This window comes from Uloborus diversus, unplaced genomic scaffold (assembly GCF_026930045.1).
Source record: "Uloborus diversus isolate 005 unplaced genomic scaffold, Udiv.v.3.1 scaffold_469, whole genome shotgun sequence".
Lineage (NCBI taxonomy): Eukaryota > Metazoa > Arthropoda > Arachnida > Araneae > Uloboridae > Uloborus > Uloborus diversus.
This window is the reverse complement of record NW_026558647.1, coordinates 9098-141298: the sequence shown is the minus strand read 5'-3', so window position 1 is coordinate 141298 and position 132201 is coordinate 9098. Positions and strand designations below refer to the sequence as shown.

Here is a 132201-nt window from a genome sequence, read left to right as displayed (position 1 = left end):
GGTAAATTTGCTTTTAATTGTGTATATACATATTTATGCGTACACACAAGCTAAGATACGTGTATATACGTGTACACATGAGAATATGCGTATAGATACGTGTTACTCCGAGTATACTCGTGTACAGAGGTACATTTGTATTTCTACGTTTATATACATATTTAAGCGTGCATATACGAGAAGGTACGTGTATATACAAGTATGTTCATGTACACACAAGACTATACTTATACATACGTGTTACCCCGAGTATACTCGTGTACAGAGGTAAATTTCTATTTAAACGTGTATTTACATATCGGTGCATGCATATACGAGAAAACACGTGTATATACGAGTAAGTACGTGCACACATGATAATAGTCCTTATAGATACTTCTTTAACCCGGAGTATACTCGTGTAACATGGCACATTTGTATTTCTACGTGTATGTGCATATTTATGCGTTTACAAACGAGTAAATACGTGTATATATGAGTATGTACGTGTACACACGATTATGCGTATAGATACGTGTTACCCCGAGTATACTCGTGTACAGAGGTAAATTTGCTTTTAATTGTGTATATACATATTTATGCGTGCACACAAGCGAAGATACGTTGTATATACGTGTACACATGAGAATATGCGTATAGATATGTGTTACCCCGAGTATACTCGTGTAAAGAGGTACATTTGTATTTCTACTTTTATATACATATTTAAGCGTGCATATACGAGAAAGTACGTGTATATACAAGTATGTTCGAGTACACACGAGAATATGCATATAGATACGTGTTAACCCGAGTACACTCGTGCACAGAGGTGAATTCGTATTTAATCTAGTATATGCACTTTTATGCGTGCATATACGAGAAAAGACAAGAATATACGAGTATGTTCATGTACGCACGAGAATATGCGTATAGATACGTGTTTAACCCGAGTGTACTCGTGTACAGAGGTACATTTGTACTTGTACGTTAAAATACATATTTATGCGTGCATACACGAGTTATACGTGTATATACGAGTAAGTACGTGTACATACGAGTATTTTTGTACATATACGTGTATGACGTATACGTGTTGACTCGATGATATTCGTGTATACAGGAATTTTGTATTTCTACGTGTATATACCTACAAGTACGTGTGAACTCAAGTAAATATGTGTATATACGATACATATTTGTAAACACGAGTTTATACGTAAAAATAGTGTTATCCGAGTATATTCGTTCACGGAGATATGTTTAATTTCTAAGTGTATGTACAAATTTATTTGTGCATACACGAGTAAATACATGCATACACGAGTATATACGGTGTACACAAAGGAATATACGTATGGAAACGTGTTAATCCGAGTATACTCGTGAACAGAGGTAAATTTGTATTTAAAACGTATATATACGTATTTATGCATGCATATACGAGAAAATACGTGTATATTCGAGTAAGTTCGTGTACAAGCGGGAATAGATGTCTAGGTTCTTTTTTTTAGCCCGAGTATACTCGTGTACAATGGTACATTTGTATTTCTATGTGTATATGCATATTTGTGCGTTTATACATAAATAAATGCGTGTATAAACGAGTATGTACGTGAACACACGAGAGAATATGTGTATAGATACTTGTTACCCCGAATATACTCGTGTACAGAGAAATTTGCTTTGTGTATACATATTTATGCGTGCATATAAGAGAATACGAGTATGTACGTATTCACACGAGTATATGCGTATAGATAAATGTTACACCGAGTATACTCGTGTGTAGAGGTACATTTGTATTTAAGATTGCATATACATTTTTATGCGTGCATACATGAGAAAATACAAGTATATACAAATATGTACGTGCACACACAAGAATATGCGTATAGATACGTGTTTAACCCGAGTATACTCGAGTAGAGAGGTACATTTGAATTTTTGGTTAAATACGTATTTATGCGTGCATACACGAGTTAGTACGTGTATATACGAGTAAGTACTTGTATATACGAGTAAGTACGTGTATATACGAGTAAGTACGTGTATATACGAGTGTGTACGTGTATATACGGAGCTGTACGTGTTAACCTGAGTATATTCGTGTCTACAGGAATTTTGTATCTCTACGAGCAAACAGAAGTAAATACGTGTATATACGAGTTCGTAAGTGTAAACACGAAATTTTACGTATAAATACGTATTTCCCGAGTCTATTAGTGCACGGATTTATATTCAAACTTCTAAGTGTACACAATGTTTATCAGTACAGCGTTTACAGACTTTCAGGGCAGGTAGAGTACACCTAGACGGGGGGAAACACATAGCAATGCATGGTCGGAAACACTTCTCTGGCGCGGTAGTGACAACACCAATCACCAAAAAGACAAAACACGCATAAGAGAAGAGAACATGTTCAGAATCTTTAGTACAGCAAAAAACTAAAGAAAAAGAAAATTAAGGGGCCAACGATCATCATCAAAGAAGGTGTTCGAAATTACGACCCCGCCCGTAATATCGAAATTTAGCAAAAATACCGGAGGGTCACGGACTTCCTGGTGGAACAAAAACCATGTGTGCGCATTGCACCGTCATCTGTGCTTCGGTTTTCGTAGCAACATCTGTTGTATGCACCATGCAAATCTTACCAGTATTTTTGCTGCATTAAAAATAATAAACATGTTTTCTCCTCTTAATCGTGCCCTGTCTCACGCTTTGTGTCGTCACTATCGCGTCTAGGTGCACTGTATCTGCCCTGAAAGTATGTAAACGCTGTACTGATACATCCTGTATACTTATTTATGTGTGCAAACACGAGTAAATACTTGTATATACGAGTATGTTCGTGTACATACTAGAATTTGTGTATGGATTCGTGTTAACCCGACTAAATTCGCGTACAAAGGTAAATTTGTATTTAAACGTTTATATACATATTTATACATGCATATACGATTAAGTGCGATTCCACACGAGAAAAGACATAGATACGTGTTTAATCTGAGTATACTCGTGTACAATGGTACATTTGTATTTCTACGCGTATATGCATATTTATGCATTTTTTGCACGAGTAAATACGTGTATATACGAGTGTGTACTTGTACACACGAGAATATGCGTATAGATACGTGTTACCCCAAGTGTACTCGTGTACAGAGATAAATTAGCTTTTAAACGTGTATATATATTCATGCGGTGCATATAAGAAAAAATACTTGTATTTTCGAGTATGTACGTGTACAGACGAGAATATGCGTATAGATACTTGTTTAACCCGAGTATACTCGTGTACAGACGTACATTTGTATTTGTAAGTTTAAAATACATATTTATGATGCATACACGAGTTAATGTTTGTATATACGAGTAAGTACGTGTATATACGAGTATGTGCGTGTATACACGTATGTAAACGTGTTAATCCGAGTATATACGTTTACACACTAATTTTGTATTTGCCACGTGTATGTACATCAAAGTACGTGCAAACACAAGTAAATACGTGTATATACGAGTATATAAGTGTAACTTGTTATCCCGAGTATATTGGTTTACAGATGTATATTTTTATGTCCAAGTGTATGTCAATTGCAGATACAAAGAGGGGTCATGAAGGTCAGGACCCGCTCCCCCCCCCCCACACCGCGGGGAAAATTTTGAACGTTTGCTTGAAAAATACAAAAAAATATCGAAACCATGAGAAAATGTAATAATCTTTTTGAATTTTTTTTTTGGTGGGGGGGGGGGGGCATTACAGTAGAACCTCGATAATTTGAATTAATTGGAATCCGACCCAATCCGGAATATCGAAAGTCCGGAGAATGAAAAAAACAAAACAAAATAAAACATACTCACTGAAAATCAACCTTAAAAGGAAACACATAGAATTACAAATAAACAGTAAACATGTCTACTTTGTTATTACAAAGTCTGTAATCTTCTCCTGTGACAGTTCAATTTTTTCCCTATCGAGTAAAACAAATTGATTCAAAAGTTGCATTGCGAAGAAAATGGGAACTCAATCAACGACATAACACGGTCTTGCCCGTGAGAGGGTTAAATAAATAATTATTATGGAATTTTGACGATCGCTCTTTAAATGTAAAGGGAAATCGGTCAAATCGATCGAGCCGGATTATCCGATGATCCAGACTAACGGGGTCCGTGGCGCCGACTTCAAATTTGTAAGGTTTGTTTTTGAAAAATTTTCGTGTTTTAATAGGTTTTTTGAAGGTGGGGGAGCCCCCCAGAATATGAGGGTCTTTCTTATTTAAGGAGGGGTATCCCCTTACGTAAGTTACTCAGAAACAAACCATGCATCAGCCATCTGGATTTAAAAAATTCAAGCATTTTATTCCAATAAAACCAGAAGCAGTGTGGTCTACGGGGGGGGGGGGGGCGTGGTCAGGTGGAGAGTTTGGTTCAAACTTAAAATTTTTAGCGCTTGTTTTTGAAAAAAAATTTGTACTTATGTTTTTTTTGGGGGGGAGCCGCTTCCCCCGTAATTTGAGGGGGGTTCAATCTAAGGAGGGTATCCCCTTAAGTAAGTTACTTTGAAACAGAACAAGCATCGACCATCTGGATAAAAAAATTCAAGCATTTTATTCGAATAAGATCAGAAGTGGTGTGGCCTACAGGGGGGGGGGGGTGGATTAGTGGGGCGGGTGGCGCAGACTTCAAAATTTTAAGGTTTGTTTTTGGAAAATTTTTCGCGTTTTTAACCACCCCCCCATAATTTGAGTGGAGTGAATTTCTTTTTGAGAGGGGGGCATCCCCTCATATAAGTAACTGCAATAGGGAATTGGCATCGGCTATCTGGATATGAAAAAAAATCAAGCCTTTATTCCAGTACTAGTGGTACCCGCACGGCTTTGCCCGTAATAGAAAATTAAAAGGTCTTTTGGTCCGCCTGTATATTTACAAATAATGTATGGTGAATTTTATCGCCAATTGGCTTATGCCCATATTATGGTTCCACGTTATGGTAATCTCGTCCATCTTATGATAATTTTGTTCCTAAAATCGGAATAGAAAAAGAACCACATCGAATTTTCGAAAAATCGCTTCGAGGTGCACACCCCCATGATACAAACTAACTTTGCCAAATTTCATGGAAAATCGGCCGAACAATCTAAGCGCTATGCGCGTCACAGAGATTCAGACATCCAAACATCCTCCAGACAGAGATACTTTCAGCTTTATTATTAGTAAAGATAGTGAAAAAGGGGCTTAAAATTTTAATAGAAAATTAATAAAATCGAATTTTCGAAAAATCGCTTCGAGGTGCACACCCTCATGCTTCAAACTAATTGTGTGTAAAATTTCATGAAAATCGGCTGAACGGTCCTAGGCGCTATGCGCGTCACAGAGATCAAAACATCCATACAGAGAGACTTTCAGGTTTGTTATTTAAAAAAAAAGGGAAAATGAGAAACATAAAGAAGTAAAGAAAAGAAAGATAAAGAAAGATAATTTTCAGAACAAATTCTTTCCCATTTTATTAAATTTCTGTGAAAAATGGGCTTAAAATTGGAATAGAAAAAGAACAAAATCGAGTTTTCGAAAAATCGCTTCAATATGCACACCACTATGCAACAAACTAACTGTGTGCCAAATTTCATGAAAATCGGCCGAACGGTCTAGGCGCTATGCGCGTCACAAAGATCCAGACATCCAGACATCCTCCGGACAGAGAGACTTTCAGCTTTATTATTATTAAAGATAGTGAAAAAGGGCTTAAAATTTTGATAGAAAATTAATAAAATGGAATTTTCGAAAAAATCGCTTCGAGGTGCACACCCCCATGCTTCAAACTAATTGTGTGTCAAATTTCATGAAAATCGGTCGTGAACGGTCTAGGCGCTATGCGCGTCACAGAGATCCAAACATCCATACAGAGAGGACTTTCAGGTTTGTTATTTAAAAAGAAAGGAAAAGGAGAAACATAAAGAAGTAAAGAAAAGAAAGATAATTTTCAGAACAAATTCTTTCCCATTTTATTTAATTTCTGTGAAAAATGGGCTTAAAATTGGAATAGAAAAAGAACAAAATCGAATTTTCGAAAAATCGCTTCAAGGTGCACACCACTATGCAACAAACTAACTGTGTGCCAGATTTCATGAAAATCGGACGCGAACGGTCTAGGCGCTATGCGCGTCACAAAGATCCAGACATCCAGATATCCTCCGGACAGAGAGAATTTCAGCTTTATTATTATTAAAGATAGTGAAAAAGGGCTTAAAATTTTAATAGAAAAATAAATAAAATGGAATTTTCGAAAACTCGCTTCGAGGTGCACACCCCCATGTTTTCAAACTAATTGTGTGTCAAATTTCATGAAAATCGGTCTGAACGGTTATAGGCGCTATGCGAGTCACAGAGATCAAAACATCCATACAGAGAGACTTTCAGGTTTGTTATTTAAAAAGAAAAGAAAAGGAGAAAGATAAAGAAAGATAATTTTCAGAACAAATTCTTTCCCATTTTATTAAATTTCTGTGAAAAATGGGCTTAAAACTGGAATAGAAAAAGAACAAAATCGAATTTTCGAAAAATCGCTTCGAGGTGCACACCACTATGCAACAAACTAACTTTGTACCAAATTTCATGAAAATCGGCCGAACGGTCTAGGCGCTATGCGCGTCACAGAGATCCAGACATCCAGGACATCCTCCGAACAGAGAGAATTTCAGCTTTATTATTAGTAAAGATTATGTGAAAAAAGGGCTTAAAATTTTAATAGAAAATTCATAAAATCGAATTTTCGAAAAATCGCTTCGGAGGTGCACACCACTATGCTACAAAACTAACTTTGTACCAAATTTCATGAAAATCGGCCGAACGGTCTAGGCGCTATGCGCGTCACAGAGATCCAGACATCCTCCCGACAGAGAGACTTTCAGCTTTATTATTAGTAACTAGTGGAACCCGCACGGCTTTGCCCGTAATAGAAAATTGAAAAGGTCTTTTGGTTCGCCTGTATATTTACAAATAATGTATGGTGAATTTTCTCGCCAATTGGCTTGTACCCACGTTATGATAATTTCGTATTTTATCATAGTTTTTTTCTTAAAATTGGAATAGAAAAAGAACCACATCGAATTTTCGAAAAATCGCTTCGAGGTGCACACCCCCATTCTACAAACTAACTTTGTGCCAAATTTCATGAAAATCGGCTCAACGGTCTAGGCGCTATGCGCGTCACAGACATCCTACAGACATCCTTCAGACATCCAGACATCCTCCGGACAGAGAGACTTTCAGCTTTATTATTAGTAACTAGTGATACCCGCACGGCTTCGCCCGCAATAGAAAAAATCAAAAGGTCTTTTGGTTCGCCTGTATATTTACAAATAATGTATAGTGAATTTTCTCGCCAATTGGCTTTGTACCGACATTACGGTTCCACGTTATGATCATTTCGTATCTCGCCAATTGGCTTGTGCCCATGTTACGGTTCCACGTTACGATAATTTCGTAATTTATGATACTTTTTTTTCTTAAAATTGGAATAAAAAAAGAACCACATCGAATTTTCGAAAAATCGCTTCGAGGTGCACACCCCCCATAGCTACATACTAACTTTGTGCCAAATTTCATGAAAAATCGGCGCGAACGGGTTTTAAGCGCTATGCGCGTTTCAGACATCCTACGGACATCCTACAGACATCCTCCAGACATCCTCCGGACAGAGAGACTTACTGCTTTTATTATTAGTAAAGAAGATAAAGAAGATAGGGTCTGGTGGGGGAAAGTGGTCAATGGGGTAAAGTGGTCATACGTCAAATAAATGGCTATAGCTTGGAAATAAACGTTCGAATGAATGTGAAACTTTTGTTTTAGAGTAAAGCAGTTAGAAACTACATTTTGAATACAAAATTTTTACAACTGGAAAAATTTTATTTGGTAAAAAAAAATATTTTGCGTGAACATGAAAAATTTTAAAATCTAAACACCTTATTTTAACATCCTTGGGAAATTTTGTTTGTTAGAATTAGGAACAGATTGACTGTACAAGAAGCTTCCTACATTTCTCAAGAACTCTTACTCATTAGCAGTTAGCTGAATCTATTTTAGATAATTTTTTAGAACAATTTAAGTAAGATGGGGTAAAGTGGTCATATATATTAGGCTTAACGAATATTGTTTCTTCTAATGTCACTTAATCTTTAGGTATAAGGCAGATACAAATTAAATATTAATTTTACTCAATATGTATTGTTTTTACAGTTAAACGGGGTTAAATATACGAGTATATGCGTATATATATACGCATATATACTCGTGTAGACATGTACATAGACGTATTCACATAAAATGCGCCAATAAATACATATATGGGTATCTGCAAATATTTTTTATCCACACAGCTATACATTCTACTATACACGCATATGCTCGCTTATACTCGTATATATAAGAACACATATACTCAGGTAGACACGTATATACGCGTACGTACTCGAGTAGACACTTACATACAAGCATATGATATAAAAGTGTACAGGTTGAGTTTGCATTCTTGAGGCAAATTAATAAAAGGTTTTAGAGGAGAGGAGAAGAAGTAAGAGTTAATAAGGAACATATGGTCACAAACACAATGCTGACGCGCTACATGCACGCAAAGTGAGAAATTGATGGATGCAAAAAAAGTCACAAATTTCTATATATATATATATATATATATATATATATATATATATATATATATTAACACAAATGCAATTTTACACAACATTTTAGGACTTAAGAAAGTTTTAAACCGATTGATGAAATTTACGGCCTTTAGCTGAAAAACATCATGCGTCGCATTTACAGATCCCTCTCTGTTGCAAAAACGAGACTTTTGAAAATTTTATCATCAGTCGCTGCGCCTTTGTTGCGATGGCGTGTATTAGAGCTACTACGGACCGTAACTTTCAACAACTGCTCTAAATATTTCTTAAAAACTAAAATGTTAGGTAAAATCATCTGTGTGCAACAAATTTGTGCCCTGCTTTGCCTCCCTGGCCTTTGTGTGCATGTAGCCCGTCAGTGATTATAACTTCCTTATGATTCTTTGCTTCTTATCTTTCTTCCTCTTATCTTTCTATCCTCTCCTCTCACACCCCTTTGATTTTTGCCCAAGAGCTTAGATTCACTCTGTAGGCCGACATGTATATAAGCGTATATTCTCGTGTGCACATACATATACTGGTGTATACACGATAATGTACGTGTATACGTCTATACAGGTATATTAATCGTGTGTACACGTGTACATGTGTATATACTCGTGCTTCCATATTATATATACGTGAGTAGACACACAGACGCACTGGATGTATCCACGAATTAACTCGTGTACACCCGTATATGTATGTACGTACACTTATATATGCGTATATACTTCTAATATACACATATGTACTCAAGTATGCACGTATTTTCTCGAGATACAAGTGCATACGCGCATATGATGTTCGTTTATACGCGTATATACACGTGACACGTACATATACGTGACACGTATATACATTGTGATACGTATTGTACTCATGTAGGACACGTATAGACTCCTGTAGGTAATCAAGTATACATGCTTATATACTCGTATTTATACGTATATACTTGAGTAGGCACGTGCATGCATGTAACTGATGTATACATGTATCTGCTCATATAGGGAACGTGTTTACTCGTGTATAACACAACACGTATATATTCGTGTACACATGTACTCGTGTGAATATACTTGTAATTATAAAAACAACTGAAATATACAAGTATTAGGGTTTTTTATAATGGTTTTGCTACTAATTTTTAACTATGACCACTTTACCCCATGCTATGACCACTTTCCCCCACCCCATGGGGGTAAAGTGGTCATAAAAACATAGGGAAAAGAAAGTTCTATAAAACTACTAAAATCAATATTTTTCTTCCTAAAATTTTAATGTACCGTGTTCTTTAATAATGCAATGTAAAATAACAACAAAAAAAGTTGAAGCGTTTTAAAGAATTTGTTGCATTTATTATCCACCTAAGTTGAAAACATACGATTTTATGACCACTTTACCCCACCAGACCCTAAAAGATAAAGAAGACCAAAAGCAGTATTGTGTACCAATTGGGGGGCGGGGGGGGGGTGGTAGTGTGGGTCATGTCGCAAACTGCGTCACTCCAAAGGGGATGTTTTTAAAAATTGATTTTTTAAGGTCTTAAATCGGTAAGGGGGGCAGCCCCCCAATCCCCAATGTCCCCCCCCGTAACACATTAGGAGCTACTTAATATTCATTGGCGGGGGGGGGGAGAAAAGAAAGGAACCCCTTTAAAGAATCCAAACGCAATCTGTAGTTTTAACAGTGTAGATTTATTTCAATCTGATTAGATTTAGTATAAATTTTAATCTGACGAAATTTAATCTGATTACTTTAATTGACTAAATCAATCTGATTAAATTAGTTTGATTAAATTCAATCTGATTAATTTAATCTGAACTAAATCAATCTGAACTAAATTAGTTTTTTTTTGTCAACTAACGAGTTAGTTTAAACTAACGTTAATTTTCGTCTGCAATTGAATTAAAATTTTTAAAATATTAGTCTGAACTAAATGGGAGTCAGATTACTATAGTCGATAGAGGATTTAGTTGATTAATGACCAACACTGATCTCTAAGTTTGGTAAGGCGTAAATAGATGTAAATCCGGCCCTGTCGGAGATGGTTGGATGGGGACCACCCAGGTCACGTAACATAGAGTGACTATAATATTTGGTGTTTTTTAACAATTTTACAACTTTGCTATCTGGTTTATTGCCAAAGCCTGCGCGACTTTGCTAAAATAGCGAATCTTTCTTACCTGCTCTGGTGTGCTTTCGCAGATTTTTTTTTGGGACTTCACACTATAGTGGAAGCAATAAAAACCACAAGAGATAACAAAACCTTGAAGGGGCCCTAGTGGATTCTGGTACAGTTTTAAAAAAAAGTGATTTTACATTGAAATAAATAGTGAATTTTTTTAAAACCTTTTGGAGTTGAAACGGAAAAACTTTTAATGGAAAGGCGCAGAACCTTGCGAAAAACGCAATGCAATTGCTATTTTACAGGGGGTGATTGTAACTTCATGAAAAATACCTGAACTTTTTTTTCCAAGAAGAAAAAGTGTTTTGATGGGCATATATATACACATTACGTGTATGTACACATCATATTATGTAAATAAATAATTTAGATACATAATTATTTGTTGGGGCTAAAACTCAAAGTTTTAATTGGACCTAAATGCATCCACGGTGCATAGTGGGAATTAAATTCATTTAATATTTCTCATTTCTTAAAAATTTTTCAAAAAAATGTTTTATTTCCCTCCTTTGTATCTGAATCCTTAACCATTAATTAGTCTGAATAAAAACTTTAAGGGCCAGTAAATTTCTTTGAGAAATTGGGACATGTCTTTAACTGAGGATCAAAACATAATTTGAGTGATAATTATTAGCCTTAAATACAAGCAGAAAACGACAAAACAATCATTTGTAATTATTTTATCGACAGAAAATACTACAGATCACTATTTGAGCCTGAAGGAGCTGAGTAAAATCTTTAAGGGCCAACATAGGAAAACGCATAGGAAGAAAGAAATACAAGCATTTAGAATCTTGTGCAGAAGCCATTTCTTCGAATTACTTCAAATATTCTTGCTTGCATAAATGGAAACTAGTTTTTTGACTAAGTTCAGGATCTGTTTTATATCATTCATCTTCGATAGTAGATTTCAGCTCTATTGATGAAGTAAAATGTCTCCCAATTGTATAAACTCTTTTTGCAAGTCGCCAAATAAGTACTCGATTGGGTTCAGATCTGGAGACTTAGCTGGCCATTTCAATGTTTCAACATTGTTGACTTTTAACCAATTGTGGTGTACTGTTACTCGAATGGGTAGGTGCATTTGTCTTGCCTGATACTTCCAATTTTCTCCAGCAATAAATTAAGCATTTGGTAAAAGTTTACCTTGGAGGACATTTTAATATGCTTGTGAATTCATTTTATCCGAAACAAACGCAATTGAGCCCATATCATTGTAAGAAAAGCACCCCCCAAGTCATGACAGAGCCTCCACCCAATTGGCGCTTGGAGAATATTTCTTTTTCCCTTCTTAAATCATGCCAATCGTACTTCCATCCGTCTGGTACATCCAAGTTCCACTTCTTTTCATCAGAAAAAAATAATTGTATCCATTGATTACCCCAGGTCATGACTTTTTTGGCTGAAGTTCAAACGCTCTATTTTGTGCTTATTCAGTAAATGTGGCTTAGCCAATTTCACCACGTAAACAAAACTTTCACACCTTCTAAATGTGTTATATATCGTTTTTTGACAAACATTTAAGCCTCTCGCCTGAATAAGTTTCCTAGTTGAGTACTTCCCAGTTGATGTAAGTTTGCAAACACTTCTTTCATCCATAGGCGTCGGAAGCGGGGGAGCTGGGGGAGCTTGAGCTCCCTCTATAATATTTCAGACCGGCTCAGCTCCCCCGGAAAAATTCTAACCGTATAGCTTTTTGCAGTACATTGTCTATCTCAAACCTGATTTCAAAAATGAAATCTACCTTTTTTAGGAATTTCCACATAATAACCAACAAAGAAAGGGGGAGAGATGGAGTGGTCAATACGGTCAGTACATTTGTGTTTTCCCTGTTTTCGAACCTCTCGATTCCCGGAAGGAAAAGAAAAGTATTAAAGACAAGTTATCTACATAGGGGTGTTTTTCCGCCCTCTCCACATTGAGCTCGTCTTTTGCAAGTGTATTACACATTACACTGTAGCTCAATTTAATGTTCTTAGTTTTGCATGTCATTTGTATCTCACACTTCCACTAAAAAGGGATAATCGTGAGCCAGTTTTGTATTTAAATATGAAGGTGCTCCAGACACGTATCAAAAAGAAGGTTTCTAAGGTACAACAACATCTGACCTTCCCGGACGCTATCTAAAGAATCTCCAGTGAATCCTTTTAAATTCTTTGATTAAAACAAACTTGCAAAATATGAAACGAAAGTTAAATTAAAATACTGAGTGGTCATATAATATTTTTGTTTATTGCAATTATCAAAAAAAAAACAAGAAAGAAAGAAAAGAAAAGAAAGAAAGAAAAAAAAACAATGCAGAGGAAGAAAAGAAAAAAAGTCCAATTTACAAACAAATTTATTTAGCATTTTTATCTATCGTTTCTTTCTCTTTTTTATTTTTTTCATTTCTTCATAAAAAGTTCAGCCTCAATCAAAGAAAATTCTTTAGCGAGTTCTCAAAAGTTAAGCAATGTAGTTATAGAACAAAAAATAGTTCTAAACTAATTTTCGAGGGATTATGATCGTATGTTTCGGGTATTAAATTCCACGTTTCGATCAAAAGTTACGATCAGATTGCGAAAATATCATTATTCGATGGTCTATCGAAACCAAAAGTGATCTTCTGTCAGGGGACATAGACTAAAAGCCTGATATACATATTCTTAGAACAAATTTTTTAAAATTCTATAAAAGGTTATATTTATTATTTTTGATTGAAAATATTGTCAGAAGAAACAACCTAAATCAGTAACATACCCAGAAAATTACTTTTGCGGATACATATCATTGCTGTGAAAAAATAATATAAAAAAATATTTTTTTCCAGAGCTATCCCATGGTAGAAACTAAAAAAAAACTTTTTATCCATTATTTTGTTATATTTAAACCGTGAGGGATTGATTTTTTTCATGAAGTTAAAAATTTGCAAAGATAAATATAATTTAAAGAATTCTGAGGTACTACAACACAGAAACAAAAGTTCTCAGCAATCAAAATCGGTAGTGAGATCTCCATTAGAGAATATTTATAAAAAAAAAAAAAAAAAAAAAAAAACTTTAATAATTGTAAACATTGTTACGATGTTAAAAACTGCGAGGTTTATTGAAAACAAATTTTTTTTTGAAACATTTAGATTTTATGAAGTTATATTTATTCTTCTTTTTTTGTTTTCTCAAAATTAAGGGTTTTTTTTTTTTTTTTGTCACAGATATGTTTTCATGCTAAAAAAAAATGCATGTGGAAGTGAGCACTTGAGCTTCCCTCAAAATGTTTGAGGTTCTGGGAAACTTTTCATATCCATTTTCACGATTAAAATTGTTCCCTTTCACTCATTAGTGTTAGAAAAAGCACCAACAATATTTCATAGTTTCTCCTGAAGTACTTTTACTAACATTTATCTGAACTATACAACGAACGTTTTATTTAAACACATTTCAGGTGCACTGTTTCTCTTCTCCTCTGTTTCTAGTTCTCATAAAAGAAAGTCTTCTAAATGCTACGCTGCAGAAGCCCTCCCCTACCTCCTAAATTATTAAAAAGCGTTGCAATGTTCGTTTTTAGAGAGAGATTTCCTGAAAATTCGCGGAAGAGAACCCATGACTGAACACCTTGCCCTCCACAATATAAATAGATTATATAATATTCCGTTCAATTTCAAAACATTGCTATGCCTCTAACATTAACAAATATGATCTATCTCGAATAATTTTCGGGAGAGCGACACCCGAAAATCCTCTCTGATATCAAAAAAGAAGGATGAAAATTCAGTTTTTAAAACTACAATTTCTAAAACTTTAAGGGGAAGGAATCTTTTCCAATAACCTGATTGAGGAACGCTCTCTAAGACTTCAAATTCTAAAAAAATCCAGAGAGCCCTAGAACCTCCCCCTTTCCCTGACATCATTGAAGACTCTTCAATTGCGTTTTTGGAACTTCAATTTTGAAATATTGGGAAAGTGATGTAAATCGATCGAGGACAATCCTTGAGTCATATCATTTTTCCCTAACGTCATAAATATGGTCTGAATTCGGGCTTTAAAGACATAAATTCCGAAAAATTTCCAGGGAGGGCATTCGAACATTTTCTCTCCTTAACATTACCAAAGACCGTCCTAAAACTACGTTTTTAGAACTAAGATTTCGGAAATTTTCCGGGGCTGACGCCCCAGGACCCCCCCTATTGATCTGTGCTCATCTTCGAGAACTGACCGACCCCCCTTCCAAAAAAACCAGAAGTTTTATCACCTCATTCTCTCCATATACTATTGAGGCGTGTGAGAAGCAAGAGGATGCAAGTAGCAAAATTAAAAATTTGGAGATAAACCAGTACAAATAGTAGAGGAACCTTTCCTCTGTCTTGGGGTGAGAGATAATACTAGTAGCGCTGGTTGGTGCTGCTGTACAGCATGATTTAGAAAAAATACCAATAAAGGCTTACCTGAGACGTTATCTTTAAACGCGTTTTACTCAAAATTTAAAGATATCCACTTACATCCCTTTGTTTCTCACTGCCCTCAATTTATATATTGGATACTAGCTGTACCCGACGCGCGTTGCTACGCCAACAAAAAAATACATCATTATACTGATTTTCATGACAATCGGTTTGTACGGGGGCAGAAGTTGCTACTCTGCAGTGCCACCTGGTGGCGAGTGGCTTCAATGAGCATATTATGCACCTTCTCCGTGGAAAAAATACATATATATAGCAATTTTCATAATAATCGGTCCAAGTATCAAGTGAAGCCGTGACTATACTCAAATTTTGTACTCACGCAGTTTGCAAGATCAATCAATCGCTAAAAATATCAAACAGAAAAAGTTTTAAATCCCCCCGTTGCATGAAAAGCCATAAAACAATAAAGAAAGAATTTATTTGTTCAACTCAAGAAAAATGGCAATAGCTAACTTCTTATCAATGAGATCTTTCACGCGAATTAATTTCTGCACCCGATAATTTTATTCGTATTTATCCAATGGATTGTGACTTAAATTGGAATAAAAAAGGAACTATTGATCGGATTTTTTTTTTCGAACTGGTCTATAAACATTCCCAGTACCAAAAAATAACAAACGGTGGAAAGTTTCAGTCAAATCTGCCGGGTAGGTTTTTGAGTTCATGGATGACATACAGACAAACATTCATTTTTTATACATATAGATGATTGAAAACATTACTGGGAAAGGGAGAGGAAGACGAAAGGATCGACAATCATTTCAAATAAGAAATTTTTTTTCAAGTGCTCCCCCCCCCCCTCTTCCCCGCCCCAAAAAAAATCTGGTGGAGCTACTGCTTCTGTCCCTTGGATCCCTATCATAAGCCCCAGCTCCCCCTACGTTTATATACTTCCTACGCCTCTGCTTTCATCACAGGAGGACAAAGCTCTAGGTTTTCCACCAGGATTTTTTCCCATAATTGTCTTTCAATCTCAATTAATTATTGACCACAGTCCTTTGATCTTCCCATTTTTTTCGCAATAGTACGGCTACTCATCCCCGTTGGAGAAAAAGCTTCAATCTGCCCTCTTTCACGATCAGTTAACTTCTTACCTTTCGACATCTTTACAAAGAGCACCTAAACTTCGAAGAAATTAATGAAAAAACTACAAGTTGAAGGGTTTCCTCAATCTCATTAACTGCTGTGATATTTATTCCAGTATATCTACATTTAGTATTCAAGAAATACTGGTGGCCTTAAAGTTGTTACTCATGCTGAAATACTAACTTTGAATATACTACTACTTTTCTGGTAAAAAGCATACTTTAAAAAACTTCAGTATTGCGTTATTTCTTTCAAATGAACATTAATGATTACTAGCTCAACAATATTAAAATCCTTTTAACTTCCTTTTCCCGTATTCTCAATTTTGTTTTACTGGCCTTAAAGTTTTTACTCAGGCTGTACATTCATTTACTAATACACTAAAGCCTAATACACCAGCATTTTTTAATGGTTCCCGGTTTCTTTTATATGAGTATTTGTAGAAGAATGTAGCAATAATGCCTTCACACCATCATTAGCATATGTAAAGGGCTTGTTGCAAGAAATACAAAACCAAAATCCAGCCCTATCAATTTTTTTACACTATATTTCCATCTTTTCATTGTAGGAATCCACTCTGTTTAACCATTCCCAATTAAACTTGTTCTTCTTTCCTGCATCGATGGAGCCAATATCTTCAGATTTATCCAGATACCTCATTTTTTAAATGAGAACATGCAAAGTTTAAATGAATAAATTTATCAAACAAAAAAATTGGCGAAATGAAAAGCAAGAGTTAACTAGAGTAAAAGTTACTTAAACAAACCAATTTATATTTACGATAAAGCATAATTAGAATTAGTTCAATGACAACAGAACACACGCAGATAAAGATCATAAACCAGAATATAAAATAAAGAAAATATTTGCATACAATCAATTCCTCCAACTGCCATAAAGAACAAAGACAGGAGTCGAAGCTCTTATCACTTTTCTCTTCTTACCTTCCCCCAGTTTACAAAACATGACCGTGGCTTACGCTTTATATTTATACCAAATGTCTTCAATTTGGATTTTTTCGTTTCATTAAACATCACCCTAAACTTTCCTAAAGTGGGTTTTTCTGAAAATATAGAAGTTCCGGTATTTTCGAAGATGAAGATACCGGAATTCAAGATGAAAATACCGAAAATCCGGTTAAATACTGGAACAAAATCACCCCTGTATTTTAATAAGATGGGCGTGCCAACCACGAAATGGGAAGATTGAGCGCCGGAACTTTAGCCACCGAGCATTTTGAGTGCCAGGAACATTGGGCCCAATCTTCCTAGATCGTGTCTACAAATGGGGGAGAGCATGGCTCAGACTATGACATTCAAATGTTCAGGGTTGGTTTTAGTGGCTGTTTTTTTGGGTGGGGAGCACTTTCTCTTGAGGGGAAGAGCACCCCTGATTAAGTGTTGCAAATAATGTAGCAAAGCATGGATTGGGACTGGGAGAAATGGAAGAAGAAAATAAACTTTATACAAAAGCAATACTTATTACTGCTCTTGAAGCAATTTGAAAGTAAATACCCATACCTTAATTTTTCTAAAAAGTCGCTATTTCCTCCAATTTGTTTTCGCAATTCTGTTAATTTGATACTTTTTTTGGCTTCATTGATTTAATTTAATTGTATGAAATGATTTATAAACAGAATTTGAACTGAAGTTATAAAATAAATATATTGAAGTTTAAAAAATTCAAGAATATATTTTGTCGTTTGAAGTAAAGCAATAGATTTCAAGTCTCTAATGTGTTCAACAATAACTCATAGGACAAAGATTTAATAAATTAACTAACTCTTGCTCTATCTTCACAAATTTAGCGACCACTGTTATTAAGTATTGAATACTCATTATAATTTACTTCCAAGTTTCACCATACATTGATAAACAAACATATCCTTAGTTCCCGATGACTTTGTTGTTATCAAAATAAATCAAAGGTTTCTAAAATGCTTTTATTGAACAAAATTTTGAAACATAAACATACAAAATAGCTCTTTCATAACGTTTAGAGCCCACTCATGAAATAGATCACACCAACTTAGAAACTAGTTCTCTAAGAGGAAAAAAATCATCACATTTTACACATCAGTTGACATTCACTCTTAAGAGGAAAACTTATAAATCATCTTGATAATTCATTGGCTTTCCCTTAGATTGGACAAACTTCAACTTCTTCAATTTTTTACACAGCTCTTCACCATGTTCCTAAATAGAGAGGAAAGTAAGATTATATAACATTTGGTAAATATAATAAAGCAGAAGAGCAATTTTGTTACTAAGTGATTTTAATAACTTGCAGAACATTTTTCCCTCATATTAGAAAATAAAAATGGGAATTTTATAGCAATTTTTTAACCAGGCAAGATAAACCAAGAAAAGAGTTATAATTACTTTTAAATGAGTGAGTGTTCAATTTGAAATTGGACATTTAGAATTGCCTGCCTGATATTTCGATTTTTTTAATAGCGTGAATTTAGCAGAATAAATGCCGTGATAATGCCACATTTGCTTGAGTGTGAACAAATAAAATACTTCAACTGTTTATAGGCTTCTTGGATAATATGGTATTTAAAAAGTTTCCCTTTTCATTATCTACTTACTGCAGCTTTTTCAGGGTTCATACTCAATTTCAGAAATAAAATGAAGGTTAGGGTGCATCTTATAATGCACTTTTTGAAAAATTTCTGAATTTCTTATGGGACAACCCTTTAATTGCTTCCTTTCGATGAAAAAACACTCACTTAAAAGTTTCATAGAATTTGAACAAAATTTAGAGGTTGCTACCAGCGATTAAAATTACATTCATTGTGAAAAAATAGAGTAAAAATATATTCCCAATTTTCTATTGCAATATTTGACATCAACATGAATTTGGGTTGGTTAAGGTCAAAACACAACCCAAATACTTATTTCCTATGCAAACAAAAAAATAATAATCACTTCATGGTTGCTATGCTGTGTAACAATGTCAAACAAAAATCATGCAAAAGTTCCACTACGCCACTTATATCATTGGTTTACAATTTCACTCTTTTACATTTACCAATATTGTAATTTTTTCCCCTTTGTTTCTAGTAATGTGAAATATACAAGACTTTTTCTGATTGCTATTCATCATCCAAACTATTTGATAATATCTCTTCAAAAAAACTTAATGAAAAGACCTTAATGGTGAAAAATCTGAATGTTAGTAATGAAATCCTGTATTTTTTTTCCTTTGGTATTTGATCTACAACATCTGATGTTTAGTGTATCATTGGAGAAGTTGTTCTTTTAGGTCTCTTTAAGAAAGAGACCAATTTGGAGTTTGTCTCTTCAGAAATGACATGTAGATGTCAAATAAAATTACTTGAAGCAACAGTTTCTTTCTTGTAAGTGAAAATGCTTTTCAACAACAAAAGATCAAATCTAGATAAACTTTATTGCACATTCTTGTTCTTCAGAATCAATCAAAGTACATTCAGTTACAATAGAGGCAAAAAAAAAAAAAAAAAAAAAAAAAAAAATAATAATAATAATAATAATTTCACTACAGTTGATTCAAATTCTTCATGATTTTCTTTCTTTCAAAATTTCTTCTTTTCATGCAAGTTCTGTTGCCATTTTAAAAGAGATTAATTTGTTACCAATTTCGGCTTGTCCTCCTAGTTTTCTTTCAATTAGAAGTAATTTCTCGCCTGGAAGTGGAATCTTGCGTAAAGTATCGTCAGCAAGAGCAAGGTCAAGCAAATAATCTAATGATGGATTCCAATAATGTTGTTTTTGATTATTGAAATAGAACTCTTTTAATTTTCTTTTTTAATTTCCTTACTGACAACTTGTGTTTCTTTGAGTTGCTAACCAACAGTTAGTAAAGAGGTTGAGAGTTGATTGTAGCTACAGTTAATTAACATGATTTAATAAAATATGAAATAATTTCAAAGTCAGTAACAATCTAATTTATTGCTAATTAAAATTGATGACAAAAAGATAACATAAATAAATATTATAATAAAAGATGCAAAAAAAAAAAAGATTTCAAATTTTGCAGCAATGGTAGCAACCTCTAAATTTTATTCAATTTTTATTTTTATGATATGTGCATTTTTTTTTTTCATCCAAAGGAACAAAATGAGAGGGTGCCTCATGAAAAAATAACATCTTCAAAAGTAAGACGCACCCTAATTGAAGGTGTTTTGGAGGAGTTTTGAAGGAGTAAAATGAGAGTTTGAAGGAGTACTAATGGGCTATCATTAAATAATGTTGCACTTTTTTTTCAACATATTTGACCCCCTTCCCCTTTTGTCACACTTCACCTTACTCCTCCTCTTGTCACATGTCATATTTTTCATAATTATATTGATATAATAACTGTATGGTGTCACTTATTGTCACACTCTCTCTTCCCCCTTATCACAATTTCATGAACCCGTGTCTCCTTCAAAGCATTGCCCTTTTTACAATATCCTAACTGTAACTTACTAAACAATTGTTTTTTTTAAACACAATCACTTAATGTAGTACATCTTATGTATTTTTGAATAGTTAAATAATGATTAGAGAACTTGACTTATGTTGCTCAGAGTGTGGTGGAGAAAAAACAATCTAATCATAAAACTTGAAAAAATAGCCAAGCACCATTTAAGCATGTTTTATTTCACTTATGAAATGTCTTTGTCATATAACAATATTTTCACCTTCAACTTTTATGATTTCTATGATCAATTTGTAAATCACATCTTTATGAAAAAAATAAATACACGAAATTACTATATTAAATTCACCTTTATACCTTCGCTCTTGTGACGAAGTTAAGTTATCGATCGGAGTATTTTATGTTACTGTCATAGAGGAAGATTATGTAGTCTTAAACTAAAAAGAAGGAGTTTTGAAGGAGTCAAAACCAAAATGAAGGAGTCTGAAGGGCCCTTCGGAAAAATTTCTTAAATGAAGGAGTACTGGAGGAGTTTTGGAGGAGAGTACAAACCCTGTTTATGAAGCAAAAGATAATGTTTTCCCAAGTCTGCTTTCACGTTTTTCCAGGTTTTATACAATAGTAGTGATTTTCCCCGACTTTATTGATTAAAATAAAATCTGAAGATACCAGGTTTTGCCTGACCCATGGGAATCCTGTCAGACATTGTGAAAAGGGTAGTCAAAACTCTCTTAGGTACAGTTAAAATAGGAAATTCATGTTGAAATTTGAATGATGAATTTCTGGTGACGACAATATTTCTCTTTTTTTTGTACAAAGAAGTAAAAAGGGCAAATTTTACCCTTTTGTTGTTTAAAAAGTAAAGTTTCAATTGCTAAGAAATTTCCAAATAATCCAAGTTTTTAGAAATACGAGACAACACTTCAGACTCTATTCCACATATTTATTATGTATATATGTTTATATGTATAAAGAGTTTTGCTAATACAAAACAGATAACTTAATTAAAATAATAATTCAGTTTGTGTAAAATATGGGAAATGCATATGTCAAATTGCATTCACCCATCCCGCTTAAGGCACATACTTGCAGTCTGTCAAATTATATATAATTATGTCAACAAGAATTCCAATGAAGTACATGTTTTATGTCTGGAGATGTAAAATTTCCGGAAATTTTGAAGTGGTGGAAAAAAAGTTTTTTTTTTTTTTTTTCTGGAAAAAATGGAAAATTTGATTTTTTAATGAATAAAAATAGGGTTTCTTAATTTTTCTTGAACATAAAAAGGGTTTTAAACATTAAAAAACCTTTGAATCCAGGCATCTTCTTTTTCTGCTTGACAGAAATACACATAAAAGTAAGTTTTTTAAGAAAAAAAAAATAGCCTTTTTGTTTTATAATCAAGAGCTTTCTTGGTGAAAAACGAGAAATAAGTCAAATCGTGGTGCAATCAATGATATTGGGTAAGGTGTGTCAACTCATAACAATTAGGTTTTCTATTTTAAATTGTTTTTGAAACTTGGAAAAAAAAAAAAGCAATCATTGACATTCAAACATGATTGACATTGTTTGAAAGAAAAATAAGTATGATTGCAATGTAACTTACTGTACATGAAAATGAAAGCTTTTAAGTTTTTATTTTTTTTAAAACCAGTCTAAGTCCAAATCAAAACTAAATTGATTTTTTATATCTTTGCAACAGAAACCCAAAACCAAAACTGCGTAATGGTTTTTAAAGCTGAACTAAAACTAAGGCTAGGGTTTCATTTAACTATATGGCCGTGGTAAGCACAGTGGTAAAAGTAGTCATACCAGCACTTTTGAACAAAATTGAGTTATTGTAATTAAGTTATTCTCTGTTTCGCATTTTGCTTAATAAATCAAATGTTTTAGGGTCATTTTATTGGGAACCATTTTTTTAGAAATATTCTGAAAAAAAAAAAAAAAAGACATCTGAATCAAATATATGGAAGAGCCGAACTTGAAATCGCACTATCTCAGTTTGAGCTCAACTGCAGATTCCACTTCTGTTTTTAGCACGGCAGAGTATGCAGAAATTGTTTTAAAGTGGTGTTTAATTTACAGCTATGTGAATTTATAATAATTAAATTTTATATTTTTTCAAAACTTTTTATTTAAGTTTTGTTCAGTGTTATGTAAAAGTTAGTTGGGTTTTGTTCAATGGAATGTAAAAGTTAATAAAATAGATATTAAGGTGTCCCCCTCCCAAAAAAAAAAAACTGAAGTCGATTTTTCAAGTCGCACACCCTTTTATATTTTCCCCTTTAGGTCAAAAAAAAAGTTTCATGCAATTTGAACAATGTCAACCCGTGCCGCGACATGCATCTGAAAGTGTGAACCAACACTGACAGAGTCAAAAAAATATTTTTTTGGAAGTTTGAAACTTCATGTTTATAAAACGTTGCCTCTAGTCACACATGTACCACAAAAAATATTTATCTAAATCAAAAAGTATTTAGGTGTCAAGCAGGCCTAAAACTTTTAATTTTCTTCAAAAAATTGATTTAATTTCTCTATATATTTTTTAAAATGTAAGGTCAGTTTTAAGAAGTTATCAAGATAAAAAATATAAATAGAGTCGATAATTGCGTTAAATAATAATTTTTGCTCTCTTGCGATTTAAAGTCGCCCACATGGTACTCAAAAAAAGGATCTTTTTAATTTTAAGTTAAATTTTTCATTTTAAATATATTATTTTTTTTATATATTATTCGTTTGCAAATGTTAATTTTAAAAATGTATGTGTAATTTTTTAAAAGGTAAATAAAAATAAAAAAAAAAACTTTTTGAAGAAAATTAAAAATTTTAGACCTCCTGATGGACACCTAAATATTTTTTGATGTGGATAAATATTTTTGTGGTACATGTGGGGCTATAGAGGCAACGTTTTTTATCAACATGAAATTTCGAACTTAAAAAAAAAAAAAAAAAAAATTTAAAGCTTAGTACAAAGGGCTGGTTTATATTGTCAGGTGCAAGTCGGCACGGGTAGCTGTTGTTTGAATTATATGAAGCTTTTATGCAGTTGTTTTGATCTAAAAGGAAAAATATAAGAGGATATGTGACTTGAAAAACTGACTTTCATTTTTTTAAGACACTCAAATAAATAAATATACAGGGTGTCCGAAAAGTCCTTGACACATTTAAAAAATTCATAGAAAACCAATAAATTGTCGTATGAATTTGCGGTTTGCACCATAGTACTTTACAGGTTCAAGAGTTTTTATGAAACGAAAAAAAAAAAATGAAAAGGGAAAGAAAAGAAGAAAAAAGGCATTTTGCACCCTGGGTATCAGTATATGCCAGGGTTGGGTTTTGGACTGTCCAAAACTGGTTTAGGACAGGACAGGTGGTTTTTTACCGTCCAAAACTGTCTAAAACTGTCCAAAAGTATCCGAAACTGTCTTAAACTGTCCAAAACTATGCTAAAGCTAAAGGGGTGTAATCTAATCAATTTGTATTTACTACAATATTTGTAATGCATAAATATAAATATTAATGAGGTTTAATTACGATGAGTATTTGATAATACTTTTCTCCAAAATGTTCATTTAAAAAATATTTTACTTAAAAAAAAAATGCCTATAATTCTACCACATAAAAACTTCCTTTTGTAACAGTTGGTACAGTCATGAAAGGAAATTCACATTACTACCAAGACAACTAATTTCAGTTACATTTGTAACTCAAAGGAATGTTATTAAATTGTACAATATTTTTTAAAAAGCTTCATTTTTTCAATGGTTTTTGCAAATAAATTTTGCGTGATGTTTTAATGAAAATTATTTTTTAAATCGTAGATTAAAGAACAAGAAATTAATGATTAAACACAACTTATATTTTAAAACTTGTGCTATTCTTTTTTCAGTTTATATTTTTAATATAATACATTCTGTATTAACAAAAAATTGTCATTTATTGCATTTAAGTCAATTATTGCACTACATTTTGACTACTTTCTTTCGACACATGCATAAATGTCGAAAAATCTGGTTTATGGAAACAAAAAAATTTAATATCTACGTAACTAGATTAAAATCTGATGTATATATAAGCTATACATACATACATGAGAGGGCGCTAGTGTTGCTGGGGTGATATTTTGCTGCTCCTGAGATAAGTGATTTTTTACTGTAATTGTTTATTTTACTGCTTTAATTTCAGTATTTTTTTGTATTTTATCATATAATTAAGTATTTTTGTGCTTTTAAGTCTTATTTTTGATTTACTTGCTTTCTTAAAGTGTTTTTCTATTCTCTGTAGCTAAGCCTAAAATGTGCTGATTTCTTGTTGTTAAGCCTGAGTGCTCTGTTAAGTGTGTAACTTGTTTATTTTAATTTACTGCTTGTCTTAGGATTTTGTAATTTTTGTACCTTTTACTTGCAATGCTTTCTAATTCTAATAATTAGTTTTATTTCTTCAATTTTGCATTTTTGTATTGACTTTTAAGTGTATCATTTTGAGCTAGAATGGGGGTTATATGCATAATGAAGGAGGTTAAAAGTGGTAAAGGGGACAAGTGGATTTCTTGTGACCTATGTCAGACGTTCTGCTTGTTTAAGGGGAAGGAGGAGTCTGAGAAGGATTTAATTTGCACTAACTGTGTTGAACTCTCAGAAATCAGAGTTAGGATGCTTACTTTGGAGGGTGAGTTAGCATTAGGCTGTAGGAGCGTAGATGGGGTAAACACTCCAGAGGGAAAGGGGGGAGTTAGTAAAAAGGAGGTGGGCATCAGCTGTGTGTTGGATAGTGGGAATATTCCAGAGGTAAAGGAGGAAGTTAGTAAAAAGGAGGTGGGCATTAGCTGTGTGTTAGATAGTGGGAATATTCCAGAGGTAAAGGGGAAAGTTATTGCTGAGGCAACAGACTGGGAAACAAAGGGTATAATTTTGGGAGATTCAATGGTGCGTGAGGTGGGAAACTCAATAGGCAGAGTTAAACGTAAGGTGGCTAGATGTTGTTTGTCAGGGGCTCGGGTGAGAGATGCAAATAGAGTTGCTGAAAAGAAGGGGGTATTTAATAAAGAGGATGTAACTCAGGGTACTCGACAGGACGTGATTTTGGATCTAGTTTTCTGTGATATGGAAGGTTCTGTTCAGGGGTTATGTGTAGGGGAACACATTGGAGATAGTGACCACAACAGTATTAGGTTTGGGATTAAATTTGATATGCACAAAGTAGAGAATTTTAGGTTTGTGCCCAATTTCAGAAATACTGATTTTGTGGCACTTAGGCAGAGTTTGAAAGCAGTTTTTTCTTCTGAATTGGACAATAGCGATGTGAACCTTCAGTGGGCAGAGTTTAAGGAAAAGCTAGCGAAAACGGTTGGGGATCATGTTTCTTTTAGGAGAAAGGGTGTCAACACTAAAATTTGGCCAATGTGGTTCTCCAGGGAAACTAAAGATGCTCTAAATTACAAGCAAGCTGCTTTTCATAGGTTTGGAGAAACTGGTCACAGTGCAGATAGGCTCCAATACTGTAATGCAAGGCGTAAATTTAAGTATTTGGTATGGATTCAGAAAAGAGAGTTGGAGCAAAGACTGGCAGATAACATAAACAGGAATCCCAAGAGGTTTTTTTGCATACGCTAATTCGGGGAAAGTTCGAAATAGTCATATTGGGCCAAGGTTGATGAGCACGGAATTTTAATTCAGGACGATAGTGACATTGCTAATGTTCTTAATAACTTTTTTTCGAGTGTTTTTAACGATAACTGTTTCTCAACAGTTGACACCAACAAGACACAAGCTATAGTACAGCTTGAGGACTTTGTATTTTCCAGGGATTAGGTTTTACTTCAGTTGAAAAAAATTAAAGAGACTAAGGCTCCAGTACCTGATAATATTTATCCAAAAATTTTAGTTGAATGTGCGGAGGAATTAGCAGATGTAATCGTAAATATTTTCAATGCTTCTTATAACTCGGGGACACAGGGTGGCGACAGGAACTGGGAAAAAAAGTTCCCTGACTTTTCCCTGATTAAGTTCACCAAATTTCCCTGATTTACGTCATCACTGATAATGGTTTCTTTTCTTTGACCTACCTGAAAAGCATTGCATATTAAATAAAATGCAGTGTTTAGAACGGTTTAAGCTGTTAATTAAAAATATATTTTCAAAAGATGCTCCTTTTTTGTTTTGGTAAAAATAGTGTATTAAATTATTGACTGAGAAATATTGTGGGAAATCTAAAACAAATACTTTACTTCCAGGAACCAGTCAACACAAGCATTCTAAGAAATTATTGGAACCACTCTTAAAGAAATATCTAATCATGATAAAACTAAAAAATTTAAATGGAAATAATCTTGAACTGAATTTTCAAGCAGTATAATTGTTGCTGCAAGAATAACAAGTGATAGTTAATGTATAGAAGTAATGTAGTTTTATTTACGTAAATAATACTGTCGTGTGCAGGTAAACGGCAGTATCTGCAGAAGTTAGTTTTCGAGATATTTGAAGAAATGTGTGGTGGATTCAATACTAACAATAGGAAAATGTTGCAGTTGGACGTTTTTGTCGCGCCTCTTTTTCAGCGGGAACCAAATAAGCAAGCTTGTACAATCAAGATAACGTACAATAGATGACAAAAATGAAAAAAAAAAAAGTGTAGTTACTGCCCTTTATTTGCTTACGGCAGAATAGACATATTTATGTAAAACAAATTGAAATCTTTCAACAACCAGTCATATTGAGCTATTCTCTAATCAAGAACTTACGTTTTAATGAATGAATACAGCATTTTAACCATTAAATAATAAATAATATATTTACTTATGTACACAACTCAATTTCAAATAATTTCATTAGTTGTCAAAAAAAAAAAAAAAAAAAATCTTAGATTACTTTTTAGTAAAAAACACATTGAAATTCAAAAATAATTATTAATTTTAATATGTATATGGTTTTAAAATAAAAGTGTTTTAAAGTCTGAAAAAAAAAAAAAAAAACCTTCGTATAATCAGGAGTGACAGCAAATAATACTATGTGCAAAAAAAAAAAATTGATTTTCAGTCAAATTCCAATTTTAGCAATTAAATTAAAAACGCCAAGTGATAACTTTTAAGATTTTTTCAGCATTAATTTTTTAAAAAAAAAAGATTTTTTTTTTTTTGGAAATCGTGATAGCAGTATGCTAATTACTTCAAGACAATGAGTAAAGGCAAGGGAGCAAAGTCATTAACGAAGGATTCGTCTTTGCCTGTCGGGTTGTTTATTTTAAGTAGCTTGGAATGCTTGGAAGGAAAATTCAAGCAATGTAAAATAAACAACTTTACAGACACACAAGCAATCTTAGAAAGCTCATCCTAAGATTGAATACTTTGACCTTGAGGAAAAAAGATGCAAAAATATGCGGCACTGGTATAATCACAACTCATTAATTTTACTTTTTCAGAACAAATAATTGGCGGAAAATTCGAAGGGAATCAAAGTACTTCATTTTGCAAGGAAAAATTTTTTTTCTTCATTTAATCAATTTTCCCTGAATTTTTGTTACTTTTTCAAAATTCCCTGATATTTCCCTGATTTTTCCCTGAGTGATAAAGTTCCCTGACTTTTCCCTAATCTCCCTGATCTGTCGCCACCCTGGGACAGTGCCAGAGGACTGGAAGCTGGCTAACATTACACCGCTCTTCAAGAAAGAGTCTAAAGGGAGTGCAGGAAATTATAGACCTGTGAGTCTAACTTCGGTGGTTTGCAAAATTTTCGAAACATTGATAAAAATTAAGATAGTAAATTTTCTAGAGACTAATAATCTATTGACTAGTTTTCAGTACGGTTTCAGGAAAGGTAAATCTTGTGCAACTAATTTATTATATTTCTATGACAAAGTTACCATGGCTTTGGACAATAAGAAGCCTGTAGATGTTGTTTACATTGATTTTCAAAAAGCTTTCGATAAGGTACCTCATGTTGCTTTACTTAGCAAATTAGCTGATATAGGAATAGGAGGGAAAACTTTCATTTGGGTAAAAAACTGGCTGACCGGAAGGAAACAAAGGGTAGTTGTAAGGGGAAATTATTCTAATTGGAGTGAGGTTTTAAGCGGGGTTCCTCAAGGATCAGTGTTAGGGCCTGTTTTGTTCATTGTTTTTATGAACGATATTCACAAAAATATTTCTGGGAACATGAATTGTTTTGCTGATGATGTCAAAGTTATGGGGGACTGTAGAAAATGAAGAACAAGCAAAACAGCTGCAAGAGGATCTAGATCATATTACGGAGTGGGCTGATAAATGGGGTATGGCTGTTAATGTTGGGAAATGTCAAGTGCTACATTTAGGGCATAGAAATAAGTGTACAAGTTATTCTTTGCAAGGTTCAGTCATTAGTCAGGCAGACAAAGTTACTGATCTGAGTGTCTTAATAAGTCAGGATTTAAAGTTTAGCCAACAGTGCAGCATTGCTAGTAACAAGGCCAATAAGATGCTTGGGTTTATCAATAGATCTATTTCAAACAAATCTAAAGAAGTTCTTCTGCCCTTATATAGAAGTTTGGTAAGACCTCATTTGGAGTATGCTGTTCAGTTTTGGTCCCCTTATCTTAAGAAAGACATTAACGTATTGGAAAGGGTTCAAATGCGGGCTACAAGGCTAATAAATGGACTTTCTCACTTAGACTATGATTCCAGACTTAGAAGGCTAAAAATGTACAGTCTTGAGCAAAGAAGAGACCGAGGGAACATGATTCAGTTGTTTAAATTTATTAAAATGAAAGATGTTACGGGGCTGAAGTTTAGCACTGAAAACAGGACAAGGGGTCATTGTTTTAAGCTATTTAAATCTCAGGCTAACATGGATGTTAGGAAAAATTATCTTAGCAGGGTAGTGGAACCTTGGATACCGGAAGAGGTGGTAATGAGCAAGGGAGTAGATAGTTTTAAGAGGGCCATTGATCTTCACTTGGGATTGTAAATTGACTAGGACCAGTCTACCTGGGCCCAGAGCCTGTTGCTGGTCATCACTTTTGTATTTTGTATTGTATTTTTATACATACATATATATATATACATACATATATATATATACATATATATATATACATATATATATATATATATATATACATTTATATATATATACATACATACATATATATATATATATATATATATATATACATACATATATATATATATATATATATATATATATATGCTTGAATGTTCATACTAAATAAATATATTAAATAGCCAAAAAAAAAAAAAAAAAAAAAACATAATTTTGACACATTTTGTTCTGTTTTTGATATTTTCTCACAAAATATAGTTTTTCAAAAAATAGTTTTGGACACAAGGGTTTTGAACCGGATGGTAAAAACCTTGCCAACCCTGCTTTCATTTGCACACATGCACAAGCATAAGTAAATTTGGTTACCATTATCAAAAAATAATAACAATAACAACAATGAATAAAAAAATAAAATAAACTCATGCATACAAATTTAAATATTAATCAAGAATTCAACTTCTGTAACTAGATTAAAATCAGCGGCATAAATAATTTGATGTTCACATTGAATAAATGTTCAATATAAAACTTTACTTTGATGCATTTTATTCTGTTTTTTGATTTTTTCTCACAAAATACAATTTCTCTAAAAATATAGTTTTGGACACTTTTGGACACAAAGGTTTTGGACAGGACGGTAAAAACCAGGGTTTTTACCATAGTGTCCAAAACCTTGCGAACCCTGGTATATGCTATGCTTGTAATTCTTCGTTTAGTAATTTTCATTCCTTTTTGCGTTTTCCCATGTCAACAAAAATCATCATGTCTTCATTAAATGGTGACTGGGGGACTTTAAATATGCTCCTAGTCACAAAGTCCTCCAAGTGAAACAATACCTCTGGGGGGTGATGGACCAGGATTGCTCGATTTCTTATCTGGATCAAAAAATCAGAGCTGTCTTTAGGGTCCCATACAACTGGTTAAACCACAAATAGCGGTAGGTACAGGGGGACCCAGGAGTGAAAAGTGTACCATCTAGTTCTTAGCTTCTAGTTTGGATCAAAAAATCAGAGCTGTCTTCAGGGTCCCATCCAACTGGTTAAACAACAAATAGTGGTAAGTACGGGGACCCTGGAGTGTGATATGAAGTGTACCTTCCAGTATTACTGATGCAAACTGCATCACTTATCTAGAATTGAAATTGTTACTGATATAGACTGCTTTAAAATAAAAACATAAAAATACCTCAGCCCTTTTTTGGCAAAGTTCCCAATTACTATCACAGATTGAATAAACTTTTTTCACAGTTTCCATATATTCTTTCAACTCCTTTTCTTTTTGATGTTTACTGTAAAAATAAAAGTCATTTGTTACTCAGTTTGTATTTGGTATATACTTTTTCTATCTGATGCTAAGAAACATACTTACAAATCAATAATTCTGGGAAGCTCTAACTTCATTTCTTTAACCACATTTTCTAACCTAAGTCTAGCTTCTTTGAGTTGCCTGAGCTCTTCCGCCTTTGCTTCATATTGCTCGTTAGTTTTAGAAAACTTTTGCAGTTCTTCCTAATAACAAATAACTTTCTTAAAAATGACAGCATAATACAACTTTTTATCCTCAGTGCAATACAAAAACAATACAAACAATGATTTTGCTTTAAAAGATAGCAAAAAATTTAAACCGTTTAGAAAACAGCTAGAGGCACACACAATATATTCTTTTGATTTCAGTTTGCATTGTTATTCTTATGTAAGAAAATATCTATTTTTATGAACAAATGTCTGTGGCTGAAAATCTTGTATGAGATCATATTAGGACTACACGTACAATAACTTGATACCACATAAAAATCAGCTGCATTTATGAAGTTCAATATACTATTAGTACAAAAATACTGAAGTTGTGTAACATAAATTAACAACTTGGTTTTCAGTTAAAAGCAGCTATTCTAAAACCTTTAAATTGCGACCCATAGATGCATCATTAAATCAGTTTTTTGGTGGGCCACAGATTTCTAATGACTTGTTTAGTTTTCCTTTTAGACAATTATTTTTTAGCTGACGGTAGTTTTTTTTATTGAGCTGCGACTTTGGGGGATTCCGTTTATCAACACCTTAAACAGGGCCGGATTTTAGGGAGGGCAGGCGAGGCTACTGCCCCTGGGCCTCCACAACAAAGGAGCAAATGGCCCCCACAATAAAAGTTTCACAAAATATCCTTTCACGGGTCAAAAAAATCGAATATATACATATATATCAAAATATTCGGATATATATCAAAGTATCGGATATTTTCGGAAATATGATGATCTTTTTGAACCCTGATTAGGGGCCTCCACTCCTTCGTTGCCCCGGGGCTTCCACACTTCTAAATCCGGCCCTAACCTTAAACATGCTTGCTGGCAGATTATGTGGTTTTTAACGAGAGGTCAGAGTAAAAAATAATAAGAGCTTTAAGTTACAAAGCATGGTTGGTTTAAGTAGTGAAACTTTGTATGTACTCACATAAATGAAGTAATGTATACAAAACAAATTACCTCTTGCTCAGAATTCAGATCCTTTTCATATTTTTCAATTTGGCTGTTCAAAATTTTTAACTGAAATGATAGCTCAGCTTCCTTTACAGCAAGCTAGTAAAATAAATGTTAAAGAATTAATGTACAACAAAATCATAAATACTGTACCAAACAAATCAAAAAATATTTTTGCTTTTACCACTTCTTTGTCATTTGTAAAATTACCTTTATAAGTCAGTTTCTTACTAAATAGCAAATTAATACATATTTTTAAGTAAAAATACAATTTTTTAGCAATTCTGATAAAAATGGGAAGTTTTGAAGTAAGAAATTAAATTAATGAAATAGACTTAATGGTTTACCTAGAAGCCAAATGTGGTGCCAAGGGAGGGGCAGGGGGGGGGGCAATAGCCCACCTGTCAGAGATGTCTTGCCCCCCCCCCCCCCCCCCCCCGTCGGGGAAAATTTAGTATTTCGTTGGGGAATCTGTTTGCTTTGGTGTTTATCGTAAATGATAAAAATTTTCTCCGATATGAACTCAAAAAAAGTAGAAAAAAGTAGAAGTATCTTATATAAAAAAAAAGGAAAAAAAATCAATCCCCTTTAAGGCCACTCGTAATTTAGCCTGAGTCCGTAAAAGTCCCCTTCAACGTCGTCCAGATGGTGACAAAATAAGGGATAGCTATTGCTATGGGGAAATGGTGAGTTTTCATCCTTGAAATTTCTGTTTGTCAATGAGCTGGTTTTGACACTTAGACTAATCCTCGTCCCTGCTGAATGTGGTGATGATTACTGGTCAGACCTAAGGCATTGTCATCTGGTTATCAGGTTATGAGACAAATTTGTACCGAATGACAACAGCCAGGACGAGACGAGATGACGATACGAGGGGGGGGGGGGGGTCATCGGAGCAAAAACATGCTTCAGAGATTTTTCCTTTTCTACTACATTTGCTAAACAACTCTTCAGCATGTCAAGTGTGCAGGTACATTCATTGATGCATTTTAAAGTACTTCTCTGGGTAAATAACTGCAATATTATCTTTTATTTTCACTCAGAAGTTACAAGTAAGTTATTACTAGAGTTATTTACAATTTATCTGATTATTGTCGGATTATTCTGCAACAAAACATATCAATGAGTAAACGATCCTTTTACCTCATACAAGGAAGTGTGCTGAAGCAGATTTAATGCTTTAATTTTTTAGTGTAATGATGTCTTGTATGCAAATTCTAAATGCAGGGAAAAAATTCTTTGAACTGTTGTAATAAAAGCAAATAGATGTTTAACATTTTAAATATATTTTTCTCAAAAACTTATACTGATCTTGTTTGTAGGCTGCATAATAGTTTTGCTGGGAATGAAGAAGAAATGAGAATGATTTACTAAACATCGGGTTTTTGGCACAACTAAACAATCATTGGATTATTAAATGTTGGGTTGGTAATGCATTGTGTTTATGTTCTTTCTGAGAAAAATGTCTGGGGGAGTGTCGAACCTTTTGGAAAAGGCAAAATTAAACAAGTAAATAAATCATGTGTTAAAAGCAATTGAAAATATACATTTTGCTTCAAAATTTCATTTTTCAGATGTTATCATGTAGTCGAAACTCATGTTTCTAACTTAAAGTAAAACCTGCAAAAAGTTGTGCTCAGCCCAGACCGCTGTAATCATTTGATTGGACCAAGTCTAATTCAAAAGTCAACATTGCTTCTTCGAGATCGATCAAACCAACTTACAGACTGGTAACAGACTCAGTCTTGTTTTAAGTTGTTTTTTTTTTTGAAAGTCATGTTCCATTTTTTTTTAATATGCTTTTTTTCAAGTGCTAAAATAGTGTAAAAAAGCAGTGCTGCGGAGTTGGAGTCCGACTGATTTTGGAGAGAGGAGGAGTCTGAGTTGGACTTTGTAGGTTAATAATTCCCAGAGTCGAAGTCATTTTCCCTCAATACCGTAACACTGCCAGTGATTGCGGGGACGGAGTGAGAGTTTGAGTCTAACTAATTTTAGGGTAAAGGAGTCGGAGTTGAATACTCTAAAATTTTTAAAGTTGGAGTTGGCCATTTTCCCTCTGACTCTGTAGATCTACAAAAAAGGTCCATGTAGGGAAATTTTGGGGTAAGACTAAGAATTTACACTTTTTCCTCTTGGTTTGGAAAGTGAATTAAAACTTAAAATTTGAAAATATGACAGATTTCAACTGGCATGTTCAATAAAAAGTTTGAAACTAATGTTTATGCTTTTTAAATTATGAAAAGTGCTTCAAAAAATTTTTAAAATAAAAAAAAAGTAGGTATATAGTTAATTAAAAAAAAACCTTACTCCAGAGAAATTGGTGCAATTATTGTTAATCACTTTCATACTTAATAAGTTTGTTTATGGCGTATTATCGTCGGCACCATGCTGAACTAACGAATGTAAAAATTGGCTCTTTTCAGGAGAGCCAAAACAAAATTTTGTCAACCAGACGTGTTTAGTTATTTTCACTGTTTTAACTTTTATAGATAACTTTAAGAGTAATACTTATTTTGTAGTAAGTTACCGCCCTTAAGCCAGGGCTAAGGCAGAAATACTTAAAATATACCACCAGCTCAGTTATTCCATCCGAGGACTGCAGTTTTGTGCTTCTTAGCACTCATGAGCCCGGATTAGGGGCGGAAACTTACTACAAAATACAATGCCTTGCCATTCAATCTTTGAGTTGAACCGCACCATTGCTGCGGTCACTCATCTGGTGTGCTAATTCTACTTTTGCTACCAGTTTGTTTGGCTCTCTTGGCTCCATTAAGAGGAATTTCGCCACCAGCTCATGTGATTCCTATTCCGGGCTGATGAGTGCTAAGAAGCACGAAACTGCAGTCCTCGGATGGAATAACTGAGCTGGTGGTATATTTTAAGTAATACTTATTGTTTGAAGTAGTAATAGCCCTTTTTGGGTACAACGTCAAACCACTGAATTTGAAAAACGAGATTTGCGATTTTTCACCTTCATTTATTTATTAAGTTTAGCATGGCGCTGACCATATTATCAAGTTTTGTTTTCTTTTTTTTGATTACACAAAACACACACACATCACTTTCGTTTTGTACATTCAAAATCTTATAACCAAAGCTGAGGAGTTGGAGTCAAACTGATTTTGAGGTAAAAAACTCGGAGTCGGGAGTCGAAGGTTTAAAAATTCAAGAGTCGAAGTCTATCATTTTCCCTTAAAATCTGCAACCCTGCCAGTTCTTGCGGATTTTGAATTGAAGGCTCTGAAATTCTGGAAGTCAGAGTTGGTCATTTTTCTTCTGACTCTGCAGTCCTGCTCAGAACTACTGGTGTGACTATTCATTTGTATAATTTAAATCTCGCTCACTACATTTTAACTATCATTTTCTATTTCAAACTAAGGCCCCTATATATACGAGCCGACGCATCAGCTTAAGATTAGCCATTTTGGAACGGAGCGCGTTTTTGAGTTGTTGTCTTTTCACTGCGAACAATTATTAGCGGCAAGTGAATTGTTAAATAAAATATTATATTTGGCTATTTTGGCGAAATACGAAACTTTGCTTTGTTAACACTAGCAGTGCAACAATGAAAAATCCGATCCAAAATGGCTAAACTTAAGCTGATGCGTCGGCCTATCTATACAGCGGCTCTATTTCAAGCATGCTTTGGCGGCCCACAAATTTTCCTCTAAATAGCTGTGATTTGCAGGGTGATATTTTTAAAAATCTAGGAATGAAATATGTTGACGGCCCCTATGAAACTATTCTGATTATTTATCTGATCAGCCCAGCTGACCGCCGGCTCCATTAACTACCAGCTTGGCCTAATCGATGTAGTCCTTTTATTACCATAGAAAATTTAAAAAACGTAAAAATTTGCACCTTTTCTAATTTTTTTAGCACAACATTTTTATGTGTTTCCGATTTCTTTTTGTTATTATTGTATTAAAGAAAATACAATTTTTACTCTTGATTCTGCTTTTGCACTAGCAAAAACTTAGTAGTTGTGATTGTCTTCCCTTTTCTGGGCTTTCCCAAGTTATCTTGGAAAAATAAAATAATAAAAGAAAATACAAATAAATTTAACTTTACATGTGTTCCGACTCGTGAGGTTTATCTTATCTTAATATAAAGCTGGGCATCAGGCTAAAGTTTCTTTGGAATTTTTTAACTTAATATTAGTTACTACTCTGCTTACTTAAGACATGTGGGTTTCTCTGCTCCCCAATAAATATTTAGAGCTAGTGGATGAGCACCGCTATACCCTTGAGCTCTGGAGTTGCCACCCCCTAAATTTGTGTGTTTATAAGTTTTGATTACAGAAGGGGGGGGGGGAGGAGGAAACCTCAATATCTTAATTGGTCACTAACCCCATCACCCTAACGTTACCAAACCTGACTTACAATTGCGTTTTTGATACTTTAAGTTTGAAACTTTTTCGGGGGTTCACCTCGACTCTCACTCCCTATTAAATACAATTACAGATCAACTAAAATCCCGTTTATTGGACTTCAATTTCTTAAAATTCTTTGGGGGTGAGCACCCAAACCCTTCTCTCCATGAAATCACCGAAAATAATCTAAAATTGCGTTTTCAGAGCTACAATTTCGAAAATCCTGGATCCCCCCCAATTTCTGTAAAGGCAGCATTACATTGACAAATAAATTCCTGCTGTTAAGTTTCTCTCTCTGCATAAACTTTGTAGAGCGCACATTTATAATGATTTTACATCATATTCAGATTTTTCGTCAAATTCTGATTCTCAGACAGTTTTAGTTTATTGATCTCGCGATGAACCTGCTCACAAAAGCCTAATTTCTTGTTTTTATTTTTAAATTTGATTTTTTTCCTACATATTTCATTTTATCTATTTCAAAATTTTTATTTTTTGCTTTTAATTTTTATGGGGGATTGATGTTAGATGCAAGACGAATAAGTTTCTTCATCACCTAAATTGGAGGGGGGGGGGGAATCTTGCAAACTAAAATTTGGCTATGCTCTCCCGTCGATTAAGCTCCCTCCCCCCCCCCCCCCGTAGGGGATTTCCTAGCGCCACCACTGCTAGAAGCCAAGAGACTACACTAAAAATCAACATGCCAGCTTTGCACACGCTAATTTTTTTTTTTTCTTCCCTCAAACTGGATGAAAATATTTTAATGAAGAAATAAAAATAAATAAAATATGCATTCTTTAAAATATTTAAATCTCAATCACTAAGCTAATGATCATTACATGTTTAGCAATAATGTTTTAAAAAGGTATTTAATATTTTTAAAAAAATCACAGACAGTATAAAATAATAAGATTCTCAATTTAAATTTACTGGCTTGCAGATAACCAAAATTTGTCCTCACAAGCCACCTTGAAGAAACTTTTACGAAAGTAATAAAAGCCAAGTTTGATATAAGGCACATCACATTAGTGGTGTCCCTCAAGTTTTTTTTGAAAAGGGATTCAGTAGCCTCTTATTATGTCTCATTTGTTGGGAAACAACAAAAAAGTGCAACATCTTCCATATATAACCAGCATCATTAAAAATAACGATTCAGCTACCATTCAAGAAATTGATTGAATAATCAACAAATTTAGTTTACTCTTATATTAGGAAGAACTCCTCCATAAAAACAATATAAAGAATTGTCTAACCAATTGCTTAAAAAATAAATAAATATTTCATTTGTTTATTGGTGAACTAAAAATCCGAATAATTATAACTTAATATCCAGTGAATTCAGAAGAACTGAACACATCCCTGTATTATTTATTCAATAAAAAGAAAAGAAAAATAACGTTCTTGAAAAATACAATATTATTATTGCTCTTATGGGTCCTTTCATTGTGACCAACAAAACATTCAGAACTGATAACTCTTTTTCCTTGAATTTTAAAGATTAGAAAAAAATTTATAGTTGTATTTGTGAATTTAAAATGTACAGGGCATAAATGGATCATTTCTGCTAAGAATTTGAAACAAAATTACAGCTATTACATATTTCTTCCACAAAAGCAGCATCGTGACAAACAACAATTTTGCTGCAAAAATGTTATACTAGTATTAGCTTTTTTTTTTTTTTTTTTGCATTTTCATCATTTATTGTACTTAAGCTTTACTGTGCATGATTGCTTATTTGGTTTAGGCTGAAAACAAAGCATGAAAAAAATGCCAAAGTTCAAGATTTCCCTGTTGGAAACCAAAATATGCTTCTCTAAATATCTAAAAATTAATTTCTGCAGATACCGCGCTTTACTTTCCCACCGCAAAACACAAATATATACATACAGAGGTGATTTAGTGCCGAAACTAAATCCTGAGACCGGAAAAGGGACTTACATTATTTAAATACTGTTTTTGTCCAACAGTAAAAGCTTGTATATAATTTCCAGAATCATTTACACTCTTTTGCAATGTTCGTAATACTTCCATACAAGAATCTCTCACGGAAATCATATCTTGATATTTACATGAAAGTTGCAGTTTTGGAAATTCAAAATAAACATTCTTCCATAATTTTTCCAGTTTTGGACTTCTTGAATGTTTTATGGAACCAAACATATTTGCAGCTGATTCAGCAGAACTCGTATACAAATTATTGAAGTCACTACAAACTGAAGACAACTGTAAGAAAAAACAAAACAAAATTTATGATTACTTGCACACATTTTAAAGCAAACATGAAGGGATGGCTGAATAAATTCAAGGAAAAAAAATCACTTTACGTTAATTTATAAATCAGTTGTTCCCCTGATGAGCTATAGAGTATCAAATCCTCCAAAACAGAAAGTTAGAATGAAAACTGACCAGCAAAAACAAATTTGGTCAAAATTAATCCCATTTCAAAAAAAAAAAAAAAGGTGGGGGTAGGGGGGGGACCTTATTCTAAATCGCCTTTGAGTTATCGATTTTCGAACAATATTTCCTACTAATAAAACTAAATTTCGAAGGGTTTGAATTAGACTATTGAAATGCAACAAATTAGTCAATAGTTTTACTTTTAATTGAACACTGGAGTTCAAATTAAGCAGGGTTGGCAGGTTTCTGCCGAGGCAGTAAAAACCACTGGTAGAAACCGGTTAAAACCGGCATGGCAAAAACCCCTTTCTGCCACATCTATGGCAGAAACTCAAAAAATGACATAAATGCAATTCCTGACATACAATAGAAAATGTATAAGAAAAATAATCAAATATTAACCCAAATACAATTAATTTACAGCACTATCACCATACAAAATCAAATTTTACATTGTTTTCACACTGCAGCAGCCTGTAACAAAATACAAGTTTTGACGCTGTTTCTAAATCTAAACAATTTCTCAATTTGCTGTGCACAAAGGGGAAATTTGAGAAGATTCTTTCAATCCCAGCAGAACTAGCTGGCATTATCATCAAAGAACAAGCAAGATTCACAAAACTTTCATCTATAGCACATTTTTTCAAACTGGACCACCATACGGTAGCTGGAATAATTGTTACAACTTGATTTGAAAAATAGGTTTCGGGAAAAGGGGACGATTTCAGACCCCGAAGTGATTTTTTGGGGGAAAAAAGTAGGAAATAAGGAATCAAAAATTAAAAAAATAGGAAAAGTAGGAAAAAAAATCACTTAAAAAAGTAGAAAAAAATAGGAAGAGATAGGACTACACACACGTCAAGAGGAAACAAAATTATTAAAGGGATTTAATGAAAAACCGAGTCGCAAAAACAAAACGAAAGAAACAAGCTGACAATCATCAGTATGAAAAAAAAAGGGGGGGGGGACGAAGATATTAATTACAGAAATAAGAAAATAAAATCCAAACAAAGAAACACTTTTCACCAATACAGTAATAAAAAATTTAAATGAGAAAGAATAAAATGCAATATAGCGATTGCAAAATATTAATAATAATGATAATAAATCTCATATTTTGGTGCTATTAAACCATTTTTGTGAAAGATTTGTTTTGTCAAAAACGAAAACATTCTATCGAGAGCATCCATTAATCATTTGAAAATACACTTTCAGTTTCTGTTGTCATAAACTACGATACAAAAAGCAAAGCAAATAAATTAGTTTTAGTTAAAAAATAATAGTTTAAAAAACTAAAAAAACACGCTTTCGTATCAAAATGAAGTAAAAAGTGAAAAATAATCTTTGGATGATAGTAGTTGACCAATCACTTAATTTTAATGTAAAACAAAAAGGCGTGGGGTGCTGTCTATTTACATTTTTGCTCGGACAACAAATGGACGAAATTCAAGACAACTGATAAGAAGCCCTCCACGGTTTTTTGTATTGCATTAAAATTAAGTGATTGGTCAACTACTATCATCCAAAGATTATTTGTCACTTTTTAGTTCATTTTGCTACGAATGCGTGTTTTTTTTTTTTTTAGTTTTTTAAACTATTATTTTATTTTTCTGTTTTTTAATCTTATGTTGGAGAATTATCAGGCGACGAAATTATCTATAAAACGAGTGCGAGGTAATATCTTAAAGTTAAGACAAGGGCACCCCAATGGGAAGTTACTGTGAGTCATCGGTGTATGTTTGCGGAAATCATATTTACATTACTTTGAAAATTTGAGATGCATTTGAATAAAAGTTTTGTTCAACGATGGTCTGATCAGCAATGAATTTCCAACTGAAGGCTCACCTAAATTTTGGCATGAAATTAGTTAAAAACAATTGTATTTCATGTTCTAATTACCTTGGAACATTGGAACAAATTTGGCTGATGCAGAAAAATTAAAGGTTTTTGTAGATATTTTTGAATAATTTTTGCGAGCATTTTTTAACGTATTTTTTTAAATTTTTCCTTTTTCACGTTGTTGGATTTATGCCAAAATATTGATTCAAATTGGAGGAAACTACCAATTAAAAGAGTTAATTAATTTGATTATAGAATATTGCATTGTCATCGGGTCTGAGGTCGCGTGCCAAATTTCAAAAGAATCCGATCGCAGGAAGTGGGCGAAATTTGAACTCCAAGATTCCGTTACAAGATACATACATACAGGTGAAGCTAATAAAAGCGTATTAATAATCAGCAGCTGACATTCATTCTTGTATAAGCAGGGGCAGATGTATAAATTTGAAAAAAAAAAAAAAAAAAAAATTGGAAAAAGACTGAAAATGCAGAACTAAAATAAATTTGTTCTTAAATATGGGACATAAAATCTTTATTAATTATAAAGCTGTAAGTCTCTCTGTATATCTGGATCTCTGTCCTGGATATCTGGATGTCGGTCTGGATATCTGTAACTCTGTTTGGATCTTTGTGACGCACATAGCGCCTAAACCGTTTGGCCGATTTTTATGAAATTAGGCACAAAATTAGTTTGTAGCATGGGGGTGTGCAGCTCGAAGCAGTTTTTCGAAAATTCGATTTTGTTCCTCTATTCCAATTTTAAGAACATTTTCCCGAGCAAAATTATCATAAGATGGACGAGTAAATTATCAAGTTATCATAATGTGGAACTGTAACATGGGCAAGCCAATTGGTGAGAAATTCACCATACATTATTTGTAAATATACAGGAGAACCAAAAGACCCTTTAGTTTTCTACTACGGGCAAAGCCGTGCGGGTACCACTAGCTTACAATAAAATAATTAAACTAAATAAAAAACGAAATAAGTAAACTAAAGGGTTTGTATTATGTTATGCATTTTAAACATTCAACATAAATTTTTGTTTCAGGCACATCATTTATAGGGGTCAGTGGGGTCAATTTATCCCCTCCCTGGCTTTGGAAAATTAATGCTTAACTATACAAGTTTGTACGGTTTTTGTTATTTTCAGATAAAATTTGCATTTAGTATACATCCTTCACTTGCAACTCTGGGGGAAAAATTAAAATGACGGGCCAGTTTTAATTTTTATCAAGCAATAAAAACGAATATTGATTTATTAGTTTGATGATTTTTTACCTCCTTGTTCCAAAATTTTTGTCACGGAAAAAAAGGAAAAAATCCATGCACGGTAAACATAACATTTTTATCAAAGACAAAGATTAGTTACTAATGCTTCCCAGTGCATGAAAGGGAAGGCATGAAGTTTCTCTCAATCCTCACCATACAACAAAAATATTCATTTGAAAATTGTTCACGAAATTGAGAGTGAGGGTGGAGCAACTGGCATCAAATGCCTACATATATCTCTTTCTCCTCCTCTCTTTGATCAGGCACCCTGAATACAATAACTTAATGTAGATACGCCGCATCGGTATAATTGCCGCACCCCTCAAAGAGTAAGAGTCTGTCAAAAAAAATTTAAATGTTCAGAAAAACACATTACCATAAACGCGGCACGTAAAAATGATGAGCAACTCCTTGATATTGATGATATATCAAAGTAGAAATTACCCATTTAAAAAAAAAAAATGCAGTATATATTTGCTTGTGGCTCCATTACTCAACTTTTAAAAATGTGAAGAAATAAAAACGGAATCTCGCATTTAAATTAAGTTCCGATTTTTCTCCAAAAATAAAAAACGTTTTGCCCATCTAGGTTTTGCCTCTTTTTTTTTTTTTTTTTTTTTTGCAAATACTCTTTGCAAGGAAAAAAAATGAAATTTTATAAATTTATAATCATGTTTCCGATTTAGAATGAACAATAATCATATTTATGTACGAAAAAAAGTTTGTTTCCGCTATTATTTTCGAAGCGATTCGTTTTTGCGAATTTCTGGTAGCTGTCGCTTTTATGTTGCACTAACATCAATAAAATATGTAGTGTACAGGTTTTTCATTTTTTGGCTTCCTTACTTCCTTTTAAGGTTTTACATTGCCTTTCTGTTTAAATAGAGCTCCATTTCACTTGCAATCATATGTACAAAAAAATTGGCGAATAGGAAATTTGGCATTTCTTGCATTTTTTGAACAATCGGCCGTTAACTTTTAATTAAAGCTTCTAATTGACCGGTAAATAATATACAATTGCATCAGAATGTGCCAGTATCTATTTCTTTATTGTTTCGTAAAAACAGTAGGACTGAAGTCTGATCGATAAAAAGAAAAGTCTATCATAAACGCCGCAACGGCAAAAAAGTCACTTACGAAAATTTAACTTTTAAACACGCAAACGCTGCGGCGTTCCTTCCAGAAATTACTGTAATCAAATCAATGAAAAGCACATGATCCGATTGTTTCTTTTGCTTTTCAAAATTGAAACATACAGAAAATTATCGGTGCGGCATCGTAAAAATAAGAATCAATGCACAATTAAAAATGCTATACTAAAGAAAGAAAAAGTAGGAAAAAAAAGGAAAAAGTAGGAAAATAAGGAGAGAGTTCTAAAAAGTAGGAAAAAGTAGGGAAAATAGGAACTCTTCGGGGTCTGCGATTTGTTTTGTAAAGCTATGGTATAAGGTACATAATCAGGGCTAATATTTGTGAGTAAAGTTCGGGCACTTTCTTCTTGATTACATGATAAATTTACTCCCAAATCCTTTGGATGGAGCATATAGGCGAGTAAATGATTATAAGTAACTGCTTGATTAAATCTGTGCATCCCTTCCTTCTCAAAAGCACACATAAGAGCGTCTTCTTTTGTTAAACGAATCCAAACATCGCAAGCATCTGCAATTAAGCAGTTCTCTTTCTGAACTGAATCCAGAGCAGTAGCAACAGGTTTTATCTGCAGCAACAAGTGTTTAACTTCTTTGTGAATAATCTGATTATTTATGATCTGAACAATACTTTTGTCGTGAGTATCATTTTCATGTTCTACTAGTATTTGTAAATAATATGGGCGATTCTTCATTAACGACTCTAAGCAGTTCACCTGGCTATTCCACCATGTATTACAAGGTACATGTGGTTTCACAGCTTTTAAGTACTCCTTTAGTCAAGCTCCTTGCCTGTGATGGTTTCTGAAATATTTCTGGACTGAAACCACATGTTTCATGAGAGAATCTGGTGTGATATCCAGTCCAAGAAGATTTAAGTAATGAGCTGAACACTCATAAGTTGTAACAAATGGCATTTCTTCTTCAATAATTTTCTTCATTAACTCCACCTTGTGTTCATTATCAGTTACTAAAGATAATACTTTGCAGTCATATTTCGTTTCAAGCTCTATTATTGCATTTTTCGCTAAATCAGAACAGTAAGTTGCAGTTTTTTTTCCACTTCTTGTATTTACAGAATTATAAAACACGCATTCAGAACCAGTGTGGATACAATTTGCAACAACGGGTTCGTTATGGACAGTGGCGCAGCCACGGGAGGGGTTTTGGGGTTAAAACCCCTCCCAGAACACAAGCACATTCATTTCCTCCGTTAAAATCAAGGGAAAAAAGCAGAGTATTTGAGCTTTTCCAAGCGGAATAGGTTTTAACAAAATATCTTACTGCTTTTAATGATTGGGAAGCAATCAGAAATTACTTTTCTATTCTTAAATATAAAAGTTGTATTTCATGATGAGCAACCCCCCGCCCCACAACACCCCTTTGGTATAAGATAGCTAAAATGGTGTCAATGAAGCTCTACAGGGTATCATGGTCCTTCAGCACTTCCATCACTGAACAAATCCTTTTAAGCGGAGGAAGCTTACCTCACCGGATTTTCTGAGGCTCTTAACCAATTCTCATCGAAAGATCGAAACCGTTATTAGCTAGCATTTGACATTCATAAAGACATGAATGTATTTGAGGAGGAGGTTTTAAATGATCTCGCGAAAAACACGGAAAAAATCAATATAAGATTAATCGATATCAGTACGAATTATTAATTGTTTTTAAGCAGTTACTTTGACTGAATAATTACTAATCTGTAGAAATTCTTAGATATTGAATAATTACGCATTGTAAATGAATGGGAAAGATAGCAACAATTTTCAATTTTGAAAACCCCTCCCAGAAAATTTTTCTGGCTGCGCCACTGGTTATGGATATTACTCCATTCGTCTTGTATCAATGAAACTTTTTTACCACTGATTTTCCTTTCAAGGTATAGTTGCAACTGACTATGTATTTTGTCTAATAGATCTCCAGCCAACTGTTTTCTTTTGGGAGATTTGTAACTTGGTCTCAGTAAGTTAACCAAATTAATCATGCTTATGATGGATTTTCACTCGCCAAAAAAGGTATGTAACAGCTGTAGAAAAACTTGGCAATTGCCTCATCCAAACCATCTTTTTCTTTTGAGTTCGTTTTCATGATAAAATTACTCAGAGAACTTTGAATTCTAAGAAGGTTCAACTTCTGTAGACCTATTTTCTTGTCTTGATTTTTTAGGGAGAGGAGTAATCTTGTTAATCACCAAATCACTATCACTTGATTCTATCGTAACTTGTATGTTAGAATCAGAAGCTTGCTGGTACGCATTACTAGTAGCACTATTACACTTTTTACGATTTTCTTTCTTTCTGTAGGGTTTTGCACTCACAGTTTTTTGCAACTATTACATTCAACTACAAATTTATTATTAATATTTTTCAGACTTAAAAATCCCCATATAGGATCCATTGGTCTACCACCTTTAGAACTCATAATAAAAAAAGCTTCACAGCATGGAAGAAACCGTACTCAAAACAAATCTTTTTGTACAAATAGCTCTTTTGGTTGATAGAAGAACAGCTTACAAAAACAGAACTGCTTACTTGATTGGTTACATGAAATGTATATGTAGAACTGTTTCAAACCAATGAAACTCTTTACATTTATGAGTATGAATCTAACCAATTATATTGTTTCTTACATACAGCAAAGTGTTAGTATTTATATAATTGGATTATTATTAACTTTCCATAGAAATTAAGACGAGGGGGGGGGGGGGCAGCTCTTTGAGAATAGCTTTATTCAGTTATATTAAGCATAAAATGACAGGTTCCTGAATTTTAGAGTTCAGGCCGAGGACTGCTGATGGCCTTTGAAAAAAGTGAGAAAGGTGACAAATTTGAAAACAAAGGTGACTAAAAGGTGACAAAAAAGTAACTAAAAGGTGACCAAAAGCAATTTGTTAAGAACTCCAAAAGGAAAAAAAAAAAAAAAAAACAGAAAAGGATTATCCCTTTTTACTGACTTTTACAAAATAGCCTATATGCTTTTTGTAAAGATTTCTACAGTTTCACTTTCACTAGATGTTTTAATTTTTTTTTTTTTATTTTCTTAGTTTCTTCTTCACAATCCTTTCTTTTTTGCTCTTCTTTTTGCTTCTGTTTTGATTTCAAATCCTTTTTCCTTTAACATTCCTCCATGTATGTTGTGTAATTTGCGTGTGCTTGCTGTGCACATTTAATCATTTTTGGACCAATTGGTAAAGAAAGCAAATGAGGATATTCTTTTACAGCGTCTTTAACTATAAGTATGCTGTTTAAAAATCTTTCAGTCCTTGCTGTCTTATTTTCACCAAAAGGTGCTTTGAAATGGAAAATAGTCTTTCAATGTTAGCATTACCATGTGATAATGCAAGTGAAGCTTTTATCACCTAAGAAACATTAGGAAATTTTCGATCATTGGAAGTTGAGTCCTTTTTTGAAATGAGCTGCTGCCAGTAGATGTGAATGGTTTTGTTTTCGGATGCTTCATCATCTTTTTCCAGCTACAAAAGTTTCCGTTCATTTTGCAACCTATCGAGTGGAACATTAAGAAACATGATTTTGGCAACCTTTATCAAATCCTTACAGCTTCTAGATTTACTTCTCTCTTTTGGATCCAAAAATTTAAAACTTTTCAGTAACCCGTTTGATATGCAACTTTTTTCTATTACATACTTGCATGCAGTCACACAATGCTTTTTAACAGCTCTTAAAAACATAACCTTTTCATTTTCTTTCAGTTTTGACAGTTCATCTGTCACCTCTCCACTAACAACGAGATCTTCAAGAGGTAGTCTGTTACCAAATGCAAACAGTTCATCCGTGTCTACATTTGAAAAATAACTTTCTTTATAACAGAGGCTTTTATAACCCGAACCATAAAAGTCTGAACAATGGTCTCTATTTCTTGGTACAATTTATGTATCATAGGCGCTTGGCATTGAAAGCGTTTCGTGAACTGCATAAACAAATCAGCAGATGAAATGATAAAATGCAGCTCAGCTTTTATAGAAGGTCTTTTTAAAACATTTGCAACAACTTTTATGACCTGCATTGCATAGCTGAATTCTTTTTTAAAGGCACATGTTTAAAAAAATAATACTGAAGAGCATCCCACTGTTCCAGTAGTCTGTTTGCTGCAGGTCAAGGGTAAGCCAACGGGTAGTTGTGTGTTTCAGGAACTTGTGATGAGGTGTATATAGTTGAGTTTGCACATCTTCGAAGTCCTCCTAACAGGAAGATCAACCATCAAAATAGCTATAAGTACTAAGAAGTTCAGATGTTTCTTCACCTAAATACTGCAATGCTTTGACATATGCATTATGCATTGTATGAATACTGCAAGTACCAATATTTATTAGGCTTTTTCTCATGTCTCAAGGATAATAGTGTCAAACAACTTAAAAACCTTTTTATTAACATAAGAACCATCTGAGGAAAGCATGAGACATTTATTCATGGATAATTACTCTCGGTAAATGCTTCACATAGCTTCTCAATCGAAATTTCACCAACTGCCTTGCCCAAGAAAAAATTTTGAGATGCCTTGTTGTGATGCAACATTGGCTTTCAGACCAATATTTTATTGTTCGTTGCAGTTCTTTTTTGTCTTTGAAATTGGTAGTTTCCTCAAAGCTCAAAGTATAATAGGATAAACATGCTTCTTTTAACATACATTCCCGAAAATAAGGAGCAAGTCCATCTGCAGAAGGGATAGAAAGACTGGTTCTGCTCATAGGGTGCAATTGCAAGCGATAAAAAAAATTCCCCGATTTCTTGGTGGCATAGCTATTTTTCTTAAACAACAAGGTGGGGGGGGGGCATATTTAAGGCTACTTTTTTTAATTAATTTCACGGTTAAAGCTATCATTCAGATACGTTTCAAAGATTTAATTATTTAAAAAAAAAATTTCCTAAGACACCTTTCAAGAAAGGTGAGAAAGGTGACAAAAAATGCAAAAGGTGACTAAAAGTAACCAAATTTTCAAAAGGTGACTAAAGGTGAGAAAGGTGACTGACTCCTCGGCCTGAGAGTTTAATAAAGTAAAAAAAAATCTGTATTTATTTAAATATTTGATATATTACACTTTATATTAAATGCAAACAAAATAATTATAAAACAACAAACTGAAAAATTTGTTACTTACAACATTACAAGGCTAAAATTTCTAACACATAGCAATTTTGACAATGATAAATTTTATTTTGCTTTAGAAATGTCTTGTTATTTAACATATTTTTACACAAATTATTAAATAACTATTACATTAAATTTTTGCAATGATGAAATGGAGTTATATTTTTTATTTTACTTAATTGTCTGTCATTAAGTAATTACTAGGGCTATTAAAAATGTTTTCTAGTTTTTGCCAGTTTCTACCAGTTTCTGCCGGTTTTTACCGGTTATAACCAGTTTCTGCCACTGGCAGGGCAAAAACCAGTTTCTGCTGGCAAAAAGCCAACCCTGAAATTAAGAGAATTTGTACATTTTATTGGATTCAATAGGAAAAAATGGAAGGAAATGCAGAAGTAAAGCCATAAAACAAAAATGGAAAATTTGCATCTCAAATGTGTCTTATGTCTGCATATGGGTTGGTTTGGTTGTGGAACAGAATTTAAGGGTGCACAGTGCTATTTTAAAAAAACATGTCCTTTTTATTAGAGAGAGGGAGCCTGCTTATAGTGCCCATTTTGTGTTTTATGCCCCAAAAAAAAAGTTTTGGTTTAAAACTTATGTCTTTAAGTTTCAATGCTAAACCATTTTTAGACTGCAGTGACATTTTAGAAAAATATGTCCTTTTCTTCAAAGTGCCCAGTTTACGCATATTGCATGCCTTTTTAAAAAATTTAAATTGCAGTGCCCTGCTCTTTCTGAAAATCTAGCAAAACTCAAGATTTCAACTTATCAATTCACCACCTAATTTTACAAAACCCATTTTTAACAAATTCAATCTTTGTTATAAAAAACACATTTTACAAACAAATATTCCATATTTTTCAAACAGTGAAATACTTCGTATGTAACAATATCTTGAAATTCTAGTGTATCAGATGACTCCTGTACTCTATAGAATGCTAACAGTATTTCTTTACATGAAGGTGTTTTTTAATATTCCTCTGGCAGTGGTTTTCAATCAGTAGGGCTCGCTTCCCTCAGGCATAGAACTATTGTAAGGAGGGCATGCAGCTGCTAAACTAAAAATAGACAAATCGATGTCGGTTCATAAGAATCAGCGAAATTTCTTCGCTCAACATTCGGGTTTAAGCATCCATGCTGAGAACTTTGATATATTTTCATCCACACCAGTTTGAGAAAATTTGCTTTAGAAGCAAGACCATCCAGTTGCATTGATATGTCAGTAATATTGTATAATTTGTTAAATGTGGTAAAACTATCAATGCTCATGTGCATTTATAGTGTAATAACTTAAAAATACCTTTTAGTTCATAAAAACTATTTTATATAACATATTGTATTGTTTTTATCTAACCCATTAACTAACTTATAATTACAGGTAGCATAAACTTAGATCATTACACATGGGTGCAGCAGGGGAGCAGGGAGACGGAACTACCCTTTGGATGAAAAAATTCCATAACTTTATAAAAAACATTTCATGACAGTACTATTTAATATAAACAACCCCCCCCCCCCCATCCCTAATGACTTTCCAAGATCTCCATGACCCATACGAACCCTGTCCAACCTTAGGCGCCAAATTTAATGTCAAAGTTTTTGGTCCCATTGAAGCTTTCCTTTCCCAACTCCTAGTGATTAAGACCCATGATTGGTCTGAAGGATAAATTTGTAAAAGTACAGTCGGACCCCGATTTAACAAACCTCTATTTAACGAATTTTTCTTTCTCCCAGACTAAAATGAAGGCAAAAATCCCTATTATCGAATAATAAACCCAGAAATAACAAATTATTTTAACAGTTGAAAAAAAATTTTTGAAAATTTGCGTAAGGAAATATTGGATTGTTTACATCCACATGTTACATCCATATTGTCCTAAGCAGAAAAAAGACTTTTCTCGGAATCAGCCATTTTTGAAGGGCGAGAGCATAACCAACAAATAGTGGTTCTGATGCAGAAAGCAATAGCAAAACTTCCATTAGAACTGTTATCTTTTCAAATGCTTTACATGGCCTGGAAACCAGGATTCGTGATTTGTATTTTTAAAAAAAAGTCTGATTTTTTATCACATTACATTTATAAACATAATATATTTCATAGAGTAGATGAATCTATCCAGCTAACTTTTCAAACTAAGATAATTTCTCTAACTATTCAATACATTTTTAAGATTTATAAATATGTTATAATACTTTGATAAGAAGTGATTTTGTTTTATGCTTTGCTTAAAAATATGGTTTCCATCATCATGTACATTTTATTGTAAAAGAATATATCAAGCAATTACTTTTCTTAATTATATCAGTGATAGTGTATGAGAAAAAACTGAAATTTTTTATTTGGTTCTATACTGAATTGAACTGTAATTTTGGAGTAAAAGCAATATTGCAAGAAGGAAAATCTGTTGCACACACATCAAGAGGGATCTATGTAGTTTTACCTGTTGAAGTTAAGATTGTATAATGCAGTGTAACTAAATTTAGAGCAACACATTCCAAAAATGCAAAATCAAGTTATAAAAATAAAATTAACTGATTTTAATTAAGGATTTTGATTACAAAAATCACTTGATTCAAATCAATGATTTAAAAAAACTCAATTGATTTAAATCAACAAATCTTGCTGGAAACTAAAAACACATCTCATGCAGCAGGTTGCAAAGACACAGTATTTTCTTCACTCCAAATAGTTGAAAAAGAACTATTTCTAGTCAAGTATCAAGAAAAATTGTCAAACATTTTTTCTAAGTAATTTAAATTTTCAAATTAAGTGGTAAGTTGTGGAATACTGAATCAAGGGCGCCCATATAGGGTGCAAGGGGGGCTCAAGCCCCCTTCCCCTAGAAATTAGAATTTCATTTCTTTTAGTAATTTTTTCTTTGCAAAAATGAATAAAAATTTCTTTTCCAGCCATTAATGAATACGTTATTAAAAATGTCACATTTTAATATCCCTAATCTGTACTGAAATCAGTTTTCATGGGGAAAATATTCTGCTAAACCAGTGCTTCTCAACCTTTTTTACTTTGCGGCACACTTAAGAAGTTTCTTGATCAACAGGGCGCACTGAACTTAATTTTGCAATGGTAATATAGAAATGTTTTCATCATTCACTGATAAAAAGATGGAGGGGGGGGACTTTTTTCCATACAAATAAAACTATTATAATAAACGTAATATATTTAAATTTATTGAGAAAACAGAAATATTTCGAATGTATTAAGGTTGATAATGAACAACAAAACTATAGCTATTTATAAAAAATTATGCTTCATATGTTTCAAAGCATTTCTGTCAAACTTGTCATTAAAGTGCATACTGCAGTTAAACCATTTATCAAATAATGTTTCAAGAAAGAAGCAAGCAAGAAATTAAAACCAAGTACCTAAATTCCGTTTGACGCTAATTTTTGCAAAGACGTTTGATGTTCGGTTCTATGCTGGAAAGCGCTACACGAAGTTCTTGATCCAGGCTCTTTAGAGATGATCTATTACTGTTTTTTTTATAAGTGCGAGGGCTGAGAGGCTGAGTTCGCAAAGACATGAAGTTGAAAATGGTAGCAGCACATCAATAGCAAGACAAGAGATAGTGGAATGCTCATTTTTAACCAGCAACCAAAATTCGTCCAGAGGCACTTCGCTCAACTTAAGTTTAAGAGTATGGTGGCTCTTGAGGTCCATAAATTCTTCTCGCGCCTTCAAAGAAAGGTCTTTAACTGATGCATCCGCAGATGAAGAGAATGGATCGCGAATCCAGTCACACTTTGTCCCATGTAGTGATGTGCCGGATCGTTTAGGATACGGATCATTAGTGTCAAGATCCGCGGATACAGATACGGATCTCTTACCCTATTCAACTATCCAAGTGTAAAATTTATTACGGAAGGAATTCCCGTCAGAATAATGGCAGTTTCTTCAAAAAATGTCAACTGCGGCAGAAATATAATCAAGACTATAATTTACTCTTTAAAAAAATCTCCGTTAAAATTGAAGGAGAGTTGGAAGGAATGGGTCATTGCATTAATGCTTAGATGGAATGTGAAAAATTATTTTTAGCTTACTCCGTAGATGTAGGATACAGGAGTAAGAGTGTAAAGCTACTACTGGAAAGGCTAGAAATAAATTTTTGAATTTTATTTCAGCATAAATGCAGCGCTGACCCATTCCACCGAACTTCTCCGACCGACGAAATACAGAGCCGGGAACACCTTTACAAACAGTAAATAGAGAATTTAGTCTCACTTTTTTTAAAGAATACAGAGAAAAACAAAAATGAAGAATAACAAAAACCCCAAATCAATAACAAAAACTAATATTAAATTAAAAATTAAAAAAGCATAACATGTCCCAGAGTGCCGACCTCATATTAAGATGAATTTCGCGGGTCAGAACACACATTTGTTAACAAATATGAACTGACAGCAGGTAAAAATTTTAAATCATCGAGTTTTTTCTCTTTATCTTCCGACTATGAAATCGCTACTAATCACGCGTATAAAGGCTTAGAATTGCATTTAAAATTTACTTAACAAGATTATAGCTCCTACTGTACATAAGTTGGAATTTTCAAATAAATATCAAACGCAGAAAACTTTGTTCTTTCAATTAGGGACAACCTTTTTTAACTTACGGGTAAATTTTTACTACTGTAATTGTGAAAACCGTTTTAAATCGGTTTTTAATTAATCTCTCCGGTAATTAAAGTTCTACAAAAACAAGGCCAAGCTAAGAACACTTTCGATCAAATCACCTTTAGAACAAAGATGAACTATCAAAATCGGTTCATCTGTTTAGGAGCTACGATGCCACAAAAAGACACACTGATACACACTTATAAAACTTATTTCCCCTTCCTTTTTGCAAGGGGGGGGGGGAGATAAAAACTGTCTTCTGAAATGATACCTTATAATTTAAATAGGGAATAAAATCTAATTTAAACGGAATTTTAGAGTATTTTATTCAAATATTTAAAAAATTTTAGAATAGAAATGATCCGTTTAAGATCCATCAAAAAAGTAACAGATACGGATACAGATCTTTATTTTCCCTCGGATATCCGTGGATACGGATACGCGGAACATCACTAGTTCCATGTTACTATTCTTGAAATAGTGCTTAAACTTGTCCTGAAGTATGACTAAATGTTCTGCCACAACAATCAGCAGCTTTTCTTCCATGCCATTTTCTTCACATACCATGTTGACAGTCCGTTTGAACATGTCCAATGAGCCACAAACTACTTCTCTCCACAGCTGAATTTTTGATTTGAACCCGTTTGGCTTGTCAATACATGTAACCCAAATTCTCTACTTGTCCTTGCATTTTCCGATTCAATTCGTTAAGGTTTTCTAAAACGTCTCAGCCATGTACGCTAGTTTTCCCAGTCAATATCTGTCTTGTACCTCGTCTCTCAGTTCAAAAATTCTTGATAGTATCTCACCCAGTGAAAGCTAGCGAAACTCTATACGAAGAAGTAGAGAGTGGTGATCTGCCCCCATTTCTTCACAAAGTACAGAGAAAAGACGAGAATTACATAGCCTCGATTTTATGAAATTCACAATTTTAACGACTTCATCCAAAGCTGACAGTGTATGGTTTTAATTTCTTTTTTACTAAGGCTCAGAGCCGAGCTGTAAGAAACTATGATAAAAGGAAATTAGTATCGGAAGTGAAAAGAGGAAAACAAAAGCTAAAGCTGGGGATCAAATTCCTGGGGGAGGGGACGATACTTCCATTTGCGAAAGATTTAGAAAAAAATCTGTACAGTTGATTTTGTCGAAATTAAATCTGTTTTCAAAAACTGAAAGTAATAGGATCACAAGAAGTTTAAAAGAGGTGGGGCAGCAAATCCCTCCTCTCCCCTTGTCGGGTATGTCTTATTGCACATGATCGACAGGGTGAATTGAGAAGATACAGAATGATACAAACGCTATTCGGTCATAACTTTAAAATAAAATATGTCAGGGCTCTTTCTTTTTACGTAACTATGAAAAGACCGCGGCACACCGGGTTCCTTGTTGCGGCACAACGGTTGCGAAGCCCTGCGCTAAACCTATTTTTGAGCTCCCCCTTAAAATTTTGCACATGGACGCCCTTGTATTGAATAAAAAGTACCGTATTTTCCTGTGTATTATCTGCAGGCGGCCTGTAATCCGCAGGTGCGAAAATCAGCCTGAAGAAAAAAAAGCTTTGCATAATCTGCGGATAATACGATGTAAAAATATCAAGTTTGAATTTAACATACCATTTGAGCAACTAAACTAAAAACATGAAAAAGTAATTACTTTGGAGGCATAATCAAAATTAATCTGAAATATAATCTAAAATATAATGATTTCTTCTTGAAATCTTGATTATAGTACACTAATTACTTGAAAAACAAAGAGTCAAGACAAAGGAGCAAATGGTCTAATCTTGTGCAAATGCCTACCTATTTTACTGTAATCTTTCTTATTTTACATGACTTGAATTGCCAAGAGGAACATTCAAGCAACGTAAAATAACCAACATACAGGCAGGCAGCGAAGAAGAGCATGCATTCGGTCCCAGTGAATTCGTTAAATCGGAGTCTGACTGTAATTTTAAGTAGTAAAATCCCAGGAGTAATGGGACGGAAATGGTATCATAAATGGGTGACAGCAACTTAAGAGATTTCTTGAAAAATTTGAAGCTGAAAATGAAGTGTCAAATTCAGCGATAAACATACAAGAGCCCATGAAACCATGTTTTTATTCTCTTGTTAATCTTGTTGTCTCAGTTATTGATCTAATAGAATCTAATCAACTAGTAGTAGTATTAAATGTTTAAATCTGCTGAAAATATATAAAGATCTAGAGAGAAAAAAATACTATGAGCATAACCAGAAGTTAGTTTTAAATATACAGGAAACCCAAATGAACTTTTACCTTTCTACCACAAGCAAAGCCCTGCAGGTACAACTAGTTTCAAATAAAATGAAAAGAGAAGCTTTAAACCAGTTATAACCAGACAACATGTTTTCGTTTGTACTGTTTTTTATTTCTGTATTGGCTGAAATACTGTTCAGTTACTAGTATTAAATTACACGAACTCACAATTGAGCGATTTTTAAATATTTGCAAAACCCAAATATTTTATAAGATCCTCCAATTATTTGTACCTTTTCTATAGTTTCTGTACACTGTATCTCCTTTTCCCAGCAAGAATTTTTCAGTTCATCGAAAACTAGTTCTTTTTGTTCGTAATTCTCATGCAGCTCCTGTTTCAGGGTATTAAAATGCTGCTGTTGCTTTCTTCCGTCAAAGCCCTGAGCATCATAGACTGCAAGCTTCTGAGAAATTTCATTCTTTAATTTCTCCAATTCACATTCTGTAAATATAATTTACAAGTAAGAATTAAGAGTAGTATAATACATTATTGTTCTAGAGATTAAAATGTGCATTTAGGATGTGTAACTGTTACACGATGTGACATTTCAGAGTTCCCAGTGCCAAACACATGGATGAATTACTTGTTTGTGCAGACTCATGCATTGTTTGCAGACCCAATATGACACATTGGCTCTGCAGACAATGCATAAATCTTGATTAAATAATTGATACAGTGGCTGCCATTTATATGAATCACGTTTGTTCTAAAGTTTTGATTCCATAAAGCAGCAGATTCCAATAAAGTGGCTGATTCAATAAAGCTGGATTTGGTTCTGTTTTTGATGATTTGATTCATTTAAGCAGTTAATTCAATATACCACCGATTCATTTAACCGGCTTCTACTCTAACAGTAAGTACAAAATACACTGCGGCACAAAGGAAATAAGTCTTTTATTGAAGAAACAGTCCTTCGTAATTCCAAAAAGAATGCCTGCAATTTTTATCAAAAACTACTGTTAAATAATGTCAGATTTATAAGAGAGTAATAACAATGGCAGCTTGAAATGCTCACAATTCAATCTGCAAAAACTATTCTGCGCTGATTCGACTTGAATAAAAATTACATATAAAACTACAGTATAGTTTCGACTTAAAGATACCCGATTTAACGATTTCATCAATTTAATGATACATTTCACTGGTCCAGAATTGACTGTATTGAATGTCTATGATCCTAGTCCAGGTTAAGGTTATTCTGTATATAATATGTGTTAATACCTAATGTGACATTAAATATACAATATGTCATGAAAAATGAAGTGCATATCAATGGTGAGGTTACACATTATTAAAGACTAGTTGCGTCACCTGGCTTTGCACGGTCTACCTTGAAAATAAAAGTTACATCAAGTAATACGTGTTCAACAATCACACTTGAACAACAACAAAAAAAACTATAATTTTGCGGCAGATTCCGGAAAAATAACCTAAAAGGAAACATTTTAAACCCCCTGATTACAGGAAAAGCCTCAAAACAAAACCCATAATTTCATGTGTTCATATTCAAGTAAAAAAAAAGCAACAGATCTTTCTTCTCAACGATTTTCTTCACGCTACAAATTTCAATAAAAGCATTGTTATGTAAAGTTGAGAGGAAGCACTGAATAAAATTTTAAACGAAGGAAAGCCTTCGAAAAACAGGGATTTTTATGTCGAAATCTAAGTATCATAAATAATAGTTTTGAATTGATATCTCCGATAATTATTATCGGAGCATTATGTTAAATAGCCAAACATAAAGACGGGAAAATTACTAATCCATCAATACACTGGTTCGATGGTCAGTTTACTGGCTTTTGGAAGAAGTAATCCGGACATACAAACATAGATACATATTCTCAGTTTTTAATTATAAAAGATAGTTGGTTCGTCAGAACAAATGAGCTGGGCTCAGCCCAATTCTAAAGCTTTGTAGCTTCAAATAGCTCTCGGGCTAGGGACGGCTCAGGCTAATAGTCATTAGTCAATTTATACACAAATACCAAGTAAATGAAGACATATACAGAAAAAATTATAATGTGGTACCTGATGGTGAAAAGTTTCTTTTAATGGCTAGGTTGCTACTGATAAGGAGGGTGAGAGTTTGAGAAATCATATCTATCACTTTAATCTCCTACTTTCTCACACATCTTGCTATTTTGAATATTAATTTAATAAACATAATAACTGAAATATTAATCTGAGTGCCAAGTTCTGTAAATTAAGTTACATTAATGTTTTAAAAATATATTAAAATGTTTTAATTTATATTTGCGCATTATGAAATTTTTAAAAAAGAGTAGAAACGGAAAATAAATGAACACTTATAATGCATTTATTCATAGCTGCTATAATCATATGCTACCAAGGGCGCCCATATGCAAAGTTTTAAGGGGGGGCTCAGATATTTTCCCCACGGTTTAGCAGGATATTTTCCTCATAAAAACTGATTTCAGTACAGATTAGAGTTATTAAAATTTGACATTTTTAATAACTTATTCATTAACTGCTGGAGGAGAAATGTTTTTACATTTTAGCAAAGAAAAAAGTACTAAAAGCAAGGTAGTTCTAATTTCAAAGGGGTGGGGGACTTGAGCCCCCACTTGCCCCCCCCCCCATATGAGTGCCCTTGCATGCCACTATAGTTCATTTAAAATCTCAAGAGGACTGTCAGAATAATTACTATAATAAACTCATTGGACTTGAGCAATAATTTGATTCTCCCCCCCCCTCCATAGTTTTAAAAGTATTCAATGTCAGAAAATTAGCACTTGAACCCAAATAATCTTGTTTTCTAAAGCAGAAGATCAGTGTCCCCCCCCCCTTTCTTTTTTGTAAAAAAAAAAAAAGAGTGGGAGCAATAAAGAACTATTTGAAAAAATATGTTGAATACTATGTTTGAAATAAATGAATACATAAATAATTATGATAAGAAAAGCTTGATTTCTTCAAATTGAAAACAAAGAGTAAAAAACAAGTTCAATTACCGAACATTAAAAGTCCAGGTCAGGATAATTTAGAAGAGATAAAATGGAGGGAGTAAAGACTTGTGAAGGAAAGATCCCAAGTCACATGACAGATTTTAATAAAAAACATTGGGAAAAAATCAGGTTTCATTAGCTAGTTTCACGCAAACCGTACCAACCATTCATTGTTTTTGAGTCACGTGACTTAAGCTCTTAACAGAAGCTTTTGCTCAGCCAATGCTCCCGTTTAGCCAATGCTTAGACTTGCTCCCTCCATTCTAATTACTGCTCTAAGGTCGAGATCGAATCGTAAATTCGTTTCTCCAGTCAGGGTCGTCCCAAGGGCTGACCGCGCCAGGGTTGAAGGTTTCCTGGCTCCCCCCTCCCCTATACACACAGAAAAATCAAGTTAGTTATAACATCAGTTCATAATACATACTTTAATTTTTTTCTACATTGATGAACAGAATAATCAGAGAGGTATGCATAATGCAAATTAAAATTAAAACACAAGCCATGAATCTGCTTCTAATATTTGTGAAACATTAATGAACCAAAAACTTTTCGAAAAATGAAAATCATAAAAATCTAAATATTTATCTTGTAAAATGTTATCCGACTAGATAAAAAACAAACAATCAAAACTGAATTGATTATTCATATTGATCAAGCTAAGAGCACGAATAAATAACTTGCTGATTGTAAATAGAAAATGTATTTATCGAAGTAAATTACATAACATTAAATTTCGATCTGGACTTATCCAATGATTCTTTTTAAGAGTTTTTTGATTTTACTTGTACCAACTTAGTACCAGCTTTCAAATATATTATAAACAAAGATGTTATTCTTTTGCATCAAATATTTGCATCAATAATTTAGGGGAGAAGCCCACAAACACTCAGCAACATCGAAAATCGCTCAGAATTACGTTTTTGGAGCTTTTATTTCGAAAAATCACTAGCCCTAATATTACAAAATATGGTCTTGAAAATTGGGTTTTAAGATTTATGTTTAAGAAAATATTCGTGCAAGGGTCCCCATGCACCTTTCTTTATTATCACAAGCAATGTGTTTTTTAAACAGCACTTGCAAAAAACTACTAAATTTGGGTTTTTGAAACTAAAAGTTTCAAATTTTTGACCGGATAGCTTTTGACCACTTTTCCTATCCGATCAAAAAAAAAAAAAATTTTTTTTTGTTTTTCCAATATGCCCCCTTAAAACTTTATGGTTATTTTTTATGGTTACGTCACTGCATGCAGAGGCAGAATTCAAGATTAAATGAAAACTAGACAAAGGAGACGTGCCTTTTACTTGATTCTAAATAGTTATATTCTCAAAAAGTATCTGCTTCAATGATACAAAGGAAACGAATGTTTTGGAGACTTAACCCGTTCGCACCCAGCGTCACGCGGACGCTACGCAACAATTCCTCTCTTATCAGCCCAGTGACACGTAACCGCTACGCGTTCTGATCGACGCTGACGTCCCAGCGTCACATATACGCTTTCACGAAACGGAACGAATTAAATGAATATTTAAACGATAATAGATGGCGCTAAATGGCTATAACTTTGATCTTATTCGAGTCACATGGTATTTGACCTTCATGTACAGGTTTTAGTTTTTTATTTTGGCCTCTCAATGGGAGAGATTTTTTTTTATGTAAACATCAGTGAATCACTGCTCTGCGTATATGATTTATGAGGTCTCAATTGCTCTTGTTTATATCTTTGCTTCTCTTTTTTTGTGACGAGTATGCATCTAGCTAAAGAGATATGCATCTAGCTGAATAAATTATGGGGGAGGGGAGGAAGGTTAAAATATTTTTGTGTTCCAGACTTTTGGGATTCCCCGGTCGATGAGAGTACATTAATGATTTCAAGCGGCACTGAAGTTTATGATTATTTTTGAATCCTTTCTGATATTGTTCTTCTTTATTTATTCTTTTTCATTTGGAGACTGGAACATTGCAATAAAAATGGTTAGCGAAGTGAGTGAAAGGGAATGTTTTCGAGAGAATTATGAAGCAATTTTGGGATTTGTTGCATGGGAATTGAACTAGTTTAAATTTGTTGACCTAAGTTGTTTTAATTAAATTTACATAAGGAACATATTTTTTTGCTACATTTCTTTTTCTTTGATTGCACACTCACGATGTCTAACTCTAACTTTGTTTTTGTGCACATGTTATTTAACTTTGTGCACATAGTTAAAGTTTTAGTGTTCTACTTATTTCTATCCCTTCTAATAATGTAATAGTCTTTATATTAGTAATTAGGAATCAGTAGTATATTGTTACAGCAAATTTAAAATTTCAAGTCATTATTTTGAGATGCTGATTTTATATGAATATTTTTGTTCAGTTAGGCTTAACTGCTGTAAATGCTCGGGCCGATGGCGGCGTTCCATTTCGGAACGTTCGGTCCCGTAGCTGCGCTTCGTTTTCCATGCGCTGGTCCTCAAGGGGTTAACACTAGAATTACAGCGATTATTTATACCTAGAAATACGGTGGGGGTCATTTCGACACCTGAGAAAAAATTTGCATAGTTCCCTACATAATGTTAAATATTTGCAAAAATTAGTTTATAATTATCATATTTATAATAATTGCAGTTTATTTAAAAAATATAGAGGTTTTCTGTGTACATAATGAAACATTTAAAAAAAGTTTAAAACACCCTTTAAAAAAAAAAAAAAACTGCTGTTTCAGTTGCATTTTAGAACGGCAAAGGTTTCCTTTTATGTACAAAAACATTATAAATGCTTCTAATTCTTAAAATGATATGTTCTAAAGAAAAACTTCAATGTTCAAAAAGACATTTGAGTTTCTGCTCTGTTTCAGCATCAGTAAATTTGCAGTTTTTTTTTCCACAAAAAGGTCAAAATGATACCTACCTGCAATTTTAGTTGTCACCCTTTAAATTGGGGTTAAAAGAATTACAATTTTCTTGCAAACTTTCTATTGTTACACAGCACAATGATTTAGGAAAATTCAAGGAAGGATTAAGCTTTTCATGAAATTACAGGAGCAGTTAGCAAAAAAAAGTTTGGAGTCAAAATGGCCCCTCCCGTAATTCTAGTGTTAAGAGAGGAATCTTTTCATGTCCTAGGACAAAATAGAGAATCATTGCAACGATTCTGTATTTTGTGTGTCTATGACTGTATCTATGATACACCAATTGAGGGGGCGCCTTGCGGCGCCCATAATTTTATATATGGGGCATTTGAACGCGCCCGGGGCATTTTATACCATTGCATCGTACATATTACGGGGTATTTTATGCGCTTTGCGGCACCCCTCATTTCAGATAACACTAAGTTTATCCTAAGTATATGAAAGTAATTTATTACATGTATCTCAGAATTTACAAACAATTAAAGTTATTTAAACGTAAACTTAATGTGAATGTTCGCGATGTAATGATAACATTACGAATTCATCGCTTTGCTAAGCAAACAACTTTTGCAGTAACTCATTTACGATAAAGAATGAAAACAAATTGTGAAGTTCTTCTTTCGCCTTCCGGCATCGAAAGATAAGATGACGTCATGAAGTTCCATTGTGTTCCATGAAGTTCTGGAATCAGGGTTCATACACTTTTGGTTAAAAAAAATTCCCTGACTTTTCCAGGTTGTTTTTTAGAAAATTCCAGGTTACTCGCTTCATTCAAAATTTAAGTTTAAATAGTAACATTTTCAAAATAATTAAAATTGTTTAAAGTAGAGATGCAGAAGAACTGAAACTTCTCCCCTTAGATTTAACTTGGAATTTTTTTTCCTTTGTTTTCTCTGTTAATATTTTCAGTTTTTTTCAAACATTTTGTTCAAAATTGTTTACTATTTGTTGAAAACAGAGTACTTTCAACTTATTTTAGCGTTTCTTTGATGTCATGTGTAATATTATAGCATTTTGCTGTAGTCCTGCAGCAGCCCTTTAGCATCCGCGTTTGGTTTACAATACTTCTTTTTATTTTCTTATTAGAAGGTTACACAAAACATATTGAGCAAAATGCAAAGCTAAATTTCAGTATAAATATTAGAGACGTACCGAGTAGCACTTTGGCCGAGTAGCCGAGTACCGAGTACTCGGCCTTTCACTACTCGGCCGAGTACCGAGTTACCGAGTACTCGGCCTTTCACTACTCGGCCGAGTTACCAAGTACCAATTATGTTTTAAGAAGAACCACCGACACACATGTGATGAATTTTGAACTTATTGGAATAGTAGTATAGACCTCCTTGTCCATATAATAGTTTTTAAAACTAAATTCCCGCTGAAATTTAATTACGCATTATATATACAATTTTGTTTGTGTCAAAAATTTTACAAAAATATAATTTTTAAAATTAAAAATAAATAAATAAAAAGTATGATTAATCAAGTTGGAATTAAAACAAATTACAGTAAAGTCCCTCAAATGCGGACACTAACAGGAAAAAATTTTTTGTCTGCAATATAGAGGTGTCCGCAGGACAGGGGTTTAATAATGTTATTTGCATTGGAACTGGGGAATTAAAAATTGTCCGCCTTTGAGGGGTGTCCGTTAGGAGGGGTTTCACCGTATACCAATCAATTATAGTTCTAGTCCGCCAAACATAAATAATTTTTAAAGCAGATAAAACAAATGTGCAGGAACACTCCAGACCCCCCCCCAAGTGTTTCTGCCCCCACCCCCCACCCCCCGTTACAAGGAATGTCTTTTTCAGTGCATAACATGTGAGCTAAAGAATGTAAAGACATTCAACAAAAAAATTCGACTTTTGTCGGATGCCTTTAAATCTACGAGCCCCCATTTTGTGCATTGAAGAAGGAATTCCTTGAAATGCCAAGACACGTGTCTGCAGAGTTCCTGCATTGTGCTTTTAACGTTGTTTTATTTCCTTTTATTTTTTAAGCAAAGGTATTTTTACATTTTTATTACTAATTTTTGTTTGTAGCAAAAATCCATTTTTAATATAAAAATTCCATATTTTCTATACTTACCTTTTTTGCGTAATTTTTTAATAAATAAGTTTTATTAACTTTGGGGACATTAAAATAAAGATTTATTCCATTGAAGCATTACAAATTTCATTATTCTCAAAATTTAAATTTGACTTATAAATTTTAATTGTAAATGATTGCAGAATATAATGCTTGCTCTTTTTTTTAATAAATTTTAGTATCCCTTGGACAATATTCAATTTTTTGCAACTACTCGGTATTGGCCGAGTATCTGATCAGAATTTGGCCGAGTACCGAGTACTCGGCAAATTGGCCGAGTAGGCCGAGTACCGAGTAGTTACCGAGTACTCGGTACGTCTCTAATAAATATGATTAACTTGTTGCATCGATCGGCATACCATGTAATGCATAGTAACAAATATCAACATCCGCCGATCATAGGCCAATGCCAATAATCTTTTTTTTTTTTTTTTTTCCACATATTAAAGGACGCTTACATTAAAATTTCAAATTTTCTTTTCCAGAAAGTGATAGTTAATTTTCAAAAATTCATAACTTTTTGCACATTTTAATGTTATTTTCAATAGTTCACATTGATAAAAACATCCAATTCTGTTTCTGGAAGTTTAAGTCTACTTCCAATGTGCAAACGATCAAATATGGCGACAAAGTGAAAAATTGAAAATAATAAGTAGATTTTTGAATTTGTAGTATAAAAGTAGTAATAAATAATTAATAATCCTTAAAAAACTACAATAAAAGCAAAATAGTCAGTATTTAGCACATAAGAGTATAAATCAATTAAAACAAAAAAGTTATAAAGATTAAATTTTGCATTATTCCAGAAAACAATTACAAATTATCCGGAAAAAAGGCACAATTTGTGCTGTTTTCAATAGTTTGCATTGCAATTAACATCCAATGCCGTTTTCGGGAACTTAGGCACTTAAAAAGTCTTGTGTACTTCCATCTTGGGAATGACCAAATATGGCGGCTATGCCCAAAAATAATAAATAACTTTTTTAATTTGTCGCATGAAGACAATTAAAAAATAATAAATGTTCATGAAACTACAATTCATTGAAAAGTTTTTATCACATTCGCGTCCAAGGCAGTGAGGATATAATCTTATCCTTCTGTTTTAAGAACAAAGTTTTTCATTTTTCAAGAAAATTATTTTAAATAATAATAGAAAAACAATTTGCAGATCATTTTTTGTTATTTTCATCAGTTTTCAATTAAAGAAAACATCCAATTCTGCTTTGTTTTTAGAAACTTAGGCATTTTAGGATTGTATCTACTTCCATCTTGTGAATGACCAAAGATGGCGACTACGTTTCACACATAGCTGAAATGATTTTCCGATCAAAAAAAAAAAAAAGATTTTCCCCAATCGACCCTCTCATCTACAGGTTGTGCTTCCGAAGCAGTAAATTGTCTTCTCTCCTGTTGAGTTTGTGCATAATTCCTGTTCACCTCATTTTTTTTTCCCTTGGGAACTACTGAGAGCCAAAAATGGCGGCTGCTGAAGATTTTTTGGGTCGCCACTTTTTTCAATGCTTTAAAATTGTTACAATTTTTTTTAAATGCATCGATACAAATGAAGATTAGATCTCATAAAACAAAATTCCCTGGGAAAAAATTGGGAAAAGAAAAATTTTGGGAACACATTTGAAAAAATTCCCTGACATTTTTGACTATGTAATTTTTCCTGATGATTCCAGGTTTTCCTGGAGCGTACGAACCCAGAAACGAACAGAAAGTTGTGGCAACCCATCTAAAACTTTAGGTAGTAGAAAGAAATGCGTTACCCTCACTGACTCCATGTAAGAAAATCTTCGCTCTTTTGGCGCATTTTTGCGTTGTGAAAAAAAACGTTCATTTTTCGATTGCAGTTTTTAAGTGCCAGCGTCGGTTTAGATAAAAATTTACAATTTTTTCATAAAATCACAACAAAAACGAAGATTAGATCTCATGGTACTTAATTCCTTGGGAAAAAAAATTTTTTGGAGGACAAAATTTGAAAACTCCCTGACTTTTCCCTGACATTTTTGACAGTGTCATTTTCCCTGACAATTCCCAGTTTTCCCGGAATTCCCGGAGCGTACGAACCCTGTGGAATGATTTGCACACATCTCTTTCCGCATGTGGCGGACATATGACTACACAGTTATGCTAATCAGGTATGCGGTATTTATAGCGATTCAGCCCTTGACTCATTCCCTCTTTCTCACGGTTTGCCTGCTGGTAGATTGCAGTAGGGGCTTTTGACTCTCTGGCATTATCAAGCCATTGAGTTCCCCATTCATATTTATCAGGATGTATTAACTGTAACTAGATTTTTGATCATTGATTGATCTGATTGAATTTTCAAGCATTATCCGAACTTAGTATTCGTTGAGTATCTTGAATTGATAATAGTATCTAGTATATAGGAATGCAGATCATGAAATCTTTTTCGACACGATCTTAAGGAATAGTAAATTGGGATTGGTAAACAGAAATAAGATTGAGTTTAGAAATATTTTTAGGTGAAGCTTAGTTTTGAATATGGCTTTGAGTTAGTAACTTTTTCTTTGATATTAATTTATACAATTGTTAACCGTTAATAAACTTATTGTTGTTTATAATAGGACTTTTTCGTCACTTAGTTTAAGATGATTCACGAAACAGAAAATGAATTTCAAATTGATAGTATGGCTAACTCTATTTACGCAACACACTTTGCTAATTTATTAGCTTTGAATTATTAGTATTCTTAGCAAAACTTGGGCTATTACTACTCATGCAATATGCTAGAGAATTACAGCCCATCAATTTTACAGCAGTGAATGTCGTCATGTTCCGGTTCCATCCAAACGAGGGGCATCTTGCGGCACCCCCTCATTTTGCAGGGCGATTAACCTGCTTGCCCCCCCCCCCTTTGGATGGCCCTGCTTCCAGTTTTTACACTATGGTTAGTCTTTAACACACTTACCATAAGATGACTACATTTATTAACATTTTTAACAATTATCCCATTTGTAATCCGTTTCATAGTAAAATTTACCTTGTTTTTTCAATTTCTCCATCAATTTTTCTTGTGCAATAACTCTATTTTGCATATGTTGCGTCATCTTCAAGAAATAATCTTCATAATCCAAAATTTGTGAATCTAGTTGCTTATTTTCACTGATCAGATCTTGAACTGCATTCTAAAGTAAAATAAAGAATATTATACTACATATACAGGACTTGTAGCAAGTTTTATACTCAAAACTAGGGATTAATTTAAGAACAAAAAGTCATTTTTCTGCCAAGAAATGTTTTTTCTATTGTGCAAGGCAAAAAAATGACAATTTATAGATAGAAAATAAAAAACAGTGGGAGAAAAAATGTACATAATTAAGTAAAATTTCAAATCAATTAAAATAAAACTTAGCATGATCAACTCAGCCATTCATCCCTTCAGTGGCTCAATAAAAATGAGTACCAAACACACTTGAAAACCAAACCCTGAGGAGCGATTTTTGAAAAAAATGTTTTTTTATTTTTTCCAGCTAACCAAAGTCTTCAAAACATAATGCTGTTGGGGATTAATACATGCTTTAAAGTACTATTAGAGCACAACAGTTAATCTCATTTAATTAATCAGGGACCGCGTTAAGCATTCTGTTGGACATAATTTTAGATGTTATAGAGCTAATAGCCTACAGCTAAGCTGAAAATTAGGCAACTCATTTCCAACTGAAAATTTGAGGGAGTGGTCTGCCTGAAGAAAATAAAACATGAATCATTCTTTACACTGAAAAACATTTATTTAACATGTATTATAAAATGGTTACATTACAATAGTTTGGTCCTCCGAAGAAAATTAAATTATGTTAAATCAAAAAGATCTTACAATAAGTCCATGCAGGTGTCAAAAGTCCTGTCGATGTTCCACAGTGAATTCCCCACAGGTAGAAGGACGGCATCGCAATCTCCCCAGAATTGCACGCAGGTCAGTTCACACCTTAGGAGCCAAATTCACCATATCCGGGAAAAATATCGAAGATGGACACGATCCTTTTTCTTTGCTTTGGAGACCATACGACCCACTTAAATTGGACTATAACTTTTCACTTTTATGGACGTCAGGACAGCACGCGCTTCCAAAACTGAAGACATCAATAACGAATCATTCAGAAAAGATCAGACCTCACCTAAGAGGCCAGTAGCAAAAACTTATGAGGACATGGACGAACACATTTACAAACACAAACAACACAAAACGAGGAGACAAGTGAGAGAGAGTGCTATGACCGGTCTGCGTATTTATGGCCAGATCCGACCTTGCTCGTAACAATGTGACGTTACCTTATTTGCATATTGCAAGAACAACTCAACCCAAGAGAAACGCAGCTTGCAGGTTGCACAATTCTTATTTAATTTGACATTCAGCACCCAACACCTCAACATGGTTTTCTCATGTGATCGACATGTGCTTTGTCGGAAGTTTACCGACATCTGCCGAATGACGGCAACCAACCATAGCGTGCCACATATTTTTCCGAACACTTCCGATTCAAACTCGGACATTTGAGTGTCGGTGGCAGGTGGATGGGATTTCCCGTGCAAGGTTTTTCCCGGAATGGCAAAAGGTAAGTTACAAATTTTTTTTTTTTAAACAATATTGGTGAAATCCTTCAAGAAACAAAAAAAAAGGCATTTAGCCCAACACATTCGCCAATGCGCCAAATGCGATAAAATCGTAAAATCGGCGAACAAAATTCGAATTTGCCGAATTTATTGGCGAACAGAAAATTCTCTAAAATATACACAGAGGAAAAAAAAATCTCCCTTCAGATGTCAATCTAGATAAAAATTAGGTCCGTTCACAAAATTTGGACCCCTAAAAACGGACCCTTTACAAAATTCCGACCCCTAAAAACAAACCTTTCACAAAACTCCCAGACTAGCAATCACTGAAAGTTGTTTTATCCTCGGACCACTCCGAGCAGACTGAGGTGCGGGTTAGCATAGGATCGGAGCGTTACCGTCCAACGAATCCGAGGAAGGATGAGGTTTGCCTCTCGCTGATTGGATATCGAGTGCGCAGCGTGGCTATCAAGTAGAAAGTGTTGGCGGATGCCTTGTTGAATGGCGCGTTTGTTTCATTGTGTTTGATGTCTGAAACATCGGAGTAAGATAGGAATGCAGTCTTTACTTTGTTAAAAGCTTTTATTTCTACTCTCAAATTTATTAAAGAACGATAAATATCACTTGAAGTTGTTTTTGGTAATTTTTTTCCTTTGAAAAATTACAGATGATTTGTGGAAAAACTACTTAATTTGCTTTTTTTTCCTCGCCAAATTCCTAAAAACGGACAAAAATTCCTGGATATACCCCTGCCCTTATCCTCAAAAGATTGTCAAAAATTATGTTATACTTCACTTTCTGATTAAATATTTCTGCAGACAAAAATACATTAAAATGAGTAAAAGTTAGTCCTTGACTAAGACTTTTGAAATTTGGCTAACACTTTAAAAATTTGGCTAATTTACTGGCGAACAATTCGAAATCCTTAGCGCGATCCCTGATTAATAGTTACTTGAATAAAATAAAAAACTGTTAGGCATAAATGCCTGTTAATAACAACAGTAAATAATCCTATCTCATCACCTCACAACACCAATAGTAAAAGAATGTTTTTCCTTACTTATAATGTATTACCAATCATTCTGCATGACTGGGGTAAAAGATTCTTATCAGCACTCATTCACATTGGTCGAATCGACCGAATGTTTCTTTCACTTTCGTTCACTTTTGGCGGGAACTCCGTTGTGGATGACGTCACATAGATGCTTCTAGAAGGAATCTGATGGCACGTGTGCATAACGATGGCAGTGATGTGTCCGTTCACTTGACTCTGATATGCTAATGACCCGGGGGGATATTTAAACTGCTCGCGGCTTTAGTTCTGGCTCTCTTCGATTATCTCTCGTCGTTGTAGGCGGTCACTCGATCGGCATTCGAACTTGCTTGTTCGTGCCGCTCGCCCTTTATTAGCTGGAATTAGCTTATTTCCCTATGGGTTTACTTCATCGAAGTTTTTAGTCAATAGTCGTGCAGTTTGCATTGCAGTATTAGTTATCTCATGCAAAAGCAGCATGTGGAGAGATTATGTTCTTACTATTTATTTTTATCATTTACAGCGTGTTTTAACTATTTACATTATTGTTTAAATAAACTTATACAAGTTAGAAATAGTTTGTTAAGTCTTATTTCCGAACTCACTCTGCTAGTATCAAAGAAACATTGGGGAGATATTATTAGATTAGAAATTCTCCCCAACAAAAACTTAGCATTACGCATGAGACATTTTTCCGAGAATCGCCTTGCACCCTAAAGCCTTTGGTCAGAAAAACATAGATGGGCACAGTAAGACTTGACCCCTATGAGATATTGCATCACTGGGTTTTGTTTTTTGAACTCTTGAAGTTTGTCAATGATTCACTTGATTTTAATGAGGTCCTTTCTTACTCTCTTTTCAAATTTTGTATTTTTAATAATTTTTCAAAAATAGTTTTGTTCTCTGTAAATTAATGGTATTGCAAAGGAGGCAAACTTTAACTCTATGTTGGCAAATCTTTCTGTTATACTAAGAATTAGATATTTTGCTGAAAATTCTTTTTTCCCTACTGTTATGTAACAGGTACATTGATGATCTTATGCGTATTAAGTACTAGCTGTGTCGCCCGGCATTGAATGTATGTTTGAAAATAAAAGCTGTGTCAAGTGATGCGTGTTCAACAATCAGTGTAAAATAAGAGAAAAAAAAACATAGAGCAAAACTTCCCGTTGGAATAATGGCGATTAATCTTAAAAATCCTGTTAAAATTTGAACCTTAGTCTCCAAAAATTCCCATTCAAATGAGAAAACTTAGTAAATAAAGTTTACACTTCCCTAATAATCAAAATAATATAATGAATAAGGATAAATATAGATAAAAGCATCATTTGAAATATGGCAACAATCCCACAATAGCATCAATAGACCCTTTGAAACCTCCTGCAGTACAAAAAGAAAATAGTGAACAGCGAAAAAATAATCAAAACTCCCCAGATTACAGGAAAAGCAAAAATTTTATTTGTTCAAACCCGAGAAAAAAATGGCAACTAGTTTTCTTCTCAATAATTTTATTCTCGCTAATCAAAACTGAGCTCATGGCAAATGAAAAATTTCCAAATTAAAATTGATTTTCCCTTTCTTAAAAATGTTTATCACTTTTCTTGAAATCATGATTTTTTTTACGCTAATTATTTTATAATAAATAAATGTAAGGGCGCTAAGTTCATTATTTTTTTTTTTTTTTTTTTGAATTACCAGTTTAAATACACAAAGGAACAGACATAAAACAATGAACCAGTAGTATAACTTCAGTGTATAAACAAATAGTACAGATGGAAACGGCTTCTTCTTCGCCTGCAAAGAAGTTTATTTTACGCAGCATAAACTGCATGAAACAAAAATTCAAGCTACATAAAATGAACAACCCAACAAACAATGAAGCAATCTTTGTAATTCAATCCTATAGTACACTTAGGATCAATACTTTGACATTGAGGGGGGGGGAAGCAGCTAATCTATGGTACATAATCTGCACCTCATTAATTTTGCACTCTTTCAACAGATATTTAACCTATAAGGTGAGAAAATAATAGCATTCAATTTCGCAAAGCAAAAATTTGCAAAGTCATTTACCTGACTTTTTTGCGTATTTTTTCCTAAATACCCCAATTTTTCCCAGAATTCTCGTTTCTGTCTACACTCTGAAAAAATGAGTACTACAAGCCTTGTGATTAAGATCGGGCATGAATCCTTTACCTTTATATGCCTGGCTGAGCATGTAATTACATATTTTTAAAATTAAGTATTGGTAATCTTAATGACAACGATCTGTGTACCATTTATTTTAATGTTACTGTTTTTAATGTTTTATATCGAAACAGTTCTCAATTCAGGTGTCATTTTCTGTCTGATTAATGCTACACGACAAATTCAAATACATTTATCATTATACAATAAAAAAAAAACTGGGCATTTAAAAATTTTATTCCGACATGTTTTTTTTTTTTTTTTTTTTGACAAACATGCCTGGCAGGGCAGGTAAAATTTTAAAGAATTTTCTAGCCCTGATACATTAGTTATAGAACATATTTTTCTTATATTTGATGAAACAATTTTTGTGAGGATTCCTTAAAATGTTTAATTGGGAACTGGTAGAAAAACCAGCTTCTTAATCAGTATTCATTTCAAGGCCTACATGTTTTTTGGTGTTTTGAATTTGATAAGTGTCTTTAGTAAAAACGAGTATGCTGTTCCTGAATATGAATTTGGTTTGAGCCCATCACGTCAAGATTTTTCACAAAATTAGAAAAAATTTATGAGATATTTTGTATTAAAGGAAAAAAGTACCTTGTTGATATTTCCTAAATTGCATTGAAATTACTTCTTTAAAATGTCCTACCACCAAGAAGACCAAATGGAGGCCACCAACAAAACCAAATATCCATCGCCAAAAAGGATGAAAGAAAATAAACATGCGACTAAGAACAGTTTGCATGACAGAACAAGTTGGGTTTTCCTCCCTTCTGTATCTCAGACCGCCAGAGTTGATTTTTGGTGTAAATGTAGCTCTTTATCCTTTGGCATTTCTATGTTATATAGGGAACCAAAAAAACCATAGAGACGACTGTTACTTCTGCACCTGCGAAGTCAAGGGTTTCAATTCGAAAAAGAAACACACAATTCAGTATCCTGATTTAACGAAAGCTACACAACCTGTACCTCATGGACCAGGAATTCCCATTCTTCCACCTCTCTCAACCATCCAACAGCAATCATCAGATTAAAGTTCGAACGACAAAACCAATGAAGAAAAAGCGAAAAACCGACTTTATTCAAAGAAACCCAACAGTTCTCTAATGTAGATAAAACTGCATTTTTTTTTTTTTTTTTTTTTTGAATGAACGACTCAATTTTGTTGAAATTTTCGGCTAAATACAATTTCAATAAATATTCTCTCAGTATTTTTGGCAAATTCCATGAAATATTTCAAACACACTTTTCTTGAAAGCTTGACATGCTGGAAAAAACTAAGCTCAGATTTGTAATCAGCACACACCATTTACTATAGAGCATCCATTAAACTTGAAACACTTTTCAAGAAGAAAAAAATGTAGGCCTGTGTTTTTATTCACTTAGAAAAGAAACATGAATTCTGCAAATAAGTTCTAAAACCTAATTATTTTAAAAGCTTTTCTATCATTATAGCACTAATTAATATAGAGAATATATCAGAACAATGTTTTCGAATCTTGGAATAGGTAGTCAAAAAATATAACTATTTTCAAAAAAGAAAGATTATTCATAATAAATATATATATTACATATTTGTCTTGCAATTTCTCAAGCACTGCTTTATTCTCTTCATACTTCTGTTTCAAATCTTCTAAGTTTTCTCCTCTCCGAGATCTTACTGAGGAAACAAAAAACAAATTGACATAACACTAGAAAGACGGAACTTTTCTGTATACCAAGAAAAATGAAGGGACCAGCGTGGCCGCAACTAATTTTTGTCAATTTCTTTAAAAATTATTCATGGGTTAGTTCACATGCTCGATGCACCCTCTTTTATGACTAAATAAAAACTTAGTACGTAATTATTTTCAAAATTTTAGTCTTTACTTGTCAAAAGATAGAATTAGTTTGTCTTTCCAAGAGCAATGGCTGCAGTTTGGCTGGTAAGCAATCAATACTGTTTATAGCATTTGGATATCCAACCTGTTGCATAAAGAGGAAGTTACAGGTTAAACTAGAGTGAATAGCATTTTTTCTTATGTTAACAACAATTAAGAGAAAAGGGGGGAAAATATCTTTTTTTTTTTTACTGCAAAATAGCTTAATAGCTACTATGGTTCCTCCCATCTTTCTAGGTATAAGGATCAATATTTAAAGTACTATGAGGATAATTATTAGATGATTAAACAAGCATTCAAATAGTGTCACATAATTAACTGTCAAAAAGTTCCATTAAACTCCGTTAGATATTACTTGAGTTATTAGACAAAAAACTATGCGAGGGGCCACACAGGCCCCTCCGTCTTTCCTGTGTTGTGTTAAAATTTTATTTAAAGAAGTAAATTTTAAAATGTACATTAATGCATTAAAACGTTTTTCTTTTTTAATTTTCTTTATTGGCATGATGATGCAAAAGTTCCATTAAAGAAAAAAAAATTGCCAAAATAATAACATTATGCAAAAACTAAAATTAATATTTTTGATAAATAATCTGCTAATACAATTGACAGTCATAGAGATGTCCATACTTCAATCAAAAGGAGTTTCTATAGCATGCATACAAAAAATTGCATGTCATTTAACAATTTAGCCAAATTTAAAAACAAAGAAAATCTCTTAAGGTCATGTTAAACTTTTTCACGTATGAGCAAAACTTCTACTTTTCCAATCATTGTCCATAAAAAAACTGCTCAAAACAATTTAAGGATACTGTAAGCTCAATAAAATAAAGATATCAGCAAATTATCTTTGTAAAAAATGAAAGAAATTAGTCCCAAATGCAAATCATATTCATTTTCAAACTTTTCAGCATGTAAATCTTTAGTTTGACGACGAAAGCAACACTTTAGAGGCAATGAATGATTTTCAGGTTTTAACTTACAGTAATACAAACTAAATGATAATAATCGACATGCAATAAGCCTAGTGTTTTGATGAGTGCAATATGTCTGTGAAGTATGTAATTAGAAGTTTGGGGGGGGGGGAGTTGGCAAGGTTGTTTGGTTTAAACCAAGTGGCTTTTTTTTTTTTAAAAAAAACCATGTGTTTTTTTTTTTTTTTTTTTCAAAAAATTGTTTATTTGAAAAACCTCTAAATTTGTTTTCTCCCAAATGTTTTATAGGTAAAAGACAGATTTAATTAATTTAGAAACTTATATTTTATAAATTATCAGTTCACGTGGCTTAAAAAGGTAAGTAGCATTTTTTACAAAATACACTCAAAAATTTAAAATTGTAGAATTGTAGTTAGTGAAAAAAAAAAAAAAGGTTACGACTGGGACAAAATTTTAGATTAACTTGCCTTACTCAAAGAAAATTTTTCCACGGTCCTTCTGGAAAGTGGAACAAAGAAAAGGAAAGGGGTGAAAACATGGAATTAATGAATAGAAGTTTAAAAAAATATATGAAGAGTCTGGATTTAGAGAAATTTTCCATTCCTATTTCTGTCTATAACAAATTTTCATAAATGGTTTCAAATTACATGTACATTATCAAGAATGTTTTGAGCTCAGTAAGTAACAAATAAATAACAATAATAATCACTAATTTTTGTAAACATTTCCTTTTCTTCCTCTTCATCTATAGATCCTTTGAAGTAAGCAGAACAAATATAAGGACCCAAGACCTAGAGGGGGGGGAAAAAGAATTAGTTCATAAATCAAATGACTAAACAATGGTTTTAACTCTAGCTTCAAGCTACTACCAGAACAACATAAAGATAATTAAATTGCTAAACAGAAATTTTTAAAATGCAGTTAGTTATAGAGTTAAAAAAGAAAAAACTTTTTAAATTCCATAACTGCCAACACTGAAAGATGAAAATTGGGAAGACTTGGGCATAAAATTTGGGACTTTGCATGAATAAATTTAACAAAAGTATGAGTATAAAGGGGATTTTAAAAATACAACTAAGGATCTCTTAAATTATGACTGTATAGGAGCATGCTGAAATCCAGTAGCACCCAAAATTTGGAAATTGATGTCATTAATAAGGGGTGAACTAGTTTAAGAGACCGAAATTTTACACTTTTTCGCAATTTTTTTTAATAATCAGAATTTGTTCAAATTTGGAGCAGCATTAGAAACAGTAAAAACCTAACTGGTCCTTTGGACCAGTCAACATGAATGTGTACTGGTCCGCAAACAACATCACTAGTCCACTTTAAATTTAACACTGAGTATGTTTGTACCTAAAATTATTTACTTTTTATGATTATACATTTATTAAATTATTTTAAATATAACTTTCATTTTTAGCTCATTGATTAAACATTAAATTGTAACTTTAATTATAGATATGTATTTATTAAATGTGAAAAAATTGCTGTATTGCAAACAAAGTTCATACTGGTAAACTGTAATATTAAATTAAAATACACAACAAACAAGCTAAAAGAAAAACACTTTTCTACTGATGAGGTTTTCCAATATACTAAATGTTTCAAAATAAAAAAAAATTTTGCTTGGCAGAGTTTGGCAATAAACATTTAAATATGTATCTTAAACAATCAAGTGTACAGTTCGAGAACTAATTTCATTTTAGCAACTTAAAACAGGCTAAATTTGAGAATTTGACTACATTTTACTTGTTATACTTCTTATAACATGTTGCATTTTTTTCATTACTTACAGCATTTTCGTTTGACCCTTCATCTTCACCACCGCTAAAAATTGTCTTCAAGTCAAAATTTACAAGAAACTGGAAATAAAACTATTTTTAAAAGCAGATCAAAAAGTGTAAGAACTAAACATTGGCAGTAGTGTTGGCATGTCATAATAAACTAGATATTGATTACAATAAGATTAAATTAAGCAAAATGACATAAGTGAGGTGGTTATTAAATTTTATATTTTTCTCATTAAATAGGACAATTCAAAATACACAATCCTTGCCATTAATGAATAATGAGTTCTTGCACAACATTTCCAAAATTATTTTTGTTAGGTTTAAAGATATGCATATTGTTGTTATGAGTTCGCCTTAACTTCATGTATTCTTAGTAAGTGTGAATCAGTTCTTATGAAAGTGTAAAAAAAAAAATACAAGTAAAGTTTTAAAAAACTAGGTAGTTTTGAGTGAAAATTAATGAAATAACAAATTTAGCATGATTAAGACAAATTAAGCATATTAAAACAAGAACACTTATTATCTACAGTTTCTTTACTTTCTTAACACGACGACCCTCAATATCAAAGCATGGCTGATTCGTTATGATTGGTATGCTATTTAATTACATCAGTGCCAGATGAAGGGTTGAGCGAAGCGAAGCCCTTACCCCAAGCAGCAACTTTAGCGATTCACCCAAAATGAAATTCAATATAAAAAAGTTAGAAAATATGGGTAAGAGCGGGAATGTTAAGTTTTTGCTTCCGCTCGGAAAAAATCAAAGGTCCAGCCCTAAGCTACATTAAAAATGTATTCTTAATACATACATTGAATTGAAAGTCTTGGCTAACACAAACAAAATTCCAAACCTCTTTACTGGCACTGTTTGTGATTGAATACTGTAATTTTCGTTTTTAGAAATTATAAATCATTTTGAAAGGTTGTAGGAGGCCATTGTGCATTAAGAAGAAAAAGTTAAGTTTTTTCATTCAGAATAAAGCGCAGACTTTCGTTTACCTAGGGACATTTCAATTTTTTCTTTATAAAATTGTCTATTTTCCATTGAGGATTACAATGCTTAGTGTAATTGTTGAGCATCATATCCATTTTTCAAATGCTCCAAAAACATTCAATTTTAATAAATAAATCTATTTTTTTTTCTGTACTAACAACTAGATTATAAAGTATGTTCTAATAGTATTTTTTTCAAATATAGGTAAGTATTTCTTCATTTTTTCACACTATGACTCATTCACGGTTGTTACGATTAAAGGCTTTTATGAACAAATTGAGGAAGTCAAATTTACATCAAAAAGAATTTGTAACAATATCACAGAGCAAAGACATTTTTTCTATGCAAATGTATATTATGATGAAGAATCAATAGAGGAACTACTTAGCATTTTTAAGTTGATAGATAAAAAAATGTTTTATTCTTAATTTTAAAAACAATCACTTACTACTGTAAAAGCACTTATCTTCGCAATGTGCAATTTTCACAAAAATGGGGATATTGATGATTTTGCGAGATGCAAATATCACAAATTTTCAATGAACAACATAAAAGTCGATTATAAAAATAAAGTTAAGTGTAATTTATAAGTAAGATAATGTAATAAAAAATTATTATTATATTACTTATTTTATAAGTAAGATGAAGTTAAAGTACTTCCAGAGGCTTACATTTTTGTGATTACAATAAGCACACAAAAATCACGAAAATTAAAGCGTTGTGAAAATAAGTGCTTTTGCAGTATATTTGGTACTTCCTGTGGTGCTGAAAGCTGAAAACTACATTTTGAGCAGTTGAGCTCTTTTCTAATACCATGTAATATTAATTGGAACTAAAATTATAAATTAACAGCTGATTTATAATCTCACACATAACTTTTACAAAACCTATAAATAACCAGAAAACTTCAAATTCCATAGCTACCAACATTGAAAGAGTCAAATTAGAGAGACTTGCATATAAAAAAATTCGGGAGACTTTCCAACATTTAACAACAAAAGTTTGAGTGTAAAAGTGATTTTCAAAATTTAAGTAGAGGCTTCTAAATTAAACCCGCTTATAATGAGTTTGTTTCCATTCATTAGTGATTAAGTACATTCCATGCAGCAGGTAACATTTTCAAAAGTGCAGAAAAATATCGGTAATGGTTTATCGCATATTGAGGGATTCAAGTTTTAAAATGAAGGAAAATGAAAGTAAAAAATGTCTCAAAATTAATCAGACATCTGTAATTTGCATATGCATGTATCTAAAGGTTATGTTTAGGCAATTGAGATCAATTCACTAATGGGATTTTTTTCACTATTTATGATCACTAAAATCCCTTTTTCCGTGAATTTTGTTGTTTTGGCGGAAATTTGGGAGACATTTACTTCATTAGAGAGGCATCAAAACTCAAAGAAGCTCTCGAATGAAGCGTACGAGTTGGCAGCTATGAAATTTCCAGAAAAAAAACCCAGAAAACTTTTTTTATTCAAAACATTTTTTCAAATTATTATCATAATTTGCATTTTGGAAAAAGAATTTTTCAAACCATTAGGAACATTAATCGAGTTCTTTAACACTATAATAAGGAACTAAAAGCTTTAGAAATGCAATCAATGCATTTTTTAAAACCTTACCTTACATACATTTGAAAGCCAGAACAGAATTCCTAACAAATAAGGCCAATTGTGCTTGGCAACATAAGTGAAAGTGGATTTATTGACTGAAAAAGGATAATGTTGCCATTTTAATATTTTCGGTACATCCTCCTCAAGTTTCTGTATCACAAAGTCTGGATCCAGAAGATTATACAAAAACTGCAAGACATGAATAATTATAGCAAACAAAATATCAACAAAATTTAAAGGCACATCGATATAGATTTCAAAAAATAAAAAAATGTTTTAATGCTCTTACCTTAAATATTGCTTCAAAATCTTTTTTAGAAGGTAACAATAAGCTTGAAACTTCGAAAGAACTTTTAAAATCAAGTTGTTCTAAGAACTGAGAAAAAAAAAAAAATAATAATAATAATAACAAGCATTACTAGAAGGTAAAATTATTATTAGACAAAATTCTAACCTTAATCATGCTTAATGTGACTATTCATCCCATTTTCAGGAGGTGTCCTGTCCCATTGTCCCTGCACATACTGAAAAGTTTCGTTTTATGACGAGAAGTAACGGAAAACTAAATGTTTCAACCATAAGTCATTGGGTGGAGCTGCTTTAGCATTTTCATACCAATAAATTTAATCAGGCATAATTATTTATATATGATCATTTTATTTAATAAGGTTCTTCTTCCTTTATATAGAAGTTTTGTAAGCCCTTATTTGAAATATGCTGCTCAGTTTTGCTCTCCTTATCTCAAAAAAGATTTCTTTATTGGAAAGGGTTCAAAGAAGGGTTACTAGGCTACTGAAGGACTTTCAGATCTAGATTATGATACCAGACTTAGAAGTCTTCTATGTATAGCCTGGAGCAATGGAGTCAGAGGAGACATGGTTTAGTTGTTTAATTTTATCAAAATGAAAGATGTTAACGGGTTACATTTTTGCACGGAAAGCAGTACAAGGGGTCTTTGTTAAAATCTCAAGACTAATCTGAAAATTAGGAAAAAATTACTACTGTGGTAGGATTGCGGGCTCTTGGAACAGCTTACCAGAAGAGGTTGCAATGAACAATAGGATAGGGGTCATTTTCTCTAAACTGCTAAATTCTTGTCCTTGCTCCAAAAATAACAAACTAGTATAGAAATAAAACTGACGCTAGAATGCTTTAACAACATGTTTTTAGGTTTGTAAAATAAGTTAAAACAAACTCTCTATCATTATTATACATATAAATAATATTTTTTACATGTTGAAAGTCATTCCCCTGTGTGTCCCTACCTCCACCTTAAAGCAAAATCAGCTCTAAAGATTCAGGAAGCCATGCATATTTGTACAGAAATTGTTGTTTAACCTCTTAACAAGTGTTATGCAATGTTGTAAAATAGAAAAATAAAAACTTTTCAAGATTTGCACTATTTTTTTAAAAAAAGTAAAAAATGTCCTTTGATTTTTTGTCATTCCCCTGTCGAGGAATGGAATGAATGTTTCTCACACCTGGTAATAGTTGTATTAACTCATAATTTAATCTTTGAATTCTGGTTTCATCATAGAAATAAGCTTAATTAGTTCTTTTTGAATAAATACACGGTGTCAAGTATATTCGGGTGATCTCAAGTTAAATCTTGATAAGTATTTTTAATGACTCATTACCCTGTCTTTGATAATTCATTTAATTTTGTAATAATCGCTCAATGAATGATTGACTCTTGTTTGTATAGAGTTCCCACCCCTTACTTTAAGTGACATTGATATTTGTTGTTTGCAGTTATGACAATATATAAGTTAACTTTAAATTTTGTCATTCCCCTGTCGTCCTTCCCCTGTAAAATGTAAGGGAAACAAATAACCACAATAACTACTTTTTGGACACCACGACATTGGATCTTTTTCAATTTCATAAAAGTAGTGTTTCCTTTTCCCGCATAAATTATAATATCGTCAGTAAAACGCATTATGTCCTCTAAGTGTCATTCCCTTGGCACAGTGAATGCCATTCCTTGCCCTGTCCAAATTGGGCAGTTTAGGGAAAATGGCCCATAGATAGCTTTAAGAGAGCCAGATCTTCATTGAGGACTAATAAATTGTTGGGCTAAATGCCTTTATTTTTGGTTCTTGAAGGATTTCACCAATATTGTTTAAAAAAAAAACATTTTGTGACTTACCTTTTGCCATTCCGGGAGAAAAACCTTGCGCGGGAAATCCCATCCACCTGCCACCGACACTCAAATGTCCGAGTTTGAATCGGAAGTGTTCGGAAAAACATGTGGCACGCTATGATTGGTTGCCGTCATTCGGCAGACGTCGGTAAACTTCCGACAGAGCACATGTCGATCACATGAGGAAACCATGTTGAGGTGTTGAGTGCTGAATGTCAAATTAAATAAGAGTTGTGCAACCTGCAAGCTGTGTGTTTACCGAGTTGTGTTGTTCTTGCAATATGCAAATAATGTAACATCACATTGTTACGTGCAAGGTCGGATCTGGCTACAAATACTCTGGCCTGCCGTAGCTCGATCGCTTGGCACTGCTACTTTTCTTTCACTGGTCTCCTCGTCTTGTGTTGTTGGTGTTTTGTGAATGTGTTTGTTAATGTCATCATAAATTTTTCGCTACTGGCCTTTCAGGTGAGGTCTGATCTTTCTTGAATAATGCACTGCTGATGTCTTCAGTTTGGAAAGCGCATGCTGTGATGACGTCGATCAAAGTGAAAAGTTATAATTTTCCCTGATGTGGGTCGTTTGTTCTCCGGGGAAAGAAGATCGTGTCCATCTTCGATATGTTTTTTCTCCTGATGTGGTGAACTGTTGCTCACGTGGTACGAACTGACCAGCCTGCAATTCTGGTGGAAATTGCTATGCCGTCTATCTACCGGTGAGGTGTCACCATGGAACATCGACAGGACTTTTGATCCATGCATGGACTTATTGTAAGATCTCTTTTTTTTAATTTTTCTTCGGGGAACAAATCATTGTGTTGTAATCATTTTCTCAATATATGTTAAATAAATGTTTTTCAGTGTAAAGAATGATTCATGTTTTTATTTTCTTCGGGCAGACCACTACCTCAAATTTTTAGTTGGAAATGAGTTGTCTAATTTTCAGCTTAGCTGTAGGCCATTAACCTCAAATTATATCCAACAAGTGGTAGCAGGGTCGTGTGGTTGACCTGCCCGAAGAAAATTGAATCATTTTTTATTATGGAGAAAGATTATAGAAATGTTGAGAAGTTGGGCTCCCATAATTGGGCTACCTGGTCCAAAGATATAAAAGTGGTGCTCATAGAAAGGGATTTATGGGAGATTAAACAAAAGAAACCAGAAGGGGAGTTAACTAGTGCTGACAGAAAAAGATGTGGCCAAGCTTTAGCCATCATCTATTTAAACTTGGAAAAAGACATAAAAAGGTTAATTGATAATTTGGAAGATCCTAGTGAAGCTTGGAAAGCCCTTAAGGCAAATTTTGAACCCCCATCTTTGGCCAGAGTAGCCGCACTATGGGAATCCTACTTCTCTTGCAAAATGCAAGAAGGTGAAACGGTGGGATTATTCGCTGCAAGTTTGGGGGGAATTTTTAACCAATTAGTCGAAAATGGATATATTATGGAAGAAAAACTCAGAACTTTTCAATTGATACGGCATTTACCTCCAAATTTCAGCAGTATTGTTCAAGCCATCTACAGATGGGAAGGAGAGAGATTTACTTTCTCGAAAGTAAAAGACGAACTACTGGCTGAGGAAGGTAGGATTAGGTATTTGGCCGAAGAGCCTAATGTAGAAAATTCGGCAATGTTTTCAAAACCCGGAAACTCCGGAATGGCAAATGGTAGGAGTAAATTTCTTGCTAAAAATAAAGTTTGTTACATTTGTGAAAAGAAAGGGCATATTGCGTCGAAGTGTTGGAGCCGTAATAAAGTAAAACAGGATAAGAATTTTAAATTCAAAACCAAAGAAGACCCTCAGGCAGGAATGTTTTGTTCAGTAAATGAAAACGAAATTTCTGCAAACACTACCTACCCAAAATGTGAGGATACATGGCTATTGGATAGCGGCAGCACATCTCATTTTTGTCGAGATAAGTCGTTGTTTGCCGAGCTAGAGCCTGTACAAAACACACAAATGGAGGTAGCTGTAGGAAACGTGAAGAGCCAAGTAGAGGGCATTGGGAAAGTGATTTTTAAAATTGAATCAGATGGAAGATTAGTTACCATCACCCTCAATAATGTTTTCTATGCTCCAACACTGCGACGCAACCTAATTTCTGGTTCTTGTATAGACAGACAGGGCTATAAGCTCAAATGGTTGCCCGGAAAGATCTGTGTTTTTAATCAAGAAAATGTTAAATTATTTACAACAAATTTAATAAATAAACTTTATCATGTTAAACCAAATTTTTATATTGATTGTGAAAATGTTAATTATACAAAAGTTTTTAAGACCAAGGACCCGTCTGAAGGGGCCAATATGATCAGTGTTGATATGGAAAAATGGCATAGGAGATTTTGCCATATAAATATGGAAAGTATCACCAAAATGAGTAAACTTGGTGCAGTCCAGGGACTAGAGATTAAGAAGGGGCAGAAACCCAATTGTGACCCTTGTCAATTGGGAAAAATGAGGACGTGCTCGTTTAAATCTATGCCAGAAAGGCGTACTAATTCTGCACTTCAATTGCTCTACATGGACCTGATGGGACCCCTTCAGACTGAGTCCTTGGGGAGAAAGAAATATATTTTTATAATTATAGATGATTTCTCAAGAAAGTCATATGTTTTCTTTTTAAGAACAAAAAATGAGGCATTTAATGTTTTTGTAAATTTTCAAAAAAGGACTGAAAGATTCCTGAACTCAAAAATTTTGGCTATCCGTTCCGATAATGGAACAGAATTTGTTAACAAAGATTTTGAGGACTATCTCACCAATCAGGGAATAAAGATAGAGCGGACCAACTCCTACACCCCGCAAATGAACGGGGTAGTAGAAAGATATAATTTAACCATAATGAATGGTGTGAGGTCTATGCTCAATGATTCTGGATTGGGGGATGAGTTTTGGGCTGAAGCTGCTCTTTGTTTTAATTATGTAAGGAATCGGACGGTAATAGGAAATATGGACAAGACCCCTTTTGAGCTGTTTTCTGGGCGTAAACCTTCAGTGAGGCACCTACGTATTTTTGGGTGTACTGCCTATGTAGGTCAGCCTAAGTCCAAACTAAAAAAGTTAGATATGAGGGCTACCAAGGGGATTATGGTCGGATACGCCTTACGTACCAAAGGGTACAGAATCTGGGATCCTGAAACCAGAACAGTCACAGAAACTATTAACGTAAAGTTCAATGAAAATGAAAAATGGGGGGAATTAAAAGTCCAAAATAAAAATGAGAGAAAATTTAACTTTATCAGGCCTATAAGTGAAGTTCAACTTGAACAGGAAATCCAGGAGAGTGTTGAGCAAACTCCCTGTGAAAAAATTAAATGGGTTAGAGAAGCCAAAAGGAGAAAGACCGGGGATAGGACTGATATTTATTATACAATTGCCGGTAAAAATAAAGTAAGATTAAATTCACTAAAACAGGTTCTAAAATATTGTAGTGAAAATAAAATAGAGTATAAGCCAAAACTTTTTGACTTTTCATCTAAAAATCCAACAGTAGGGGAAATCTGTGACGACGGTGAAAGTTCGGGAGAAAGTGAAGAAGCAAGTTTAGTAGAAATTTCTATACCGAATTCGTATAGGCAATGTATGGCTACCCCCGAGGTGGACAACTGGAAACTGGCCATGGAGTCTGAATTAGATGTCATTAACCAAAGAGAGGTGTGGGACCTTGTACCCCCACCAGAGGGGAAACCAATTTTGGGAAACAGGTGGGTCTACGACCTCAAGGTAAATGACAGGGGTGAAATTGTAAGATACAAGGCCAGATTAGTTGTAAGGGGGGACCGTCAGTCAATTGAGTCATATTCTGAATTTTTCAGTCCAGTAATTGAGTTTTCACTTGTAAGAGTTTTCTTTTCTATTTTTATATGTCTTTTAAAATGGTGTCACTCACAAATTGATGTAAAAAATGCTTACCTGTATGCTGATTTAGAGGAACAAATCTACATGAGACAACCAGAGGGTTTTGTCAGTAAAAGCCACCCTAACTTTGTCTGTAAATTGAAGAATCTCTCTATGGATTACACCAGTCCGGAAGAAACTGGTTCTTAGAAATAGAACGTGGTTTTGGTTTTCAAAAATTAAAAGGATGTAATTGTGTATACCATAGAGACAAAAATACTTTTCTTCTTATTTATGTAGATGATTTAATAATTCTAGCAAAAAATGAAAATTTAATTAAAAAGGTAATTAATGAAATTAAAAGTATGTATGATATTAAAGAAATAGGGACAACCAGAAAGCTACTGGGGATTGAATTTGTGGAAGAAAAAAATAATCGTTTTATTCACCAAAGCTCTTACATTTCGAAGGTCTTGGGGTTATTCTCTGTTACTATGTGCCAAATTCAACCCTCCCAATCTCAAAGGGTACAGTTTTGTCGAAAGACGACTGCCCGAAAACTGAGGAAGAAAAAAGGGAAGCAGAAAAGCTCCCATACAGAAATTTGTTGGGTTGTATGGCATACATAGCGGGAAAGACCCGACCTGACATCTCTTATGCGGTGAATATTTTTTCCCAATTTCAAGTAAATCCCGGAAGGAAGCATTGGGATTTTCTATTAAGATTGCTAGGGTATTTAAAGTATACAATATCATACAAACTAAATTTAAGCTCAATCAATAGTGTAGATCTACGGGGATTTTCCGACTCCGATTACGCCGCTAATCGGGAGGATAGAGTCTCAATGGGAGGATCAATTTTGTGTATTGATCGGGTCCCAATTAATTGGAGGACATTTAAGCATAAATGTGTTGCGTTATCAACAATGGAAGCAGAATATATTTCACTTGGTGAAACTGCAAAAGAAATGGTCTGGCTGAAGAGGATAATTACAGAAATAAGTGAATTAAATATTGAAAACCTCCAGCTTAAGGATACAATCATTTATTGTGATAACACTGCAACAATTGATTTTTCTAAGTCTCCCATTGAGAATTCTCGTACAAAACACATTGATGTAAGGTACCATTTTTTAAGAAATTTAATTGAGCAAAAGATTTTTTTGATTAAATATGTGAGGACAAATGTAAACATCGCGGACATTTTCACTAAACCCCTATCTAAGAATTGTTTAAATAAACTTTGTAAAATTATATTTAATTGGGATTAAATGAGGGAGGCATATCAAATTTTTGAACTGTTTTTCAAATGTATTTTTTGTAAATATAATATGAATGTAGTTAAATGTTTTTAATGTATATAATGTGGTTTTTGATGTAATTCCTTCAAGAGGGGGGAACTTGTTGGGCTAAATGCCTTTATTTTTGGTTCTTGAAGGATTTCACCAATATTGTTTAAAAAAAAAACATTTTGTGACTTACCTTTTGCCATTCCGGGAGAAAAACCTTGCGCGGGAAATCCCATCCACCTGCCACCGACACTCAAATGTCCGAGTTTAATCGGAAGTGTTTGGAAAAACATGTGGCACGCTATGATTGGTTGCCGTCATTCGGCAGACGTCGGTAAACTTCCGACAGAGCACATGTCGATCACATGAGGAAACCATGTTGAGGTGTTGAGTGCTGAATGTCAAATTAAATAAGAGTTGTGCAACCTGCAAGCTGTGTGTTTACCGAGTTGTGTTGTTCTTGCAATATGCAAATAATGTAACGTCACATTGTTAGGTGCAAGGTCGGATCTGGCTACAAATACTCTGACCTGCCGTAGCTTGATCGCTTGGCACTGCTACTTTTCTTTCACTCGTCTCCTCGTCTTGTGTTGTTGGTGTTTTTTGAATGTGTTTGTTAATGTCATCATAAATTTTTCGCTACTGGCCTCTCAGGTGAGGTCTGATCTTTCTTGAATAATGCACTGCTGATGTCTTCAGTTTGGAAAGCGCGTGCTGTGATGACGTCTATCAAAGTGAAAAGTTATAATTTTCCCTGATGTGGGTCGTTTGTTCTCCGGGGAAAGAGGATTGTGTCCATCTTCGATATGTTTTTTCTCCTGATGTGGTGAACTGTTGCTCACGTGGTACGAACTGACCAGCCTGCAATTCTGGTGGAAATTGCTATGCCGTCCATCTACCGGTGAGGTGTCACCATGGAACATCGACAGGACTTTTGATCCATGCATGGACTTATTGTAAGATCTCTTTTTTTTAATTTTTCTTCGGGGAACAAATCATTATGTTGTAATCATTTTCTCAATATATGTTAAATAAATGTTTTTCAGTGTAAAGAATGATTCATGTTTTATTTTCTTCGGGCAGACCACTACCTCAAATTTTTAGTTGGAAATGAGTTGCCTAATTTTCAGCTTAGCTGTAGGCCATTAACCTCAAATTATATCCAACATAAATCGACTAGGAAAAGCCTAGCTGAGCCCCGAGCTAGTTGCTAGGTGTCACATCAGTATTTGTATTTAATATATTTTATGTTTGTCTGATCCTAATGCATTCAAAGAAAAGGTATTTTCATTTATGACTAACTTGCAGTCTAGCAAAAAAGTAGAGTTGCAAATTGTAGGTCTTAAATGCAATATTGATTTTAAAAGAGAACTATGCAAAATTCTGAGTTTCATTTTTATTTAAAATCAGCAGCAGATGTACTCAAACAAAACTGTATACCAAAAAAAAGCACCAATTCTTCTCTTTTAAGTGATTTTGTTTGTCATAAACCATATAAAAAATCCACTTTTCTTTTAATATATACTTGCAGATGCCCAAAATTGGTAAATGTCTTGTTGCGAGGAAAAACATAAATGGTCACCTTAATAATGCTTTATATCGCATTTTCAGAACAGTACTTTCAAGATCTCCTAAATACAAATTTCATACCTATTTACATTTTATGAAAATTATTGGAAACTTCAGACCACGGGCCTTAGTCACGATGAGTCAGAAAAGAAAAATTTTAGTGTGATTCAAATTGCGGCAAATGACCGCTTATTTCTAACACTGACTCGACCTGACCCTCATCAAAGAAGCAATTTTTTAGATTTTCTAACATGTTTTCCTTCATGGCTGATGAAACTCTAACTTAATATTCAGGAGAACATATTAAGATAACATACCTGGAGCAGTTCTTGTATTTGAGTCTTTTGGTAATTTTTATCAGTTAAAGGCCTCGGATCTTTCATTATCTTTTTCCCTTCAGCTAGATTGATGGAGCTCTTGCGACCGCTGGACCATCTAAAATAAAGGTAATCATGTTTAAAAGAAACTGATACAATACACCAAAACAAAATTGCAGGCAAATTAAAAGGCTTTAATGTTCTGAATTTTGACATCCCAATTTCAGCTGAATCCATTCCACATCAATCTTTTTTTTCTTTTAATGTACTTTGCGAAAACCAGACAGAGACAGACCTCTATTTTGTTTTTTTCCCTATGGAGGATCAATTCTCCTGGGAAGGTAGTTTAGAGTTTTAAATAGGGTTTGTTGATTTAAATCAAGTGGTTGTGAGAAAATAATAATTGGTTAAAATCACTTTAAAAGTTTTTAAAAAAATATTTTGCAATTTAATGTGCTATTCTAACCTACATATGATATATAAATCATGTAGCATTTTAAAATCTTAATTTTCATTAACTAAGTTATCTAGATCCTTTTCTATGTGTAAGTTCAGTTCACACTCTGTGTGTGTGATTTAAGTACTTCAGAGCCAAATTATTTTTCCAGAACTTTACAATACTGCTATTTTTTTCAGAAATAAAATAAAGAACAGAGTAAAAGTTGCCGTTTTTGATCCCTAATATGTTTATGAAAAATAATTGTTCAATATAGGATTCCTTTGCTGAAAAATGCATATTTATGAAAAAACTATGAACTTTTAATTTTATTCAAACCATTTATTTCCAAAACACATAACACATTTCTAAACTTCAATATTCATGAAATATTTAAAGAAAATATCCTACTTTCATAAGTAAACTGCATGGGTATATAAATTCAGATTGCTGTTTGTTGCTTTTAGGGGTATTGCAAATAAACATGAGTTCAACTAAATAATTTTAAAAAAAACATCTCAGTCAAATTTATGTTTCGGAAAACAAAACATTAAATGGAACTTGGAATTGGATTGAGTAAGTACCAACCCATCCGTAAAAAATCCGTACTATTCAGAAATTGTCAACATCCACTACAAAAAAACACAATTTTCATGGTTTGAGCAATTAAGGCAGCAAGAAGCAAAGGAAAACAAGTGGACTATTTTAAGTTTCAAGTAAAATGCATTTAAAGATCAGATCTTAGGTAGACTTTCATTGAAATTTTTTCTAAATCATGCTGTACAGCAGCACCTACCAGGACTACTAGTACAGGGCTACTCTTGCCCCAAGACAAAGGAGAGTTTACCTATCATTTGTACTGGTTATCTCCAAATTTTCAATTTTGCCACTTGCATCCCTTTGCTTTTCACTACCTCAATTCATGCTAGGGATGCATGCATTATCAGCAGTAATCAGAAATCAGTCATAATCGGGCACTTTGCTGGCATACTTATACACTGCTCAAAACAATTAGGGGAGCAATTTGACAATCACACAAAAGTGAAGAAATCGTTGTGAGGTAGCCTTGCAAAGAGATACAATGAAGTATACACGTGTAGTAAGATGCAATACAGCAAAGAAAAAAAAAAAAAAAGGCAGAAAACATTTGACTGGGAACTTTACTCCTCTAGAACAGTGAAACGAATTATGCCTATCCAACATCGTCTGCTACTGTTCTTTGTGTTTGCCCGGATTCCAGTCCCCCGATAAAATGTCAGGCCATGGAATCCGTAAATTACGGTGTTGTTGCATTTTCCAATCAAAAAGGCAATGAACAGTTGAATTTTACCGCTCAGACAGTGAAAAAATGAGCTTCTGTTAAATCACGATTTCTGCACTTGTATCCTTTTTCTGCTTTTCGACGACAGAAACGTTGATTTGCTTCCGAAGTTTATGTTTCATTCTCATGTTTCCTGAAAATATGGAGGCTTTATTGGAAATTTGTTTCCAGAATAATGTTTTTTCAATTTTGTTGAAACCATGTGCTCCTCTAATTTTTTTGAGCAGTGTATATTGAACCAATTTTGTAACAATTTGGTGTAGTGTGGAAAATAAGTACAGTATACTCTCGATATCATGAAGTCAAAGGGACGGTAAAAAAAATAGAGGTATCTAGTTTTGGAGATAACAAGGTCATAGTTATAATAAAATATTATTCTAAAAATTAGTTCACCACAGTTAAAAATAAGTGAAAACATGTAATGAAAGTTTAAAGTAAGAAATTAAAAAATTAAATTTTTTTTATTGTATTAAGACTTAAAAAAAGTCTTAATACAATAAAAAAAATTTAATTTTTAAAATGAGCTGAAAATAATAGAGAAAAAAGAATTTAAAAAAAAATCTCTAGTGAAGCAGCAAAATTTGATTGTGATTTATAAGACTAAACTGATAGACATCGGTAAACGATATTTATCAGCGTTCTCATTCCTAATGTAATGTAATATAAAATTAACTTTATTCAAATTAGATTAACTTCTCAACTCTTTCGGCACGTGTAAAGTTTCAGTTTTAGGTTGGCATCCTTTGATGCCCAATCATATGCAAATGAGGCAAGTATAAATAGTGAACGATTCCAATCGTTCTCTCTCTCTTCTTTTGTGTTCGTCAGCCTCTTGTGAGTTAGGTCCGATAGGTGTTGGGGAGTTGCGAACTCCGCCTCCACTTATGGCCGGGTTTTATTCTTAAAAACTTATTTTTGTTAGTTATATTTATTTTAGTTACTATGGACCAATAAATTTTTGGTAAGATTTTAACAAGTTTCCAATGTTCATTTCTTCACATTAATATTTGATTCTGCACCTTCCACTGTGTGATATTATCTCTGCTTGTATAAGCATGTAACATTGTTGACTGACTTACGAAATTTAGCCCTTCGGCTTTTCGTTTAAACATCGTAAGTTATCATAAGGGTTATGGGCCCAGCCCTACCCAATTGTATCATAACAATTACGTGTTCAGTATCATGATGTATTAAGATGTTTTCGAATTGTCAGCAGAGTAGAGTATTAGACTTCGTGTTTTTGTGATGAAATGGAAGTTGTAACTGACTTGTCTTTTTGCTGAATCGGTAGATGACAAGTGTTTGGAAATCTTTTCAAATTGTTTTCCCCGCATCGGCGTTGAATGAAAACTGTGAAAATAGAAGCTTTTCTTTTGCCTTTTGGAAATTTGTATCGAATCTTTAAGCCATGTGTAGTGTAAACTTTTTCTCAGATGTTTCGTTTGCATTTTATGGGGGGGTATAGTTGGTTTGGTGTTAGGCAGAATAGTGGCTGCTAAATTCAGCGGAAGACCTGGACTTGTTCCAGGGGGGAAGCTGTAACAGTTGTACTATTTAGGTTTTTTTTTTCGGGGATATTTTGAGATTTTGTTGGTTGTTTTTTTTGAAATTAGGTTTTTTTTATTTTTGGCGTTTTTCGTGTTCTTATCAATCATGGCATCCCAGAGTGTTCCTATCGAAAAATTAAGGTCTGACAACTATGTGAGTTGGTCATCTGATATTAAATTTGTCCTAATGGAACAAGGTCTATGGAAGATTGTAAATGGCATTGAAAAGGAACCTTTTTCTAATGATGAAAAAAAGGCTACTGAGCAAGAGATTCGTAATTTTCAAAATCGACAGGATGTGGCTCTATCCATAATTTATTTAAATTTGGAGAAAAATTTCAAAAAGATAATTGAAAATCAGGTCAACGAGGCTGATGCCTGGAAGGCTTTGAAAGATCACTTCTTTCCTGACAATCGTTGTCAGCACATGACATTGTTTTCAGAGTTATCCCAATGTCGTATAAAAGAGGGAGAGTCGATAAATCTTTTCGCTGCTCGTACTCGGCAAATTTTCGAAAGAATTAAGGCTATAGACGCGAATTTCTCTGAAAATTATTTGATTTTTCAGATTTTGCGTCATTTGCCCTCAGAATTTGACAATATTTGTCAAGTTATTCTTAGAACTACTGCACAGGAATTCACATTTAATAAAGTAGTCAGCGAACTTATTGCCGAGGAATCGCGAATTCGACTAAAAGATGAGGATGATAAAATTATCGGCAGGGCTAACTTTGTAAAGAAACCGGGTAATTTTGACAAGAAAGGAGTAAAAGGGAAACTAATTTGTTTTAACTGTAATAAACCCGGCCATAAAAGTAACGTGTGTCAAAATAAAGTTGACAAGGACCTCGAACAACGTAACAGAAAGTCAAGATCACCAATCCGGAATAAGAGGAAGACGAACAAGAAAACTGCGAGGTGCAGTTCCCCATCAGTGGAAAAGGAAACATGTGAGTACCAGAACTTTTTCATTTCCGAAGTACATCTAAATGAAGTATCAGAAGACCCAAATGAATTTATTTTTGACACTGGTTCCACCCATCATTTCGTCAACATTCGTAGTGCGTTTGAGGACTTTAAACCATCACGAAACAAAGAAATGTCTGTAGCCGTTAGAAATGAAACTTTCCCCATTTTGGGGATGGGAACTGTGAAATTAAAGTTTGATGATACTATCATTGTTTTAAAAGATGTAATGTACTCTCCTAATCTGCGTCAAAATTTGTTATCGGGTACTAAATTCGATAAGGGGGGTGCTAAGTTTGAAGGGGGAAACGGCTCCGTGACGATATCTGGTCGAAATGGATTTATATTTAGAGCAATTTTAAGAAATGGCATTTATTTTGTAAAACCTCAAATTTTGTATAATAAATCGTATCAAGAAAGTATAAAACTAAATAAAAGTAATGATCATTTCGAAAATGAGAAAATTGAATGCTCTAATGTAGAAAAATTAGAATTGTGGCACAGAAGGCTGGCACATATTAACACCAATAGTATCAGAAAGAGCGGTGAATTTGAGTGTGTCCATGGCCTGCCTAAATTCAAAAATGTAAAAAATAGATTGTGAAAATTGTAAAATTGGTAAATTTAAACGTGTTTCATTTAAACCAATAGGTAAAATACGGTCTAAATGTCCCCTTGAATTACTTCATGCTAATGTGTGGGGTCCATGTAATATTAAGGGAAATAAGGGGGAACGTTTTTATTTATCAATCATTGATGATTTTTCACGTAAATCTGCTTTGTATCCAATTAGTGAAAAGAGCAAAGTACCAGAAATTTTCATAAGGCACATAAAGCGTGCTGAAAGATTTTTAAATCTTAAAGTAAAAGCTGTTAGAACTGACAACGGGGGAGAATTCGTAAATAAAGTTTTTGACAATTATTGTTTGGATAACGGTATAAAACATGAGTTAACCAATATTTTCAGTCCAGAGATGAACGGTTTGGCCGAAGTGTACAATCGCTCAGCCGCTAATGCTGCAACAGTATTATTGGAAGAAAGCGGGCTAAGTAAAAGATTTTGGCCGGATGCTATGCTTTATTTCAATTATACTTGGAATAGGATTTGTCACTCAGGACAAACGAAAACACCTTTTGAGTTATATGGTGGACGTAAGCCAAGTGCTAGGCACGTCAAACCTTTCGGTGTTTTGTGTTATCTTGGAACACCCCGTCAGCAAAGACATAAACTTGATGTTAAAGCTAAAAAAGGTATATTTTTGGGCTATGCATTTAACACTAAGGGTTTTCGTATCTGGATTCCCGAAAGCGGAAAAATTTTTGAAAGTATAAATGTAAATTTTAATGAAAATGTTTATTACAAAGAAGCTTTTAAAAATATATCAGAAAGTGACTCTAGTGGAGCTGTGCTGGGTCCCTGTCTCAAATGGTCAAATATTCAATCAGATTCTGAAAATTCAGAAAATGAACCGAATTCCGAATCGGATAACGGAAGTGAAAGCCCGAGTACGCCGTCTAAATTCTTATCTTCTGATGAGAGTGAAAGCGAGACGAGCGGGGATGAATCAGATTCGAATTCTGACTTGAGTGAAAATGGGGAAAACCCACCACGCGCCCAGCTGCGTGAAACAGAATGGGTGAGGAAAGCAATCCCAAGGTGAGATAAATCTCGTACTGATATTTATTTTTATGAGAAACATTCTTCTAAACGATTACGTTCTTTAAATGATGTTGAAAATTATTGTTCTAAAAATGCTATTTTGTTTAAGCCACATTTATTTGATTTTAATGGTAAAAATTTATATCAAGGTGAAATTTCTGATCAAACTGTTCATTTAAATTTATGTAACTTATGACTAGATGATGAAATTGTAATTCCTAAGAATTACAAACAGGTTCTTAAATCTAAGCAAAAGAACCAGTGGTTAGATTCAATGAGGGATGAATTAGAGGTTATGCATTCTAGAAAAGTGTGGGATTTAACACCTTTGCCTGCAAATGAAAAACCAATCGGATCGAGATGAGTTTTCAATGTTAAAAGAGATGAATCGGGGAAAATTGTTAGGTATCGTGGGAGACTTGTTGCTCAGGGATATGCACAATCCCCTGAATCGTACGATCAGACTTTTAGTCCGACGATTCATTTTTCATTGGTTCGATTTTTCTTTTCCTTGAAAATATCAGAAGGTTGGTTCGATTTGCAGTGCGATGTGAAGAATGCTTATTTATATGCACCTCTAAAAGAATGCATCTTTATGAGACAACCACCGGGTTTTGCAACGGAAGGGAAAGAAAATCTAGTTTGTAAGCTTAATAAAGCAATTTACGGTTTGCACCAGAGTGGCCGTATGTGGTTTTTTGAGATAAACAGTGTTTTATTGAAAATTGGTTTTCAGAAATTTGAAGAATGTAATTGTGTTTATATTTATAATTCATGTGTCATTTTATTGTTGTATGTTGACGATATTGTTTTGCTCGCACGGAAAGAAAAGAATTTAAATCATGTTTTAAATTTACTTAGGAAAAATTTTGACTTAAAAGTTCTCGGAAAAACGAAAAAACTGTTAGGTGTTGAATTTTAAAGAACTGAAAATGGTTTGAATTTGTTCCAAACGAAATATATCATTGAAGTTTTTGAAAAGTTCAAACATTTTAATTTTCCGGTTTCATCATTGCCGATTTGTAAAGGTACTGTTTTTTCGAAATTGAATTGTCCTAATACAGAAAATGAAAAACTTGAAATGTCAAAGATTCCTTATCGTAATTTGTTGGGTTGTCTTTCTTTCATTGCGAGCAGAACGAGACCGGACATTTGTTATGCGGTCAATATCTTCAGTCAATTTCAAAGCAACCCTGGTGTCATTCATTGGAACGGTCTTTTAAAACTTCTGGGTTATGTTTTTCAAACAAAAGATTTAAAACTTAAATTAAATTGTAATAGAACCCAATTAATAGCTTTTTCTGACGCCGATTATGCAGCTAATCGAGATGATCGAACTTCACTCGGGGGGCAGTTAATTTTGTTGGATAATGCGCCGATTGAATGGCGAACCTTCAAGGAAAGTTGTATTAGCCTTTCCACTATGGAAAGTGAGTTTGTGGCCCTTTGTGAAGTGTCTAAAGAGCTTATGTGGTTTGACCGTGTATTAAACGAATGTTTACGCTGGGGAATTGTTAGAAAAAGTAAAATTAAATCTGTAATGTACGTTGATAATCAATCGGCCATTGACTTTGTTAAATCTCCGATTGAAAATCACCGTACAAAACATATTGATGTAAAATTATTTTTTGTTCGTGATTTGATTCAACGGGACATTTTTACCGTAAAACATGTGGGCAGTAAATCCAATAGGGCTGATATTTTTACGAAGCCGCAGACCCGTTTTGAACTGAATCGTTTTTGTGAACAAATATTTTGTTAATTTTTAATGGTATTAAATTGTTTAGTATAATAAATATAATGGGATATTAAAGTATAAATATTTTTGTAACAACTGAAATTCTTTTTCAAATTTCTCGTTGGTTTAATCTTTGAGATGGAGGAATTTGATTCAATGACAAGAGTTTATTTTTGGAAACTAAGCGTTTTAAATAATTTTGTCATTGTGAAAAAAAATTTTTTTTTGTAAAATCATTGTGCCTATCTCTTTCAAAGATACTGTTTCGAGTATTTTTGTCAATTACAGTTTGACAAGATAGTTTGCAGTGGAAATGTTAATCTTGGACTTACTATTTCCTTGGACTGTGTATCATCAATAGGCAAGAAGGACTTTTTTGAGAAAGGACTTCAATCAAATAAGCGGTGATGTATTGAGCTGCAGCTGCTGATGGATGATGTATTATGATGGATATATATCCATATTTGTTTATTGTTGAATTGTTAAATTTTTTGTAAAAGATTAAGCCTGGCCCTTTGTGGATTTTTTTGGGTTATTTTTTGAATCTATTAAAATTGTATAAAAATTTAAAGTTTAATAACATTACTGAATGAGAAGGGGGGATATGATAGACATCGGTAAACGATATTTATCCGCGTTCTCATTCCTAATGTAATGTAATATAAAATTAACTTTATTCAAATTAGATTAACTTCTCAACTCTTTCGGCACGTGTAAAGTTTCAGTTTTAGGTTGGCATCCTTTGATGCCCAATCATATGCAAATGAGGCAAGTATAAATAGTGAACGATTCCAATCGTTCTCTCTCTCTTCTTTTGTGTTCGTCAGCCTCTTGTGAGTTTGGTCCGATAGGTGTTGGGGAGTTGCGAACTCCGCCTCCACTTATGGCCGGGTTTTATTCTTAAAAATTTATTTTTGTTAGTTATATTTATTTTAGTTACTATGGACCAATAAATTTTTGGTAAGATTTTAACAAGTTTCCAATGTTCATTTCTTCACATTAATATTTGATTCTGCACCTTCCACTGTGTGATATTATCTCTGCTTTTATAAGCATGTAACATTGTTGACTGACTTACGAAATTTAGCCCTTCGGCTTTTCGTTTAAACATCGTAAGTTATCATAAACTTATCAAAAATTTGGATTACCAAAATAGCAGAACGGTTTCAAACAAGTTTCGAGCACCCCAGAACAAAAGAAGTTGGAGAAAGGATTGCACCATTCAGTGTGTCTCTAAAGGGGTTGTTGTTCATCTCCCCTTTTTACGAAGGTAGAAATAGACGGGCGAAAAGTTTTAGGTAGTTTTTTTGAGCATCTCAGGACTTACATTTTCTGACACCCCTGGGCTCTAGACTGAAATTGAGAGTAGATAAGCTTCTCAGAATCACATTCCCAATTCCTGAGAAATAATAAAGGGTACATGTGAGAAAACTTTGGAAATGTCCCTAAGTTGCTTCGAGACAATGATCTGTGTTTTTTCCGCAAAAATTATGTTTGACTTAATGGGTCGACACAACAAGGCTTTGATCAAAAACTCTTCAACATAAGAATGAAAATTAACATTTAATAAATGAGCAAAATCAAGGGAAAAATAATTTTTTCTCACATTAAGGTTTTTGAGACATCGAGTGTATACTGTATTCTATTTTGAGTAAACTATTTCATATTGCAATAGTGCTCCACAAATTGATACTGAGAAGCAGTTCTGTAAAATTGAGGAGCAATTTCATGACATTTGTTACATCATATTTTCAACAAGAAAACAAACAAGACTTAAGAAGTGTAGTATTTAATATATGTGAATTAAAAATTTCTTCAACAATGACTTCAGTTGCTAACTTTTGTCGTTGATCTTCTACAAAATAAAACCAAAGAATTGTATCCTATTTATTCATAAATATAGTCAACTAAAATCAGAAAATATACATTGCATCAACATCTTTGTCATTCACATTTCAAAAATGTTCAGGGTTTTTGAGGCAATTTATGACTTTGTGCTGTGTTTCATTTGTTTTGAATCGCTAACTGTGATGCAATATTGCTTATTTCCTACGTTGCTTTGGTGTGCTGAGGAAAATAAAAAAATAAAAGTAGAAAAGCGGAATAATGTGCCGCCCCCCCCTCCCACACACAATAACATTTTTCTTATCTCTAAAAATATTCAAAAAAAAAAAATATATATATATATATATATATATATATATATATATATATTTACTCAAAAATGGATTCCCCGAGTAAAATAATCTTCAAATTTGTGTCAATAATGATATACTAAATTTCCTGGCAAAGAGGGCAATTTTTTTTTTAAATAATGTATCGAGATTTTTTAAAAAATAAATGTTTTATTTTAAATACAAATTAAAGACTTAAGCTATTAAATGCTTATTATATTTCAAAGCTAACAGTTTCCAAAAAATATGCAGTTATCAATAAAGTTATTAAGTACTAAAATTAAATTAACAACAAATAAATAAAATAAATCACAAAATTAGTCATCCTAAGCCTGCATATATTAAAATAATTCCCATACTTTTAAATGATTGAAATAGATTTAAATTTTCTAGTGGGCGAGGCAAAATAATGCATGTACAACCTTTTAATTACACAATATGACGTATAAGAAGGGAATTATAATTTTCCGAATGATAGAATCAAATATTAAAATAGTAAATAAAAACCAGCGAGTTTTACAGAAAATGGATACTATCAAATTTTGATAAACGTTAAAAACAGGACTAACGTGTAGAATGTGAAAAACAGTAAAAATGCTCAAAATTTTAACCTTATCCATAAAGTTTTGTTAAGCATGCATGTTTTAGAACTCAAATCCATGACTAATTTGCCATCCAATTCTCATGATTAATCATTTTTTAAAATCCCAACTTTCCAAAATTTGATCATTGTTGAAATCTATAATTTCCCATGACTTTCCAGATGCAAGGACACTCTGTAAAGTATTATATATTTAGTTTAGAAGTATTTCGTCATTAAAACAAAATAAACCAGCTGAAATATTAGTAGCAAATTCTGCTTTGGTTTAATATGAGTCTTCCAAGGTTGAAACGCCGCTTTTATGATGTGGATTTTTGTAAATGGGCTGCTTTTATGATGTTAAATATTGTTGAGGAGTCGCAAAACGGACCCAATTCGGGTCTAAATTGACCCCTGAAAACTGACCTTAACTTGTTGAAGTGTTTAAAAAATAACTGCACATTTCTTTACTTTGCTATACTTTAGTTTGAGAGATGAGGGAGGAATCTCTTTGCTCTGAAACCATACATCTGTACTTCAGCGACAACCGCAAGACATGAATCAGTGGCAGATCCAGACGCTCCTGCTGGGAGGGGCGGATTGAGTAATACATTAAAAGGGGAGGGGGGAGGGGAGTTCTAATGAAAGTAAAATTTTAAAAAAGTTTAAGAAATGAAGTATGAAGGTTTTCGTTTTTTTTGAATAATGAAAATTGTTCAAAGAGTTTGAATGAAAGTTAAGTGTTTCGAGTACCAAGAAAAAAAATTGAAAGAAAAAAAAAGGATTTCTACTTATATTCGAGACCCATCAACTTTTCATTTGTTTGAGGGCTCGTGAACTATTTTCAGTAGCCAAATAGGTCCTCAATTGAACTTTTTTCCTTTTAAAAGAACTGTTGCAGTATCAAGATATTTAATAATCTCTCTTTGACTGTTGGACAACAAGATAAAGGGAGCGCCCAAAATCCCAGATCTGATTTCTCGTTCGAAAAAGATTAAGACTATTTGGTGGTTAATAAGTAAAAGGGAGGCTTGGACTTACCCCAGGGTTTCCGCTACGGTCGCATTTTTCGCATAATGCGAAAACACTATCTGAATTGCGAAAATAAAGCAATGCATTTTCGCTTTTTTGCTCGAATAAAAAATAAATTAGTTTTTTAAATAAAGAAGAAATATATGATCCTAGAGAACAAGCGTGCATGGCGATAATCAACTTAATCTTTTTTAAATCTTAGCTAAGATGTTTAAACTACAATTAAGTTCAATAACTGTTAATCTTATCCAGCATTATGTCCCCCCAAAAACTGCTTTATTAGGAGGAGGGGACTGCAACGTTCTAAACACCAATCATGTTTTTTTTTATTTTATGTTTTAAAAAAATTGCTGTTGCACTCATTTCTTCAAGGATGTCACAAATGAAATATGAATTTTATTCTCAACTGGAGATGAAACACACTAAAGGCATATATAAATATATGAGAATGTGTAACATTTTAGCATTTTGCTAACATTTTTCCATCAATTTTAGCTTTTATGCTAAAGAATTTTTGAACCCAGCTTAAACCCTGACTTACCCCTCCGGAAAAATTTTGAAACTTAAGGGAATACTTTCGAAAAAAAACCAATTGCTTGCTATCTTTAATTTTTTGAAGGGAAAAGATGAAATTCAGGAACTCTCCCACAGTCGTTTTTCGATATTAGAGATTCAGAAACACAATTTTAGATATCTTTAGTGATGCTAAAAACCAGGGGTTTCAGGGGCTTTCTTTAACACGAAATTTTTTTGGAATTTAAGTCCTAAAAACGCAATTGTAGGCAACCTTTGATGACATAGCAAAAGACATGGGGTTCAGAACTTTTCCCCAGAAACTTTTTGATGTAGGAGATCCAAAAACGCTGTTTTAGACAATCTTTGAATGATGTTGGAAGATGAGGAAAGAGGATATGGGGGCTCCTCTCTGGAAATTTTTCGAAACTGAAGCCCTGAAAACGCAGTTGTAAGTCATCTTATATGACGTAAGGGGGAGGAACAGGGTTTGGAATATTCCATAGGAAATTGTTCGAAATTGGAGTCTTGAAATGCGATGGTTGGCCAATGGCCATCTTTGATGATAGCGTTAAAAAATATGAGGTCAGGAGCTATCCCTCAAATTTTCGATATCGAAGCTTCAAAAACGTAATGCTAATGGATCTTTATTTATGTTAGGATAAAGGCTCGGGATTGGGTGTTCTCCCTCGGAATTTTTTTCAGAATTGAAGTTCTAAAAACTTAATTGAAGGCCCTCTTTAACGACATTTTCGAAAAAGTGTTCGATTCCACCGATATTTTCGAAATTGAAGCTCTAAAAATTTGAAATTTTTGGCAATCTTCGATGACATTGGAGAGAGGGGGTTGAAGGACTCTCCCATGGAAAAATTTCGGAATTAAAGTCGTGTAATGTGTTGGGGGGGGGGGGCGATTGCCCCCCTTTTGTGAATCCACCACTGACATGAATACATAGGCAGCAGGAAAATTGCTATGTATGATGCTGGATATTAGGTGATTTATTTTCCCTGTGGTATGAATTTGTGCAGAATGCCAATTGGCGCACAATTAACGGAAATGTTACTCGATCTTTTTTAAGTATGATATAGTACACCCAGAGGCGTAGTGTGACCAAACATTTATGGGGGGGCACTAGGACTTTTGCCAAGAAAGGTGTTGCTTCCCCCCCCCCCTTCCAGTTTTTCAGAAATCGAGCCACCAATTTCGTGATTAAAAAAAACTAAAAGGAAACCTTTGTGATCTTGAAAAAATGGAATAAAGGTGTCAAAAAAGGGGCTTTTTCAGCAAAATTTTGAAAGCAAATGCAATCTTTGAATATTATTTAGGAACATCCAAGGTTCTGCATTATGATTTACCTGAGGGCCGCTGAAACGTATGTTTCAAACTTTTTTTTAACCAAGCTTTCAGTCAAATAAAAAATGAATTTGTGAATAAACATAACTTCATAGGGGCCGCTGACATAATTACATTTCTGTCTTTTTTTGCCTTCTTTTAATAAAAATATTGTGGAAATCCCAGTTAAGTGGAGAAAAATATATGTGCCAAAAAAATGCATTTTAAATAGAGAAAAAGTTGAAACAGAGTCAACGAGATTTTTAAAATGTAATGACTAGCCACACCAATAGTTCTAAGTGTTTAAATATAAAAAGCGAACTCAAACAAGAATTTTATAGCGATATTCAGGAGGCATGACATTTAAGACAAAAAAAAGTGAAAAGGTACTGCTGAAAAGAACCATATCGGTTGTAAATGTTGAAAGTTTTTTTGATGGGGGCCCCGGAAATGGCTCGTGTTTAAACAAATAAAAATAAAAAAAACTGGAAACATTTCATTATAGAAAAAAACCAAAGCAGTCAAAAAATTTTAGAAAAGAAAAACTGATCGAGTTTCTCAGAACATTTTTATCAATAATTTAATCAAGTAAAAAGGATAGAGACATTGCCAAAAAAAAAAAAAAAAGAGGAGGGAGAGAGGTGTCGAACTCTATCCCTTCAACTTGCGCTATCAAACCTAGCCTAGAAGCTCAATTTTGAAACTTGGACTTTGAAAACATCTTCAAACACCACGTCTTCTCTTATCGCCATCAAAGATGGTCTAGAATTACGTAAGCACTTTGATTTCAAGAAGCATCTACGAGTGTGCCCCTACCTAAACTCTCGAAAAACAGCCCTGCATCATCCTTAAACATAGTCTGAAATTTCATTTTCAGGACATTGAATAAATTCCGAAAAGGTCCCCGGAGCCTTTCCTCTTACCTCTAATATCACCAAGGACTGTCTAAAATTTTGCATTTATGGCTTAGATTCTGAGAGTATTTCCGAGAGTCCTTGAATATACTCTCATTGAACATCTTACTCATATACATGATTCCTCTAGCCTGTTTTTCTGTCGCTGCACGAGATCTTATTTGTTCCTTTATCAAATTCTATGTTTTACTCCTCATTGTAAAGCTTTATTGTGTCTGCTAATGACTCTTCCTTTTGAGTACGAATGTTTCACGTGGATCAGCCAGCAGGGACGGATCCAGTATGAATTATTGTTTAATAGAGTCCAAACAACAACAAGACAACCTCAATGCTCAATAGTTACAATGACAGAATCAATTGTTATGCCTATTTCTTCATCATAAATGTAAGGGGTGCCCACCTGGGGAGGGGGGGGCATGCCGCAGACTGTGCCATTGACGTTTTTTTAGGAGGTGTTTTGAGAGGTATTTTTCTCATTTTCGGGGAGAGGTTTTTGATATTATGGGGGTGGGGGGGTCTGTGGGATATTTAGGTGAGGTGCACCGAAGCTCTAGGTGGTGGGGGGGGGGGTACCAGATTGAAGGTGGCCTCCTGTTGGAACAGACCAAGTGATATGTTGATTTCTTCAGTCTTGAATTTATTAGAAATGATAGGTTTTAATGCAAATTTTACTAACAATTTAACTTTTGTAGTAGAACCTTGGTTATCTGAAGTGATCAATACCGGATCATCTTCGGTAAATCGAAATTTCTGGATAAATTTTAAGGGGGGGGGCATGTTAGGAAAAAGATGTTTTTAAGCCAAAACTTTTTAAATTGCATTTTTAAAGGTAAGTTAAATTTTCTGTTGATTCAATTTAAAAAGGCAACATTTTTTGCTTCAGGAATCACATACATTTTTTAGCAACAAAATTTTGTTCATTCCTGGTTTAAATAATTGCATTTATAAATGTATGATCATTCATGTAAGGTACGAAAGATCTTATATTTTTGTTTAATGGCCCTAATATTAATGTACTAAATGACATCAGACATGCCTTACTTTGTTCTTCCTTTATTTTAACGTAAAATTGATTTTTTTTTCTTTTTTTGTTGTACAATATGTACCTACTGGTATTTTATGCTGGAAATTTTTCAAATGTCACACTGAAATTATACTGAAATTCGGGACCACCAGATCAGTCAACATCCCATAAGATAATAGGGGAAATTGGGACTCGTTAGACTGGCCTTGATAATTTTAATACTTTTTTTTAAAAAAAATACGACCAACAAAAAGTAGCACCTATAGTTTTAAAATTCCTATAATGAAATCATATGGTACAGTTAGAACAAATTTCAGAAACTACTATTTTGGCAGTGCTATTTTTGATTGATTAACTTTCATAATTAAGCAACTTTATTTTTTCAAATGGTTTTCATAAAGAATGAAGCAGTGAATTGAATTCCTCTCCTAAAATAAGTTCTTTTAGTTCTTAAGTATTAGCAGTTTATTTGTTGTAAAGAAAAAAAATCAGGACAACTTTTTTTAGACCAAGAACCTGGTGTATGTTTGCTCACTTTTAGAAAACCCACAAAAACTTTTAGAACAATTAAAAACGCAATACTCCAGTATTAGCAATATTGAAGTTGCTAAAAACTAGAGATGTACCGAGTAGCCCTTTGGCTGAGTACCGAGTTACTGCACACGTGACGAATTATGAACTCATTAGAATAGTAGTGTAGACCTCTATGTCCAAATAATAGATTTTAAAACAAAATTCCAGCAGAAATTTAACTATGCATTATTTAAAAAATTTTGTTTAAGTCAATAATTTTACAAATGAGTTATTTTTTAAAGTAGAAATAAACAAATAGATAAAAGGTAGGATTAATCAAGTTGAAATTAAAACAAATCATATCAATCCATACTTCTAGTCCGACAAACTTAAATTATTTTTAAAAGCAAATGAAACAACGTTAAAAGCACAAATGTGCAAGAGCACTGCAGACACCTATTTCCTTATTACAAGGAACATCTTTTTCAGTGCATAAAATGTGAGCTAATGAATGTAAAAAAATCAGATATTTGCCGAATGTCTTTAAATCCGTAAGCTCACCTTTTGTGCACTGAAAAAAGCATTCCTTATAATACCAAAACACATGTCTGCAGTGTTCTTGCACATTTGTGCTTTTAACGTTGTTTTATTTTTTTAGAAGAGGCATTTTTATGTTACTTATAAATAATTTTGAAGTAGCAAAAATCCATTTAATAAAATAAACATTTCATATTTTCTGTACTTACCATTTTTGTCCCATTTTTAATAAATAAGTTTCCTCAACTTTGATGCATTAAAATATAATATTTACTCCATTGAAGCATAACAAACTTTATTATTCTCAAAATTTGAATTTTACTTGTAAATTTGAATTGTAAATGATTGCAGTATATTATATGCTTGCACTTTTTTATTAATTGTAAAATATGCTTTGAACAATTTTACAACTACTCAGTATTGGCCGTACGTCTCTAAACAAATTGTGCTGATTCTTGAAAAAGTGTAACGGTAGATGTTGGTCAATTTTAATTATATTGATCCTTAAACTTTGGTTTTTGATTCTAACCACAAAACGTTTGTTTGGTACAAATGCTGGATAATATTTAACATTAAAATTGTAATAGAAGTTGTTTTTGTAATGTGGGGACCCCAGGACCGTGGCAGGTTGGTTCACTTCACAAAGTTCTCTTAAAATATTAATGGGAAAAAAGGTAATGAATTGAAAATTTTCTGGGATGATGAGAAATATTTAATGTAACTCATGGTAGAAAATACAAGAAGTTCCGTCAAGAACTAAACGAGCCTACTTTCCCGTATACCCATACTACTTTCTAGTACCTGATCAATATTCTCAAAAAATGAACAAATAAAATAGTAGCATTTTTTAAACAAAGCAGCTAATGCCCTTTTTCCATTAAAAATTTTTTTAACAGCTTTCAAAACGAATAAATAATAATTAAAATTAATAAACTCATTAAAATAAATACATTATATCAAAAACAAAATCGTTTCTTTTTCCCCTGCTGCCAAAAATAACTTTTTAAATGAAATAATGCACTTACCAAAATAAATAAAAACAATAAAATGTCAACCTAAAGAAATAATTTTCATTGTCAAAAAAAAAAAAAAAAATAGTCTGCGCATATCTTTATGTAGACACATAAATGATTTTGAGTTTATCCGCCGAAAACTGAATATCTAAATTAAAACTTTGGCATGAAAATAAAAACAAGTTATATCAACAATAATTATTTCACAGTTAAAACCATAACTATGGAGTCAGAGTCAATCTCATTTCAGGATAAAGGAGTCGGAGTCGAATATCCAAGAATCGGAGTCAATCATTTGTCCTTCGTGAATAAATTTTTGCCAAAGCTACGAAATCAGAGTCGAAAACGGGGAGTCAGAGTCCGATTAATTGTCGGGCACAGGAGTCGGAGTCAGGTGCCCCTAAATTCTCAGAGTCGGAGTCTGGCGTCAAGAGCTATTTCCAACAAAATTTGTTTGAAGTAAATCCGCCTTCAAGTACGGAATCTACATTGACTTTCAGTTTCCCCGTAGGCGCTAATGTTATGGGATTTGAACTGCTCAAAATTGAACGGAAAATTGTTCAAATCAATAAGATATTTTATATACAAGTTTTTCATCAAAAGCTATTTCCTACAAAGTTTGTTTGAAGCAAATTCGCCTCACAGTTCGGAATTGCCTTGAATTTCCCCATAGGCGCTAATGTTAAGTTTTTTTGAACTGTTCAAAATTGAACAAAAAATAGTTCAAATCAAAAAATGAAATGTAGGAATGAGGTGTCCTGGCCGAGATCTTTCGATCAAAAAAAAATTATTGGAATCGGACTATTCACTCAAAAGTTATTGGGGGGGGGGACAGAAAGACAGACATTTTTCCCTATTTCAATACCCTACTTTCCAATTTTTTTTTTTTTTTTTGATATTTATTTAATTATTTTATTTATTTTTGACTTTTTTTTTGTTTTTCGCCATATTTTTAAGATGCATTAAGTCTTCTTTCATGCTTTTTTCTTCTTTTTCTGACTTTTACTGGGAAAGTAGGCTAAAAACTACTAATTGAATTTTATGATGAGATAGAAAAAAGAAGAAAAGTAGAGAGCTAGAGCAATGTGCCCCGACTCCCCCTATACGCTTGTGCAGTCAAAATTCTTCTGAAAGTCAAAATTTTTTTAAAGTATAAGTTGTAATTCCCTTTAAAGGGCTACTTTTTTTTTTTTTTTGTGCAGGCTATTCAAGCATTTTGGTAAAGAAAGAGCTGTGTTAAAACAGTTGCCAAATGTAGAGTCCGTAACGTTTTGTAGAATCTGTAACCAAATTTAGAAAATTAATAAAAAATACCAAATTTAAATTTTCATGAAAATTACTTTGGAATATTATAACACCATAGATGAAATTAGAAAATGTTCAATTTAGTGATATAAAATGCATAACAAAACTTTTCCTCTAATTATTGTTATGGACTCTAGAATCACCATTTTCACAACTTATAATTTTTTACCAAATACACTTTTTGTTTAAAATTATTACATGTATTAAAGATAATCCTTTACTTTATTTGTCCCAAGCACCAGTTTTGGCTTGAAATTCAGTTCAAGTCACTATTGAAGAAAAATTCAATGTAGAGTCTGAACGATAAAAGTTGTATTTTTGATGTTTTGATTGCGATTACATGGATAATATGAAGTAAATAAAGAAAAAAATATGACATGCATATCCTTTGGAATGTGCTTTTTCAATATATATAAAAATTTTAACCTTTCAACAAGTTTTGTTACGGACACTTCTATGTCACAAATACCGTGAAATGCCTCTTAAACAACTAACTTCGAACATTTTATATGAGAGGCCCCTTCCCCTCTTGCCAACATCATTTAAATTAGCCTTAAATCTCGTTTCAGGGCTTGAGTTTCAAATAATTACAGGAGTAAAGCTTCCAAAAACTCCCTTTAACATCATTAAAATTGTTTCTGAATTTTTAATTTTGAAAAATCGTTGGTCCTCATGATGATATCAAAGATGGCTCACAATTGCACATTTTAGATTGTTTATTTACGAAAAATTTCTGGAAGTGGGTCCCCGGATCTTTCTGCCCCTGAACATCTTCTAAGATCGTCTAAAACTGTTTTTGAACTACAATTTTGAAACATTTTCGGGGGAGAACCCCCAAAGCAACCATTTCTTAATGTAACTAGAGAAAAAATATAAAAATTGTGTTTTTCAAGTTTCAATCTCGAAGAATGGTTGGGGTAATGCCCCCAGACTACTTTTCCACTAGAGGTGCAGATTAGCGGTCGCCACTCGCCAATTGGCGGCCAAAAATTTTCAATGGCTACCAAAGATTTCAGCACCGATCGCCACCGGGTGACCAAAGGGGAAAAAAAAAACCCAAGTTGAAGTTATCGATTGCACTGTGCTTTCGGATCCAGTTTTTCATGCTGTGGTAGTCACTCGTCTAGACGCGACGTCACTTACTGACCTTCAAGAAAAGTTGAAATGTTGCCCCTCTCCTCTCTGATTCGTTGATCACTTCCCGTTTGCTACACCTACACTGCGTTTGGGGCTTAGAGCATTGTTTGGGAAGGGGGGGGTGAAAACTGAAACCCCCCGCGGTCCAGCAGACATGATCCCCGAACCCAATTAAGGTCAACACCGCAGCATCTGCAGTGCTGGAGGAGGGGAAACGTAAATACGGCGGCGTAGCTAATTCTGATGACTTTCTGATGACAAATTACTTTAAAGTGGCCGACTTACACCGGGGTCATGAAACTTTTCATGACTTGCTCTGCGAAAATCTGCTTCCCTTGTTCCTTTTACATCTTGCGAATATTTTAATATAATATTTTTTTTTTCAATCTGAAAATATTTTGACAGATGCAGCATTAAATTAGCTTATTTAATGTTTAATTTTCATGACTTTTTATTTAGGGAGTCATTTAAATTTGAAATCGTACTTCGTGCGAAAAATTGCACTTCGTGATTTAGATTTCAATCCTTTTACACCTTGTAAATATTAAAAATATTTTTTAAAATCGGAAGTTATTTTGCGCAGGCTAAATTTAATTAGCTTATTTCGTGTTTGATTTTAATGAATGGATTTATTTTTGGATCCATGCTTCCTTTGTAATCTTACTTCGCGGGGAACTGCACCTCGTGGTTGAGTTTTCAATAGTTTTGCATCTTGTTCATTTCTTAATATTTTTGACAAATGAAAGTTATTTTGACGTATACTACCTTAGATTAGCTTGGTCTATCTTCCATTTTAGGGGCATTCCACGGTATTTTTGACATTTATGTAGAGTCCGTAACGTGACCTTTTTTGCCATAACTTTTTAATTTACTGTTTGATTAGCATATTATTTTATTTTGATCTTTTCCTACCAACACATCAGCTAATATTAAAATAATTTGCAAATCAAACGGTAAATTAAAAAGTTATGGCCAAAAAAGGTCACGTTACGGACTCTACATAATGTCAAAAATACCGTGGAATGCCCCTTTAATAAAAGAATTAATTTTTGAAGCCACACTTCCTTTGTAATCGTACTTTGCGGGGAATTGCACTTTGTGGTTGAGTTTTCAATCCCTTTGGATCTTGTACAGATTTTAATATTTTTGATAATCGGAAGCTATTTTGGCACAGGCTGCCTTAAATTAGCTTATTTTTATGTTTATTTTAAAGACTTGATTTATTTTTGGAATCGTGCTTTCTTTGTAATCTTACTTCGCGGATAACTATAACCACGTGGTTGAGTTTTAAATCCTTTTGCATCTTATACATATCTTAATATTTTTGACAGACGAAAGTTATTTAGACGAATCAACCTTATATTAGTTGATTTATGTTCTATTTTTATAAAAGAATTTATTTTTGAAGCCATGCTTCCTTTGTAACCTCCTTTCCTTTTCTTTTTTGAATGGATCTGTATGCATTTTAAGCGGCATTGATTATTAGTGACATCCTATTTCAATCCAAATCATTCTCAGATTTCTTCAATGAGAGAAGGAAAATACTTACCAATCTTCACTGGTACTGATTTTTATTGTGCTAAGATTTTTTTTAATACATAGATGTATAAAATATATGTACAGTGAAGCAGAAACGTACAATAGGTATGCAATAAAATGTATTGGATTCTGCAGGGACCAATTCAAAAAACGTACCAAAGAGAAATGTATAAACGGTGCTTTTCTGTATATATATATATATATATGTGTGTGTGGGTGTATGTTTGGCTACCAAAAATTTGAAGTGGCTACCAAAGTTTTTGGTGTTGGTAGCCACTGGCTACCAAAGAAAAATACCAGTCTACACCTCTATTTTCCACCCCAACCAAAGACCATCTAAATACATTTTTAAGACAATACAAATTAGAAAAAATAAGATACTCTTCTTTATTTTTGTGCTAATTTTTAATAGTTCTGGGACCAAAGGTTAAGCGTCAGCAAGTTGGGGGGGAGGGGGGACACCCAATTATACTAAAAAAATAAATAAATAAAAAAGCACACACAATTTACACTTCAATTTGTTAATAGTTAGCTATTTAGTTGTGTTCTGTTCACTGCCCAGAGAAAGTAAAAAAAAAATAACGAAACTGCATCGATAACTTCTGACTACAAAAGTAAACTGTATTACAGAAAAAAAGGTAAGAAACAATTAATTAATTGAAACATACTTTACACTTCGACTTGAAGGTCTACCTCTTTCTTCAGAAGACGTTCGTTTTACTGCAGGAACATAAGTTCCTCTACTTCGAATATCCACCGAAGAAGAACGCCCTACTTTATTTCGAACATTGGGTTGTAAACTAGGCCTGTTTTTATGAAAACTAGATCTACTCCTTTGATTTTCTACTTTACTAGCACTAAACATATTTTTAAAAAAAGCAACAGTTCAAAATCAATTCATTTAATTGTTTAAAGGTTTGACAACTTAACAGCTGTAAAATTCCCGCGCAATATACTTGTGTCGCAAACGAGCATTATATTTCAATTTTCATTACATTCGACGCAAAGTTTCATTATTCAGAAGGATAAGAGATATTTTCTAGGCTTCTCTTCTTGCTTACGTTTGACGAGCTCAGTCGCGACGTGACAGCTAGTGACGTCAGCTAATGCTAAAGCATAGGAGGTGACGTTATTATTTTAACCCCAGCTAGCTACCTTCCTTAAAAAAATAATACTACATATATTTTTATGTATAACATATGCATGTATTTTCACTTTGTTTTCGAGTAAAGACGTTTAGCCTTTCTTCTAAATTCTATTTTCAAATTCCAGATCCAGGAGACCAAAATGTCAACTAAAGCTCCATTTTGGGTACTTATATTTCGAAAAATTATTCAACTTTAGGCGCTACTTAGGACCTGCAACAATTATTACCCACACAGCAGTGCTAGCTACGAGTTGGAAGAGAAACAAAAAGCTCGTTGAGCAAGAGCAAATGTAAATTTCTCTTCCCACTCCGAAATAAAAAGAAAGATTGTTTCATTGATTAATCAAAGCATGGCGCTACTAGATGGTGCTGCGCGTGACAGGCCTTGACAATTTGACTTTTCTGTATGCAACTACTATCCACTCATGCATCCAACAATCAATGGAAACGTTTCGAAGTTTGTTTATTTTTGATTGGATCCCATTTTGATCGCAAGAGACGCTGAACGGAACCCCTGCATCCACCAATCAAAAGCAACGTAATGGGGAAACAGGAATTCCCTGTAGCGCTCTCTTTTGTTGCCATGAGTTTCAGCGATTGTCACTAAGAATTAAGTGGGACCATAACTAAAGCTAAGGGGCTCCGCTCCCTGGTCGTTTTGATTGCCGCCAGCCCCTACCACATTGTTTCCAGGGGCGGATAGAGGGGGAGGGTCATAAGGGTCATGATCCCCCTAACTATTAGATATAGTGTTAAAAACAACTTGTGAAAAACTGAACATTTGTTATTCTACTACTTTCTTTCATTATGGCCGATATGATGCTTTTTACTGACACCAGTTAACCAGAAGACTTTCCTCTCAGTCAGCACTGTAATTATCAATAAGCACTCCATTGCTGTTCCGTGGTGGAAATAATTCGAAATTGTACTCTATTAATTTTTTTGCCGCTTTTCCGTACTCGTATTTCACAGAATTTCAACACGTTGTTCGAGATTCATCAAAATGATCTTCGACAGTGTTGTTTGCAACCCCACATACCCACTGACCAACAGTGGCGGCGCTAGGCGGCGGCGACTGCCGACGGCCTCGCAAAATTCTCAGAAGTTTTAAGAAATTTCCATGTTTTCAATTGAAGCTCTTATTAAATACAACTGACACAAAAGTAATCAAAATAGTGCGTACAGGGAAGAGACTGCACAGAGCCACTCAGCAAATGCGGGGCCCGTTGGGCCTGAATTAAAAATATTCAATAGCTATTGATCAGCCAACTCTATTCCCCCCACCCCCGTCCTATTTCTTTTTTTTTTCTATTGTTTCCTACGTTCGTCTAAAAATAAGAAAATATTCAAAATGCTGCTCTTCCGAACTCCCCTCTCCCCCTCCATACACACAAACACCGAAAGTATTATCGAGCATCTGAAATTTCGTTTCCAGGTCTTTAATTTCGCGATATTTCCAGCTTATAAAGCCCCAACATCGAAAATTGCTTAAAATTGCGTTTTTATAGCTTGAATTTCAAAAATTACCGAGCCTAATATTAAAAAATATGGTCTTACAATCGCATTTTGAAGGAATTTTCAGAAAATATTCGGGCAAGGGTCCCATACCGTCTTTCTTTTATATCATAAGCAATTGGGTTTTTTAAACTACATTAACAAAAAGCTTAAGTGGAATGGCTCCTAAATATAAAATATTGCTTAAGTTTTTAGGACCATAATTTTCAAAATTTTTCGAGAGAAGAGCTCCCTTCCTTGTAAAAATTCTGTTTTTGAAACTTCAATTTCGAGAATTTGTAGGGAATTGATTTTGACTTTTTTTTTTTTTTTTAAGAATTGATCTGGGATAGTCTCTGACTCTAAAGTCAATAAATATGGCCTATAATTGCGTTTTTAAGGCTTCAATTTCTAGAAATTTCCACCGAGTACCTCTTTTCCCCTAACATCAGCAAAGAAAGCTTAAAACGGCGTTTTTAAACTAAATTTCAAAAAATTTCCGGGGCTTTCTATCAGGTCAGGTCATTTTTTTCCCTTCAATGTGCCGCTCCTTCCCTCCACCAACAAAAATACTTCTTTTTTATTTCGCTACTGGTCATGAAATGTTTTTGTCCAAGCAACAAGGGCGCCCATACAGGGGGATTTTTCTTTGCAAAAATGTATAAAAATTTCTTTTTGAGCCATTAATGAAAAAGTTATTTAAAATGTAAAATTTTAATACGTCTAATCTGTACTGAAATCGGTTTCCACAGAGGAAATATTCTGCTAAACCACGGGGCAAATTTTTGAGCTCCCCCCCTTAAAATTTTGAATATGGGCGGCACAGAAAGTGAATAAATTTTCCTCAAAAAATGGGATAGACGCATCCATTCAGCAGACCTTCAGAAGGGCTGGAAGGCTGATGCTAGGGTTGTTTTTAACATTAAGTCTATGGGCTAAAAACTCTGTGCCACAAAAATTTGGCCGTAAGGGGGGGGGGCATTTGAAGAGGAATTTACTGTAAAAATCAAGAAAGCACAGTATTCATAAAACTAGGTTTCCATCAGGCACTCTGATAGGAGGACACTGTGATCTCCCAAAAATCTTACTTATTTGGCTGAATTAAGTACAGTCGAACCCGCTTAATAAAATAGGCAATGTGCCAGGAAAAATTATTCTAATAAGCAGGATATTCCATTATCCGGGATAAAAATAACACATATCAACGGTGTAGTACATTGGAATTTAATTACATTAAGCGGGATATTCTATTATCCGATCTTCCATTAAGCGGGCTCGACTGTACAAAGATTTGGAAAACTCAGACAGAGAGAGAAAGTATTTCAATACTGATTTTTTTTTAAAAAATTTTATGAAGCCTAATGTCACTTCTCATTGGATGTAGGTAAGGTAACACTCGTAATACTTCATCACTTAGGAAAATTGGGAGACACATTCAGTAATTGAGAATTCCTCTGCATCCAAAAATATAAGTTTGGAGCACCCCTGTATGTTTCACTTATTGTTTTAAGCATTTTCAAGAAAAAAAGTCTGAAAAAATAATTTTTTGTAACTGGAAAAAGAAAAAATCCTAGCCTCAAAAGTCCACAATTGTAGATGTCTAGCAAATCAAACTACCTGCTGCATTTGAATTACCAGCAGATACTTCGTGAACCAGCTTTGATACTCCCCCATATGGAAAGACTACATTAACTCATCCTCAACCCACCCGTCTGTTGTGGACTCCCACTACCTGTTGATGTTGGGTGGGTTGAAGAAAGGTATTTTTGGTTATTTGTCAGAAGGTGTTGGTTTTCCTTGTCGTTGCTCAAAACTCCTAGAACAGAATATGGTAGCAACTGTTTGGAAAAAGTTAAAGCAGAAAAAATTCAAAATGTTATATTAAACCTAGAATGGAAATTAGAGTGTGCACATGCACAGTAAGCGATTACAGCTGATCACAAAGCTACGTTCCTGTTAAAGCTTAACCATAGAGAGGTGGCGGGTGGATAGGCAGCTGAAATTGAATACTTTATTGGTTAGTAGGTGTGACTTGCGAGATTTTTTCCCCAGCGGTCAGATAATTAATACCTTTCTAAATAATCGTCAGATGTTAGGCTACCATGACCAGAACATCAAGCTGAACCTTTTGTATAGAAATCTGACATGCTATAGTACAGTGAAAGCTCATTACAACGAACTTCAAGGGACCATAAATTTTGCTCATTGTAACTGGAATTTCATTGTAACGGAATTAAAGCACTGTATTGCCAATTAAATTGAGACTGAAAATTTATTTCGTTAAAACAGGTAATTCGTTCCATTGGTACTGGCTTGCTCCACTTCCAAATGGTGTCTCTTGAATGATGGCATTTTTAAGTTTCAATTAACACCCCCTCTATTTTCTACCCCTCGAGATAGCCACACCCTACCAGACAAAAATCGGTGGACTAACATACCTTCTGCAGGGTTGGTACTCAATTTCAGAAATAAAATGAAGGAGCTTTGAAGGAGTAAAATGAGATTTTGAAGGAGTTCTTTTGAAGTATTCTTAAATGTTGCCCACTTTTTTTCAACATATTTGACCCCTTTTGTCACACTTCACCTTACTTTTTCCCTTGTCACATGTCATTTTTCATAAACATATTGTTTCAATATGTGATGTCTTTTTGTCTCCCCCTCAAGGCATGACATGTAATTGTGGATGGCTCTTTTTAGAATGCCAAAACTGTGATTTACTAAACAATTCTTTTTTAACGCAATCATTTAATATAGTACATATACTTATGTACTTTTAAATACTTAAAAATAATTAGCCAAACTGACTTTTGTTGCTCAGAGTGTGGTGGAGGGAAAAGCAATAATCATAAAACTTGCAAAAATAGCCAGGAACCATTTAAGCATGTTTTATTTCACTTATGAAATGTTTTAGACATCTGATACTAATAATGATTTCACATTCAACTTTTATGACTTCAATAACCAATTTGTAAATCACATCTTTATGAAAAAATAAATAAAAACCAAATTACTACAATAAAATTGTGCTTATACCTTTGCCCTTGTGACAAAGTTAAGTTGTTGATCGTAATATTTTAAATTACTGTCATAGAGGAAGATTATGTAATCTTGATCTCTAAAAAAGAAGGAGTTAAAACCAAAATGAATGAGTTAGAAGGGCTCTTCAAAAAAATTTCCTAAATGAAGGAGTTTTGAAAGAGTGTACGAACCCTGTTCTGTTCATAGACAAGTTGGAACATCAAAACTATCAATATCTGACACACTCGAGTAAATCAGTGCAACTTTTTCTTTACATTTATGAATATCAATAGACTCTTTCCCCACCAATGAGGGGGAACATTTTATAAGTCTTCTTATAACCTAAACTACAAAATCTAATAGGTTCCCATAACGCTCAAGTAAATACCCAATTAGCATCATGGGCTTTCCTGCTACAAAACAGATGTCATTAAGCTCTCTCGTCAAATGATCAGTAGAGTCACAGAAAAAATTGCTTTGAAAATGAAATTTGACTGTGACATTTATCGCAATCATAAACTTACTGATTTAAATTCAATTTGTTTAACAATTTATGGTATTTTCTTAATTGTAGTTATTATTGCAAGTACCTCGTAACAGGTCTCCGTTAGACATGTAATTATTTAAGCATCATTTTTTCAACTTTTAATTTCTGTGGGTCAAACCTCCTTCAAGTGGGGAAGTTAGATCCAGTTTGGACACTTTTGGAAAATTACTAATAAAACAATTAATATTTTATTTAAATAAAAAATAATTTAAAAAGTTATTGCCAGACATCACAAGGAAACCAAAAATGTCAATTTGGAAATTTTCTATCAGAAGAAAAAATAGAAAAAAGTATTTGTAAACAGAGGTTCAAACCTGTCTAGTTTCCCCTATATTATGCGGACATATATACATACATACTAGAGGACTCCACAGACGTTGTTCTGTACAAACCTTGTAAATTGAAAAGTTGAAAAATTTGAACAAACTATCAAGTGTTTGAACCTTTTTCTTGAAAAAAATAAGTAAAAAGGAAATGTTTTAAGCTGCTTGGTGTCAGAATGCGTACATTTATTACAACTTGATTTACCTAATGCCCACTGAACAGTTGTTTTATTACCTTTTTCTTGAGTACTCGAAAGATCATCATAAATTGTATGATTTGTTCCTTCAGCCATACTCACAGTTCTCTGAATAAGCAAAAACCACTCCCCCCCCCTTCCCGATGTAAAATGAACATTCTTCAACTAACATGACCAAACACTCAAGAACCAAAAACTTCTTTGCAATTTGAAATATTTCGCCAAATAAACAAAAAATACTAAAAATTTTATTAACAGTAGCTTTAAAATTACAATAAATAATCCTGAAACTCTATTGTTTGTGGCCAAAGTCGCCAAGTTACCACGTTACTGTAATCCAGCCGATCAGTCAGTGAGTGAATGAAGCGAACTCCGACAGATTAGCGGTCTGATCTTTTGAACGAAAACTTTTAATCCCGCTCTCTATCTGACCATTTGTCTCACTATCTTTCCTTGCGTACTTGGATGACCTTCATATATTGCCTAATTTGATCTTTCTGCCAAGGATAAAAATCTTCCAATACACTGATCTTTTGTTGCAATTTATTTTGACTAAAAATCTGTTTCGTCTTTAAATTCAGAAGAAAAAAGTATTAGTAAACAGGAGGTCAAACCTGTCTAGTTTCCCCTATATTATGCCGAGATATATACATACATATATATATGTGTGTGTGTTTGTGTATAAATACAGATATTTAGCCAAAAAATCTTATTGTCATCTGTCGGGCCGATTGCCTTTGAACATGTGTTATCGCCTTGTGAATTAATTGAGTGCATGAAATTTTTTTATTGGTTTTCTAAGAAACGAAAAACAGCTTTAAGTTTTAGGAATGTAGTTTATTATATCTTTAAAGAAAGGTGCTGTCACTTCATCCATACCTTAGAGATTTCACCCCTCCCCCGTATAGCAGTCGAGAAAAATGATCAAGAAGATTTTTAAACTTTGTAAGGGAAAATAGACATGCAAAAGATGTATTGCAATTGCAACGTATGAACAATGCACTTTTGAATTAAAAGGCATACACATTAATTGGGACTTCATAACAATGACATAAATATAAGCAACATATAGTCAAGAAAAGTATAAACAGTGCTTTACTGCAGAGGCATAGCTAGACCCGACTTTTGGGGGGGGGGTCTTTTTTATATATATATATATATATATATATATATATATATATATATATATGTGTGTGTGTGCAAATTTTTTTAGTATTAAAAAATATAAGAGGGAGGTGAATCTTACATACTTTGGAATGGGGAGCCCAAATTGCGATACTTGTGTCAAACTAAAGCAAAGAATTTTTTATTTTTTTAATGTTATGGAAAATTCAACTTTTTTTTCTTTTTCCTCCATTTAATTCAAAGTGAAATTTTCTAGCAACATTCTTGTCAAAACCAGTCTATCCAAATCAGGTGGAAATCAAATATCTGATGAGCGTGTTCCGTACATTTCATTGTGACTGCTTAATTTAGAGAATAACACACATCTACAAAAGCTGACATCCCTGAAAGCTAATAGATACTTCCCATTTCCGCCTGTAAACTGGATGTTTGACTTTCAATCTCATCAGTGGTCAGACTATAAAGACTATTTTTACTAACTTGGTTTGCACTAAAAGTATGAAATAAAAAAAAAAGACTTCTTGAATTACAACCCGCAAAAAATGAAATTGCTTTTCATATCGTTATATTTATATGTTGCTTTTTATGTATTTACATTTATGCTAATTCTAAAGCAGTTCATAAAATTTGAATAAAAAAAGTTAGGGAAGAAATATAGGCGGTAGAAAGTTATTTGCTCAAATGCATACCATCTGTTCTCCTTTCAAGTCTTTATTTTTAATTTTATTAGCTGCTTTAGAATTTACATAAATATCTATTTGAGAGAGCAACATCAATTTTCGGGTATTATAAACAGAAGTCTTTTTTATTTTCCACTTTTTAATCCGACCCAAGCTAATAGAAATAATCTAGATTCACTTCGTTTTTAAACATTTTATTCATGTAATGCAATGCAGTTTATCTTTTGAATTAAAATAAAATTACCTTCAGAAGGGTCCGATGGGACTAATGCTGCTTTGCAGACTGTACTTCGTTTTCTTCAGACGACGTTAACTTTCTCTTTTTAGAGCAATCCTTTTCGTCATTTTAATTTTTCTTCTTTGGGTTTAAAAAAACTTGTTATCGGTTTTGCTCGCTTGATTATACAACAACTTTCACTTAGAATGTACTATTTTAAACAGACTGTATGTTTCCAAAAGAATACGCAGTAAATACTGGCTGAAAAATCAATGTGATTGCAATGCAAAGTTCGAATTGACTATGACCTATGACACACACGAGACCAGACCAACAAAAACCTCTATCGTCTCGAATTCCGGTTATGCTATCATTTTCGGATTCGAGGTCCAGTGATCTTTAAAGCAGCAAACAAAAACATTTTCTTTGACTCAGAAACAGAGGAATTGTCTTCAAGAGCTGAGGAGGCAGTGGAAAAAAGGTAAAAATGCGTTCTGCGAATAGGCTTTCCAGGAAGATTAACCAAAGGACAGTCCTTTCGCGCACTTTCTTGGAAGAAGAGTAAAGGGGTGAAATTCACAGGTTTGACATGCAAGATGAACATTTCAAGTTCATGGTTTAAGGTCATTCAAGTTAAAAGCCATTTCGCTCTGTGATTTGGATTAGTACTGTTCTTTGGTTGCTCTGTTTCTTAAAATTGTGATTCCTTAGAAAACCAAAATGATAAGAGTGAAAAAAAGTATAAGTTTTTTTCAAGTGATGAAAAAAGGAAAATCGTAGGATACTGGCCAAGTTAGATTTGCAGCAATTGCTAACCTCAAAAGGATAAATAATGAATCCAAAAAAAAAAAATCAGAGACCAAAAAGCAATGAAAGACTTTTTCTTGAAAAAGGTATGCTTAAAGTTTCTTTTACTGTCAAAATGATTCCTTAAACTCTCAATAAAGCACTTAACAATGTAATAATAGAATAAATACCTAACAAAACTAATAAAGAGGAATTTTAATCAAGAGCCTATATTGTTTTTAGTATCGATTTCAAATTTTCACCATCATATTTCAAATTTCTATAAAAAGTTTCTTAAAGCTTACGTATTTCAAAACCTCTTTATCTCGATTTTTTTCTTCAATGTGAAATTCAAAATATACAGATTCGACTGTATGCAATATTCCCACTGCGCGGCTCATAAAATTAAACATATTTAACAATTTGCAGAATCGATGACAAAGAAAGGCTGCATATACATGGATTTAACAAATCAATCTCATTTCTAAAGCAAAGTGTCAAATTTCACTCAATTATCAAAAAATTGTCTCAGTAGAGGGAGGCGTCTGTATGCTTGAGGGTCACACATGGAGCAGATTTTCAATGGCATTGAGGGGGGGGGGGGACAAAGTGAATTTTTGACCTTTGTCATTCAGAAAAAAGTAGTTTTGATTTTTTTTTTCTTTCTCTTCCCTCTTCTTTTTCTCTTTTTTTTCGAGGCTCACGTTTCAGGGGGGGGGTCCCCCCCCCTTAGCTACGCCCCTGTACTGATTCTTTGCTCAAGGAGGCAGAAAAGAGAACTAAAAAAATAACCAGAACACTAGTAATTATCAGTTTTCATTGAAAATTCTAAAATTTTGCCGTAAAATATTATGTTAGGGGTAGTAAAGTAATGGAAACATCTAGAAATCTTTAATTACCACTTTTACAGTACAAATAATTTAGCTGGTTTACCAAAACAATAATTCATATATTAAAACTATTCCTGGATAGCCCAACAGCTTTTAGAAATAGTTGGGTCTTTTTAAATCTTCTCTGGTGGCCCAAAAGTGCAAAGAAATTGTTGAAACTATTAAAGGCCTTTAGTTGGGTTGCTAATGCACCAATTCAGTGTTTTCCCGATTATGTCGTACCATGTTTGAACTTTCAATGAATGACCCCACCCCCTCCTTAAAGTATTTTCTGGGTAGTGTCTTAGTGGATTAGAGAAGGTAAATTTAAGAAATAGGTGTCTTAGTTATTTTTTTGTAGCACAAACATCAAGTTCTAATATTCTAGGATACTTATCAAATTTTTGTTTAACATGCTTTGAATTTAATGCCCAGGCATATTGAGAAGGAATATTAAAGACTGAAAAAGAAAGAAATTTTAGAAGATTCTTCAATACCCATTTTAAGTTGATATGGATAAGAACATATCTACCCAATCAGTTTTTTATTCCTTTATTTTGAGAAAAATATTGTTATGGTACTGAGCAGAATGTCAGGCTATTTGAAAGTTAAGTTTTTCTTGACAAAAGTTTAGTTATACAGTGGAATCTGCTTAATAGGACTACCAGTTAATCGGACCAGCTTCATATTTCGACCAAATCTTGAAGAACCAAAGCAAATCCCAATACACAAGCCTAATATTATTCACTTATTGGGACCAAAAATCTGTTTAATTGGAAGGAACATGACAATAAATTGGAAAAAAATTATAAATTGTCCGCTTGAAGTGAGTCAACAAACTTAGTAGTTAGTGCAATAAAAATTAATAATGGTTCCTTGTAACTTTCAATAAGATCAAGCAATATTTACAGGAAAAAAAAAATGGTTAGCGAAATTCCCATTTCATGGCAGCACTGTTTCAGCAGCAAATTTCTTCAGTTCAGTTAGCACATTCAATAATATGAAAATTTGTTCAAGAAAGAAAAAAAAAATTAATTGTAAAATACGTAATTTACGTTTCATTGGAATTTTTAATAACTGATTAATTCTTTGTAGCACATTTTTTTAATCTCATACTTTTAGCTTTTTCTGGCTATTGAATTGATACTGACTGGAGGGAATAACTAAAATCGCATCAGTCTGCACACGTTATTGAACCTGTGTATAAAGATGGTTCGCTTCATTTTAATTTATTTTTTAATGAACAAATTTCGGAAACAGCAATTTTTCATCTTTGTATGCTCACTATGCATATGGGGCTCACAATAATCAGAAGGGTACTTAAATATTTTGTTTATAGCATGTCCAGTTAAGCTACATGGGTCCTGTTCGCTTAATCGGACCAACCCGTAATTAGGACCAAATAGGACACAACGTGGCCCTATTCACCAGAATCGATTGTATTTTATTTAGTCTTTATATTAACATAATAATTTTAACGTCAAAATTTCAACTTTATAAGCATAATAAAATAGCAGTAACATCCTTAAAACTGAATAAACAACAAGCAGTTATGCACAAGTCGAAATATACTTGAACTGAATTTTTTTATTCAAAGTTGATGTACTTATTCAAATTGTACCTAACCATTTTCTTAGGGAAAAAAGGAATAGAGTAAATCATTGAAACATACATCAAAACTGAATAAATGCTTCAAATGCATCAGACTCTTTCAAATTTAGTTCTTTCTAAACAAGTTGAAATACAAATGTTTCATATTGATTGTAAAAATCTGTACACAAACACAATGAAGTAAACAAATGAACAAAATGTTGGTGCAAACAAGTATACTTCAATTAAAGGAATGCATAAAATATAGACTTGCAAAAATGTAAACATTTATTTAAAAACCATAGGACTTCCAACAGTACTCATATCTGGTAAATTGTGTATTCCTTCTTTATCAACTATTTTCACTTTAAAGCTAGGTAAGCTTACAAGAAAACGATTGCCTATCTCCTTCAGGCACTTCTGGATTAAGTCAATTCCTTCTTCCTTACTCATATCTAGTAGAAAACAAAACAAAATCATAGTAATAAACTATTACAAATGTTTAAAAAAAATAACAATAATAATACACTAGAAAAGCATTAAAAAAAGAAAAATGTTCGCAATAGTATACTGTCAAAGCACAAGAATGTTAAGAGCCCTCAAAAGCAGTGTTAGAAACAAGCGGTTGTTGTCACCTTTTTTCCCAGGGTTATACACATATGCATCCTGCAATGGCACATGTGAACAATATGAGATGTTTTAAAAAACAACATTAAGTAAAGAAATATATATATTTTTTCCATCTCAAAAAATTCCATGACACAAAGAAAAGAAAAGACAAGTCACTCCAGGGGACAATTTTGCTCTGCAAAATTTATAATATTTGTTGAAAAATAAAAAAAAAATGAAAAAAAAAATTAATGTTTACATGTACTTCCCTTTACCCTACATATGTGCAAAATAGCGGTATTCAAAACACTTTTGTACCTCGCAAATCCCTGCTCTGGCTCCGAAAAAACAAAACGGTTGAAAAATTCCCCGTTTACATGTAAAAAGAGGTTGCTCAATGATTGTACCATAAAAAGTGGTTTTTACCTAGCATCCTCAGTGGCTATACCCAGCAAGTAGACCAACTTGTTTTGCGTAATGCACAAAGGTTAAATCTTTGCATTTACTCCAGAAGGAAGCAGGAGGAAAAAAAACTTCACATTTCCCTGGTAAATGGTGAAAAGCAGGTTATTTACGTGACGAAACTGACCACATCAACGCGGCTATTGAAACTCATAAACTAAAAGTAGGTCAACATGCAAAATGGTTTTCACGTTGAAACAGACGTGCTGAATAGCCCAATTGCATGCAGGAATTATAGACCTGTATATCTAACTTCAGTGGGGTGCAAGGGCGCCCATATAGGGGGGGCAAGGGGGGGGCTCGGGTCCCCCCTTGGAAAGTAGAACTTCCTTGCTTTTAGTACTTTTTTCTTTGCAAAAATATGAAAATATTTCTTCTCCAGCCATTAATGAATAAATAATTAAATATATCAAATTTTAATGACTCTAATCTGTCCTGAAATCTACTTCCATGGGGGAAATATCCTGCTAAACCATGGTTAAAATTTCTGAGCCCTCCCTTAAAGTTTTGCATATGGGCGCCCATGGTGGTGTGTAAGGTTTTTGAAACTTTGCAAAATCAAGATTATGAATTTCTTAGAGGCGAATAGTCTGTTGACTAGTTTACAGCATGGCAGGGCCGGATTCGGAAGTGTGGAGGCACCGGGGCAACGAAGGAGTGGAGGCCCCTAATCAGGGTTCGAAAAGATCATCATATTTTCAAAAATATCTGATACTTTGATATATATTTTAATATTTTGTTATATATGTATGAATCCGACCCGTGAAAGTTAGGATATTTTGTAAAAATTTTTTTGTGGGGGCCCCGGGGCATTAGTCCCGCCTGCCCTCCCCTAAATCCGGCCCTGTAGCATGGTTTCAGGAAAGGTAAATTGTGTGCTACTGATTTATTGCCTTTCTATGATAAGGTAACCTTGGCTTTAGATAACAAAAAAAGTGTAGATGTTGTATCAGACTTGCTCTAACCTTATGGGGAAAAAAAGTCAGGATATTGGGTCCAAGTTTCAAGGAAGAACACTGGAGATTTTAAACAAAATTATTTGAGGAAACTATGGCTTTATCAAGCATTCTTTGTTCAAAATACACTAATTTAACAAATAAATTTAATAACATCTCGAAATTCTAAAAGGGTCCTTGTAAAATAGCATGCAAATGACAAAAGCTTTATCAAGTGTTAATTTATTCAAAAAAAAAAAAAAAAAAAAACATCCACTAATACAATTTATATTAGTGTCAGTAGCCCTAAGGGACATATATGTCACCTTAGCTACAATTTTAATCCTCATATACAATAGCTGATAATCGAGTAACCTGCGAGTTTCAACAATGAAACTCGCTGAATGAATGCTGAACTCCATCGGGTAACTTAACTGTTTTACTGGTAAAACTGTCATTTCAGGGGCGTGAAGAAACGAAAAAGTAGTCAACAATGAACCCACCTACTGGAATTTAGGGTTAATCCACTGGAGTTAGGGTTACGATTTCAACTATCAAAATATCACCAAACAGGCAATGGCTTCGTTCAAATGTATAAGAGTAGAAGCAATTTTCACCTGTCATACCCTGACGGGTGACTTTCTAGTTATGTTAATAAGTTGGAACACATACACTCAACTGGCCAGAAGTATAGGGATGTTTTAAAAATTCACATTTTTACGAATTTTGAAAAATAAGTAATTTTTTTTACATAAAAGGTACATTCCAGCTGTCATTTACCCCATCAGAAGTTTAGTCTACTATTCATTTAGAGGAACCGGCAACTAATTGAAAAAAATCGAAAAAATTTTTTTTTTTTTTGATTATCCTTCATTGTAAATTGTTGAAACTTAAGTGTAACCGTCACTGAGAAGAGTGCAAAAACACTCTTGCAGCTTTGACAAGCTGGCGATTACTTCCGGGTCATTCTTCAAAAAATGTAACTTTACTGCCACATGGCTTTTATAGTAAGAACTTCAAGGAACAATTCATTTAACAGTGGTTTTTAATTTCATCAAAAATATATCTATTTGAACCTGCCAACAATTTTTTTATAATAATTTTTATTTTAGTATATTTTTGGTTCACAATATGAATTCTCACCTTCATGGCATGTCACACTGTTTTTGTTGCTTAATATCTTGTTTAACTAAAAGTATATACTTATTTACCATTCCTTTCACAAGTGTCTCAAATACTAATTGTTTAAGTATATTTAATTTAATATTGTGTTTTAGTTTGTTTTGGTAGGACACGGAGTCATGTCACACAATAAATTATCACCTCCGTTACCTAAACACAAAATGACGTTTCTCATTAACACATGGCAGTAATGAGATCAAATTTTATTTTCCATGATACAAGGGAGCCCCTTTTTTTTAATTTTTAGCCATAGTTGAAGTTGTGAGATTTTTGTTGATAATCAAGAAGATAGATTTTGCTTTAAATACTTAGATTGGTTATTCTGACTTCTCACCTTCGTGAACTTGAATTTCAGGGATGTAAATTAATGTAAAAAAAGAAGTGAACATGTTTTCACATGTTTAATCTGTGCAGATTGTAGCAACAAAGAAAAAAAAAAATTCCTGAAAAATGTATTTATTGGACCTATATTAATGGAAAATTCCTCACCTCTGTGACAGACCTTATCAATGTCATTATTTCTGAGGTGAAAATAAATGATGGAGGGGGAAATACATCAATAACAGGCACTCTACCAAAATCATAAATTACCAGTATATCCTCAAACTTGCTAAATATTATTTTTTAACCTACATTTGAAACTACTTTAATTAAGCCGAACTTTAATTAAGAGAGCATAATATTATATTCCCACTAATAATTAAAATAGTCGATTGTTTGCACAATTATTAAAATTACAACTTTGATATTAAATTGGCTTCAATTTTTAAATATTAATTTTTTTTCCCGTGAACAAGGAATTTTTATAGATCTATTTATGGGTAAAATAATTGGAACTTAGGGTCATTGTTTATGGTTACTTTTAGTCAGGGGCGGATACAGGCAACCATTTTAGGAGGAGTCATGCCGCAGGCCGGATAATGACCCCCCCCCCCCCCCCCGCAGTTCCGTGACCAAACCTACGGTTTTGGGTTAAATAGAATTTTGAAACTGCTTGGGCGGCATTAAAAGCACCAAATCGGATAGGAATAAGGCACTTAATAGAGCATAAACGTTTCTAATTAATTTCATAAGCAATTGACAGAAGTAATATTTAAATTTTTTACTTTTAAAAATAATTAATAAAATGGAAAGGTAACTGAAATCGTTTACATTTTGTTCATTCAGAGTTTGAACACAATGTGGACGGATACTATTGTCGGCGGTTTAGGGTGGGGGTCATGACCCCCCAGGACCCTCCCCTTGTATCCGCCACTGCTTCTAGTAGGTAATACTTTCATGTAAGAATTTAAAAAAAAACAAAAGGTTTTGAAATCGAAAAATATTTGCATTCAAAAGTTGCGTTTTCTAATGAATGATTCTTCCGATTCTGTTCTTGTGTGTGCATGTTCTGTGTAGTCTGTTCAATTAAGTTATTATCGTCAAATATAGTTTCTAGATTTCCTGATCATTCTGACAGGTAGGAACATTTTTCATGCTTAAATTGAACTTTTTCTTGATATTTATCATAAATAGCTGGGAATAAGCTATAAATTTCAATAGTTGAATTGCCGCCTCAAGTGAAAAGTTGCATTCTTCTGCTTATGTTGTCATATAATCTGTGTGTTCATTATTCAGCAAGGTAAATTAGGCAAACGATATTATTTCATACTTGCCAACTCTACTGTTTTTAACAGCAGACTCCCGTTTTTTGCTTCCATCTCCCAATTTCCCTTGTTTTACCATTGTCTCCCGTTTTTTCCATCAGTCATCAAAAAGTTTCACTTCAATAGATGGCTTCCTTTTCTAGTCATCTACCAATGTAAGGGGGAAAGAATTTTTCCAATTAATAATTCATTTAGTAAAAATTTATTTTTGGAAGTTATCCACATTGCATGTTCAGCAAAACACGTGCTTTGTCAAAAATTGCAGCAGATTTCAATCCCTTTGCATCTAGAAAATATTTCTATTATTCTAAAAGTTTGAAGTTATTTAAACATGTGCTACCCTATACCTACATTATATTTTATTTCCATAAAATATTGATTCTTTTTTTGGATGTTAGTAATTAAATTCTTGTAGAGTGACTTTTTTGGTAGAGCCTATGGAATGTACGAAACTTAAAGCAAATTCACTCATTTTTTGGTTTTTCCTTCGCAGTACGAAGGAACTGCATTTTCTTGCTGCTATCAATTAGCTCACATCTGCAAAAAATTCCCATTTAACTTTAAATTCAGTATTTATGTTATTTAAAGGCATAATTGAAGATTAAGGTTGTGAAATATGTCACTGTTGAATCACCTACATACCTCTAGTGGAATCTTCTGTTTCTTTACTTTCTTCTATATCTAATTTTGTGCAACTTTTCGATTTTCAACGCATTTGAACGTTTTGAGGTGTGCCGAATCCATTTCAACCATTTTTGGAACATGTCTGTCTGTGTGTGTGTGAGACTAGTTTTTTGTCGCTGATCTACAGTAAAAACTATCTCATGAAATCAAACGAAATTTGGTACACGTATGTGCCCCTATGTGAACTTGTGCCCATTGGTTTTTTGCCCGAATTCCTCAAGGGGGGTGGAGCAATGGGACGTTTCTTGAGTTATGCGTGCCTGTTATTCCCCAAAAAGTAACTGGCGGAATCAAACAAAATTTGGTCCATATGTTGCCTCTAAAAGATACAGCGGCTGATTCAATTTTGATGTCAATAGCTCAAACAGGGGTTGAGCTACAGAAGGTTTTTTATATATATATATATATAGGTTTTGTCGTTAATAGGGAAGTTGCAACCTATTAAATGTTCATATTTTGGCTATTGCATATTGTTAATTGACCCTCAAAACTAAAAAATTCACCATCGCCGAATTTTAAAACACCGTGGTTGATTTTTAATGAATTTTTAAAAATCCACGCGCAAAAGTGCGCTCTTCTGAAACGTCACGAACATACGTCACAGGGCGCGAATGGCCAGCCTTCCGCCGAAGATCCCTTGTTTTCGCTAGGGACATTTTTAGCGCGCTGATATTTTTATTTTTTAGAAATTCAATAATCCTTTTGAACACACTATGGAGGCCGGATTCGTTAAAGCACGATCTAAATAATCTTCCTCAAATAATATCAATGGTGATATTCGAATATTTCCGAGAGGATGAGAGGTTTAATGTTCCAGAAACGCGAGGAGATAAGCCTTTTACGTTTCATCTTCGAAGTCGAATGCACGTTCTTCGATTTCTCCCATGACATGGGAACCGGTTCGCTAGCGTTTCTCTCCTATCGGACGTCACTTCCTATGCCATCTGACGTCACAGGCGCTTGAACTTTAAAAATTAATTTAAAAAAAACTACTTATCGTATCGCAAAAATTTTTTCACCTATGATGTTCATACATGTTACTCTATCATATAAAAATAAAATTGAAAAATCGAAAACTTCCCTATTGTGGCGCTGTATCCAGAGTTCGCCGATATATCATGTCAAGACATATATCCGATATTTATTTTTTCAACTACAGTATTTTCAATATAAAAAATGAAATTAATCATATTATCATTGTTTATTCATTATTAAAAATAACCAAAAAGTTAAGTACTATATTTTTATAATGTATTAATACGTGATTAATGTAACAAAGTAGTATAATATTCCTATTTTATTTATATTCACAAAATTATTAGTAATGTAAGTTTTAATTCACATTGAAAGTGCCTAATTAAATATTAAACATTGGTCAGAAAAAAAGAAAATGTCTTATGACTCTGCACCGACTAATGCATATTTTTTTGCTTCCAAGTCATATAACTGTGTAAACGTAGCTAACAAAAGAAAAATGAGTAAAACAGTTAATGCTAAATTAACACCAATAAAAGTGATAAAAATTAAATGAAATATTAGATATAATATATATATAACAAATAGTAGAAGAAACCTTACTTTTAAGTCTACATAATGTAATAACAATATAAGGAAATAAAGAGTGATTTGAGGACATATTTACTATTTTGAAGACTTTAATTTGTGTTGGTTGAAAATATTGGATACATATCAAAATATACGATATATATTCGTTTGTTTCTACACAATTCGTTTCTAGTGAAGGTATGAATTAGCTTTATTTCACAATGTGTAAGGCATGATTGCAATAGCTCAAGATGTAACTTCAAAATAGTAATAAAAGGCTAGTGTAATGATAGACGCTGATAGGAGCTGGTGCTGATGCCAGCTGCTTAAGGTGCGTCTGTACCCCCCCCCCCCAGACCCGCAATGCTGGGGGGGGGGGGGTACAGACCCGCAATGCTGAGGGGGGGCACGTCCTTAAGGGGCTTAACGTCCTAAGAAATTGAAGAAAATACATGAAAAACTAGAGAACTATGACTTATTAACATTGCTAATATATACTGTTGGCCTCTGAGAAAAGGCCCTACAGATTTGTTGCAGGAGGCCTGGAGGAAATTATGTTTTATTTTTTAAATTACGATTTGCACAAGGCAAAATAACAGCTACCAAAATGCATTTTTTTTTTTTTGCAGTAAACCAGCTGTTAGATACTTAAAATAACTTTATTGCGTCTAACTTAATCAAGGATGGAACACAAGAAATAGGTTGACATTTTCAGTGAGTCAAAATTCCAAATATAAAGTATTGAGGAATTCCAGTGCTGTGTTTTCATCTATAATTGTTGCCATGGCAACCTTTTTTCTTTAAGTGAATCTGTGTGCCATTACAAATCGAAGTATCTGCAGATAAATAGAATTACGTTGCCTATTATGATTCCTGTATCTCATGATAATGAACAGAATCAAACAAAAGTGTACTCACAAGTAGCCCTTAGAGGTATAAGAGCTGATTCTATTTTGGATTCAACAGCTGAAAAGGGGGCGGCGCAATCGAACGTTCTTTTTTTTTTTTCCATTGTGAGTGCCATATCTCAAGAAGTAATGCAATGTTCTGGATGAAATTTGGAATAAATGTAAATCCATATGTAAACAGGCGTTGGTTTAATTTTGGCACCAATCGCTCCATGGGGGACTGATTTTTTTTTGTGTGTGTGAATAAAAATAGCTTTATAAATGCAACAATAAGAAAGATAAATCATAATAGACTGTCATCTGCGTATTTCGGGTGTTTTAATTGGAGCAAAATGATCAGAAAATTGCAATGATTTAAACTTTTTAACTGGTGCCATCTTGTGTTTGTTAACAAATAAATGTTTGTAATTATTTTAAGCAACGTTTTAAAAATAATTTTCATTCCCTGCTTTGCTTTTGAGATAAATCGGGAATTGGGATGGTCGTCAAGTTTTGGCGTGTGTAATTTTGTTTTTGTTGGGAATATTGCTTCCTTGTCAAGTATGGGGAAGGAAAAGAATTATAAGAAAGGTATAGAAGAAATTTTCGTGATGGACACAACATACTAGTTTCTTCAATGGTTGGCAAGTATGATATTTTGATTTCAGATTTGCTTGATTCTATGCTGATAATTTTGTGAAAAGCTAGATTTGTTGATCATATTTTATTTTTAAAAGAATGTTTTGTTAATCACAAACTTGCAAAAGATCAGTTTTAATTAATCACAATTTTTTGAAGGGACTGGGATTTTGCATTTAAAAAAATGGGTGTACAAAAACTATGAGGTGCCCCGGACATTTATAAATTATGCACCACATATCTATACGACAGATATAACTATAAACTATAAAAATTGACACTCTTAATAAATTTCGGGAAATAGTTCAGGGAAAGCTCTATATCAGGAAACCAAAAATAATTGTTACCTGGTCTGTAATATCGATCCATAATACTAAGAGCAAAGAAAGATCCATATCCATGTGCAGCAAATGGCTGTTTACACATAGTTGCCAGGTAATCTATGAAATAAAGCTCGCAACCATTATCATTATCATGTCCAGCCATCAAAATGTTGACAGAATATGGTGTCTGGAAAATAAAAAAACATTTGCAAAATTTCACTCATATTCTTAAAACAAATGCATTTCAAAGTTGTTTCAAATCCTGCAAAGATGAATTGCAGTCGACTATGTAATTAGAACCTGCGTTTTCCAGTTTCCATTCTTTTAAATAAATAAATGAATGAGTAACTAACCTTAAGTATATTAAAAAGTTAAGATAAAACTTTGAACCCTTTTAACCCCTTTGTTTGTTATCCAATTCTCCCCCCCCCTTTTTGTTTAGTACCTATTGTGGAGTTTTAGTGTAATCAATAATTTTTTTTGGAACACAGTGGTGATAATTAACAGACATTTTGATTGATTGAAAACTCATTTATATATTCAAAACAGTTTTCTACTACAAGAGTTGTCCCATCCTCTTGACTTGGGTACAGTTCAACTTGTGCAAAATGATGCATTTTAAAATAAATTGCACACCTGAAATATTCTAAAATTCAACAAATATATACAAAAACATACCTGCATCCAAATATATCTCTGTTGTAAGATTCCAATAAAAACTCTTAAGTATAAGTTCTGTTTTGCTTTCACACATTTAATACTTAAACTTGAATGAAAATATAGTATTAAAACATTAATCAACCCTTTGGGAGTGATTGCAGTTCTAGATATGCTTTCAAATCAAAAACTATTTTATGCTAAGGATGCATAAAGATTGCGCACAAGATACACATGCTCTAATCGACAGAAAAAAGAACCCCTCTTTTTTTCATGCAAGTGCCAATTCTTCAATTTTAAAAATACACGTATTCACTAAAAATCATATTAGCTTTTCAAAAATTTTAGCAAGCTTGAGGGCTCCCAAAAAGAGAAAAATTGTCTTCGGTGTAGAAATCTTTTATGTTTTCTGGTTTAGTTAACATAATTACCGACTTCCTTTTTTATTTAGATCATTATTATCAAGGAAATTCCCTGCACTGGTAGATGAGAAAAACGGAACATGTTGTGTTCCGGCGGTAAGATCACAACCCAAGTAAAAGAAAGGGGAAGTCTTAAAAAAAAAGGATATAATTTCTGTTTGTGCTAATAGTTAGGGTCCAACTTGGATAGCCTTGTGGATATGGTTTTTATAGAAGCCAAGCCGCAATGTCAGTGTTTTTTTCTTGTCTTTTTAGCGGGATATTTGTCGTGAATATGAAATGGCAGCTTGTGTTGTCAGTTAAGATGTCACATAGATCTTCCAAACTTTGTAGTAAGTCGAGAAACCATTCTTCAAATATTTTATTGTTCATCTCTTTGGGATAGCAATCTTGCAAATTACTGATATTTTCCCTGGCCTTGAATTAAAGGTGCAGATTAGCGGTGACCACTTTCTAATCGAGTACAAAAAATTTAAAAGCGTCATCATTCTAACGTGATTTTTTCAAATATCTTCATTGCCATTTTCTAATGGGCACGTGCCAACTCTTGTCCTCAAAGAGAAGCAAAACATTGTTTTTATGTAAGGCAAGTTCCGAAGAGGAGCTGCAGTAGAAGCTAGTAGATGGGGCAGGGAGGAGGGGGGGGGGGAATTGGGAAAAAAAAAAATACTGAGATGTCTAGGAGTTGCTGTTTGTTGTCAAACCTTAAACTCTAACGGGGAACATCTAAGCTCGTTTTATTGCAAATGAGATCAACACATTTGCTAATGGTGTTCAACTACTTGCCTTTCAAACAGTAAGCATAATCTTCGAAATCGAAAGGGAAAAATGCAGAGGCAGGGGAGGAACTTATCTCTCATTTCATCATCAAGCAAGTAGCATTATTTGCGCAGGTCTCTGGCAATATGTAACAATTGTATTGTATTTGCATGTTAAAATACACAGCAATACTAGTGTGCTCAGTAAAAAATCTTATATGTGTTATTTTCTTATATCTGGTGTAATATATTGGGTAATATGAATGTAATAGTAACTAAAGAGTGTTACTTCATTTTTAGAGGCTTTGTGTTTAAAAATGCATTTAAAAGGTTGTAAAAAGTTTTCAACAACCTATTTAAAAAAATTTGTGATTTATAAAGAAAGAATCCTACTTCATAAAAGTTCACTTGTTGTGGTGGAGTCGAATTGATTAACTGTGATAAACAAGGGTTAGCCGTAATAGCATTTTATGACCAAAAAATTTTGTTTTGAAGGCTAGATTTCTAGGGGCCAAAATTTAAACCCTTACGTTTTAGATCACATTGAATCTTTTCTTTCCTGATTCATTGTGATTAAGATCCGTGATTGGCCCAAGGGATATATTTGTAAAAGTAATTTTCAAATGGTTTTGTCTTGAAAAAAATCATTTTATTTCTTTGGCATACTTTACAAATATGGTACTGGCAGCATGTAACTACAGAATTTCATATTGGCAGTATGTTTAATAAGAAAAAACTCATATTTGGGCACATGTATCTGATTTCTA

The 132201-nt window shown here is 33.4% G+C and overlaps 2 protein-coding genes across 2 annotated transcripts in view; both read right to left on the bottom strand.

Moving 5' to 3' along the window:
* Positions 1–18452: 18452 nt before the first annotated feature.
* LOC129233496 (kinetochore protein NDC80 homolog) lies at positions 18453–109608 on the bottom strand. The gene is made up of 14 exons (XM_054867515.1): positions 109361–109608; positions 87412–87529; positions 78548–78634; positions 78268–78447; positions 75658–75726; positions 74571–74652; positions 72618–72706; positions 66253–66397; positions 55537–55745; positions 38574–38858; positions 32270–32362; positions 31159–31298; positions 30976–31078; positions 18453–18549 (listed from the first exon to the last, which is right to left on the bottom strand). The coding sequence occupies exons 1-14, from the start codon at positions 109555–109557 to the stop codon at positions 18460–18462; spliced, it is 1887 nt and encodes a 628-aa protein (XP_054723490.1). The 5' UTR covers positions 109558–109608; the 3' UTR covers positions 18453–18459.
* Positions 109609–120952: 11344 nt separating this feature from the next.
* Positions 120953–132201, bottom strand: part of LOC129233495 (proteasome subunit beta type-2-like) — a 16241-nt gene continuing 4992 nt past the window's right edge. Inside the window, exons 4-5 of the mRNA XM_054867514.1 lie at positions 129622–129784; positions 120953–121140 (exon numbers count right to left, since the gene is read on the bottom strand). Of these exons, the coding sequence (XP_054723489.1) occupies positions 120974–121140; positions 129622–129784 (330 nt within the window). The 3' untranslated portion in view covers positions 120953–120973. The remainder of the gene's footprint in view (positions 121141–129621; positions 129785–132201) is intronic.

Excerpts from the sequence above, each read along its gene's own strand:
- LOC129233496 (XM_054867515.1), bottom strand. The coding sequence starts at position 109,557 with ATGTTTAGTGCTAGTAAAGTAGAAAATCAAAGGAGTAGATCTAGTTTT. Across the intron at positions 72,707-74,570 it reads GGAAATGTTTACAAAAATTA|TAAGATCTCGGAGAGGAGAA; the intron begins GTGATTATTATT and ends TTGTTTCCTCAG. Across the intron at positions 18,550-30,975 it reads TTTGCCAAAAAAGGGCTGAG|GAACATGGTGAAGAGCTGTG; the intron begins GTATTTTTATGT and ends CTCTCTATTTAG.